This window comes from Aegilops tauschii, chromosome 2 (genome assembly GCF_002575655.3).
Source record: "Aegilops tauschii subsp. strangulata cultivar AL8/78 chromosome 2, Aet v6.0, whole genome shotgun sequence".
Taxonomy (NCBI): domain Eukaryota; kingdom Viridiplantae; phylum Streptophyta; class Magnoliopsida; order Poales; family Poaceae; genus Aegilops; species Aegilops tauschii.
Genome location: NC_053036.3, coordinates 134,674,626 through 134,818,804, shown reverse-complemented (window position 1 = coordinate 134,818,804; position 144,179 = coordinate 134,674,626). Strand labels below are relative to the sequence as shown.

Sequence of the window (144,179 nt, the reverse complement as noted above, 5' to 3'; positions counted from 1 at the left end):
GAATACTCCGAAATAGTCTTCGAACACAAGAATCTTGTCCGGCTCTGCAAAAACAAAATACCACACACCACAACAGAGAGTATAATACTTCACGAGTCCAATCTACTGACAATTTTTTGCAGCGTGACATCACGTCACCACCCGGTTATTATTTCGAACCGTTTTTTGACCCGTCGCTCCATGTTTCGAGACGCGGTTTTATTGGCACGTCTTGTCGAAGCAGATATCGTGTCCCCTTATTGCGGGTTTCTCATCAATACGGGCGTGGGAACCCAACCGTTCCGTTGGCATGATTCCTTAGGAATAGGCAGGTTTCAAGGTCTAGGAGGAGGCGTTCGATATCCATCGCCTTTATAAAGGGATCAAGGCCTGTCTTTCTCCTCTACGCCGACCCTTTCCTCATCCTTTCCCACCTCGAGTTCCAGCACCCAAGGTTCAATTTAATTGCTTCGAGCTTTCCAGTCATGTCCGGACCCAGCCCTCAAGGCCGGTGTGTGGCTTCCTCTGTCACAGAGGGGGATATTGAGAAGCTCCGGGCGGCAAGATACCTGACCGCGGAAATCCCCCACAGGCTACTTGCTCAAGGGCAGGTTATTCCTACTCCCAGATCCGGCGAGAGGGTCGTATTCATCCCCCACTTCCTCCGGGGGCTAGGGTTCTATCTCCATCCCTTCGTCTGAGGGCTCATGTTCTATTATGGGCTAGATTTTCATGATCTAGCTCCGGACTCCTTTCTTCACGTCTCGGCGTTCACCGTCATGTGCAAGGCCTTTCTCCGTATTCCCCCACACTTTGGCTTATGGCTCAAGACCTTTAATGTGAAGCCGAAGGTGATCGAGAGGAAGCAAGCGGAGTGCGGTGGTGCTACAGTGAGCAAACTCATCAACGCTTCTTGGCTAAAAGGATCCTTCACAGAATCTTCCAACTTATGGCAGTGGGAGTGGTTTTACATCATTGAACCCCGTGGTACCAAGTGGGCAGCTACACCTGCATTCCGATCTGGCCCTCCAATTCAGCTCGCTTCATGGATTAATAAGGGGTTGGACTGGGGATCAATCGACGAAGTGCAGACTCTACAGAGCCGCATCCGGAGTCTCCTTGAGAAGGACACCAATCTCATCGACGTGATTCAAGTAATGCTAGTCCGCCGGGTCCTCCCGTGCCAGCGATGGTCCCTCCGTATGTGGGAGTTTAATCCAGAAGGACCATGAACCCTTCAACACTTCTTTGGCACGACGCACAAAAGAATGTGGAAATTATTCTTTGGGACAAAAAAGCAGTGGCCGGATACCACAGAGGACATCGGCCTTGACTGCAACCATCCGGATACCTCGGTAAGCACTCGACTCCCGAACACAGCTTAGTTAAATATCCCATAATAAGACACTGAGAAAACAATCTTCTTCCAGGGCTGGATAAAGAAGGCGGAGCGAATTTGTAGCGATCCGACCTCAGACGGTCAAATCTCTGTGTTCAGTGTCATCCCTGGATCGGTAATGCTGACACACACAGTACTCGATTGGATTTATAACAGAGTAGCAATCACACACTTATTACATTGAATGTCTCCAAAAGAGAACTTATTACAATAAATATGGCTTAAGGCCATCTAAATAAGATAACAGCGGAAGGCTTGGAAGATAAAGTGAGTCCATCAACTCCAACGGCATAGCTGAGTGCATGACAAACGACCTAGCGCACCTTACTCCTCGTTTGAAAAGTCTGCAACATAATACGTTGCAGCCTAAAAACGGGTCAGCACATGGAATATGCTGGCAATATAACACAGTAGAGCAATGAACAGATAAATGCTATTACTACATGCATATATGGATGGTGGAGGCTCTATGGTTATATTGTTTTGCGAAAAGCCAATTTTTTCCTACAACAAAGGAATATATTTTATTTAACTATCATGGTAGTTGAAACATTGAGAATGGTACCCCCATCTCAATCCCAATTAAAAGTAATTATCAACCCAACAAAATAGTTTAGAGTGATGAGATCAATCCAATAATTCAAGTACCAGATACTCAAGTTGTCCATAACCGGGGACATGGCTAACCATGATTAGTTTGTACACTCTGCAGAGGTTTGCGCACTTTTCCCCACAAGACTCGATCTCCTCCATTGGATTTCTCGCACTGCATGGTGTTTGAGAAACGGATGACCGAGACACAGTCTTTTAGAAGCATTAACTCTAACCCCGGGTAGACAGTACCAACCTACATCCCCTACATCTGCTAGCCTACCACTGGAAGAGGTCATGCACCATACTCAACTATGCTAGAGCCCATAATAGCTTGTGGCTGCACACGGAAGTTTCTAGCATGAATAATCTTATGATCCCTTTGAGCCTGGGTGGCGGACCATAGGAGGATCACACGGTATAACCCCGGGATCTCCTTGGACAACACTGGTGTAACCCCAGGTGCCCAAAACCAACAATCCACCCAGATGTGTATTAAAGTTGCCACCTTAAGTTAAACCATTAAATAAACAATCTCACATCTGTCATGGATGCACTCAAACCCAATCCACGTCTACGAGCATAGCATAGCAATATAAGCACAACGTAGAAGTAACTCCCAAGGGTTTGATAATAAAACAAGTAATAGGTTCTACCTCATCATCTACTTCCCAATACCCACAAGTTAATCACATCCTAATCATGCAGTGTTTGAGGATTGTAACTAATGCAAAAAACTGGGTATGGAAAGAGTATGATCAATGTGTTACTTGCCTTGCCGACGATCCGCAAAACCTAGAGACTCGTAGTAGCACGCTTCGCACTCCGGGAATTCTATCGCAAACAAACAATAGCATACATAAGCACTCAAGCAAAGATGCACGGGTAAAACACAAATAAGAATATCTAACCAGAAAGTTCAACTGAAGAACTCCGGTTTGCAAAAAGAATCAAATCAAACGGAGCAACGAAACTCAAACAACGAAAGAAACAAGATTCGTTTACTAATCTGGACTAAAGTCGAATTTTACAGTACCAAAATCTTGTTCAAGTTGGTTAAACGGAAAGAGGGCTTCGACACGAAGATCTAGACGCTTGTTTCACCTGATTTGGATAAACGGGCGAAAAGATAAACTAAAACGAAGATCAGGGCAGAAAACGCGATCGAAAATAATCACGGAAAACCCCTGGAAAATAAAACGAGACGAACAGGCTAACGAACGAACGTTCGCTGTCTGTGACTAACTGACGAACAGCGTTCGTTAAAACGAACGTACGGACGAACGTCCACTATTTAACTAAACCGAAGAAAAAAACGAACAAAATCGATCTAAAATAAAAAAACCGATCTAGGGTTTTTCTGAAATAAGAAAACCGGGGTTGACCGAAGAAAACCGACCGGTCAACGGCGGCGGCTCGGCAAGTTCCGACACGGCGACGGCGGCTCCGGCGACGGGAGGCGGCGACGGCGCGAGGCGGCTAGGGTTTCGGGGCGCGAAGCTAGCGGCTTGGTGGGCTGGGGCCTCGGGGCGGCGGCTTATAAGGCCTGCCCCCGGCTAGAGTCCGGGTCGGTTACGGCCCGTTAGGTCGGCGCGCGTTTTTTTTAATAAATCCTGACACGGAAAAACAAATAAAAGAAATACTAAACGGAGTCCAAAAATCATGAAATGTATTTTCACGGTCCTCTAATAATATTGCGGACAAAGTGAACATTTATTTGGGCCTCTATTGCAATTTTGAAAAACACATATTTTTCCTAATTCAAATAAATAGCAATAAAATCCAAATAAAAAATTATTTATTTGATTTTAACATTTTTACTCCAATATTTCTTTTATTTTGGAGAAGTCATATTATCTCCTCTCGTATATTTTAATATGAAATATTTTCGAAGAGGAAAAATAATTAAAACCAAAGTGATCCTTGTTTCGATATTTGATAAAATTCAATGATGAAAACGTGAAAACGTGAAATCCCCAACTCTCTCCGTGGGTCCTTGAGTTGCTTAGAATTTCGAGGATCGCAAAGCAACAATGCAGTCAAAATATGATATGCATGAATGACCTATGTATAACATTCCAAATTGAAAATTTGGGATGTTACAAACCTACCCCCCTTAAGATGAATCTCGTCCTCGAGATTCAGGTTGGCTAGAAAATAGGTGTGGGTGGTCTTTGCGTAGATCATCCTCTCGTTTCCACGTGGCTTCATCCTCGGTATGGTGGCTCCACTGAACTTTGCAAAACTTGATAACCTTGCTGCGTGTAACTCAGCTGGCAAACTCGAGAATCTTGACTGGTTTCTCCTCATAGGTTAGATCACTATCCAACTGAATTGCTTCTAGGGGCACTGTATCTCTCAGAGGGATATCGGCCATTTCAGCATGAGACTTCTTCAACTGGGAAACATGAAACACATCATGAACTCCTGACAGTCCTTTGGGTAACTCCAACTTGTAGGCTACCTCTCCCATACGTTCCAAAACTCGATATGGTCCTACAAATCTCGGGGCTAACTTTCCCTTTACTCCAAAACCTTTAACTCCTCGCAGAGGTGACGCATGGAGATATGCTCTGTCTCCGATTTCATAGACTACCTCCTTGCGTTTTGAGTCTGCATAACTCTTCTGCCTGGACTGAGCTACCTTCAGTCTATCTCGAATCAGCTTAACCTTCTCTTCTGACTCTTTAATCAAATCCGGACCAAACAACTGACGGTCTCCTACTTCATCCCACATCAATGGTGTTCTGCACCTCCTTCCATACAAAGCTTCGAAAGGTGCCATCTTCAAACTGGCCTGGTAGCTATTGTTGTATGAGAACTCGGCGTATGGCAAATTGTCATCCCAACTAGATCCGTAATCTAGCGCACAAGCTCTCAACATGTCCTCCAGAATCTGATTGACTCTCTCGGTCTGTCCATCTGTCCGCGGATGAAAAGTTGTACTGAACTCTAGCCTGGTACCCAAAGTCTGATGCAACTGGTGCCAAAACTTTGAAGTAAACTGTGTTCCTCTGTCTGATACGATGGTCCCCGGAACTCCGTGCAGACATACGATCCTGGTCATATATATATTGGCTAACTTCGCACTTGTATAGGTGGTCTTCACTGGGATAAAGTGAGCTACTTTGGTCAGGCGATCCACTACTACCCAGATAGAATCATAACCTGATCGGGTCCTGGGCAATCCGGTGATGAAATCCATGCCAAGCTTGTCCCACTTCCATTTGGGTATCGGCATAGGTTGCAGTAACCCTGCTGGCTTCTGATGTTCTGCCTTCACTCTCTGACATACATCACATACGGCTACATACTCGGCAATATCCTTCTTCATTCCAGTCCACCAGAAAAGTTCCTTCAAATACAAATTAATCTTGGTGTTTCCGGGGTGTATCGAGTATGGCGAGTCATGAGCTTCCTGAAGTATCAACTTCCTGATCTTGGTATTATTGGGAACATATACACGGTCCTCGAACCACAAGGTGACGTGCTCATCCTCACAAAAACCCTTGGCTTTTCCTTTGCTCATTCTCTCCTTTATCTCTGCAATTTCTTTATCATCCTTCTGAGCTTCTCGAATCTTTCCCCATAATGTAGATTGAACCTCCATCACTGCAACAAAACCTCTAGGAACTATCTCCAAATGAAGCTCCCTGAGATCCTCGGCTAACTCCTTTGGTAATCCTCCGCTCACGAGCGTATTGGAATAACTCTTTCGACTCAAAGCGTCTGCTACGACATTGGCCTTTCCTGGGTGATAATGCAACTTCATATCATAATCCTTTATAAGCTCCAACCATCTCCTCTGCCTGAGGTTCAGCTCCTTCTGCGTGAAAATGTACTTCAAACTATTGTGATCCGTGTACACATCACAACGGTTTCCAATAAGGAAATGTCTCCAGGTCTTGAGCGCATGCACTACGGCTGCTAACTCCAAATCATGCGTGGCATAATTCAACTCATGCGGTCGAAGCTATCGTGAGGCATATGAAACAACCCTTCCGTCCTGCATAAGTACTCCTCCAAGTCCTGAGCAAGATGCGTCGCAATACACTTGGAAATCCTTGCGTATATCTGGCAAAATCAGCACTGGGGCTGTCACCAAACGTTTCTTCAACTCCTGGAAACTTGCTTCACATTCTTCAGTCTAATGGAACTTGGTATCTTTCTTCAATGAATCTCTGGTAGTATCCCACTAGTCCCAGAAAACTGCGGATCTCTCCAACTGAGGTGGGTGCCAACCACTCAGTGACAGACTGGACCTTGGTGGGATCCACTACTATACCCTCACCTGATATAACATGTCCAAGGAATCCAACTTCCTTCAACCAAAACTCACACTTGCTGAACTTGGCATATAACTGATGTTCCCTGAGCTTCTCAAGAACTAAACGCAAATGCTCCTTGTGTTCCTCTTCATTCTTCGAGTATACCAGAATATCATCAATGAACACCACAACAAACTTATCCAAGAACTCCATGAATACCTTGTTCATCATACTCATGAAATAGGAAGGGGCATTAGTCAATCCAAATGACATCACCGTATACTCATATAGCCCGTACCTTGTGGTAAAGGCTGTCTTAGGTATATCCTGTTCTCGAATCTTCAGCTGGTGGTATCCTGATTGTAGATCGATCTTCAAAAACACTTTAGCTCCTTGCAGTTGGTCAAACAGATCATTGATCATCGGTAGTGGGTACTTGTTCTTGATTGTCACTTCATTCAACGCACGATAATCAACAGCCATTCTTAATGATCCATCCTTTTTCTCAACCAAGACCACTGGGGCTCCCCATGGTGACGAGCTTCGTCGAATGTAACCTTTCTCCAATAACTCCTTAATCTGCTTCTTAATCTCCTCCAGATCATTTGCGGGCATCCGGTATGGTCTCTTCGATATTGGTCCGGTGCCTGGCAATAGCTCTATCAAAAACTCAATATCTCGATCTGGCGGCATGCCTAGTAACTCCTCTGGAAATACATCTGGGTAATCCTTCACTACCGGCACTTCCTCCTGAACCACTCCTGAGAGAGAATTTACTTGGGTTCTCCTCGGCGCATGCCTGGATACATACTTGATCCTTTTTCCCTCTGGGGTGGTGAGTAGAATAGACCTACTAGCACAGTCAATATTTCCTCCATACTTCGATAACCAATCCATTCCCAGTATCACATCCAATCCTTGTGACTCCAAAATTATTAGGTCTGAGGGGAAAACATGGCTACCAATGGTTAAGGGTATCCGATCGCACCATCGGCTGGCCATATACTCTGCACCTGGTGAGCTTACTAACAAGGGTGTCCTAAGGGCTACGGTGGGTAACTTAAACTTGTCCACAAATCCCCTTGAAATTTATGAATGTGATGCACCAGTATCAAATAGAACAAGAGCGGTAAATGACTTAACCAAAAACTTACCGATAACTGCATCAGGCTGCTCTTCAACCTCCTCCATGTTCACGTGGTTCACTTGTCCCCTGTTGAAAAGGTTGGGCTTCTTCCCAGCGCTTCCATTGCCATTTCCGTTCTACAATTCTGGACAATCATTGGCGTAGTGCCCAGTCTTCCCGCACTTGAAACAGGTAATGTGACTTTGATCCTTCTTGGCGGGGGTGGCTGGGTGCTACCTCTTGAGCACTGCGTTGGTTTTTCCTTGAAGAGGAAAGGGTGATGCAGTAAAGTAGCGTAAGTATTTCCCTCCGTTTTTGAGAACCAAGGTATCAATCCAGTAGGAGATCACGCACAAGTCCCGCGCACCTACACAAACAAATAAGAACCTCGCAACCAACGCGAAAAAGGGGTTGTCAATCCCTTCACGGTCACTTACGAGAGTGAGATCTGATAGATATGATAAGATAATATTTTTAGTATTTTTATGATAAAGATGCAAAGTAAAATAAACGGCAATAAAAATAGCTAAGTGTTGGAAGATTAATATGATGGAGAATAGACCCGGGGGCCATAGGTTTCACTAGTGGCTTCTCTCAAGAACATAAGTATTACGGTGGGTGAACAAATTACTGTCGAGCAATTGATAGAATTGAGCATAGTTATGAGAATATCTAGGTATGCTCATGTATATAGGCATCACGTCCGTAACAAGTAGACCGAAACGATTCTGCATCTACTACTATTACTCCACACATCGACCGCTATCCAGCATGCATCTATAGTATTAAGTTCATAAGAACGGAGTAACGCTTTAAGCAAGATGACATGATGTAGAGGGATAAACTCATGCAATATGATATAAACCCCATCTTGGTATCCTCGATGGCAACAATACAATACGTGCCTTGCTGCCCCTGCTGTCACTGGGAAAGGACACCGCAAGATTGAACACAAAGCTAAGCACTTCTCCCATTGCAAGAAAGATCAATCTAGTAGGCCAAACCAAACTGATAATTCGAAGAGACTTGCAAAGATAACCAATCATACATAAAAGAATTCAGAGAAGATTCAAATATTGTTCATAGATAATCTTGATCATAAACCCACAATTCATCGGTCTCGACAAACACACCGCAAAAGAAGAGTTACATCAAATAGATCTCCAGGCGAATCAAGGAGAACTTTGTATTGAGATCCAAAGAGAGAGAAGAAGCCATCTAGCTAATAACTATGGACCCGAAGGTCTGAGGTAAACTACTCACACATCATCGGAGAGGCTATGGTGTTGATGTAGAAGCCCTCCGTGATCAATGCCCCCTCCGGCGGAGCGCCGGAAAAGGCCCCAAGATGGGATCTCACGGGTACATAAGGTTGCGGCGGTGGAACTAGGTTTTCGTGGATGCTTCTGATGGTTTGGGGGTACGTAGGTATATATAGGAGGAAGAAGTATGTCGGTGGAGCAACGTGGGCCCCACGAGGGTGGAGGGCGCGCCTAGGGGGGTAGATGCGCCCCCTGCCTCGTGCTCTCCACGTTGATTGCTTTACGTAGACTCCAAGTCCTCCGGATCACGTTTGTTCCGAAAATCACGTTCCCAAAGGTTTCATTCCGTTTGGACTCCGTTTGATATTATTTTTCTGCGAAACACTGAAATAGGCAAAAAACTGCAATTTGGGCTGGGCCTCCGGTTAATAGGTTAGTCCCAAAAATAATATAGAAGTGTATAATAAAGCCCATTAAACATCGAAAACAGAATATAATATAGCATGGAACAATCAAAAATTATAGATACGTTGGAGACGTATCACTGGGTTAGAGCGGTTCTGATTCCTGCCTGCTCCATTCCTGTTTCCATTCTTGGGGCCACTATGGTTATGCGTACTTCCTCCGTTGTGAGTGTGGCCTCCATGGTTATGGGTAAATCCTCCCGAGTTCAGGGTAAATCGAGGCTTCTGCTGAGCTCCTGAATTGTACTTCCCTTGTCCATACTTCCTTTTGCGGCTCTCAAATTGCTGCTGCTTCCCTTCAATCATAAGAGCCCTGTCTACCAACTCCTGATTGTTAGCGAATGTCGCTACCATCAACTGCATGCTCATCTCATCATTCAACCCATCCATAAACTTCTCGTGCTTCACGGCATCTGTGGCCACATCATTAGGGGCATAGCGAGCTAATTTACTAAACTCATCTACGTACTGAGCCACAGTACGGTTTCCCTGGCGTAAGTTGCGAAACTCATGCTTCTTCATGTTCATAGCTCCAGTTGAGACATGTGCAGTGCGAAATGCTTGCTGGAACTGATCCCAAGTGATGTTGGCTATAGGGAAGGTGGCTGTGTAATTCTCCCACCATGAGGCTGCTGGTCCATCTAACTGATGTGCGGCAAAAGGCACCTTCTCTGCATCTGTGCAACCGGCGGTGGTCAACTCCCTTCCAATCCTGCGTAGCCAGTCATCCGCAACTATTGGCTCGGTGCTACTGGAAAACACCGGCGGCTGCAACCTCAGAAAACGGGCTAAGTTGTCAACTGGAGGTGGTGGTGGCGGGTTGTTGTTGTTGTTGCCTTGGTTCTGGACTAATATCTGCATCAAGGCATTCTGCTGCTGGATCAACTGGGTGATCTCTGGTGGGAAGACAAATCCGGTATCACGTCTCGGAGGCATCTGATGGGTTTAGAGGGGAGAGATTAGAATAGAATGAGGTCTAGTGAGAAGACACTACCCATATGCACATGAGACAAACACAATCATATCATATCGCTCAATCAATCAAGCAAGGGCATACAATCGGTCTAGAACTATCGTTACAAAAGTGATCGAATTACTACTATATACAGGGGGATGCTACTAGTCATATGGTGGTCATCTAGAAGTATTGATCGATGGAAGACTCCATGATGTCCGCTCCAGCTTCGTCTTCATAATCACCATCACTATCATCGGGGTCGGAGTCGGTGTCGTCGATGATGATGTAGTCTTCAAAACGTATTTCCTTAGGTTCGTCGTCATCTCCTCCTGGCGCGGGGTCACCCATAAAAAATCCTAGCTTCCTTGTCAAGTCGTCATTCTTCTCCACGAATATCGTCATTTCCTCCTCATATCCATGGCGTGTAGACTTGAGTTCCTCTTCTAGCTCTGAAATCCTGGTCATTGCCTTCTTTAGGTCTATCATGCCTGCGCACATCTGATTCTCCTGCCGACGAATGTGCTGGTTTAGCTCCTGGATGAACGCTGCAATGGACCTGTCCCTCCTGGTGCCGACTATCTTCCATTGCTCATCTCGGCGCCCACATATCTGATAAATAGTGTCCTTCAGCTCCTCTTTGTAGACTTCTCCAAAACTGTCGGTGTTCTGGGAACGGGGGTCCCAGACTTTCCTGCCTACGGCCCACAGCGTGGCTAAGCCAGCAGGCCGTACGGCCCATCTTCATCAACAAGGCATCCAAGACCCTCTCGAGGGGCCAAGCCTCGCGAGGCGGACGACGCAAGACCTCCTCAGGAGTGGCCTAGTCAAGCAGGCTCATGAGGAGCGGAGATATCAAGGCGGGGCAAACCTCACGAGGCTCTCGTGACGTGAGCCGTGACGATCGGCGCCAGGCGGGCGCCTGCGCACAGCGTCCTTGTTTTCTATTTGGTGCTAAGGAAGCAGGCGCAGGCGAGGAGTACCGAGGCATCAGGCAAAGGTTGCTATATCGGTGCAACGAGACCAAGACCAGGAGGACGGCAAAACGGAGGTCATCGTGGAGCCCAAGATGGCGTCACCACCAGAACCTTTCGCAGGCGAAGACCACTTTTGTCAGGATAGCTTGTACTAGCTGTCCCCCTTCAAATTTTCCCGTCGTTGTTGGCTCCCTTCCCGCTCGATATTTGGGAAGAGGACTAGGGCCTATATAAGTAGAGCTAGCCACCACCGTAGGGGCATCGAGCAGTTCACCCAGCTCTCACCCGCTAAGTCACCAAGCACAAGAACACCTCAACCTCAGGAGGCTGTTCTTCCCTCTGTACTGTTCATCATCAGCCCAAGAGGCAATCCACCACCACCACACTGGAGTAGGGTATTACACCACAACGGTGGCCCGAATCAGTATAAATCCCGTGTCTCTTTGTGTTGTGAGTTCGTCGAGTTCGTCCGTGAGGTCTTAGCGAGCTGGGGCGTAGATCGGTAGGAGGGAAAGACTTCACGCGCACCCCGGTGTTCGAACCTTAAGGGTTTTACGGAACCCCACATCCGACATTTGGCGCACCAGGTAGGGGTGCGCCGGAGCTTCTTCTCCGCCAGTCAACTTGCCGACGCTCCGCGATCAAGATGTCCGGCGACCCAAGAGCTGACTCCGACCGCTGGGCGGCCTGGCTAGCCCGGGCGACGACACCCGCCCATGAAGACCTCGACCCCGCGCTCCAGGCGGCGCGGGTGTCGTCCAACGCTGTGGGGCACGGGCGGCGCGGCCAGGCGTCATCCACCCCCACCCCACGACAGGTACGAGCCGCTGCAAGGGCAGCAAGCCACGCCACGACGACGGCGCCGCACTCGCGGCGAGAGAAGGCAATCATGCGGGCGGCACTCACCGTGGCAAGGGAGCTGCTGCGGTGCCGGCTGATGGAGAGCGGTCGGGACTCGCTGCTGGAACGCGTTGCTGAGCTGCTTGACGCTGCGGCCTCGGGAGCGTCGCCTTTCTGCTATCGACTCCCTTCACAGGCCATTGCGGGAACTCATGGCGGGCCTCACCGCACCCACGCGCCGGCGGGCGCGCATGGGGGCTTCGTCGACACCAGCGCGGCCGGCGGCGCTGGAGGCCCCGCCGCCCCCGCACCGCCCGCAACAAGCACGGGCACAAGCGTCGCCCCCCATGGTCCCGGCGAGATGCCACGCTACTACCGTCAGGATGCCACGTTGGGCCGGGCAACATGGAGTGTGGGGCACTACGGCGAGGTGTTCGGGGTAACAGCCCTAGAAGCCTACGTGCCCTGCATGACGGACCAGGAGTACACACCGGAGGGCGACCCCGTCTCGTTCGTTGGAGAAGATTGGGAAGAGGGGCCGTTAGGAGTTGAAGCCTTCCAGGAGCCGCCGGGGAACCACCACGACCGCGTGTGCAACGACCACTACAGGGTACCTCTAATCCCTCAGGAGCAAGCTTACGCTAACCATGAGTCGCAGGAGGAACAGATCACCACAACGGCCGGCGGCCCCAGCTCGGCGGCTTCCCTGCCGGCAGGGGGATCGCGTTGGGGGATGCAGGAGAGGGGTCGGGAGCCAGGCCCCTCCCCACGGCGCGCAAAGCCAGGGGACACCCGGAGGTAGGCCCTCTGCCGGGGAGGCTTCGACAACCCTTCCCCCGGCAGAGGACATGTGGTCGCTGAGGGCACCGCTGGCGTCCTCTTTCCATCTTCTGTGTCGTCCTGGCGACTGGTCGGCTCAATGGAGGTTAAGGGTGGCGCAAGGCCCAGCCCTTGTCTAGCGATATGAAGCAAGGCCGGTACCTGTGAAGAAGGCCCAGTGCCTGTGATGCTCGCCGCCCGTGACACTCTCACGTAATAATGAGTTGGGGCTGTATACGCCCCGGAGTCTCAGGAGCGCCGGCCTCAGGCCCTGGGGCTCCCTCCCACGCCTAGTGGCAGCACTTAGCTCCGTGCTGGTGAGAAGACTTGAAGACCGGAAGACTAGACTAGGTGCCGGACGCGGCCTTTTGCTTTGGATCTCTCTTTTTGTAGCTTTGCTTTCTGGATCTGGATTTAAGTTGAAGCCGAATTTTTATCGATGCGTGCGGGGCTGCCTTTCCTCGTTCGTGCAATTTCTTGCCTTCTGGATCTCGTTTTGTCTGGGACTCACGTCCATTGCCTTTCCCTCGCGAGCTCCTCGCGAGCTGGACCGCACGAAGCACACACTCGTCAAGCACGCGCCAGCGCTGCGGCTGGTGCTCACCCCTTGCGGGGCCCCCTCAGACAGGGCGATAAGCTCCGCAGGATTCTCAGAAACTCGTCGCTTCACGACCCAGCTCGAAGCTAGCGCTGGCTAAGGTAAACCACGATGGAAAACTCGCCCCCGGATTCACAGGTTCACGAGGACACATACTCACATCGTATGGGAAAGTAAAAACTTCAATTTACTTACATGAGGGGCTCCCCCTCTCAAAATGCTCTTACAAGTCTTCCAAGGGCCACGCCCGAGTTTTGTGTACAGGGTGAAACGATAGGAGAACATGGGATCAGCTAGAAATGTCACTCGCTACATCACCCGCGGACGCGTCACTCGCGTCGTCATCGTCTTCGTCGGCATCGTCGACGCCGTCGGCGACGCCCCCGGCGCCGTTGTCAACCACGTCGCCTTCGTCTGCGACGACCACCACCGCGTCATCCTCCGAAGTGAAGGCCCTGACCAAAGCGTCCACATTGTCCTCAACCCAACGCACCAGGTCACCCCGGACGGCCGTGGGTACGGGGGCGATGGCGGCGTCAAAATCGAAGTTGGCGTCGGCATTCAGAAGGTGGCTGAAGACACGGGAGAAAGCGCGCTCAAGCAGGCGACGCCCCCTTTCCTCCACAAGCTGGCGAGCTCTGGCAGATCGAGCCTCCAGGCGCGTCACCACCTCGGTGAAGAAGGTTAGGTGGCTGGCGTAGTCATTCGAGTGAGGGGCCGGCACATCCACGTCGCAAATATGGCCCAGGGCGATATTGGCCCTGTTCCGGAGATCCTGAAGCATAGGGGCATGCTCGCGCTCCAGCGTTCGTCGTAGGAGCACTTCCTCCGTGTTTTGCGGTGCGACGGCCTCAGCGTCATCAACCCGCCTCCGAAGGGAACGCAGCTCGGCACGGGCGGAGGCCATGTCCGCCTACGCCGTAACCAGGGCGGCGGCCGTGGCTTCCGCGCGCCTCTCAGCCTCATCCAACCTGGGCCTGAGGGCAGCGGCCCTGCCCGCATCCTCCGTACCCGCGAGCTTCAGCTTCAGGTCGTATCTACCCTCCAGGTCTGCGCGAACCTCGGCCACCTGGCGACTGACCTCCTCCTCGACTCTGGCCTCGCGAGCCCCGACGGCATCTTCTGCTTGAGCAACTTGACGCTCCCTCGTCTCCAGTTGCTCGAGCTCGAGGCTCCGCTCCACGGCTTCTAGGGCCAGCGCCTCATAGCACTTCCGGACCTCCTCTTCCTCCGCAGGCGTCCCCTCAGCGATGCAAGAGCGGCCCTGCGCGCCTCCACCTGCTGCTCAAGGGATGCGCTCCAGGCCTGGAGCTCCCACGCGCGCTCCTCCGCAGCATCGCGACGGCGGTCAGCCTCGCGAGCCTCTTCCAAGGCTCGCGAGCAAGCTTCATGGGCGATCTTGAGGGACGCCTCAGCCTTCTCATTCTCAAGGTCGCGCTGATAGCGACCGAGGTTGATAGCCACCCTCAGCTTGTGCCGCTCCTCCACCAGCCGAAGACCTTCAGCCTCGAGGCACGAGTCGACACCCGCGAGCTCTTCACCAAGTTGACTCATCGCACCCATCGCCTCCTGGAAGAGCTCGTGACGAACTATGCTCTGCCCGCGCTCGAGCCAAACGCTCGGCCCACCTCGTCCTCCACCTCCGGGGCAGCGGGTGGGGCGCCAAGTGGCGCGCCACCTCCCGACAGGGGGCTGGGGGCTGACGCCGCACCAGACATCAGCCAGTCCTCGCGAGGAGCCCGAGCCGATCGGGGCTCGCTGCTTGAAGAGGAGCCGAAGATCGAAGCCAACCAGCTGCTGTCCATGAGCAAAGGAGGAGTTTTGGGCACGCCCGCCAAGCTCCACGCCAAACCGTGGGGGAGGGGTGGCCAAGCCGCGGGCTCAGCACGCCATGAAGGCGGAAACGCTCCCCCGACCGACCCTGCTCCAGGGGCGGCAAGCAGACTAGGAACGCTCAAGGCCGATGGGGGAGCCGGTGAAGGAGGAGGCCGCTTCTCAGAAGACACAATAGCTTCAATGGAAGGAGCCCTGAAGGATAGACGTCAGGATAAGGAGACTACATGCAAGAAGCCATGACAATAAGATACTTACACGTCAATGGCGATGTACTTTCGACGCTTCAACAGCCCGAAGATATTGCTGCCGCTAGGGGATCCTTTCCTCTTGCGGAGCTCCTCGAAGTCCACACAAAGACGACCGAAGCGCTGGACGTGACGGCCGGTGCGCGGCTGGGCCGAAGAAGATCTTGGAAGGGTGTCTTCAGGGGTGCCCGGTTGCGGCGAACAACCGGGCACCGTCTCACCACAACCTCCTGAGGCTCCTGCAGCCTTGGCCTCGGGAGCCGCATGCCGCGTCTCCTCGGTGACCGATGCCTCAGGAGGGGGGTCGCAGGCCCCCGAGGACGACGCCCCAGGATCACCACCCGGCATGTGCTCCTCAGCACTCGAGTCACCGGCCCCCGCCGGAGCTCGCCCTCCCGCACCTTCACCAGGGGCGAGCTCGGCACCAGCGGCGAACAAGGGAACCACGACGACGGGGTTCTCGCGGGACCCCACCAGGCTGATTGGGCGCAGCCCCCACTCGTCAAAGGAAGGCATGCTCGCGGCAAATACAGCTTTGTTCTCGCAGCGGTACAACAGGCAGTTATTCCTGGGCATCTCATCCGGCAGAGGGACACCCGATAGGACCATGAGCACCGTTTGCCGCGTCGCAAGAGGAAGCCCCTTCCTGAAACCTCATGTGGTCCTGGCTGCAAAAACAAGTTAGACGTCCTCTACTTTGTTGTTGCAAGTTTTACGTGGCTGCTACGGGCTTAGCAAGAACCGTTCTTACCTACGCATCAAAACCACAACGATAGTTTGTCAAGTTGGTGCTGGTTTAACCTTCGCAAGGACCGGGCGTAGCCACACTCGGTTCAACTAAAGTGAGAGAGACAGACACCCGCCAGTCACCTTTAAGCAACGAGTGCTCGCAACGTTGAAACCAGTCTCGCGTAAGCGTACGCGTAATGTCGGTCCGGGCCGCTTCATCTCACAATACCGCCGAACCAAAGTATGACATGCTGGTAAGCAGTATGACTTATATCGCCCACAACTCACTTGTGTTCTACTCGTGCATAGCATCAACGCATAAAACCTGGTTCGGATGCCATTGTTGGGTAACGTAGTAATTTCAAAAAAATTCCTACGCACACGCAAGATCATGGTGATGCATAGCAATGAGAGGGGAGAGTGTTGTCCACGTACCCTCATAGACCGAAAGCGGAAGCGTTAACACAACGCGGTTGATGTAGCCGTACGTCTTCACGATCCGACCGATCAAGTAGCGAACGCACGGCACCTCCGAGTTCAGCACACGTTCAGCTCGATGACGTCCCTCGAACTCCGATCCAGCCGAGTGTTGAGGGAGAGTTTCGTCAGCACGACGGCGTGGTGACAATGATGATGTTCTATCGACGCAGGGCTTCGCCTAAGCACCGCTACGATATTATCGAGGTGTAATATGGTGGAGGGGGGCACCGCACACGGCTAAGAGATCAATGATCATTTGTCTGTCTATAGGGTGCCCCCCTGCCCCCGTATATAAAGGAGCAAGGGGGAGGCCGCCGGCCAAGGAGGAGGGCGCGCCAAGGGGGGAGTCCTACTCCCACCGGGAGTAGGATTCCTCCTTTCCTTGTTGGAGTAGGAAAAGGGAAGGGAGAAGGAGAAAGAAGGAAGGGGGCGCCCCCCCTCCCTAGTCCAATTCGGACTAGTCCATGGGGAGGGGTGCGGCCACCCTTTGGGGCCTTTCTCTCCTTTCCCGTATGGCCCATTAAGGCCCAATACGAATTCCCGTAACTCTCCGGTACTCCGAAAAATACCCGAATCACTCGGAACCTTTCCGTTGTCCGAATATAGTCGTCCAATATATCGATCTTTACGTCTCGACCATTTCGAGACTCCTCGTCAAGTCCCTGATCTCATCCGGGACTCCGAACTCCTTCGGTACATCAAAACATATAAACTCATAATATAACTGTCATCGTAACGTTAAGCGTGCGGACCCTACGGGTTCGAGAACTATGTAGACATGACCGAGACACCTCTCCGGTCAATAACCAATAGCGGAACCTGGATGCTCATATTGGTTCCCACATATTCTACGAAGATCTTTATCGGTCAGACTGCATAACAACATACGTTGTTCCCTTTGTCATCGGTATGTTACTTGCCCGAGATTCGATCGTCGGTATCTTGATACCTAGTTCAATATCGTTACCGGCAAGTCTCTTTACTCGTTCCGTAATACATCATCCCGCAACTAACTCATTAGTTACAATGCTTGCAAGGCTTATAGCGACGTGCATTACCGAGTGGGCCCAGAGATACCTCTCCGACAATCGGAGTGACAAATCCTAATCTCGCAATACGCCAACCCAACAAGTACCTTTGGAGACACCTATAGAGCACCTTTATAATCACCCAGTTACGTTGTGCCGTTTGGTAGCACACAAAGTGTTCCTCCGGTAAACGGGAGGTGCATAATCTCATAGTCATAGGAACATGTATAAGTCATGAAGAAAGCAATAGCAACATACTAAACGATCGAGTGCTAAGCTAACGGAATGGGTCAAGTCAATCACGTCATTCTCCTAATGAAGTGATCCCGTTAATCAAATGACAACTCATGTCTATGGCTAGGAAACATAACCATCTTTGATTAACGAGCTAGTCAAGTAGAGGCATACTAGTGACACTCTGTTTGTCTATGTATTCACACATGTATTATGTTTCCGGTTAATACAATTCTAGCATGAATAATAAACATTTATCATGATATAAGGAAATAAATAATACTTTATTATTACCTCTAGGGCATATTTCCTTCAGTCTCCCACTTGCACTAGAGTCAATAATCTAGTTCACATCGCCATGTGATTTAATATCAATAGTTCACATCACCATGTGATTAACACCCATAGTTCACATCGTCATGTGACCAACACCCAAAGGGTTTACTAGAGTCAATAATCTAGTTCACATCGCTATGTGATTAACACCCAAAGAGTACTAAGGTGTGATCATGTTTTGATTATGAGATAATTTTAGTCAACGGGTCTGTCACATTCAGATCCGTAAGTATTTTGCAAATTTCTATGTCTACAATGCTCTGCACGGAGCTACTCTAGCTAATTGCTCACACTTTCAATATGTATCTAGGCCGAGACTTAGAGTCATCTAGATTAGTGTCAAAACTTGCATCGACGTAACCCTTTACGACGAACCTTTTGTCACTTCCATAATCGAGAAACATATCCTTATTCCAGTAAGGATAATTTTGACCGCTGTCCAGTGATCTACTCCTAGATCACTATTGTACTCCCTTGCCAAAATCAGTGTAGGGTATACAATAGATCTGATACACAGCATGGCATACTTTATAGAACCTATGGCCGAGGCATAGGGAATGACTTTCATTCTTTTTCTATCTTCTGCCGTGGTCGGGCTTTGAGTCTTACTCAATTTCACACCTTGTAACACAGGTAAGAAACTCTTTCTTTGACTGTTCCATTTTGAACCACTTCAAAATCTTGTTAAGGTATGTACTCATTGAAAAAAACTTATCAAGCATCTTGACCTATCTCTATAGATCTTGATGCTCAATATGTAAGCAGCTTCACCGAGGTCTTTCTTTGAAAAACTCCTTTCAAACACTCCTTTATGCTTTGAGAATAATTCTACATTATTTTCGATCAACAATATGTCATTCACATATACTTATCAGAAATGTTGTAGTGCTCCCACTCACTTTCTTGTAAATACAGGCTTCACCGCAAGTCTGTATAAAACTATATCCTTTGATAAACTTATCAAAGCGTATATTCCAACTCCGAGATACTTGCACCAGTCCATAGATGGATCGCTGGAGCTTGCATATTTTGTTAGCATCTTTAGGATTGACAAAACCTTCTGGTTGCATCATATACAACTCTTCTTTTATAAATCCATTAAGGAATGCAGTTTTGTTTATCCATTTGCCAGATTTCATAAAATGCGGCAATTGCTAACATGATTCGGACAGACTTAAGCATAGATACGAGTGAGAAACTCTCATCGTAGTCAACACCTTAAACTTGTCGAAACCCTTTTGCGACAATTCTAGCTTTGTAGATAGTAACACTACTATCAGCGTCCGTCTTCCTCTTGAAGATCCATTTAATCTTAATGGCTTGCCGATCATTGGGCAAGTCAATCAAAGTCCATACTTTGTTCTCATACATGGATCTCATCTCAGATTTCATGGCCTCAAGCCATTTTGCGGAATCTGGGCTCACCATCGCTTCTTCATAGTTCGTAGGTTTGTCATGGTCTAGTTAACATAACCTCCAGAACAGGATTACCGTACCACTCTGGTGCGGATCTTACTCTGGTTGACCTACGAGGTTCAGTAATAACTTGATCTGAAGTTCCATGATCATCATCATTAACTTCCTCACTAATTGGTATAGGCGTCACAGAAACTGGTTTCTGCGATGAACTACTTTCCAATAAGGGAGCAGGTACAATTACCTCATCAAGTTCTACTTTCCTCCCACTCACTTCTTTCGAGAGAAACTCCTTCTCTAGAAAGGATCCATACTTAGCAACGAATGTCTTGCCTTCGGATCTGTGATAGAAGGTGTACCCAACTGTCTCCTTTGGGTATCTTATGAAGACACATTTCTCCGATTTGGGTTTGAGCTTATCAGGATGAAACTTTTTCACATAAGCATCGCAACCCCAAACTTTAAGAAACGACAACTTTGGTTTCTTGCCAAAGCACAGTTCATAAGATGTCGTCTCAACGGATTTAGATGGTACCCTATTTAACGTGAATGCAGCTGTCTCTAATGCATAACCCCAAAACGATAGTGGCAGATCAGTAAGAGACATCATATATCGCACCATATCTAATAAAGTACGGTTACGATGTTCGGACACACCATTACACTGTGGTGTTCCAGGTGGCGTGAGTAGTGAAACTATTTCACATTGTTTTAACTAAAGGCCAAACTCATAACTCAAAATACTCTTCTCCACGATCAGATCATAGAAACTTTGTTTTCTTGTTACGATGATTTTCCACTTCACTTTCAAATTATATGAACTTTTTCAAGTGTTTCAGAATTCTGTTTCATTAAGCAGATATACCCATATCTGCTCAAATCATCTGTGAAGGTCAGAAAATAATGATACCTGCTACGAGCCTCAATATTCATCGGACCACATACATCTGTATGTATGATTTCCAACAAATCTGTTGCTCTCTCCATAGTTCCGGAGAACGGCGTTTTAGTCATCTTGCCCATGAGGCACGGTTCGCAAGCATCAAGTGATTCATAATCAAGTGATTCCAAAATCCCATCAGTATGGAGTTTCTTCATGCGCTTTACACCAATATGACCTAAACGGCAGTGCCACAAATAAGTTGCACTATCATTATTAACTTTGCATCTTTTGGCTTCATTATTATGAATATGTGTATCACTACGATCGAGATCCAACAAACCATTTTATTGGGTGTATGACCATAGAAGGTTTTATTCATGTAAACTGAACAACAATTATTCTCTAATTTAAATGAATAACCGTATTGCAACAAACATGATCAAATCATATTCATGCTCAACGCAAACACCAAATAACACTTATTTAGTTTCAACACTAATCCCGAAAGTATAGGGAGTGTGCGATGATGATCATATCAATCTTGGAATTACTTCCAACACACATCGTCACCTCGCCTTTTACTAGTCTCTGTTTATTCTGCAACTCCCGTTTCGAGTTACTACTCTTTAGCAACTGAACCAGTATCAAATACTGAGGGGTTGCTATAAACACTAGTAAGTACACATCAATAACATGTATATCCAATATACCTTTGTTCACTTTGCCATCCTTCTTATCCACCAAATACTTGGGGTAGTTCTGCTTCCAGTGACCAGTCCCTTTGTAGTAGAAGCACTTAGTCTCAGGCTTAGGACCAGACTTAGGCCTCTTCACTTGAGCAGCAACTTGCTTGCCGTTCTTCTTGAAGTTCCCCTTCTTCCCTTTGCCCTTTTCTAGAAACTAGTGGTCTCGTCAACCATCAACACTTGATTTTTTCTTGATTTCTACCTTCGTCGATTTCAGCATCACGAAGAGCTCGGGAATTACTTTCGTCATCCCTTGCATACTATAGTTCATCACGAAGTTCTACTAACTTGGTGATGGTGACTAGAGAATTCTGTCAATCACTATTTTATCTAGAAGATTAACTCCCACTTGATTCAAGCGATTGTAGTACCCAGACAATCTGAGCACATGCTCACTGCTTGAGCTATTCTCCTCCATCTTTTAGCTATAGAACTTGTTGGAGACTTCATATCTCTCAACTCGGGTATTTGCTTGAAATATTAACTTCAACTCCTGGAACATCTCATATGGTCCATGACGTACAAAACGTCTTTGAAGTCCCGATTCTAAGCCGTTAAGCATGGTGCACTAAACTATCAAGTAGTCATCATATTGAGCTAGCCAAACGTTCATAACGTCTGCATCTGCTCCTGCAATGGGTCTGTAACCTAGCGGTGCATCAAGGACATAATTCTTCTGTGCAGCAATGAGGATAATCCTCAGATCACGGATCCAATCCGCTTCTTTGCTACTAACATCTTTCAACATAATTTTTCTCTAGGAACATATCAAGAATAAACACAGGGAAGCAACAACGCGAGCTATTGATCTACAACATAATTTGCAAAAATACTATCAGGACTAAGTTCATGATAAATTTAAGTTCAATTAATCATATTACTTAAGAACTCCCACTTAGATAGACATCCCTCTAATCCTCTAAGTGATCACGTGATCCATATCAACTAAACCATGTCCGATCATCATGTGAGATGGAGTAGTTTCAATGGTGAACATCACTATGTTGATCATATCTACTATATGATTCACGCTCGACCTTTCGGTCTCCGTGTTCCGAGGCCATATCTGCATATGCTAGGCTCGTCAAGTTTAACCTGAGTATTCCGCGTGTGCAACTATTTTGCACCCGTTGTATTTGAACGTAGAGCCTATCACACCCGATCATCACGTGGTGTCTCAGCACGAAGAACTTTCGCAACGGTGCATACTCAGGGAGAACACTTTTATCTTGAAATTTTAGTGAGAGATCATCTTATAATGCTACCGTCAATCAAAGCAAGATAAGATGCATAAAAGATAAACATCACATGCAATCAATATAAGTGATATGATATGGCCATCATCATCTTGTGCTTGTGATCTCCATCTCCGAAGCACTGTCATGATCACCATCGTCACCGGCGTGACACCTTGATCTCAATCGTAGCGTCGTTGTCGTCTCGCCAACTATTGCTTTTACGACTATCGCTACCGCTTAGTGATAAAGTAAAACAATTACATGGTGATTGCATTGCATATAATAAAGCGACAACCATATGGCTCCCGCCAGTTGCCGATAACTCGGTTACAAAACATGATCATCTCATACAATAAAATATAGCATCATGTCTTGACCATATCACATCACAAGATGCCCTGCAAAAACAAGTTAGACGTCCTCTACTTTGTTGTTGCAAGTTTTACATGGCTGCTACGGGCTTAGCAAGAACCGTTCTTACCTACGCATCAAAACCACAACGATAGTTTGTCAAGTTGGTGCTGTTTTAACCTTCACAAGGACCGGGCGTAGCCACACTCGGTTCAACTAAAGTGAGAGAGACAGACACCCGCCAGTCACCTTTAAGCAACGAGTGCTCGCAACGTTGAAACCAGTCTCGCGTAAGCGTACGCTTAATGTCGGTCCGGGCCGCTTCATCTCACAATACCACCGAACAAAAGTATGACATGCTGGTAAGCAGTATGACTTATATCGCCCACAACTCACTTGTGTTCTACTCGTGCATAGCATCAACGCATAAAACCTGGCTCGGATGCCACTGTTGGGTAACGTAGTAATTTCAAAAAAATTCCTACACACACGCAAGATCATGGTGATGCATAGCAACGAGAGGGGAGAGTGTTGTCCACGTACCCTCGTAGACCGAAAGCGGAAGCGTTAACACAACGCAGTTGATGTAGTCGTACGTCTTCATGATCCGACCGATCAAGTACCGAACGCACGACACCTCCGAGTTCAGCACACGTTCAACTCGATGACGTCCCTCGAACTCCGATCCAGCCGAGTGTTGAGGGAGAGTTTTGTCAGCACGACGGCGTGGTGACAATGATCATGTTCTACCGACGCAGGGCTTCGCCTAAGCACCGCTACGATATTATCGAGGTGTAATATGGTGGAGGGGGCACCGCACACGGCTAAGAGATCAATGATCAATTGTCTGTCTATGGGGTGCCCCTGCCCCCGTATATAAAGGAGCAAGGGGGAGGCCGCCGGCCAAGGAGGAGGGCACGCCAAGGGGGAGTCCTACTCCCACCGGGAGTAGGATTACTCCTTTCCTTGTTGGAGTAGGAAAAGGGAAGGGAGAAGGAGAAAGAAGGAAGGGGGCGCCCCCCCCCCTCCCTAGTCCAATTCGGACTAGTCCATGGGGAGGGGTGCGGCCACCCTTTGGGGCCATTCTCTCCTTTCCCTTATTGCCCATTAAGGCCCAATACGAATTCCCGTAACTCTCCGGTACTCCGAAAAATACCCGAATCACTCGGAACCTTTTCGATGTCCGAATATAGTCGTCCAATATATCGATCTTTACGTCTCGACCATTTCGAGACTCCTCGTCAAGTCCCTGGTCTCATCTGGGACTCCGAACTCCTTCGGTACATCAAAACATATAAACTCATAATATAACTGTCATCGTAACGTTAAGCGTGCGGACCCTACGGGTTCGAGAACTATGTAGACATGACCGAGACACCTCTCCGGTCAATAACCAATAGCGGAACCTGGATGCTCATATTGGTTCCCACATATTCTACGAAGATCTTTATCGGTCAGACCGCATAACAACATACGTTGTTCCCTTTGTCATCGGTATGTTACTTGCCCGAGATTCGATCGTCGGTATCTCGATACCTAGTTCAATCTCGTTACCGGCAAGTCTCTTTACTCGTTCCGTAATACATCATCCCACAACTAACTCATTAGTTACAATGCTTGCAAGGCTTATAGTGGTGTGCATTACCGAGTGGGCCCAGAGATACCTCTCCGACAATCGGAGTGACAAATCCTAATCTCGAAATACGCCAAACCAACAAGTACCTTTGGAGACACCTGTAGAGCACCTTTATAATCACCCAGTTATGTTGTGACGTTTGGTAGCACACAAAGTGTTCCTCCGGTAAACGGGAGTTGCATAATCTCATAGTCATAGGAACATGTATAAGTCATGAAGAAAGCAATAGCAACATACTAAACGATCGAGTGCTAAGCTAACGGTATGGGTCAAGTCAATCATGTCATTCTCCTAATGAAGTGATCCCGTTAATCAAATGACAACTCATGTCTATGGCTAGGAAACATAACCATCTTTGATTAACGAGCTAGTCAAGTAGAGGCATACTAGTGACACTCTGTTTGTCTATGTATTCACACATGTATTATGTTTCCGGTTAATACAATTCTAGCATGAATAATAAACATTTATCATGATATAAGGAAATAAATAATACTTTATTATTGCCTCTAGGGCATATTTCCTTCACATTGGTGCTAAGGAAGCACGCGCAGGCGAGGAGTACCGAGGCATCAGGCAAAGGTTGCTATATCGGTGCAACGAGACCAAGACCAGGAGGACGGCAAGACGGAGGTCATCGTGGAGCCCAAGATGGCGTCACCACTAGAACCTTTCACAGGCGAAGACCACTTTTGTCAGGATAGCTTGTACTAGCTGTCCCCCTTCAAATTTGCCCGCTGTTGTTGGCTCCCTTCCCGCTCGATATTTGGGAAGAGGACCAGGGCCTATATAAGTAGAGCTAGCCACCACCGTAGGGGCATCGAGCAGTTCACCCAGCTCTCACCCGCTAAGTCACCAAGCACAAGAACACCTCAACCTCAGGAGGTTGTTCTTCCCTCTGTACTGTTCATCATTAGCCCAAGAGGCAATCCACCACCACCAGACTGGAGTAAGGTATTACACCACAACGATGGCCCAAATTAGTATAAATCCCGTGTCTCTTTGTGTTGTGAGTTCGTCGAGTTCGTCCGCGAGATCTTAGCGAGCTAGGGCGTAGATCGGTAGGAGGGAAAGACTTCGCGCGCACCCCAGTGTTTGAACCTTAAGGGTTTGCCGGAACCCCACATCCGATAAATACGTCCCATAGTAATGTGGGCTGCCATGCTCTTGCCTAGACTCCAGGTGGGTGCATCAAAGGAAAACTCTATGGGCTCAGTGACAGGTGTGAATGTCCTTCCAGGAACTTGAACTCGGATCATCCATCGCTCCTCTTCTGGTAAAGTGGCGGTGTAGGTCCCAGTGAAGCTTGGTATTCCGATGTTCAGGTACCTAGTGACTTCCTTCAAGTGTTGTCCAAAAGGTGTGTCTTCATCCGGTTGTGCAAACTTGTTCCTTGAGTCTGCCCTCCTAAAGAGTAGAAAATGGAGAGGAGTCAGAAATGAGTAGAGAGGAGTGACCTACGGCTCATCTTAGTGGTCGTGTCCTACATTCAGCGTGTGCTCTGATACCATCTTGTAGCAATCCGACCTCAGACGGTCAAATCTCTGTGTTCAGTACCATCCCTGGATCGGTAATGCTGACACACACAGTACTCGATTGGATTTATAACAGAGTAGCAATCACACACTTATTACATCGAATGTCTCTAAAAGAGAACTTATTACAATAAATATGGCTTAAGGCCATCTAAATAAGATAACAACGGAAGGCTTGGAAGATAAAGTGAGTCCATCAACTCCAACGGCATAGCTGAGTGCATGACAAACGCCCTAGCGCACCTTACTCCTCGTCTGAAAAGTCTGCAACATAATACGTTGCAGCCCGAAAACGGGTCAGCACATGGAATATGCTGGCAATATAACACAGTAGAGCAATGAACAGATAAATGCTATTACTACATGCATATATGGCTGGTGGTGGCTCTATGGTTATATTGTTTTTGCGAAAAGCCAATTTTTTCCTACAACAAAGGAATATATTTTGTTTAACTATCATGGTAGTTGAAACATTGAGAATAGTACCCCCATCTCAATCCCAATTAAAAGTAATTATCAACCAAAAAATAGTTTAGAGTGATGAGATCAATCCAATAATTCAAGTACCAGATACTCAAGTTGTCCATAACCGGGGACACGGCTAACCATGATTAGTTTGTACACTCTGCAGAGGTTTGCGCACTTTTCCCCACAAGACTCGATCTCCTCCGTTGGATTTCTCGCACTGCATGGTGTTTGAGAAATGGATGACCGAGACACAGTCTTTCAGAAGCATTAACTCTAACCCCGGGTAGACAGTACCAACCTACATCCCCTACATCTGCTAGCCTACCACTGGAAGAGGTCATGCAACATACTCAACTATGCTAGAGCCCATAATAGCTTGTGGCTGCACACGGAAGTTTCTAGCATGAATAATCTTATGATCCCTTTGAGCCTGGGTGGCAGACCATAGGAGGATCACACGGTATAACCCCGGGATCTCCTTGGACAACACTGGTATAACCCCAGGTGCCCAAAACCAACAATCCACCTAGATGTGTATTAAAGTAGCCACCTTAAGTTAAACAATTAAATAAACAATCTCACATCTGTCATGGATACACTCAAACCCAATCCACGTCTACGAGCATAGCATAGCAATACAAGCACAGCGTAGAAGTAACTCCCAAGGGTTTGATAATAAAACAGGTAATAGGTTCTACCTCATCATCTACTTCCCAATACCCACAAGTTAATCACATCCTAATCACGCAGTGTTTGAGGAATGTAACTAATGCATAAAACTGGGTATGAAAAGAGTATGATCAATGTGTTACTTGCCTTGTTGACGATCCGCAAAACCTAGAGACTCGTAGTAGCACGCTTCGCACTCCGGGAATTCTATCGCAAACAAACAATAGCATACATAAGCACTCAAGCAAAGATGCACAGGTAAAACTCAAATAAGAAGATCTAACCAGAAAGTTCAACTGAAGAACTCCAGTTTGCAAAAAGAATCAAATCAAACGGAGCAACAAAACTCAAACAACGAAAGAAACAAGATTCGTTTACTAATCTGGACTAAAGTCAAATTTTACAGTACCAACATCTTGTTCAAGTTGGTTAAACAGAACGAGGGCTTCGAGATGAAGATCTAGGCGCTTGTTTCATCTGATTTGGATAAACGGGCGAAAAGGTAAACTAAAATGAAGATCAGGGCAGAAATCACGATCGAAAATAATCGCGGAAAAACCCTGGAAATAAAACTGGACAAACAGGCTAATGAACGAACGTTCGCTGTCTGCGACTAACTGACGAACAGCGTTCGTTAAAACGAACGTACGGATGAACGTCCGCTATTTAACTAAACCGAAGAAAAAACTGAACAAAACCGATCTAATATAAAAAAAACCGATCTAGGATTTTTCTGAAAAAAGAAAACCGGGGTTAACCGAAGAAAACCGACCGGTCAACGGTCAACAGCGGCGGCTCGGCGAGATCCGACGCGGCTCCGGCGACGGCGCGCGGCGGCGGGAGGCGGCGGCGGCGCGAGGCGGCTAGGGTTTCGGGGCGTGGGGCTGGCGGCTTGGTGGGCTGGGGCCTCGGGGCGGCGGCTTATAAGGCCTGCCCCCGACTGCAGTCCGGGTCGGTTACGGCCCGTTAGGTCGGCGCGCGATTTTTTTAATAAATCCTGACACGGAAAAACAAATAAAAGAAATACTAAATGGAGTCCACAAATCCTGAAATAAATTTTCATGGTCCTCTAATAATATTGTGGACAAAGTGAACATTTATTTGGGCCTCTAATGCAATTTTGAAAAACACATATTTTTCCTAATTCAAATAAATAGCAATAGCATCCAAATAAAAAATTATTTATTTGATTTTAACATTGTGGCTCCAATATTTCTTTTATTTTGGAGAATTCATATTATCTCCTCTCGTATATTTTTATATGAAATATTTTCGAAGAGGAAAAATAATTAAAACCAAAGTGATCCTTGTTTCGATATTTGATAAAATTCAAATATGAAAACGTGAAATCCCCAACTCTCTCCGTGGGTCCTTGAGTTGCTTAGAATTTCAAGGATCGCAAAGCAACAATGCAGTAAAAATATGATATGCATGAATGACCTATGTATAACATTCCAAATTGAAAATTTGGGATGTTACAGAATTAGGTGTTCGACCCCTCTTCCCGAAGACTCAGCTAGTCCCGTGCTAGCAAGGATGCTGGTCCCGGCACCATACCAGGTGCTGGTGAAAGAGGGTAATGAGGAGAGCAAGAAGGCCAAAGGTGGCCTCCATTCTGAAGGCTCACCAGACACTATGTCCGGGGAAGTTAGGGCTCCCTCTTTTGAGGGCAAAAGAGAAGGAGAAGCTGACATCCTTTCTCCCCATGGTAAGAAAAGGAGCGCCTCCGAAGGTTTGGAGGTAAAGGCTCCCATGCGAGGAAGGATGTCGCCTTCGGGCGGTTCAGGTTCGGAAGGCGGTGCTGTCGCGAAGTTCTTCTGCAAGGACAAGCCTTTAGCCGAGTCGTAAGTGAACAAGCATATCCCGTTCCTTTCAGGCTAAAAGGATAACATTTAATATATATATTTGCAGTCTGGTGCGCAGTCTTCCTCAACAGTCCTCCTCCTTAGGGGATCTGCTTCCGGAGATGATGAAAAGCGAGACGCCTCCACAGGATCCCTCGGCCAATAGGGCGGACGACTTCAAGGTGTCGTCCCGGAGGATCCTTCCCGATCAACAAGTGGTGCGGGGGACAATGAAGACAATGCCCGAAGGTGAAACTTCGGTCGCCCAGGGTCCAGGGTGTGCGGCCCCAACGTGGATCAACCATAAAGGCTTCGGACTATCCGGTTTACAGCCGGGAACGACTATAGAGTCGAGTAAACATGCCCCTTCGAAGGGAGTCCGCACTCCCGCAGCCGTTCCCTAGAATCCGGAGGCGCCGGATAAAACGATAGGCATGTTGCAACATGCATCCGTCTCAGAGGAACATCGTACCTTAATGAGTACGGTGGCTGAAAGGATTCTGTCCGCAAAAAGCAGATTGAATGAAGCCTTCATAGGCCTGCTAAGAGGCTTCGAGGTACGTACTGTAATATTTTCCGTTGTGCTCTGTACACAAAATGCACCTGTGTATAGATAGTAGCCCCTGAGACTCTGATTGGTCGCCCAAAGGGAGGCGATCAGAGGATCAAAAAAAGATATGCTCAGGAAATAATCCGATTAATTGGAATACAGGCTGCTACATACATGGCGACTGCCCAGGCTACAGAGCTATATGTATGAAGCGAAAACTTGATGCCGCGGATGATGACATCACACTTATTAATAAGCGGCTCGACGAGGTGCAAGGTATGTTTTTGGGGCCACCAGTATATGTGAGTATGATAAGATGAGCATAACGCTGAGAATTGTGTACTGAGCCATGTGTAACTGCAGATAGCGCGGCCACGGTTGAGACCCTTCGGGCTGAGCTTGCCCAAGCCAAGGAGCAAGTCAGGATGAGCGATGCAGCTGCCACGAACGCAGCTGTTGAGCTAGAGGCCGAACATGTTGCTCGGCGCCAGTGCGAGGAGAGAATATCCATTATGGCGCGCGAGCTGGAGGATCCCGCTGTCCGATGCGAATCCCTTGAAAAGGGTAACAAAGCCAAAACGGCCGATCTCGACAAGGCCTTACGAGAGGCGAGAGAGGCCCGGTCCGAGTCTAGAGTGGCTCGGGAGGAGATCCGGCAAGCTGGGGAGATCGCGGCCGGTAAGCCCTCCTTATTACAAACTAAATTCGGAGATCCGAAGTATGCCCCGCTTAATCAAATGTGGAGTTCTCCAGACGCATTTTTGGACTTGCCAAAGAGTGCCTCTGATGCGACGCAGTTTTTCCAAGCGCAAGAAGGATGTGCAATGAAAAAGCTTTTCTGGTCGCAATTCAGCAAGCCAAAGTGTCCGCTGTTGCTGAACGAACAAATGGCCCAGTGGGCCGAGCTCCACAAAATGTCCGGGTCTGCCATGAAGGACATCGTGGTCTGGCTATGGCCGGCCAAGCCAATTCCGAATAATTATTTCAGCTTGGTGCAACGACATGTTGATGCGGTGTCGCGTATCGATGCCGTGAAGCGGTTGATGTGCATTGAAGGTGCACGGATGGACTTTGCCCGCGTCAAGACGTACTGGGCGAAGATGAAGGCCAGCGATATTGCAGCGAAGAGTCCACCCGAGGGCAAGGACCATCACGTGCCAGAGCATTATTTTGAAGATGTCCTAGAGGGTGCCCGCTTGGTAGAGGGTCAGTGCTCGAAGGATATGATGTTCGAGTGAATGTATCGAAATTGTAAAAACAATATTTATGATATGTTAAGGCTATGTTTCATATTTTTGCCTGAAAAGGTGTGGTTCCTCCTATGCGGCCATTTGTTTTGTATAATCTGAATGTTTACCAGTCGTCGGCTTCGGCCCCCTCGCATATAATACGGGGGTGTTCAGAAAAGCACTTGATCACTCTTGACCCAACGTCTTGGTCCGTGAAGGAGGTGTCAATGCGGCGAACTAGGCAATCGGACTATAGGGTTTTAACACTTTCACTTAGCCATAGGAGTTTGATGGTGGGTCTACGATATAGCCCCTAGTATGTACACGATTGTCCGAATACAGTGTGTTACATGGGTGACCTGAAAAACGGTCCTTCGTGTAATATGGAAGGAATCACGAAGATTCTGATGAGTCATCGAGTGGTTGACCAGCTCTCGCCGCATCATGACAGTCAGTTTTCGGCTTTCTCTACTAAGGTGCTCATCCGGATAAACCGGGACACAATCATAGTAGTTCTCCCTTTACTACCCTAGCCGATAGATCGGAACGTAAGGTAGTAAGCACAGGAGCCGGGCAACCCAACTATTGACCAAAGACATGATTCGGAGCTGGTGCATATAAGGCCAAACTCGTGACGCCGAAGTGCGCTATAAAGCTGTTCGGACTTGTCGGCAACTCATTTGTTCCCATATCAAGCCCCTGGCAATTTGTGCTGAGGTGCGTGTGTGAAACAACCGAAGAAGCAAAATTCAGTTCTTTAGAAAAAAGTGAATACTAAATGCGTATTATGTTCACTGGAACCTGATTGATATGTCAATTGTCATTTTATAGATAATAACGCCACAACCCAGGCTATTTGACATGCCGGTGGTCGATGGCTGAGGGGGAAGGCACTTTACAGGCTCGAAATAGAGAGTGCGGTCGACAAAATTATTTGGACCTCCTGTCGCACGTCTGCGCCGCCTTGCCTCGGTGAAAGGACTCCTTAACAGGAACAGCCTTTGGGTAAGTGTACGAAGCCGAACTTGAAAGAGTCCGTGAGATGAACAGTCTTTGAGCCACCTGTGATAAAAGATAAAAAATAGTTAGAAAAGAAAAGGAGGCTATGGGAGTGCTTGTAGGCCTGTCCGTATTGTGCCTCCGCCGGTGACCAGGGTATTTCAAGTACATAATTATGTATACGCGGTACAAATTTCGCGGGTGTATGAGGCGAACGACGGAGGCCGAACTGCTAATCCAGCTCTGAAATTGATCGGTCTCCATTTAATAGAGACCGGCGGCTTAATGGCTGATGAGATATGCGGCTTGATGAGGCCGCTTTGTACTTCGGCTGTAATAGCCGTAGTATGATCCTCTGTACTGAGGGACTGTTCCGTTTTTCATTTATTATTGTTATTATGCTGCGTGGACCGGGCATCTTAAGTTTTGCTCGGGCGTAGAGTGGGACCGCATTAAAACGAGCAAAAGCGGTATGCCCCAGAAGTGCATGGTAGCTACTGCGGAACGGGGCAATATCAAAGGTCAAGCCTTCGCTTCGGAAGTTGTTCGACGAACCGAAAACGACTTCCAATGTGATGGAGCCTATGCAGTGAGCTTCTACGATGGGTACTGCTCCCTTGAGGGTAGTTTTGGTGGGCTTGATTCTTGAAGGATCGATGCCCATTTTGCGGACAGTGTCTTGGTAGAGTAAATTAAGGCTACTGCCGCCATCCATAAGTACTTTCGTGAGATGGAACATGTCGATAATTGGATCGATGATCGGAGTTGTCGAACCTTCGGGACGGATATGGCTAAATTTTGGGGGGACTGGCTCTATGGCGTATGTATCCCGTAGTGCGTTCCTGCTCTTCCCTATAGGGGTGTGCGTCACGTATACCATGTTTACGGTTTTCACTTTGGGGGGAAATTGCTTCTGAACCCCGGTATCCGGCTGGCGAGTCTCTTCGTCATCACTGTCACTGGGCGGCCCCTTCCCCTTGTGTTCGGCATTAATAAGCTTGCCGGCTTGTTTGAATACCCAGTAGCTTCTGTTAGTGTGAGTAGCTGGTTTGTCGGGGGTGCCATGAATCTGGCAGGGCCGATCCAGTATCCTGTCTAGATTGGATGGTACTTCTCTATTTGCCTTGAATGGCTTTTTCCTTTGACCAGGTTTGGAGCCGCTGAATCCGGTGTTGACCGCCGTGTCTTGCGTTCTTCCGTTGTGACGCTTGTGTTTATTGTGTCGTGGCTTGCCATTGCCATCTTGGACTTTGGAAGTGCCCAGATCACTGGCGCTGTTGCGTCTACGAGCGAGCCAGCTGTCTTCTCCCGCGCAAAAGCGGGTCATTAGAGCAGTGAGGGCTGCCATGGATTTTGGTTTTTCTTGACCAAGGTGGCGGGTGAGCCACTCATCCCGGACGCTGTGTTTGAAGGCTGCGAGGGCTTCGGCGTCCGGACAATTGACAATTTGGATATTTTTAATTAAGAACCTAATCCAGAGTTTCCTGGCTGACTCTCCGGGCTGCTGGATGATGTGACTTAAGTCATCGGCATCTGGTGGCCGGACATATGTACCTTGGAAGTTATCGCGAAAGGGGTCTTCCAGGTCTTCCCAGCTGCCAACGGAGTTCTCTGGAAGGCTGTTTAGCCAGTGCAGCGCTGGTCCCTTTAATTTTAGTGGGAGGTATTTGATGGCTTGGAGATCATCACCGCGGGCCATGTGGATATGGAGAAGAAAATCTTCAATCCATACCGCGGGATCCGTTGTTCCATCATATGATTCGATATTCATGGGTTTAAACCCTTCTAGAAATTCGTGCTCCATTACTTCATCAGTGAAGCAGAGAGGGTGTGCGGGGCCTCTATATCGGGCCAAGTCGCGATGTAGCTCGGATGTAGTCTGTCTGCGATTTTTGGCCCGGGTATGGTTATGTTTATCATGTCGGCCGAATGGCCAGCGCCGCACATCAGGGCACGCCCCCGCGATCTGTAGATCGATCTGGTCTGACCTGTTCTATTCTTTAGGTCCTGCCGCAGGTCATATGTATAACCCCGAACCGTTTAATCTCTTCCCTTACAGTGAGGTGGGACGGACTAGTGTTCGTCTTGAGGTGCCGTTTTATCCCGGCCACGTGGTGGTCGGTCAGCCGCATTACGCGCTGATGGTACGGGCTCCAACGCCTCATCATCAAATTGGGGTAAATATTTGCGCTTCGGGTAACTTTTGGTTGGGCACTCGGGGCCGTATTCTTCGGCTGCCAGGACATTAGTCCACCTGTCATTGAGCAGATCCTAATCAGCTTGAAGCTGCTGCTGCCTCTTTTTAGGCTCCTTGCAGTGGTGATTAGCCGGCTCTTAAAGCGCTCCTGCTCGAGAGGTTCCTCAGGTACGATGAAGTCTTCGTCACCGAGGCTCACCTCATCCTCATAGGGTGGTAGATAATTGTTGTCCTCCGAGTCTTTGTTTATAGCCTGTTCATCGGGCCTAACTTGCCCATCTTCCCGATCATCCTGTTTGGCAGTTTGTTCGTCAGGGTCTTCTCTGTCTTCGGCACCATCCGGAGTGTTATCGTCTCCTGTGCTGCTGTTGCTGTCTTTTCTGCGGCGTGATTTAGAGCGGCGCCGCTGACGTCGGCGCTTTCATTGTATCTCAGGAGGTTCATCCTCAACTGGATCTTCCTTGTCATCGCCGCTATTCTCTTTGGGTGCATCCACCATGTATACGTCATATGAGGAGGTGGCCGTCCAACGTCCGGTAAATGGCTGGTTTTCGGCCTGCTCCTCTCCAACATCGTCGTCCGTACCGTCGATGTCTTCGGAGCCGTAATCAAGCATGTCGATTAAGTCTTCGACAGTGGCTATTAAGTGGGAGGTGGGTGGGAAGAAAAATTCCCCGTCATCAGCCCCCGGCTCAAACCGGATATAATTCGGCTGTGAGTCCCCTGCTAAGGAGAGGGTTTTTAATGAGTTTAGCACATCGCCTCAAGGTGAGTGCCGAAAGATGTCCGCGGAGCTGAATTCGACGATCGATGTCTGATCAAGCTCGACGTATGCGGTTGCGCGTGGTTCAGAACCTGTAGCCGGAAACGAGCCCGAGGTTCCGATGGCGCAGATTCCACCCGGGGTTGGGTCTGTGTGCGGCTCCAACGCCGCTGAGTCTACGGCTTCCGTGGCGGGGTTGAGCTTCCCGTCCTCGGATGGCGCGATCTGCTCCAGATCTAGGGCCAGAGCGGTTACAGGCGCTATCTCCTGGGTGTGGTCCGATGACAGATTTAAGTCGTGTTCATCGCGGTGGCAGGGAGCGGCTGCTGTGGGCGTGAATCCATCGAAGATCAAGTCTCCGCGGATATCAGCGACGTAGTTCAAGCTTCTAGATCTGGCCTGATGGCCAGGGGCGTAGCTGTCGATCTGCTCTAGATGGCCAAGCGAGTTGGCCCGCAGTGCGAAGCCACCGAATACGAAGATCTGTCCGGGGAGGAAGAGTTCCCCCTGGACAGCATTGTTGTAGATGATTGATGGAGCCATCTAACCTTTTGGAGATGACGTAGTGGAACTCTCAATGAAAGCACCAATGTCGGTGTCAAAACCGGCGGATCTCGGGTAGGGGGTCCCGAACTATGCGTCTAAGGTTGATGGTAACAGGAGACAGGGGACACAATGTTTACCCAGGTTCGGGCCCTCTCTATGGAGGTAATACCCTACTTCCTGCTTGATTGATCTTGATGAATATGAGTATTACAAGAGTTGATCTACCTCGAGATCGTAATGGCTACAACCCTAGAAGTCTAGCATGTATGATTATGATTGTTCTTGCCTCTACGGACTAAGCCCTCTGGTTTATATAGAAACCGGAGGGGACTAGGGTTGTACAAAGTCGGTTACAGAGAAAGGAATCCTCATATCCAGGCGCCAAGGAGAGTCCTATCCGGACACGGGAGAGAGTCTTCGGTCTCGTATCTTCATAGCCCATCAGTCCGGCCCACATCATACGGTTCGGACGCCCGAGGACCCCTTAATCCAGGACTCCCTCAGCCGCTTCATCCAACAATGCCGCCGAATCAAAGTAAGATGTTGCTGGTAAGCAGTATGACTATTATCGCCCACAACTCATTGTGTTCTACTCGTGCATATAACATCTACGCATAGACCTGGCTCTAATGCCACTGTTGGGGAACGTAGAAATTTCAAAAAAATTCCTATGATCACGCAAGATCTATCTAGGAGAAGCATAGCAACGAGCGGGGAGAGTGTGTCCACATACCCTTGTAGACCGAAAGCGGAAACATTTTATCAACGCGGTTGATGTAGTGGTACCTCTTCACGATCCGACCGATCCTAGCAACGAACATACGGCACCTCCGTGTTCAGCACACGTTCAGCTCGATGACGTCCCTCGTACTCTTGATCTAGTTGAGGCCGAGGGATAGTTTCTTCAGCACAACGGCGTGGCGACGGTGATGATGAAGTTACCGGCGCAGGGCTTCGCCTAAGCACTACGACGATATGACCGAGGTGTTAACTGTGGAGGGGGGCACCGCACACGGCTAGGAACAATTGATTGTGTTCTAGGGGTGCCCTCCCCACGTATATAAAGGAGGGAGAGGGAGGGAGGAAGCCTAGGGCGCCCCCAAGTAGGAGGAATCCTACTTGGGCCCCTAGTCCAATTCGGCCCCCCGTACCATATTTGGACAAGGGGGGAAGGAAGGAGGGGGAGGGGAAGGAAGTAGGAGTCCTAATTCATACTTTGCTTTTCCTCCTCTCCTTTCCCTTTCTCCCCACATGGCTGGCCCTATAGGGGGCGCACCAGCCCCTTGTGGGCTGGTGTGTTCCCTTACTTGGCCCATTAAGCCCATATCTTTGTTGGAGTTTGCCCGGAACCCCTTCCGGTGACCCGGCATCACCCGGAACACTTCCGGTGTCCAAATACCATCGTTCTATATATGAATCTTTACCTCTCGACCATTTCGAGACTCCTCTTCATGTCCGTGATCTCATCCGGGACTCCGAACAAACTTCGGTCATCAAATCACATAACTCATAATACAAATCGTCATCGAACGTTAAGCGTGCGGACCCTACGGGTTCGATAACTATGTAGACATAACCGAGACACGTCTCCGGACAATAACCAATAGCGGAACATGGATGCTCATATTGGCTCCTACGTATTCTACGAAGATCTTTATCGGTCAAACCGCATAACAACATACGTCATTCCCTTTGTCACCGGTATGTTACTTGCCCGAGATTCGATCGTCGGTATCATCATACCTAGTTTAATCTCGTTACCGGCAAGTCTCTTTACTCGTTCCGTAATGCATCATCCCGCAACTAACTTATTAGTCACATTGCTTGCAAGGCTTATAGTGATGAGCATTACCGAGAGGGCCCAGAGATACCTCTCCGATACATGGAGTGACAAATCCTAATCTTGATCTATGCCAACTCAACAAACACCATCGGAGACACCTATAGAGCATCTTTATAATCACCCAGTTACGTTGTGACGTTCGATAGCACACAAAGTGTTCCTCTGGTATTCGGGAGTTGCATAATCTCATAGTCAGAGGAATATGTATAAGTCATGAAGAAAGCAATAGCAATAAAACTATACGATCATTATGCTAAGCTAATGGATGGGTCTTGTCCATCACATCATTCTCCTAATGATGTGATCCCGTTCATCAAATGACAACACATGTCTATGGTCAGGAAACTTAACCATCTTTGATTAACGAGCTAGTCAAGTAGAGGCATACTAGGGACACTTTGTTTGGTCTATGTATTCACACATGTATCAAGTTTCCGGTTAATACAATTCTAAAATGAATAATAAACATTTATCAGGATATAAGGAAATATAAATAACAACTTTATTATTGCCTCTAGGCCATATTTCCTTCAGATCTTCACGAAGTAGGCGATCTCCTTGCCCTTACAAACTCCTTGGTTCAACTCCACAATCTTGACGAAGGCTCCCAAGTGACACCTAACCAATCTAGGAGACACCACTCTCCAAAAGGTAATAGATGGTGTGTTGATGTTGAACTCCTTGCTCTTGTGCTTCAAATGATAGTCTCCCCAACACTCAACTCTCTCTCACCGATTTAGATTTGATGGAAAGATGATTCGGGTGGAAAGCAACTTGGGGAAGGCTAGAGATCAAGATTCTTGTGGTTGGATTGGAATATCTTGGTCTCAACACATGACTAGGTGGTTCTCTCTCAAAAAATGAATGCTAGAAGTGTAGGCACGTTCTGATGGCTCTCTCCATGAATGAAGAGTGGGTGGAGGGGTATATATAGCCTCCACACAAAATCTAACCGTTACACACAATTTACCAAACTCAGTGGGACCGAATACTCAAACTCGGTCAGACCGATTTAGTTCAAAATGTGAAAGTTAGGATTTTCGGTGGGACTGACATGTTAACTCGGTGAGACCGATTTTATTAGGGTTAGGGCATAACATAATCTCGGTGAGACCGATCACATCAACTCGGTGAGACCGATTTCTATAATTGGCAAACAGAGAGTTGGTCAGGCAAACTCGGTGGGACCGATTCACTCATTTCGGTGAGACCGAAACGTTACGAAAAGGAAACAGAGAGTTTGCATTGCGAACTTGGTGGGACCGATCGCTCATCTCGGTTGGACCGAAACATTACGAAGGGAAACAGAGAGTTTGCAATCCCATCTCGGTGAGACCGAGATCCCTATCGGTGAGACTGAACTGATTAGAGTTTCTGGCTATGGCTATGTCAAATGAACTCGGTGGCGCCGGATAGATCAAATCGGTGGGGCCGAGTTTGACTTTTTAGTTTGGGACATATGTGGATATGAGAAAGTGGTTGAGGGCTTTTGGAGCATATCACTAAGCATTGTGAGCAAGCAAGCCATTAAGAAACACCTCATCCCCTTTTAATAGTATTAGCTTTTCCTATGGACTCAATGTGATCTCGAATCACTAAAATGAAAATGTAGAGTCTTGAGCTTGAGCCAATATGTGTCCTTAGCATTTTGAGCGGTCCACATCTCTAGTCCATGCCATGCCAATCACCAAACTTTCTGAAATGATCATCTTGAAAGAGTATTAGTTCAATGAGCTATATGTTGTTAGGAATTACCAAAACCACCCAGGGATAGTTGCACTTTCACTCTCCATGGCCAATTAAACATCTCCCAGCAAATAATGAGTAATAGCGTAAAGCAGGAAGATGTATACTAGACACTCTCGCTCCCAACACTCCTCTACCTTCCCCTACGGTGATTTCCTAAATAAGGCTTTCCACATCGCTAGGACGTGGTTCCTCGGCGCTACCTTCATAAGGTAATTTACAAACCACACAAAAGTCATAAAGCATCATTTCTTTGTACTCATCATATAAGTGAAAGTCTACTGTGGGTGGTGATTTCCTAGCATGAAAGTGAAAATTTTGCACGAAAGTAATAGTGAGTAAGAGATACTGATTACACCGGCCAAGGAGGAAGTCGGTGATGCCTGCATTCCCAGCCAAATGATAGAAATCATCATAAATCCCGGCTGCTTGTAAGAATGCATCACATGGCCATTCGCACGGCCAAATTTCCGCGGCACGAGGAAGATTATACTTGGGCTTTTCCTTCTCCTCATTTTCTTTTTCCTTCGAACCCCGGTCGAGGAGCCTCTCAACAATCTCCTCGACATTTTCTTCCGCTAAAAAATTTCTGAAATTTTTAGTAACTCAAAATCAAGGTGAACCAAACTCAACAAAATTGATAGCAACTACTCCTACAAGTGCCTAGAGGCTATATCATGCGTCAAAACTACTTTGGACCATATAAATTTTACATGCAAGCTCAAGAACAGGGTCACCAAAGCAGCAAACATTTGCAATGAATAAAGCACTAGAACAAAAACTAATTGAACCATTGGAAGAGTCACATACCGAAGAACAATCCCCCAAAGCAGTTTTTTGAATAGAGCTTTGAGCAAGGAGATCGAAAATGGCAGCAAAATGAGCAAGAACACGGGATTGAGCTATGGAGTGATTTTTTCTGGAGGAAGAAGGAGTGGATGGGTGCTGGAATAAGTGGAGGGGGCCACGTGGGGCCCACAAGGTCATGGGGTGCGGCCTCCACCCTTGTGGCCAGCTAGTGAGGCCCCCTGGTGTGTTCTTTGCACCTGAAATTCTAAAAATGTTGTAAAAATAATCATACTAAATTTTCAGGGCATTTGGAGAACTTTTATTTTTGGGACATCTTTTATTGCAAGGATAATTCAAAAAACAGGCAGAAAATACTATTTTTGCTTTATTTAATCTAAATAACATAAAGTAAAAGATGGGTATGGAGAGTTGTGCCTTCTAAATTCATCCATCTCATGCTCATCAAAAGGAATCCATTAACAAGGTTGATCAAGTCTTATTAACAAACTTCTTCTGAATGACATGAAACTGGAGAATTCTCGAATAACACTAGGTTACCTCAACGGGGATATGCATGTCCCCAAAAATAATAATATCATATTTCTTTTTGACAGTAGGAAGAGGGAATTCAAAACCTCCAATAGTAATTGTTGAAAATTTTCCAATAGAATTGATACTATGAACTTGAGGTTATTTCTTCGGAAAGTGTACCGTATGCTTATTACCATTAACATGAAAAGTGACATTGCCTTTGTTGCAATCAATAACAGCCCCTGCAGTATTCAAAAAGGGTCTACCATGGATAATCTACATACTATCGTCCTCGGGAATATCAAGAATAACAAAGTCCGTTAAGATAGTAACGTTTGCAACCACAACAGGCACATCCTCGCAAGTACCGATGGGTATAGCAGTTGATTTATCAGCCATTTGCAAAGATATTTCAGTAGGTGTCAATTTATCCAAATCAAGTCTACGATACAAAGAGAAAAGCATAACACTAACACCGGCTCCAAGATCACATAAAGCAGTTTTAACATAGTTTCTTTTAATGGAGCATGGTATAGTTGGTACTCCTGGATCTCCAAGTTTCTTTGGTATTCCACCCTTAAAAGTATAATTAGCAAGCATGGTGGAAATTTCAGCTTCCGATATCTTTCTTTTATTAGTAACAATATCTTTCATGTACTTGGCATAAGGAGACATTTTAAGCATGCCAGTCAAACGCATATGCAAAAAGATAGGTCTAATCATTTCAGCAAAGCGCTCAAAATCCTCATCATCCTTTTTCTTGGATGGCTTAGGAGGAAAGGGCATAGGTTTCTGAACCCATGGTTCTCTTTCTTTACCATGTTTTCTAGCAACGAAGTCTCTCTTATCATAACGTTAATTCTTTGATTGTGGGTTATCAAGATCAACAGCAGGTTCAATCTCTACATCATTATCATTACTAGGTTGAGCATCAACATGAACATCATTATTAACATTATCACTAGGTTCATGTTCATCACCAGATTGTTTCTCAGCGTCAGAAATAGAAATATCATTGGGATTCTCAGGTGCGTCTATAGCAGGTTCACTAGTGATACGTCTCCAACGTATCTATAGTTTTTGATTGTTCCATGCTATATTATATTCTGTTTTGGATGTTTAATGGGCTTTATTATACACTTTTATATTATTTTTGGGACTAACCTATTAACCGGAGGCCCAGCCCAAATTGCTGTTTTTTTGCCTATTTCAGAGTTTCGCAGAAAAAGAATATCAAACGAAGTTCAAACGGAATGAAACCTTCGGGAATGTGATTTTCGGAACAAATGTGATCCAGAGGACTTGGAGTCCACATAAAAAAAGCAACAAGGAGAGCACGAGGCAGGGGGCGCGCTTACCCCCCCCCCCCCAGGTGCGCCCTCCACCCTCGTGGGGCCCATGTTGCTCCACCGACGTACTTCTTCCTCCTATATATACCTACGTACCCCCAAACCAACAGAGGCATCCACGAAAACCTAATTCCACCGCCGCAACCTTCTGTACCCGTGAGATCCCATCTTGGGGCCTTTTCCGGCGTCCTATCGGAGGGGGCATTGATCACGGAGGGCTTCTACATCAACACCATAGCCCCTCCGATGATGTGTGAGTAGTTTACCTCAGACCTTCGAGTGCATAGTTATTAGCTAGATGGCTTCTTCTCTCTTTTTGGATCTCAATACAAAGTTCTGCACGATTCTCGTGGAGATCTATTCGATGTAATCTTCTTTTGCGGTGTGTTTGTCAAGACCGATGAATTGTGGGTTTATGATCAAGTTTATCTATGAACAATATCTGAATCTTCTCTGAATTCTTTATGTATGATTGGTTATCTTTGCAAGTCTCTTCGAATTATCAGTTTGGTTTGGCCTACTAGATTGATCTTTCTTGCAATGGGAGAAGTGCTTAGCTTTGGGTTCAATCTTGCGGTGTCCTTTCCCAGTGACAGCAGGGGCAGCAAGGCACGTATTGTATTGTTGCCATCGAGGATAAAAAGATGGGGTTTATATCATATTGCATGAGTTTATCCCTCTACATCATGTCATCTTACTTAAAGCATTACTCTGTTCTTATGAACTTAATACTCTAGATGCATGCTAGATAGCGGTCGATGTGTGGAGTAATATTAGTAGATGCAGAATCGTTTCGTTCTACTTGTCGCGGACGTGATGCCTATATACATGATCATACCTAGATATTCTCATAACTATGCTCAATTCTATCAATTGCTCGACAGTAATTTGTTTACCCACTGTAATACTTATGCTCTTGAGAGAAGCCACTAGTGAAACCTATGGCCCCCGGGTCTATTTTACATCATATTAATCTTCCAACACTTAGTTATTTCTATTGCCGTTTATTTTACTTTGCATCTCTATTTACTCTTTATCATAAAAATACCAAAAATATTATCCTATCATATCTATCATATCTCACTCTCTTAAGTGACCGTGAAGGGATTGACAACCCCTTTATCGCGTTGGTTGCGAGGTTCTTGTTTGTTTGTGTAGGTGCATGGGACTCGCGCGTGGTCTCCTACTTGACTGATACCTTGGTTCTCAAAAACTGAGGGAAATACTTACGCTACTTTACTGCATCACCCTTTCCTCTTAAGGGGAAAACCAACGCAGTGCTCAAGAGGTAGCAAGAAGGATTTCTGGCGCCGTTGCCGGGGAGATTCGCGCCAAGTCAGGTCAAGATTTGATTTCCCGTCAACGAGCCATTTCTGGCGCCGTTGTCGGGGAGTCTACGCACAAGTCAAGACATACCAAGTACCCATCACAAACTCATCTCCCTCGCATTACATTATTTGCCATTTGCCTCTCATTTTCCTATCCCCCACTTCGCCCTTACCGTTTTATTTGCCCTTCTTCCGTTCAATCTTGCGTTACCATGTGCCTTCTTTTTGCTTGCATCTTTGCTTGCTAAAAATCTATTGATATGGATCCACTTAAAGTGTTCTACTTGGATCATCTTCGATCCTTATGCGCTCGTGCTGAAACCCCAACTAGCCTAGTTGATGGGAAATCTTTAGATGAGCATGCTCATTTTGTGCGTCACCGTTTGTTTGAAAAAGGGAAACTATTATGGAATCAAATAAACAAATTGCTGTGTTATGCTTGGAATCTTTGTGATATTACTTGTTGCTCTAAGAACCCTAAAAAACACCTTCCCTACCTATGTGAGTTTAATGAAAATAAAGTCTTATCTTCTTATGCAAAGGGTGTCTATAGCTACTATGATATCGAACAAATTGAAGAATTTGTTGCTTTTAAGGGTTCTTATGAAGTTGCTTCTTTGATTGAAAAGTATGATACTACTCTTTATGAATCTGAAAATCTTGACATACTTGAATATTGCTATGAAAACTATGCTCATAATGTCTATGTCAAAGAATTTATTGAAAGAATGACCGTTGCTTCTAAAGAAAATAATGATATGCACGAATCTATAGATAATTATGATTCCGATGATTTGATTGAAATATCCCTTGATAAACATGATGCTTGCTATCCTTGTGGCCATGATGCCAATATTTATGAAGATGAATTTGCTATACTTCCTTACGTTAAACATGAGATCGTTGCTATTGCACCCATACTTGGTAGTTCCTTCGATGAAAAGCATGATTGCAATAATTTTACTATAAATTTTCTTAATGTCAATTGTGCTAATAATAAGCAAAACCCCAAGCTTGGGGATGCTAGTTTTGTTATGTCTACTACTTGTTGCAATGATCATGATTGGGGTGATTCTTCTTATGATCTTGAAAATTTATTTAAGCCTCATGATGAATATGAGATTAATAACAGTGTTTGCAATAATATTGAAAGTGGGTTTGGAAGAGTGTCAACTTTAGATCCCGCATATTTCGATTTTGATCAATCTTATGAAGTTTTTGATAAAAGTGGGTTTGGAAAGGTCATGACTTTAGCTAATGTTAATCCCACTAGTTTGGAAGAGTGTCAACTTTGCATACATGTGGATCGTGTTAAGCTTGTGATAGCTATATTGTTCAATTTGCTTATGATCCTACATGTAATTATTATGAGAGAGGAAAATATGGTTGTAGAAATTTTCATGTTACTAAATTACCTCTCGTTATGTTGAGATTGCTTTTGTTTCTTTCCGCTTCCTTGCATATGCTAGTTTTTGCTTGCCTTGATATTTTTTTTGCCTATAATATGCATAGGAAGTATGTTAGACTTAGATGTGTTTGTCACGTGTTTTATGATGCTCTCTTTGTGCTTCAATTCTTGTCTTTCATGTGAGCATCATTGAAATCTTTATGCCTAGCTAGGGGCGTTAAACGATCGCGCTTGTTGGGAGGCAACCCAATTTTATTTTAGTTTTTTTTTTGCTTTTTGCTTCTGTTTAGGAATAAATATTTGATCTAGCCTCTGTTTAGATTTTTTATGTTTCAATTAGTGTTTGTGCCAAGTTAAACCTATAGGATCTTCTTGGATGATAGTTATTTGATCTTGCTGAAAATTCCAGAAATTTTCTGTTCACGAAAACAATTGTTAAAAATCACCAGAACGTGATAAAATACTGATTCCAATTGCAGCAGATCAATAAACAAATTTTCTAGGTCTTCCTATTTTGGTAGATTTTTTGAGTTCCAGAAGTTTGCGTTAGTTACAGATTACTACAGACTGTTCTGTTTTTGACAGATTCTGTTTTTCGTGTGTTGTTTACTTATTTTGATGAATCTATGGCTAGTAAAATAGTTTATAAACTATAGAGAAGTTGGAATACAGTAGGTTTAACACCAATATAAATAAAGAATGAGTTCATTACAGTACCTTGAAGTGGTATTTTGTTTTCTTTCGAGCTCACGAGATTTTCTGCTAAGTTTTGTGTTGTGAAGTTTTCAAGTTTTGGGTAAAAGATTTGATGGATTATGGAACAAGGAGTGGCAATAGAATAAGATTGGGGATGCCCATGGAACCCAAGATAATCTAAGGACACCAAAAAGCCAAAGCTTGGGGATGCCCCGGAAAGCATCCCCTCTTTCGTCTACTTCCATCGGTAACTTTACTTGGAGCTATATTTTTATTCACCACATGATATGTGTTTTGCTTGGAGCGTCTTGTATGATTTGAGTCTTTTCTTTTTAGTTTACCACAATCATCCTTTCTGTACACACCTTTTGAGAGAGACACACACAAATCGGAATTTATTAGAATACTCTATGTGCTTCACTTATATCTTTTGAGCTATATAGTTTTTGCTCTAGTGCTTCACTTATATCTTTTAGAGCACGGTGGTGGATTTGTTTTATAGAAACTATTGATCTCTCATGCGTCACTTATATTATTTTGAGAGTCTTAAAACAGCATGGAAATTTGCTTTAATTATAATATCATGAGAAATTTAATGCTTGATAATTGTTTTGAGATATAAAGGTGGTAATATCATAGTTGTGCTAGTTGAGTAATTGTGAAATTGAGAAATACTTGTGTTGGAGTTTGTGATTCCCGTAGCATGCACGTATGGTGAACCGTTATGTAACAAAGTCGGATCATGAGGTATTTGTTGATTGTCATCCTTTGTGTGGCGGTCGGGATCGCGCGATGGTTAACTCCTACCAACCTTCCCCTAGGAGCATGCGTAGTAGTACTTTGCTTCGAGGGCTAATAAATTTTTGCAATAAGTATATGAGTTCTTTATGACTAATGTGAGTCCATGGATTATACGCACACTTACCTTTCCATAATTTTCTAGCCTCTTCGGTACCGTGCATTGCCCTTTCTCACCTCGAGAGTTGGTGCAAACTTCGCCGGTGCATCCAAACCCCGTGACATGATACACTCTATCACACATAAACCTCCTTATACCTTCCTCAAAACAGCCACCATACCTACCTATTATGGCATTTCCATAGCCATTCCGAGATATATTGCCATGCAACTTTCCACCGTTTCGTTTATCATGACACGCTCCATCATTGTTATATTGCTTTTCATGATCATGTAGTTGACATCGTATTTGTGGCAAAGCCACCGTTCATAATTCTTTCATACATGTCGCTCTCGATTCATTGCATATCCCGGTACACCGCCGGAGGCATTCACATAGAGTCATATCTTGTTCTAAGTATTGAGTTGTAATTCATGAGTTGTACGTAAATAAAAGTGTGATGATCATCATTATTAGAGCATTGTCCCAAGTGAGGAAAGGATGATGGAGACTATGATTCCCCCACAAGTCGGGATGAGACTCCGAACTAAATAAAAAGAAAAAAAAGAGGCCAAAAAAGAGAAAAAGGCCTAAATAAAAAAATGAGAGAAAAAGAGAGAAGGGACAATGTTACTATCCTTTTACCACACTTGTGCTTCAAAGTAGCACCGTGATCTTCATGATAGAGAGTCTCTCATTTTGTCACTTTCATATACTAGTGGGAAATTTCATTATAGAACTTGGCTTGTATATTCCAATGATGGGCTTCCTCAAATGCCCGAGATCTTCGTGAGCAAGCAAGTTGGATGCACACCCACTTAGTTTCTTTTGTTTGAGATTTCATACACTTATAGCTCTAGTGCATCCATTGCATGGCAATCCCTACTCCTTGCATTGACATCAATTGATGGGCTTCTCCATAGCCCGTTGATTAGCCTCGTCGATGTGAGACATTCTCCTTTTTTGTCTTCCCACATAACCCCTTATTCCACCATAGTGCTATAACCATGGCTTGCGCTCATGTATTGCGTAAAAGTTGAAAAGGCTGAAGCGCGTTAAAAAGTATGAACCAATTGCTTGGCTAAAACCGGGGTTGTACATGATATGAATATTTTGTGTGGGGAAGATGGAGCATAGCCAGACTATATGATTTTGTAGGGATAACTTGCTTTGGCTATGTTATTTTGATAAGACATAATTGCTTGGTTAGCATGCTTGAAGTATTATTGTTTTTATGTCAATATTAAACTTTTATCTTGAATCATATCGAATTTGAACATTCGTGCCACAATAAGAAGAACTACATTGAAATTATGCTAAGTAGCATTCCACATCAAAACTTCTGTTTTTATCATTTACCTACTCGAGGACGAGCAGGAATTAAGCTTGGGGATGCTTGATACGTCTCCAACGTATCTATAATTTTTTATTGTTCCATGCTATATTATATTCTGTTTTGGATGTTTAATGGGCTTTATTATACACTTTTATATTATTTTTGGGACTAACCTATTAACCGGAGGCCCTGCCCAAATTGCAGTTTTTTGCCTATTTTAGAGTTTCGCAGAAAAAGAATATCAAACGAAGTTCAAACGGAATGAAACCTTTGGGAACGTGATTTTCGGAACAAACGTGATCCAGAGGACTTGGAGTCCACGTAAAGAAAGCAACGAGGAGAGCACGAGGCAGGGGGGCGCGCCTACCCCCCCCCCCCCAGGCGCGCCCTCCACCCTTGTGGGGCCCATGTTGCTCCACCGACGTACTTCTTCCTCCTATATATATACCTACGTACCCCCAAACCAACAGAGGCATCCACGAAAACCTAATTCCACCGCCGCAACCTTCTATACCCGTGAGATCCCATCTTGGGGCCTTTTCCGGCGTCTTGCCGGAGGGGGCATTGATCACGGAGGGCTTCTACATCAACACCATAGCCCCTCCGATGATGTGTGAGTAGTTTACCTCAGACCTTCGGGTCCATAGTTATTAGCTAGATGGCTTCTTCTCTCTTTTTGGATCTCAATACAAAGTTCTCCACGATTCTCGTGGAGATCTATTCGATGTAATCTTCTTTTGCGGTGTGTTTGTCGAGACCGACGAATTGTGGGTTTATGATCAAGTTTATCTATGAACAATATTTGAATCTTCTCTGAATTCATTTATGTATGATGGGTTATCTTTGCAAGTCTCTTCGAATTCTCAGTTTGGTTTGGCCTACTAGATTGATCTTTCTTGCAATGGGAGAAGTGCTTAGCTTTGCGTTCAATCTTGTGGTGTCCTTTCCCAGTGACAGGAGGGGCAGCAAGGCACTATTGTATTGTTGCCATCGAGGATAAAAATATGGGGTTTATATCATATTGCATGAGTTTATCCCTCTACATCATGTCATCTTACTTAAAGCATTACTCTGTTCTTATGAACTTAATACTCTTGATGCATGCTGGATAGTGGTCGATGTGTGGAGTAATAGTAGTAGATGCGGAATCGTTTCGGTCTACTTGTCGCGGACGTGATGCCTATATACATGATCATACCTAGATATTCTCATAACTATGCTCAATTCTATCAATTGCTCGACAGTAATTTGTTTACCCACCGTAATACTTATGCTCTTGAGAGAAGCCACTAGTGAAACCTATGGCCCCCGGGTCTATTTTACATCATATTAATGTTCCAACACTTAGTTATTTCTATTGCCGTTTATTTTACTTTGCATCTCTATTTACTCTTTATCATAAAAATACCAAAAATATTATCCTATCATATCTATCAGATCTCACTCTCGTAAGTGACCGTGAAGGGATTGACAACCCCTTTATCATGTTGGTTGCGAGGTTCTTGTTTGTTTGTGTAGGTGTGTGGCACTCGCGCGTGGTCTCCTACTGGATTGATACCTTGGTTCTTAAAAACTGAGGGAAATACTTACGCTACTTTACTGCATCACCCTTTCCTCTTCAAGGGAAAACCAACGCAGTGCTCAAGAGGTAGAAACTAGCATGCAAAGTCCTCTCAGTTTTCTTTTTCTTTTTATTTCTAGGACTAGGTGCATCAGTATTAGTTCTCTGAGAATCCTGCTCAACTCTCTTAGGATGGCCCTTAGGATACAAAGGTTCCTGGGTCATCTTACCACCTCTAGTCATAACCCTAACAACATTATCATTTTTCTTATTATTCAACTCATTGAGCAATTCATCTTGAGCCTTACGTACTTGTTCTACTTGAGTTGTAACCATGGAAGCATGTTTACTAATAAGCTTAAGATCATTAATAGTATGATTCATATAATTACTCAAGTGATCAAGCATGTAAGCATTACGTTTCAATTGTCTACTAACATAAGCATTGAAATTTTCTTGTTTAACAATGAAATCATCCAAGCATTGTCTAGCAGACTTATTATGAGGAATATCACCTTCATCAAATCTACAGAGAGAGTTTACCTCTACTACCTGTGTCTGGTTATCAAGACCATGTATTTCTTTAATAGGTGGTAGATTTAACATCTTCAGCTTCAATACCTTTTTCTTTAATAGATTTCTTTGCCTCTTGCATATCTTTAGGACTGAGAAATAGAATACCCCTTTTCTTCGGGGTTGGCTTCGGAGTTGGTTCAGGAAGTGTCCAATCATTTTCATTACTCAATATATTATTCAATAGCAATTCAGCTTGCTCAATAGTTCTTTCCCTGAAAACACAACCAGCACAACTATCCAGGTGGTCTCTAGAAGCATCGGTTAGTCCATTATAAAAGATATCAAGTATTTCATTTTTCTTGAGAGGATGATCAGGCAAAGCATTAAGTAATTGGAGAAGCCTCCCCCAAGCTTGTGGGAGACTCTCTTCTTCAATTTGCACAAAATTATATATTTCCTTTAAGGTAGCTTGTTTCTTATGAGCGGGGAAATATTTTGCACAAAAGTAATAAATCATAGAGAGAATTCCTTATTTAACACTGCCTTTAAATTTTGTTCCCTATTTGACACTGAAATCCTTTTTCTTCCTTATCTAACGCCAAGTCTAAATTTTTATTCCCTTCGTAACACTTCCATCCATTTTGAGTACTAACGGTGTTAGATGACCCATGAAAAGACGATTTTACCCCTGATGTAACTTATGACCAGAATTATTCACATGACTGAAGAAGCCATCATTTTTTTCATGGTTACATGTACAATTATCGTCAATGCCAATGAACCAAAGTTAATTCAAAAGCATGCACACAATCCATATCACAAAAGTAAAATTCTAATTTTTGGATTACAATTCAAAAATTGGGCAAAACCTCCCTAGTAATTTGATGCCAATCATCTCGTACTCATAGAAATATACTATCAGGTACCTAAAATTTCCATTGCAGCCGTGCATGCCAGTAATTAACCATGGAACAGTGCAGCTCTGTACTTCTCATTCCAGAGAAAAGAACGGCACATTTCTACTGCTTCTGAATTTCGTTCCATCCTAATGCAATTTACATAGTTACACCGACTTCTACTGCTTCTGAATCTTATGGACAAGTCCATGTAGCCAAGGCCGAGAGGAGCCAACCATGACTTGACTCTGTAGCCAGCCGGACGCCGAGAAGCTGAGCCCTCCCCTACCCTGGCCGCCCCTCTCTCTCTCCACTAAGGCCCATCGAGGCCCATTAGTTCCCCCGAGGGTTCCGATAACCCTCCAGCACTCCAGTTTTATCCGAAACTTCTCCGGAACACTTCCGGTGTCCGAATATAGTCGTCCAATATATCAATCTTTATGTCCTGACCATTTCGAGACTCCTCGTCATGTCCGTGATCACATCCCGGACTCCGAACAACCTTCGGTACATAAAAACACATAAACTCATAATACCGATCGTCATCGAACGTTAAGCGTGCGGACCCTACGGGTTCGAGAACTATGTAGACATGACCGAGACTCATCTCCGGTCAATAACCAACAACAGAACCTGGATGCTCATATTGGTTCCTATATATTCTACGAAGGTCTTTATCGGTCAAACCGCATAACAACATACGTTGTTCCCTTTGTCATCACTATGTTACTTGCCCGAGATTCGATCGTCGGTATCTCAATACCTAGTTCAATCTCGTTACCGGCAAGTCTCTTTACTCGTTCTGTAATACATCATCTCGTAACTAACTCATTAGTTACATTGCTTGCAAGGCTTATAGTGATGTGCATTACCGAGAGGGCCCAGAGATACTTCTCCGACAATCGGAGTGACAAATCCTAATCTCGATCTATGCCAACTCAACAAGCACCATCGGAGACACTTGTAGAGCATCTTTATAATCACCCAGTTACGTTGTGACGTTTGACAGCACACTAAGTCGGACGGACTTAAGCATCGCTACGGGTGAGAAGGTGTCATCGTAGTCAACTCCTTGAACTTGTCGAAAACCTTTCGCAACAAGTCGAGCTTTGTAAACAGTAATATTACCGTCAGCGTGAGTCTTCTTCTTGAAGATCCATTTATTCTCTATGGCTTGCTGATCATCGGGCAAGTCAACCAAAGTCCACACTTTGTTCTCATACATGGATCCCACCTCAGATTTCAGGGCCTCAAGCCATTTCGCGGAATCTGGGCTCATCATCGCTTCCTCATAGTTCGTAGGTTCGTCATGGTCAAGTAACATGACCTCCAGAACCAGATTACCGTACCACTCTGGTGCGGATCTTACTCTGGTTGACCCACGAGAGGCTCAGTAGTAACTTGATCTGAAGTCATCATCATTAGCTTCCTCACTAATTGGTGTAGTAGTCACAGGAACTGATTTCTGTGATGAACTACTTTCCAATAAGGGAGCAGGTACAGTTACCTCATCAAGTTCTACTTTCCTCCCACTCACTTCTTTCGAGAGAAACTCCTTCTCTAGAAAGGATCCATTCTTAGCAACGTATGTATTGCCTTCGGATCTGTGATAGAAGGTGTACCCAATAGTCTCCTTTGGGTATCCTATGAAGACACATTTCTCCGATTTGGGTTCGAGCTTATCAGGTTGAAGCTTTTTCACATAAGCATCGCAGCCCCAAACTTTAAGAAACGACAGTTTGGGTTTCTTGCCAAACCACAGTTCATATGGTGTCGTTTCAACGGATTTAGTTGGTGCCCTATTTAACGTGAATGCAGCCGTCTCTAAAGCATAACCCCAAAACGATAGCGGTAAATCAGTAAGAGAGATCATAGATCGCACCATATCTAATAAAGTGCGGTCACGATGTTCGGACACACCATTACGCTGTGGTGTTCCGGGTGGCGTGAGTTGCGAAAATATTCCGCATTGTTTCATATGAAGACCAAACTCGTAACTCAAATATTCTCCTCCATGATCAGATCGTAGAAACTTTATTTTCTTGTTACGATGATTTTCCACTTCACTCTGAAATTCTTTGAACTTTTCCAATGTTTCAGACTTATGTTTCATCAAGTAGATATACCCATATCTGCTCAAATCATCTGTGAAGGTCAGAAAATAACGATACCCTCCGCGAGCCTCAATATTCATTGGACCACATACATCAGTATGTATGATTTCCAATAAATCTGTTGCTCGCTCCATTGTTCCGGAGAACGGAGTTTTAGTCATCTTGCCCATGAGGCATGGTTCGCAAGTACCAAGTGATTCATAATCAAGTGATTCCAAAAGTCCATCAGAATGGAGTTTCTTCATGCGCTTTACACCAATATGACCCAAACGGCAGTGCCACAAATAAGTTGCACTATCAGTATCAACTCTGCATCTTTTGGCTTCAATATTATGAATATGTGTGTCACTACTATCGAGATTCAATAAAAATAGACCACTCTTCAAGGGTGCATGACCATAAAAGATATTACTCATATAAATAGAATAACCATTATTCTCGGATTTAAATGAATAACCGTCTCGCATCAAATAAAAATATAATGTTCATGCTTAATGCTGGCACCAAATAACAATTATTCAGGTCTAAAACTAATCCCGACGGTAGATGTAGAGGTAGCGTGCCGACGGCGATCACATCGACTTTGGAACCATTTCCCACGCGCATCGTCACCTCGTCCTTGGCCAATCTTCGCTTAATCCGTAGTCCCTGTTTCGAGTTGCAAATATTAGCAACAGAACCAGTATCAAATACCCAGGCACTAGTGCGAGCATTAGTAAGGTACACATTAATAACATGTATATCACATATACCTTTGTTCACCTTGCCATCCTTCTTATCCGCCAAATACTTAGGGCAGTTCCGCTTCTAGTGACCAGTCCCGTTGCAGTAGAAGCACCCAGTCTCAGGCTTAGGTCCAGACTTGGGCTTGTTCACTTGAGCAGCAACTTGCTTGCCATTCTTCTTGAAGTTCCCCTTCTTCCCTTTACCCTTTTTCTTGAAACTGGTGATCTTGTTGACCATCAACACTTGATGCTCCTTCTTGATTTCTACCTCCGCAGCCTTTAGCATTGTGAAGAGCTTGGGAATCGTCTTATCCATCCCTTGCATGTTATAGTTCATCACAAAGCTTTTGTAGCTTGGTGGCAGTGATTGAAGAACTCTGTCAATGACACTATCAACCGGAAGATTAACTCCCAGCTAAGTCAAGTGATTATGATACCCAGACATTTTGAGTATATGCTCACTGACAGAACAATTCTCCTCCATTTTGCAGCTATAGAACTTATTGGACACTTCATACCCCTCAATCCGTGCATTTGCTTGAGATATTAACTTCAACTCCTGGAACATCTCATATGCTCCATGACGTTCAAAACGTCGTTGAAGTCCCGGTTCTAAGCCGTACAGTATGGCACACTGAACTATCGAGTAGTCATCAGCTTTGCTTTGCCAGGCGTTCACAACGTCCGACGTTGCTCCTGCAGCGGGTCTTGCACCTAGCGGTGCTTCCAGGACGTAATTCTTCTGTGCAGCAATGAGGATAATCCTCAAGTTATGGACCCAGCCCGTGTAGTTGCTACCATCATCTTTCAACTTAGCTTTCTCTAGGAACGCATTAAAATTCAAAGGAACAGTAGCACGGGCCATTGATCTACAACAACATAGACATGCAAAATACTATCAGGTACTAAGTTCATGATAAATTAAAGTTCAATTAATCATATTACTTAAGAACTCCCACTTAGATAGACATCCCTCTAATCATCTAAGTGATCACGTGATCCAAATCAACTAAACCATGTCTGATCATCACGTGAGATGGAGTAGTTTTCAATGGTGAACATCACTATGTTGATCATATCTACTATATGACTCACGCTCTACCTTTCGGTCTCAGTCTTCTGAGGCCATATCTGCATATGCTAGGCTCGTCAAGTTTAACCTGAGTATTCTGCGTGTGCAAAACTGGCTTGCACCCGTTGTATGTGAATGTAGAGCTTATCACACCCGATCATCACGTGGTGTCTCGGCACGACGAACTTTTGGAACGGTGCATACTCAGGGAGAACACTTGTACCTTGAAATTTAGTGAGAGATCATCTTATAATGCTACCGTCGAACTAAGCAAAATAAGGTGCATAAAGGATAAACATCACATGCAATCAATATAAGTGATATGATATGGCCATCATCATCTTGTGCCTTTGATCTCCATCTCTAAAGCACCGTCATGATCACCATCGTCACCGGCGCGACACCTTGATCTCCTTCGAAGCATCGTTGTCGTCTCGCCAACTATTGCTTCTACGACTATCGCTACCGCTTAGTGATAAAGTAAAAAACAATTACAGGGTGATTGCATTGCATACAATAAAGTGACAACCATATGGCTCCTGCCAGTTGCCGATAACTCTGTTACAAAACATGATCATCTCATACAATAAAATTCAGCATCATGTCTTGACCATATCACATCACAACATGCCCTGCAAAAACAAGTTAGTCGTCCTCTAATTTGTTGTTGCAAGTTTTACGTGGCTGCTACGGGCTGAGCAAGAACCGTTCTTACCTACACATCAAAACCACAACGATTTTTTGTCAAGTGTGCTGTTTTAACCTTCAACAAGGACCGGGCATAGCCACACTCGATTCAACTAAAGTTGGAGAAACTGACACCTGCCAGCCACCTGTGTGCAAAGCACGTCGGTAGAACCAGTCTCGCGTAAGCATACACATAATGTCGGTCCGGGCCGCTTCATCCAACAATACCGCCAAATCAAAGTATGACATGCTGGTAAGCAGTATGACTATTATCGCCCACAACTCTTTGTGTTCTACTCGTGCAGATAACATCTACGCATAGACCTGGCTCGAATGCCACTGTTAGGGAACGTAGTAATTTCAAAAAAAATCCTACGCACACGCAAGATCCATCTAGTTGATGCATAGCAACGAGAGGGGAGAGTGTTGTCCACGTACCCTCGTAGACTGAAAGTGGAAGCGTTATGACAACACGGTTTATGTAGTCGTACGTCTTCACGATCCGACGGATCCTGGCACCAAAAGTACGGCACCTCCGCGATCTGCACACGTTCAGCTCGGTGACGTCCCACGAACTCTAGATCCAGCTGAGGTCGAGGGAGAGTTTCGTCAGCACGACGGCGTGATGACGGTGATGATGAAGTTACCGACGCAGGGCTTCGCCTAAGCACTACAACGATATGACCGAGGTGGAAATCTATGGAGGGGGGCACCGCACACGGCTAAAACAATCAACTTGTGTGTCTTGGGGTGCCCCCTGCCCCCTTATATAGAGGAGCAAGGGTGGAGGCCGGCCGACCCTCCTTGGCGCGCCCCCAAGAGGGGAATCCTACTAGGACTCCAAGTCCTAGTAGGTTTCCACCAAAAGGGAGAGAGGGAGAAGGAAAGGGGGGCGCCCCCCCCTTCCTAGTCCAATTTAGAATCAAGGGGGAGGGGGCGCGCGGCCTGCCCTGGCCGCCCCTCTCTCTCCACTAAGGCCCATCGAGGCCCATTAGTTCCCCCGGGGGTTCCGATAACCCTCCGGCACTCCGATTTTATCCGAAACTTCTACGGAACACTTCCGGTGTCCGAATATAGTCATCCAATATATCAATCTTTATGTCCCGACCATTTCGAGACTCCTCGTCATGTCCGTGATCACATCCGGGACTCCGAACAACCTTCGGTACATCAAAACACATAAACTCATAATACTGATCGTCATCGAACGTTAAGCGTGCGGACCCTACGGGTTCGAGAACTATGTAGACATGACTGAGAATCATCTCCAGTCAATAACCAACAATGGAACCTGGATGCTCATATTGGTTCCTACATATTCTACGAAGATCTTTATCGGTCAAACCGCATAACAACATACGTTGTTCCCTTTGTCATCAGTATGTTACTTGCCGGAGATTCGATTGTCGGTATCTCAATACCTAGTTCAATCTCGTTACCGGCAAGTCTCTTTACTCATTCCGTAATGCATCATCTCGTAACTAACTCATTAGTTACATTGCTTGCAAGGCTTATAGTGATTTGCATTACCGAGAGGGCCTAGAGATACCTCTCCGACAATCGGAGTGACAAATCCTAATCTCGATCTATGCCAACTCAACAAGCACCATCGAAGACACCTTTAGAGCATCTTTATAATCACCCAGTTACGTTGTGACGTTTGATAGCAAACTAAGTGTTCCTCCGGTATTCGGGAGTTGCATAATCTCATAGTCATAGGAACATTTATAAGTTATGAAGAAAGCAATAGCAACAAACTAAACGATCAAGTGGTAAGCTAACGGAATGGGTCAAGTCAATCACATCATTCTCTAATGATGTGATCCCGTTAATCAAATGACAACTCATGTCTATGGCTAGGAAACTTAACTATCTTTGATTCAACGAGCTAGTCAAGTAGAGGCTTACTAGTGAAACTCTGTTTGTCTATGTATTCACACATGTACTAAGTTTCCGGTTAATACAATTCTAGCATGAATAATAAACATTTATCATGATATAAGGAAATATAAATAACAACTTTATTATTGCCTCTAGGGCATATTTCCTTCACAAAAATCTACGCTTGGAGGCCCAACATAGTCTACAAGAATAAAGTTGCGTAGTAGACATCAATTGGCAGCTTGCTTACTTCTCATTATATCTACTATGATTTGTCCATCTGCTCCCTTAATTGCTCTTTTAAAATCACGGTGAGAGTTTTGGAGGTCATGGTTTGTGCAACCCACATTTTTGCTGACCCCCTTCTCTACACTAAGCAAGCGATATGCTGCGGATGTGCCAACCATTGCCTTATGACATGCAAGTAGTTTGCTCCTCAACTCACTACTTAGGGCCCGTTCGGAAGCTTGCTAGCTTCCCGAAATAGCTGGCTTCTCAACTTCTCGCTGACTTCCAACTTCTTGCTGGAGTAGCAATGTGTTCGGCTGGACAGCAGCTCCAGAAGATACTTCCGGGTGGCAGTTTCATGTAAATAGAGAAAATGTTTCGGGTGTCTGGTACTTCGGGGTGGCACTCCCATGTAATTTCTAGGTGTGTGGTACGTTGAGCGAGAGAAAACATTTCGGCTGTGAGGCACTTTGAGGTGGCATTCCCTTGTAATTCGGAGGAACTTCAACTTCTCATTTCCGTGAAGATAGGCTTCGGCTGCTCCTCGTCTCCGCGGATATTGCACTGGCCCGATCCTCGTCTTCACGAAGTGGGCTTCTCAGAGATGCATTATTCGGCTGGCTTCTCATTGTTATTTCAGGAAGCTGGATCATGGAGAACATCTGAACAGGGACTTACTTCTCTATTTGTCTTGATAAGATGTCTCTTACTTGGCGAAATAAGTTGGTGAGTGTGTGATGGAACAAACCGTGCGACCTTATATTTGCCGTCATCCTGCCTCGTCAATCCAATCATAGCCTCACAACCACAACTTGTTAACTTGAATTTTCACTTAGGATTTATCCTTTCCTCTTCCTGAGCCACCTTCCTCCAACCCTCCCTAGCACAAACAAACCTCTTCCACAATACGCCATGTTCATCTTTGTTTGTTGCCCATGTGCGAACTGAGAACCCGACTTCATGAGCATACATTTTATAGATTGTCATACCTTCCTCCCAGGTGTTAAAGTGCATACCAAATACAGGTTGTAAGTTAGCATCACACTCGGGCTCATATCTTGACCCCTGGATATCAAAAAAAAGATGTTCAATTAATAAACTACATCTCATGCATTGGATGTGAGACAAAATCTACTTGCACAAAACAGAAGACTTCTAGTTCGCGTTGGCGTGTGTAGCTATTTCCATCATTTTCGGCCTGCTGGATCATGCCCTATAATTTCCAGGAAAACCATCAGGTGACAATAACTTTGTGACGTACGCCTGTGACCAATACAATAAATAAATTACCATGGCAAAGCTATTGTCATTATCTTCAACTCCCATTGGCGTAGTTGACCCAATGCTTAGATCAGAACTTCCCATGGACTCCATGGTTGACTATTTCATCCAAATTTACCTTCAAAATGCCAAGATTTTTACTTAGCATAGCGACAATGTAGATTGTAGTTGCAGCGAGACAAAATGAGGAACATGGACAACTACTAACTACATAGAAAGTTCACCTGGACATAGTAAATGCCATTTCCATGTACAATTGAAGGATACACATAGAGCACACCCCCTCATCTGTTTAGCACTGATGGATACTACTAAAATTTCACCATTATGTCTACATCTGAAACATCAATTCGGTGTTTACCAATTTACGGGCTACAAATTTGAAGAAAACACTTCCTCACATTTAGTTTCATCAACAGACCCGAGGAGATATGTCGATTATTTGTTTTATTAGTGTCGTGGAATTGTCACGGCAGATGTCCTAGAGTGAGGACTTAGTCGTGAGGCCAACGCATCTATGTAGTAGCTTGAGAGGGGTTGAGCGGAATCGAGAGACGCAACACAAGACGATGATTTAGACAGCTTCGGGCCCCGGGAAACATCATCCGGTAATAGCCCTACATGCTGTTTGAGGCTAGGTCTCATTATGCTAATGGGGGAATCGCCGTAAACTGGCTCTCCTAGTTGTGTCTAGCCCTAGAGATTATTGCTTGTCCCTCTTGGGGTACCCTGCCCCTCCTTATATATGTTGAAGGGGCGGGTTACATGACTAGTCCTAGTAGGATTAAGATTACTCTATTACAATTGGAGTTCTAGTCTTGCTTCCTTTGTAAGGGAATATTCCTTATGCCTTTCCTCGTAAACCGGCCCATCATAGCATGAGCCGGCCTTCTGGGCCTTGGGCCTTGTTATCCATCTAAAACACCCACCGGGTCACCAATGAGTCGCCGGACTAGTGAGTCGGCAGACCAGTGAGCCGCCAGACCCGTGAGTCGCCAGTCCTCCGGCGGGTTACCGGTGAAGCGCCAAGTCCTAGCCGGGTCATAACTCCGGCTGGGTCATACCGCGGGGTATATCCTCGACATTAGCCCCCAGTTTAGCTTGGATTTATCCATGTTAAACTAATTCTGCAACATAAACGCAAGAACAGACTTGACAGATTGTGCTCCGGGTTAAGAATTCTTGTAAGCCGACATCTGATCGTCCTTAATTCCTTGTCATTTCCTTCTCCTAGAAAATTCAGGTCAGTAAACCAGCTTCTTAATCAATTTGCTGATGTTGGTTTCTCACAGAAAAATATTGTGAAGAATAATTCATTTGATTTAGCTCCCAATGCTTAAAAATATTGGTCTTGAAATACTCATCTGATATTCAGCCGGCTTAAAGATGTAGAACCGGGTCATGATTGTTGCAGATACCGGGTCAATCTGGTTTACTAAAAACTGAGAATTTTGAAGATGTTCCTCCTTTATATGCATAATACCTGTAGCCCCCAAGTGCCGGGTTGTCATGCTTGCAGCAACCTGGGACTTATATTTGCCTGATGCCCATAAAAGCTTCAACCAGTGTAGCCCCCAAGGGCCGGGTCATTATGTAATAATGAGCAGGGACTTTATAAATATGATCATGTAGACTTGAATAGCAACGTGTAGCTCCCAAGGGCCGGCTCAGTAAGATAATATTGAGCCGGGACTTTATAAATACTTCATTGAAAGTAACATCATATGATGCAATCCCCATCATGGGGCTTGAACCCACGTCCACAAGGTTGAGAGCTTTGTGCTTTACCAACTGAGCAGTGGATCCTTCAATATAATGGATTAAGACTTGTGTACCTTGAATTGTTGACAGGAGCAATTGGTAGCCCCCAAGGGCCGGCTCATTATGATGTGATGAGTCGGGTCTTCAATAAGGCTAGTAAAAATGACTTTGCATTAGCCCCCAAGTGTCATGGTGCATGCTTGCAGCGACATGAGACTTGCATATTTGATGTAATCTCAACTCGAATAATGTAGCCCCCAAGTGCCGGGTCGTAAGCCTGCAGTGACTCGGGACTATTCCTTCCATTGCAAAATAAATCATATCCATCGATAAAATAATATCCATTGCGCTAAAGCAACTTTGAAAACCTCAATCATAATACTGGTTATTTATAACCATAATAAAATCCAGCCATCTTGGCTATTAAAGATTTGAATAATATAACCCGGTTTGGGAAACCGGTTCCTGTGATATTGAATCGTACTGCCGGTTTAGGATACCTATGTAGTAAGGGTGATAACCCAATCTTTAGAAGTCAAAACTTCCAAATGTTTATGATTGTCATATATGGCGACTTATCATCCAAAGTCAAGCCGGGTTAATCGAAACCACATATATGCTTCAGATATGAACAAAAAAGGTCTCAAGACAAAACCAAAGATTGTTTGCAAAAAACTTAAACAAAATAGAAAGAAAAATTTGAGGCTTCTGATTCGAATACGATCAGTAAACCGGACCAAAGGGGTTAAGCTAGGATTCGAATACGATCATGTAGCCCCTAGTGGCTTTGGTGTTGCGCCGATCAAGAGGGTACCGACAGCTATGTTCTCTTTGGTTCGAATACGACCTATGTTTGAACAGGAAGCCCCCAAATGACCTTGAGAGTTTTTTAACGACTCTGATTCGAATACGATCAAAGTCGGACCCAAAAGGGGTTAAGCTATGATTCGAATACGATCAAGAAGCCCCTAGTGGGTTTGGCATTGTGTCGATCAAGAGGGTACCGACAGCTATGTTCTCTTTGGTTCGAATACGACCTATGTTTGAACAGGAAGCCCCCAAATGATATTGTGAGCTGTGCCCAAGGGGCACCTATGTTTGAGTTGTTCTTTTGCTACAGACTCTCTTTGGTCCCTTTAATTTTTGCTGAGAACTCGAACTTGCGAGAGATTATTCTTTTAAACCAGAAATTCTTAAACCGGATATTGAGAGCTTCAAAGCCTTGTGGGAGACAGCTTTCCCTTGAACCGGATTTTAAACCGGAATCCTTTTTTTCAAGCCGGAAATTTTCTGACGGCCTTTAAATTTTCATCAATATAACAGCAACCTTCGGGACCGGGTTATTTTCCCTTCACTGACCCGGAGTTCTTGACTTGCTTTAAACTGTCAGTCATTTACTGAGTCATGTCATCGTAGCCCCCGAGTCTTAAGATGACTCGAGTTGGCTTGAGACTCCCCATATTTGACCCTGATATAAACCGGTATGAGTCACTCAACAGCTCGATGATATAACTTTGTCCTGCATTGGAGAACTTGCAAGCCAGAGTAATTGCTCTTTTAAAGAAAGCAATATATAATATAAAAATATATTGAATGTATTTCACTTGATATGTTAAGCTAGAATTATCTGCCGCGGATTTGATGATCAATATGGTGAAGTTAAAACCAATCACGAGCGAGTCGGCCGCGAAAGTAGACAGATGAGTCGGCCGAGGCGTTGTAAGCCGGTGCGGACGAGCGAGTCAGCCGGCGTGTTGATGCAAACTGGACCGTGACACACATATCCGTGAAGCTGAGCGGCACAGCCGAACGTGCATCCGCGATATAATGGCATAAACAATTGTCATGTGTAAAAATGTTACAGGGCAGAATAATTGTTCTTTGATAGAAAACAATAAGTGTATAATAAGATAAATTTAGATAGATACCACCTGATGTTTGTGAATGACAGATGATCTGTATGCCACGTCAGAGGCGGCTCAACATAATCTCGGCGGTTCAGGCAGACCGATGACTCCCGGTGGCTCAACACAGCAGAGGCAGCTCAACGTGGCCCCGACGGTTTAACGCGGCGGCAACAGCGACGTTGGGATGAAGCTTTTTCAGAATTGTTTTTGTACTGACACCTTTTTTGTTCGAGGGGCAGCCAACTTGCCGTACCACTAACAATACTTAGTCTCGGACCCCTCTTAATTAAGATGGCACAAGTGTCGTCGTTGGTCTTGAGCCTTTGGAATTTGGTATTCAACTTGTGCAGCACCTGTTGAGGAAATAGGCAATTTCTCGATTAAATTAATCCACGAGTAAATCACTAGCATGACATTGACACAAATAAACGCATACTGATATTCAGTCAAGCTAGCAAATACTACGCTAATTGCAGAAAGATCTACGTATAACGCTAGCATGGCTAAAACGGAAAACAGTAGGAGCGGGATAAACGAGTTATACCCTCCAGTAGGCCATGCAGAGGCCACGGCTTTGGTGGCAGCAGTGGCGACCTCGGCGGCCTTCTTGTCGACTTCAGCTTTCTCGGCGGCGGCACGTTCGGCGTTGATGGACATGGTGATGATGAAGGCGACGCGGACATAGAGGAAGTAGACGATCGGAAGTGAGCAGTCGCGTAATCGCTGCCCAAAAACCTATTCGCCCCTCACCCCGTATAGGAACCAGAAGGGCGTGGTTTCGGAAACCTGCTCCCCGTCGACCGTGTACGCGGCGGACGGGATGGAGTCACCAGCGGCAGCAGCAGCAAGGGAACGACGGTGGGCGTGCGCGTGGAGCAGATGTGATCTGTTCGTGGCGACTAGGGTTAGGAGACACCGCACACTTATATAGGTGCAGCCGCGTGGAGAGACGTGGGCTCGACCCACGTCCGAGTCCGTGACAGCCCACGATCCGACATCTCAGATCGTAGCCCAGCTGTCAGAGAACTTTCCGTTAGTGACTGGCAAAAATAAGCGCGTTGGTGTGAGCTCGGCTCGGCTCAATCCCGCAACCCGCGGCGCGTCGTGACGAGGCATGGCGTGGCGAGGCGGGCGGCGGAGGAGGAGTGCGCGAGGGCCTCTTCTCTCCTCAAGCTCCAATAGCATGTAGAAGAGAAACCCTTATAAGGAGGTCCAACTCCTCTTCCACTTCCGGGGTGGGACTAAACTTCCCACTACACCTAGTGCCATATAACCCACATGGGCCCTTAGAGATTTTTCAGAAATTGCTATATGGGCCTAGAGCCCATCTCAAATTTCAGCAATCCCCCACCAGATCTTGAGGTCCCATTGTGTCCTCTGTTCCAATTACTGTTTCGATATACCAGTGTTTTAGTAAAGACCTGTTAAGGTTGAACTTCACCTAGAGCAAGTAGCTACACTCCTTCACAACTGAACAATGGACTATGCCTTGAATTGTCAGTTTGGCGTAAAGAAGTTTCACCACATGTCTTACTAGTACTAGGCTGCCGAAGGCTGACCCCTCGGGTGGAGCATATAAGTCACACTCCTGGCCTATTCATGAGCTTACTAGAGATCACCCCAATCTCATAGACTGTGACCAGCAGTCGGGCTCATATAGGTGTGTTCCTCCAAAGATCGCTCTGTAGGATAGCATCTTGCTTTCATAAGCTTTGGAACACATTAAGACAGTAGTCATCCTACCATACAGTATCGAGAGTATTGCATCTCCAACGGAGTGGGTTAGTATAGTTACTCTCCTCAGTTCACCACTGGCTTGTTTTCCCAGGTCCTACTTCACGGGATCTCCGATCACATAGGTTGGGTTACCACCATGGCAATTCATGTGGGTCTCATACCCATCTCCCTCGATGCATTATCTATCACAACATGTGATAGCCCTTTCGTAAAGGGATCTGCCAGATTCTTAGCCGTATGGACATAGTCCAACGCTATCACTCCAGAGTTTCTTAATTTTCTGACAGCTTTTAATCTCATTCTTATGTGTTTGTTGGACTTCATGTTGTCCTTTGAACTCTTCACCTTGGTGATGACAGTCTGATTGTCATAGTTCATAAGGATAGCCGGAACCGGTTTATCAACCAATGGCAAGTCCATCAAAAGATCTCGAAGCCATCCTACTTCAACACCAGATGTATCTAATGCTGTTAATTCTGCTTCCATTGTCGATCTCGTTAAGATCGTTTGCTTGCAAGACTTCCAGGAAACAGCGTCGCCTCCAAGAGTAAACATATACCCAGTTGTGGCCTTCATCTCATCAGCATCAGAGATCCAATTCGCATCACTATACCCTTCAAGTACCGACGGGTCTCCGGTATAGTGAAGTCCATAGTTCATAGTACCTTTCAGATAGCGCATAACTCTTTCAACAGCATGCCAATGTACATCACCCGGTTTGGAAACAAACCGGCTTAATTTGCTCACAGCAAATGCGATGTCAGGCCTCGTTGCGCTCGCTAGGTACATCAGTGAACCAATGATTTGAGAGTATCTCAATTGATCTTTAGCCGTGCCCTTGGACTTTCGAATCAACACGCTAGGATCATATAGTGTTTGACATGGTGCACAGTCCGAATATCCAAAACGACTCAACACCTTCTCAACATAGTGGGATTGCAGAAGTGTAATCCCACCCTCATTATCTCTCAGTAGCTTGATGTTCAAGATAACATCAGCCACACCAAGGTCTTTCATCTCAAAGTTATGAGATAGAAATGATTTGACCTCCTCAATGACCTTGAGTTTTGTTCCAAATATTAGTATGTCATCAACATACAAGCACAGTATAACTCCTTCGCCCCCACCATGGCGATAGTATACACATTTGTCAGCCTCATTAACAACGAAACCAACAGATGTCAGAGTTGTATTAAACTTATCATGCCATTGCTTAGGTGCTTGCTTCAGGCCATATAAAGATTTCAGCAACCTACAAACCTTTCTTTCCTGACCATCTATCACAAAGCCATCTGGCTGTTGCATGTAGATTTCCTCGTTTAGCTCTCCATTCAGAAAATCCGTCTTAACATCCATCTGATGGACGAGAAGACCATGCGAGGCCGCCAATGAGAGTAATACTCAAATGGTGGTCAGCCTAGCCACAGGTGAATAAGTATCGAAGAAATCTTCCTCTTCTTTCTGGTCATAGCCCTTGGCCACAAGCCTAGCCTTGTACTTTTCAATTGTACCATCGGGCCTAAGCTTCTTCTTGAACACCCACTTACATCCTAATGGTTTGCAACCATAGGGACGGTCAGTGATCTCCCATGTCCCGTTAGCCATGATGGAGTCCATCACTCTACGGACCGCATCCTTCCAGTAATCAGCTTCTGGAGAGGCATACGCTTCTGAAATAGAAGTGGGAGTATCATCCACGAGGTACACGAAGAAATCATCACCAAAGGTCTTTGCAGTCCTTTGTCTCTTGCCCCTACCAAGGGTTTCCTCGTCATCCTCCTTAGGATTTTCATCATGTGTTTGTTCATAATATTCCATAGGGATGGCAGGTTCAGGAGTCTCCTCAGATTCCTGTCTAGAAGTGCTTTGCATATCTCTCATAGGAAAAATATCCTCGAAGAATGTAGCATCCTTAGACTCCATAATTGTACCGACCTTCTGGTCAGGTACCTCAGATTTCACTAGTAGAAATCTATAGCCAACGTTGTTCTTAGCGTAGCCCAAATTAACGCAGTCCACAGTCTTGGGTCCAAGCTTACGCTTTTTGGGGATCGGCACATTGACTTTCGCCAAACAGCCCCAAGTGCGCAAGTACGAGAGTGTTGTCCTTCTCTTCGCCCATTTCTCATAGGGAGTGATCTCATTATCCTTTGTCAGAACTTTATTCAGGACGTAACATGCCGTCAATATAGCCTCCCCCCACCATGCCTTGGATAAACCCGATGTATCTAACATGGCGTTAACCAAATCAGTTAGAGTACGGTTTTTCTGCTCGGCAACCCCGTTTGAGTGGGGTGAATAGGGAGGCGTCCTCTCATGAATAATGCCGTGTTCCGCACAAAAGGAATCAAACTCACTTGAGAAGTACTCTCCACCGCGATCTGATCGGACTCGTTTAATTTTCTTTTCAAGTTGATTCTCAACTTCTGCCTTATAGATTTTAAAGTAGTGTAGAGCCTCATCTTTAGTATTTAACAGATACACATAGCAATATCTAGTGGAATCATCTATCAATGTCATGAAGTATTTCTTTCCACCTTTAGTCAACACACCATTCATCTCACAAAGATAAAAATGTATGGGTTCTAATGGTGCCAAGTGTCTCTCCTCCGCGGCCTTGTGAGGCTTGCGAGGTTTCTTAGCTTGCACACATGAAAGGCACTTAGAACCTTTGGCTAAAGTGAAACTAGGGATTAAATCCAACTTGGCTAGCCGCGTCATAACACTGAAACTAATGTGACAAAGACGTGAATGCCAAACTTCGGATTCATTAACATTCGAATGAATATGGTTCAGGACTTTATTACAAAAATATGCGAGGGAAAGGCGGAACATCCCTCCGCTCTCATAACCTTTTCCAACAAAGAGTCCATATTTCGTAACAACTAATTTATTAGACTCGAAAACCAACTTAAACCCTTCTCTACATAGAAGGGAGCCACTAACGAGGTTCTTCTTGATGGCAGGGACATGCTGCACGTTCTTCAGCTGCACGATCCTTCCCGAAGTAAACTTCAGATCGACCGTGGCAACACCATGAACAGAAGCACTCGCGCCATTCCCCATCAATACGGACCCGTGACCTGTGACCTGGTAAGAAGTGAACAATGAAATGTCAGCACACACATGAACACCTGCACCTGTGTCCACCCACCAATCGGTAGGCTGAAACACTGAAAAGACAGTAAATAAATTACCGTACCCAGATGCACCATTCTCATTGTTGCCCACAATCATGTTGACAGACTTGGAGTCCTGTCCTGACTTCTTGTACTTGTTTGGGCACTTGTTGGCCCAATGTTCAACCGAACCACAAGTAAAGCAGCCCTCGTCCTTCTTGTTCTTCTTGAAGGTCTTCTTACCCTTCTTCTTAAAGTCGGTATTGTGTTGGACACCATTCTTTCCCTTGGGCTTGTGGGAGTTATGGTTCCTCTGGTTCACAATGTTGGCAACAGAAGTTCCTTCGACCCCTTTTCCGTGCGAGTCCATTGCCCTTGAATTCTGCTCAACACTCAGATGGCCAATGACATCCTCTACAGAGAATTCATGCCTCTGATGTTTCAGAGTGGTGGCAAAGTTCCTCCAGGAATTAGGGAGCTTAGCGATTATGCAGCCCGCGACAAACTTGCCCGATAACTCGCACTTAAGAAGCTCAAGCTCCTTAACAATGCATATTATCTCATGAGCCTGCTCCAATACAGGACGGTTTTCAACCATCTTGTAATCGTGGAACTGCTCTATAACATACATCTCACTCCCTGCATCGGCGGCCCCGAATTTAGATTCGAGCGCCTCCCACAAGTCCTTGGCGACATGCACATGTAAATATGCGTCGACTAGTTTATCTCCGATCACGCTAAGAACTGCTCCGAGAAACACAACGGTAGCCTCCTTGAACACCTTCTCCTGTTCAGGAGCAATCGTTCCCGTGGAGACACCAGTGACCCAGAACACGTTCATAGCCGTGAGCCATAACGTGGTCTTAGTCTGCCAACGCTTAAAGTATGTACCGGTAAACTTATCCGGTTTCAGTGCAGCGGCAAAGCCACTTGCCGAAAAATTCCTACACATAATAGGTTTTTGGATTGTTGAGGAAATAGGCAATTTCTCGATTAAATTAATCCACGAGTAAATCACTAGCATGACATTGACACAAATAAACGCATAATAGGTTTTTGGATTGTTGAGGAAATAGGCAATTTCTTGATTAAATTAATCCATAAGTAAATCACTAGCATGACATTGACACAAATAAACGCATACTGATATTCAGTCAAGCTAGCACATACTACGCTAATCGCAGAAAGATCTACGTATAACACTAGCATGGCTAAAACGGAAAACAGTAGGAGCGGGATAAACGAGTTATACCCTCCAGTAGGCCATGCAGAGGCCACAGCTTTGATGGCAGCAGCGGCATCCTCGGCGGCCTTCTTGTCGGCTTCAGCTTTCTTGGCGGCGGCACGTTCGGCGTCGGTGGACATGGTGATGATGAAGGCGACGCGGACGTAGAGGAAGTAGACGATCGGAAGTGAGCAGTCGCGTAATCGCCACCCAAAAACCTATTCGCCCCTCACCCCGTACAGGAACCAGAAGGGCGTGGTTTTGGAGACCTGCTCTCCGTTAGTGGCTGGCAAAAATAAGCGCGTAGGTGTGAGCTCGGCTCGGCTCAATCCCGCAACCCGCGGCGCAGCGCGGCGCGTCGTGATGGGCGGCGGAGGAGGAGTGCGCGAGGGCCTCTTCTCTTCTCAAGCTCTAATAGCATGTAGAAGAGAAACCCTTATAGGGAGGTCCAACTCCACTTCCACTTTCGAGGTGGGACTAAACTTCCCACTACACCTAGTGCCATATAACCCACATGGGCCCTTAGAGATTTTTCAGAAATTGCTATATGGGCCTAGAGCCCATCTCAAATTTCAGCAGCACCTTGCTAGGAGACTCCTCAAAAATCTGTGCAAACTAGAGTAACGCGGCAGGGAGGAGCGCTGCAGCGGCTCGGCGGGACAGCAGCAGTGGGCGGCCCGTGGCGGCGACTCAAAGCCTGGTCGGCGCGGCGGCTCTACAGTGGCTCACGGCAGCGGCTGTGGACTCAGCAGGGACCGGGTCTTCATGCAACCATGGAAGCAATTTTAGGCAGCTCGACGGCACGCGACAACGACGGTCGAGCAAGGAGAGGTCAACAGAGATGCAGTAAGGCGTGGCAGAAGCAACGCTCGCAGGCGGCGGGTCAGAAATGCAGCGGCTTGTTGAGAGTGGCTCATTGCAGTAGACGACGGTGGTGGTCGGCAACTTGATACTGCACGTGGCGGCTTAGCGTGGGGATGGGCGGCCGGCGACTCAAGGCCGCGGCGGCGACTTGAAGCAGGCCGACCGCAGCGGTGGTTTGGAACACCGGCGGGGGGCGGCTCGGAGGCCGCGACGGTTGTAGCAGAAGCATACTGATGAGATGGTGGCTCAGTAGAGGCTCCGGCGGGACAAGGCGGCTCAACGCGGGACAGCCCGGAGGGCGACTGGGCGGCTCACGGCGCTGGGCGACTTTCCCCTGAAGCTCACCGCGTGGCAGCGGTTCGTAGCAAAGAGGCCGAGAAGAACCATGGCAGACACGGAACGGCAGCAGAAGAAAGCCAAACATTGATTCCTCCTCCGGGTCGTGGCCCCTCTCCCTTTTTTTGAAAATTGCGCTGATGATGATTCGATAGTAGCACTTGATCTGTTCCGATTAGTCTCCGATGCTAGTTTTTAACCGTAAACCAATAGAACGTCGGGAAGCGATACGAACTAGCATATTAGTAGCCCACAAGTCCTTCTCTCTTGAACTTCTGTGGGCTATCTTCTTTCTTTTCTTTTTCTTGCTTGGTCCTCCCGTGAGCGGATACTGCATCTGTCTCATATTTCATGATTTGTTCTCTTCTGATATAACGCATGCACGCGTTGTTATATGGCGTTGTGCAGTCTTTTGTCTTGTGACCTAGTGATTCTGCAGGGCTTGATTTGATGGAAGTGTGGCAGCAGCGGCAATAGCTTGTAGGACGCGTCTAGCGGGCGGCTGGGCGCCGCGTCTGAGCGGCCTGCTTTTTTAGAAACTTTCCGTCCCTTCGCCCCAATTAGGAAATCTGATTCTAAAATTACTGTAATCCAAAAGTGCTAAAAATGGCACTTCTAATTAATCACTCTTATGTGGTCTCTTCTCACGTGATGGATGTCTGCATGTCGCTGCATTATTGTTTCTCATGTTTGTCCCTCGTGCATTAATTTTTGATTTTCAAAATTATAAAAGACATATCTTCTAAACCGCATGTTGAAATTCAGATCCATTTTCGCCGTTGAAACCCTCGTGACGTGCTCTTCAAAAGTAGATCCCGCATGGGATGTTTTAACGAGCTAGTCTTCCTGCCAACTAAACACCAATATGTGTGCAACTAGACTATATTGCCGTGCCAACTGAGCATATGTGTGTGCCAATAGTCCTGTCAACTAAAAATCAATGTGTGTGCAACTAGACTACATTGCCGAGCCAACTGAGCATATGTGTGTGCAACTAGTGTCCTGCCAACTAAACATCAATGTGTGTGCAACTAGACTACATTACAAGCCAACTGAGCATATGTGTGTGCCAATAGTCCTGCCAACTAAACATCAATGTGTGTGCAACTAGACTACATTACAAGCCAACTGAGCATATGTGTTGTGCAACTAGTCTTCCTGTCAACTAAACATCAATGTGTGTGCTAGACTACATTACAAGCCAACTAAATATCAATGTGTGTGTAACTAGACTACATTACAAGCCAACTGAGCATGTGTGTGTGCAACTAGACTACATTACAAGCCAACGAACGAGGGTTGCACATCGACTACTAGGTAGTTGATCGGGATGGTAGACTAGTTGCACAACAAAGTTGTCGTGGCTGCTAGATTGCAATCTCATAGGAAGTTGAATAATACAGATCCAAAAATTAGTTTTGGAAAAAGTTGCACCATTTAGCACCAAAGTTGGCATCGAAAAAATTTCGTTGAAATATACCCATGCGGGATCTAGTTTCAAAGATCTCGTCGCAAGAGTTTCAGCAATGAAAACGGATTTGAATTCCGACGAGCGGTTTGAAAGATATGACTTTTTAAAATTTAGAACTCCAAAATAAATGTGCGTTGATCTGTTCTTTCGGAATGAGATAATCAGTGTGTTCGTATTTAATACTAACAGCCACATGCACTAGAAGACAAAAAAATAACACATAAATGCATGCAAGACCGGCCGCCCGTTTCGCATAGATGGTGCGCGTGCACCAGGAAGAATTTGGGTAGCTTGTATTTGGGCACGACTGCTCCAGTACATGCAACTATGTTATCTGTTATATTAGCACCGTAGTACTATTTTTAGTGCGTAGCAGATCGTCTCAGGCTCCTTCAGTCAAGAAACCCCTAGAGAGTTGTTGCGTCGCTGTCATCTCAGGACTTGAGCCAGTAAAAAATACACGGTAGCGGATTTGGACAGGACTCGGCCACAATCAATTTTGGCGACTGCGCTTCTTGGTAGGGCAGCTCATCCGAAACCGACCCGGATGTTTCCTCTGGTCACGTGCGGCCGTACAACAGCGAAAAATCAAATTCGACGTATCATCCAGCGACGCCTGCGGCGACGCATGCAATCGTAATCTTTTCAATCCTGTATATACCAAATCATAAACGATAAACTTGCCTGCTCTGCCCGAGGTTGACTCAGGTTGGGCTGTCTTTGAACGATTATTTTGCGCCGGCTCTTCTTCATGCGACCAATCGCGAGCTTCTAGATCCCTGAGAAAGATCCCTTCAAGAACTCAACACCACTGTGCGCGAGCCCCACAGTGGGCGCCAACTGTTGTGGAATTGTCACGACAGATGTCCTAGAGTGAGGACTTAGTCATGAGGCCAACGCATCTATGTAGTAGCTTGAGAGGGGTTGAGCGGAATCGAGAGACGCAACACAAGATGATGATTTAGACAGCTTCGGGCCCCGGGAAACATCATCCGGTAATAGCCCTACATGCTGTTTGAGGTTATGTCTCATTATACTAATGGGGGAGTCGCCGTAAACCGGCTCTCCTAGTTGTGTCTAGCCCTAGAGATTATTGCTTGTCCCTCTTGGGGTACCCTGCCCCTCCTTATATATGTTGAAGGGGCGGGTTACATGACTAGTCCTAGTAGGATTAAGATTACTCTATTACAAGTGGAGTCCTAGTCTTGCTTCCTTTGTAAGGGAATATTCCTTATGCCTTTCCTCGTAAACCGGCCCATCATAGCATGAGCCGGCCTTCTGGCCTTGGGTCTTGTTATCCATCTAAAACACCCACCGGGTCACCAATGAGTCGCCGGACTAGCGAGTCGGCAGACCAGTGAGCCGTCAGACCCGTGAGTCGCCAGTCCTCCGGCGGGTTACCGGTGAAGCGCCAAGTCCCAGCCGGGTCATAACTCCGACCAGGTCATACCGCGGGGTATATCCCTGACAATTAGTATTGTCCCATATAGCTAATTCACGATTATGTATCTTTATCATGGCAAGGTATAAGTGATCGTCATTGGATAAAAGAAATGTTAGCTGAGAGATACTAGAAAGGGGCAAACCTGAGTAAATGCCCAGCCCCACTGTGCGCTGGTCCCCCTTTGAAAGATCGTGGATGTCGCCTAGAGGGTGGGTGAATAGACGCTTTAAAATAATTACGGTTTAGGCTTGAACAAATGCGGAATAAAACTAGCGTTTAATTTGTCAAGCACAAAAACCTAAAACGACTAGGCTCACCTATGTGCACCAACAACTTATGCTAAGCAAGATAGACAACTAAGTGATAGCAAGATATATGACATGAAACAATATGGCTATCACAAAGTAAATTGCATAAGTAAAGGGCTCGGGTAAGAGATAACCGAGGCACGTGGAGACGACGATGTATCCCGAAGTTCACACCCTTGCGGATGCTAATCTCCGTTTGGAGCGGTGTGGAGGCACAATGCTCCCCAAGAAGCCACTAGGGCCACCGTAATCTCCTCACGCCCTCGCACAATGCAAGATGTCGTGATTCCACTAAGGGACCCTTGAGGGCGTTCACCGAACCCGTACAAATGGCAACCCTTGGGGGCAGTCACCGTACCCGTACACTTTGGAAACCCTTGGGGGTGGTCACCGGTACCCGTCAAATTGCTCGGGGTAATCTCCACAACCTAATTGGAGACTCCGACGCTTTCCCGGAGCATTACACCACAATGATTGAGCTCCGAAGCAGCACCAACTGTCTAGGGTGCCCAAGCACCTAAGAGGAACAAGCTCAAGGATACCAAGCACCCAAGAGTAATAAGCTTCTCAACTTCACTTCCACGTATCACCGTGGAGAACTCAAAACGATGCACCAAATGCAATGGCAAGGGCACACGGAGTGCCCAAGTCCCTCACTCTCAAATCCCACCAAAGCAACGAAAGCTATGGAGGAAAATGAGAGGAAGAACAAGAAGGAGAACACCAAGAACTCCAAGATCTAGATCCAAGGGGTTCCCCTCACATAGAGGAGAAAGTGATTGGTGGAAATGTGGATCAAGATCTCCTCTCTTCCCCCCCCCCCAAAACTAGCAAGAATCCATGGAGGAATTGCGAGATAGCAAGCTCGAAGAAGGTCAACAATGGGGGAAGAACACGAGCTAAAGAGATAAGGTTCATTGGGGATGAAGACCCCCTTTTATAGGCACCCCCGAATCCAACCGTTATGCACTCAGGTCGTGCACAAGCGGTACTACTGTTCGGAGGAGCGGTACTACCGCTTAGCACGGTCAAAATAGCCCAATGAGAGAGAAAAACACGAGCTGTAGTTCTGCTAGAGAGGTAGTACCGCTCTGGGGAGAGGTAGTACCGCCCGGAGTGGTAGTACAGCTCGAGTGGAGAGGTAGTACCGCTCATGGGGAGAGGTAGTACCGCTTACCGCTTATAAGAGGTACTACTACTCTACTACCGTGAAACCCGGCACGAAAAAACGCATCCCCAGAAGCAGCGGTACTACGCGCGGCACAGGGCTGCGGTACTGCCGCTTACAAGCAGTACTACCACTCTAGAGAGCAGTACTACCGCTTGAGCCTTTCAGGAACACAACAGAGAAAACAGAGGATGCAAATAAAGCCTAAACTGAACTTCTGCAAATGAACTCCGAATTGAGCAAACTCAGACTTGTTGGATAGATGACGACGAGTAGCATCCAACAACGACTGGTTATAGTAAGAAGAGGCAGGGGAGGTATGCCTAAGAAATAGAAGAGTGAAACCTCCAACAGAGAAGAACCGGCATAACCTCCAACATCGAAAACATCATAGAAGATGCATGTGAACTCCGTTTTCGATGAACTCGAGCTTATCATGAAGATGACCATAAGCTCTAAAACTCACAAAGAGAAACACCAAACAAGAACCAAGAAAGATGATGCAAGGATGCAATGGTTTGAGCTCTCTACGAACGATACGATCAAGCTAGTAACTTGAGAGCCCTCCTTAATAGTATGGCAATCGATCCTATAACCCGGTCTCCCAACTACCACCATGAGACAGGTAAAATAGAAAACGTATCAAGGGCAAACCTTTGCCTTGCACATAGTCCACTTGAGCTAGATGATGACGATCTTGACTCCCTCAAGTTGGACCATCTTTGTTGATTGCGTCGGCTCGATGAAGACTAGTTTATTGCTCTCCCATACTCCAATATGGGTAAGCCACTCTTTGGCACATCTTCACAAGTCCATTGTCACCACAATGGATGGCAAGCTTCAAGCACTTGATATCTTTGTGATGCTCCACTTGAACTTGCGCACGGCAATCTTGATGACGATCACCACTTGATGTCATCCTCCATGGGTTGTATGAGATCTTCCGGTTGACACAAACCCATGGAACCATACCTAACCCCACATAGAACTCTCATGTAGACCATGGGTTAGTACACAAAGCGTAATGGACGATACTTACCATACCGTAGGATCACATGATCCCACTCGGTACGTCTTCTACGCTTTGTGTGTTGATCAACTTGAATCACTCTCTGTTCTTAGTCTTGGTCAACCTTGAATCTTTCCAACTCTCATTTGGATGATGTCTTGAAGGTAAACATGAATGATCACACAATCTTCTTCTTCTTCAAGACATGCTTACAATAAGCTCAACTCTGACATGACCAATCTTTGGATAATTCCTTGAAAAGCACCTTGGCCAACACATAAACTCCTTGAAACCAACAAATGGACTTCAAGAAAAGCCTATGGACAAAACCTACGAATATAACTCAAGGCAACCATTAGTCCATAGAGATTGTCATCAATTACCAAAACCAAACATGGGGGGCACCGCATGTCCTTTCACCCTTCCTCTTCCTCCTCCTGATCTCTGGCCGCCGCGGATGCTCGGACTCCAGCATCTCCACCTCGCCCGTCGACACTAACCCGAACAAGTTCGCGGCGAGAGAGATAGCTCGACTTGGGGGAGGGGGGAGAAGAAGCTTGACCGATGAACTGTGATGGGAAAGTCGATGGTAGAAGATGAGGATTCCGGCTAGGGTGGAGAGACGCCGGACGCGCGCGAGAGAGGAGGGAGACGGAGAGGGATGATTCCCCAAATTATGGAACCCTAGCTCAGCTTGGTGCAGGAGATGGCGAAAGGACAGAGACGAACTGTGTTGCTAATTCCCCCGATTTTGCGGGGTTGGGGTCGTTTTGAAAATGTACCTGCAAGTTCGTTGATACCTTGCCCCTTACTTCTGCATCCAATGGCTTAGATTCCTCTGGAGCACCTGGTGCACCAGTTCAACGGATGCACATGATACGTTCTCGGGGTGGGGAAAGTATCAGGTACTCTCATCCTTGGAGTACTCCCGTGCTCCAAATTCAAAACTTTTTTCTTAAATGTAATAAAAAATTCCAAAAAAATATGAATGTTCACAAGAAATGTGACTACAACCCTTAAAAATTCCAGGTCCAGACTCGAAACACACATTGAGAAAAAGATAATATAAAATCTAGCATGAATAGTGTAAGAATAAAAAGACAAAAGCAACGTTGACCCTATTCACATCTGGATTTCACCCTTTTGTTTCTCAATGTGCATTCAAGTTTGGATCTGAAATTTTTAGCAGTTGTAGTCATATTTCTTGTAAACATTCACATTTTTTTTGCGGGATTTTTTTTTACATTTAAAAATGTCCTTTTGAATTTGGAGCACCGGGAGTGAGTACCCATAGAATAGGAGTTGCTACTTTCCCCGAGGGTGGGGGTGGGGTGTGGGGACGTGGCCCGGTGCCGTGTACACGTGCCAGTGTGCCCTTGGCAAGCGAGCACCGCACCATCTCTCGCCGTATTCGACTCCTCCACCGCCCGCCCCCTGGATTGGGAGCCAAGAAAAGCAGACCATAGATCCTCCGAAACCAGCGCCTCCGATCCATTCCGCCCCTACCGCTTGCTCCCCCGCCGCAGCCCTGCACCTGGAGGCTGCCTGCTTCTCCTGCCCAGCGCTCCCGCAAGTCGCAGCCAAGGTGATAAATAAACTCCCTGCTCTTTTTCGTTAAATTCGTTCGTCCATCCATGCTGCTGTGTGAGTTTTGATGCGGTAGGTTGCAAATTTAGTGGATTTCCGTCTGCTGCCTCTCCCTCGAGACCGAGAGGCTCTGATTTTGCTCGGCTGATTAGTTGAAGCTACTTGCAACTAGTATATGCATCATATGCCTTATGAGCTGTTTGTTTGTTGTAATGCAAATTAAGGGGTTTCGCCCGACGAAACGCCCAACACTAAGAGTTTGATTTGATTCAGAAGCCCATGCTCGTAGTTCTTGCAGTTTGAATTACCAATATATACTTATGTTCGAGTATGATTATTTGCCAGACAACTTCTTCTAAATGCTCTGCGCGACTGTGTGTAGTATAATGCACTTCCTTATTTGGTGATGATTTGTGGTAGAAGTTTCCTGTTTGATAAATCCTTCATCAATTTGCTGTAGAAATGGCTCGACCCGAGGAAAACGCGAAATTCCCTAGCTGTGATGCCTACTTTGACACTATCCAGTCCAAGAAGAAGCTCCCGCTAGCTTTGCAAGAGTCACTGACCGCCGCCTTTGCTCAGATCCCAGTCGCGTCGTTTCCTGATGTTCCTAGTGGCCGGGGTATGAACTTCTGCAAAAGAAACAACTCAATCTGTATATTCTGCCTTATTTGTCACATATATGTGTGGTGTTTGTAACAACCGATGTTCTGTCTGTACTGTAGTGACTGAAATTCCTGGAGAAACTTCTGTGCTTGATGCTGTTAGAATTTTATCTGAGCACAACATAAGGGCGGCGCCAGTGCTTAACCCTGAACCTGGGGTTCCGGCCGATTGGCAAGGGAGGTATCTTGGCATCATCGAGTACTCAGCCATCATCCTTTGGGTACTAGATAATGCTGATCTCGCGGCCGTAGCTCTGTCAGCTGGATCGGCAACTGCCGCAGGAGTTGGAATGGGCGCTGTTGGTGCAGTGGGCGTGGCAGCATTAGGTGCAACCGGCCCGGCAGCTGTCGCTGGATTGACTGCTGCTGCAGTAGGGGCTGCTGTTGCTGGCGGGTTAACTGCTGAAAAGGGTGTTGCCAAGGATGGAGTAACTGCTGCCGATCATTTAGGGGAAGATTTCTACAAAGTTCTGCTTCAGCAAGAACCTTTCAAATCGACTACAGTATGAAAATTGCTCTATCTTGTACGGTTATGTCTTACATGAAAAATAGGGTTCTCTTATCTTTTTGTTCTTATGTTGATCAAGCATTGAATCTATGCACCAAGAGCAACATAATTGACTTAATGTTTTCATGTTTGGCTAAACCAAATTTCAGCTACACTTGAGGTAGAACCCAGTATTCAAAATCAGATGGGACTGGCAATCTGATCAAAAAGACCAGGGCCTTAGTCCGGTTTCTATTTTAAAGACTGGTTGAGGAAGTACTTGCTAAAAAATATTTTGTTAGTGTCAGTTTGTGATTGGGGGCCTCCTCACATTCCATGGATCTGTGTGCTAAGGCCCTGAAAGTAACCGGGACAAGGATGTCTTTGTGGTTGGTTACGCCATCCAACTTGACATAATTCATACATGTCTTGCTTGGCTTTGTGTTATGTCAGCTGCACTGCGATTTGTTGCTAAGCTTTATTTGGTTATCTGTTCAGACCCTTCAATTTTGCATTGCATGAGTATCTTCTCTTGTAGACCCTGCTAACTTGCATCCTTTATCCTTTTGTTGTAGGTTCGATCAATTGTGGAGTCCTACCCATGGTCTCCTTTTGTACCTGTTACGCTTGACAGTTCAATGCTTGCTGTACTACTGTTGCTCTCCAAGTATAGGTTGAGGAATGTCCCTGTGATCGAACCTGATAAGCCAGTTATTAAGAACTTCATTACTCAGACTGGTGTTGTTAAAGGGCTTCAGCAGTGTAAAGGAAGGGATTGGTTTGACTATATTTCGGCACTTCCTCTTTCAGATTTGGGGCTTCCATTTATGTCGCTTGATGAGGTTATTTGTCTCACTTCTCTGCCTCTTTAGTTAAACTCTTTTGCCTTTGTAGTGTAAGATTTAATCCTCTATGCTATCCCGATTAATTTAGATCTGCAGGCTGCAACATCTGAAGTAGGACCTTCTAATAGGCTATAACTGTTATATAAACTTGTTTAATAAGGAACTTACAATCTTGTGTTTACTTCAGGTTATTACGGTTAACAGTGATGATCTAATCTTAGAAGCTTTCAAGTGCATGAAGGATAACAAAATTGGCGGTGTACCCGTAGTAGAAGGTCCCCGAAGGAAACTTGTTGGTAGTGTGAGCATAAGGGACATTCGCTTCCTGTTGCTTAGGCCTGACTTATTTTCTGATTTCAGGCACGAAGCGACCCAACCCAATGATTTATTCCCCTGTGTCTTTTTGTGAAATGTGTCTCTTCATGTGTCTAATCATACTTTTGATCCATCCAGGCACCTTACCGTCTTGGAGTTCATGAATGCTCTTGGTTCCACTCTTCCTGATTCAGGGGGCAATGGACTGGTGAAGCCGCCGCTCACCTGTGCACCTGATGCCTCTATGGGCAGCGTGATCGACAGCATCGGATCGAGGATAACCCACCGGATATACGTGGTGGATGGTGACTTTGAGGTGGTCGGTGTTGTGACACTGCGAGACGTGATCTCTTGCTTTATCCACGAGCCCCCTGGCTTCTGCGACAGTTATCTTGCTTCAGCGATGGAGAAGCTCGAGGACAAGGGCGATGCCGATTCCTCCGTTGAGAACAGCTGAGCTCTCGGGAGCGCAAGACGGTGGAAATAACAGACAGGGTTAGTGAGCAAGTCTTGTAGTTGGACCGGTTCGTTCAGGTTGCGGTGTTTATACAGTAAATTCTGTGTGGGGTGACAAGGCATTTCAGTGCTCTGTTAGCGTGTGCTTTAGCTTGTCAACTGCTGTACTGAGTTCCCGAGTTCACTGATCCGCACCCGTTCCCTGGTGCAAACACTGCAGTGGCGATTCTGTGATGCGTAAAAGCGTTAACGAACCAATGATTACCTAATCTCAGTCATGTGTACCTCTGTGTCTCCTCGATCAATCAATAGTCTAATGTATGGCGGTTGTTTAAGCTTGCAGGTGTGGGCAGGTTTTCATTTTTTATCCTTGAGCTAGCAATACAATGTCTCCTGTTTTCACTTACTAAGTTAGGTTCAGAAGAATCCATGGCCAACAACATTTTCTTGCATCCCAGGAAGGCTAGCTCCAAAAGTAATTAACTATAATATACTCCCTCCGTTCCTAAATATAAGTCTTCGTAGAGATTTCACTATGGACTACATATGAAGCAAAATGAATGAATCTACACTCTAAAATGCATCTATATACATTCGTATGTGGTCCATAATGAAATCTCTATAAAGATTTATATTTAGAAAAGGAGAGAATACATAGAAATAGTTGCTCGCAACAAATATATACAAGATAGAGAACACACAAGCACAGGAGATGGTAGTACTAGTGTTTAGACAAGTGACAGACCTACACCGTGCAAAACGACGGCCATGGATGGGATACATGGACCGAACGTGCCACCAACAGTGCCCTTTGCCCAACTGCGCTGAACACCAGCGTGTACATCAAGGACGGAGATCGCCTATGGCGCAACTCTGGCACGATCTTCTCATTCACGAACAAATGGCACCACACGACCCCAAGACTCTGCAGACGAGACATGGATACAGTTATTCACGTGTTAAGATTTGGAAAGCTAGAAGCAATTCAAGCACCAGCATCGTCCATTCTCTAAGATCTGCTGAGTGAAAAAAGAGGCAAACATCTCAAGGAAATAGTAGTAGTATAGTACTCACAACATCATGAGCCCGAGCATGACGCAAGTGGTCACCAAGATGTCCGAGTAGTCGAACAGCGCCGGCGCTCCCGGAACCAGGACGGCGTCGATGAGGTAGACGGTGAGGCGGTCGTTGTAGACGACCGTGCTGGTGACCCTGGCCTCGACCGGCGTCGTGAACGACGGCGGCGACGAGGCGAGCTGCATGGCGCCTCCCAGGTAGCAGATGCTGAGCACGCCGTGGCCCCAGCGGCCCCCGTCCAGCGTCCGCACCTCGATTGGCCCGCGGCGGTGGATCAGCCAGAGCTCCACCTCGCCGGAGCGCGCCGCCAGCCCGTGGTGGAGAAGGAGCGCCGCCTGGCGGTCGGCGGTCAGGTTGCTGAAGCGCGGGGCGAACGCCGCGACCGCGCCGTCGTCCGGGCAGAACACGGCGAGCCCCGCGTCGCTCTGCTCGCGGAGCACCTGGCCCACGCCGGCCGTGGCGGCGACGAGGCCGGCGAAGGCGCCGCACCCGTTCTTTGACAGGATCTGCTCGATCGCCAAGCCCCCCGCCGGCGTCGCCTCGGGCGGTTGTCCCTCGGCGCAGGGGACGAGCATGAGGAGCAGGATGGCTCCGGCGAACTGCATTCTGCTAGATTCCCCTGCTCGTCCAAGCTAGCTGATGGTAAATAATGGAGGTATGGACGTATGGTGGTGGAGAAGGTTTCTCTCCACTGGTGTTTCGGCTCAGGGGGTGGGGGAAGAAGGGTTTTTGGGTTCCGGTGGTCTTGATTGCAGCTCTGTTTTTGACTCTGCCCATGTGCAACGCCCCGGTTGCCATTTTCTCCCTGCTGGTAGCATGGCAAGAAATGGCTGGCTTTATGGCGTTGTGACAGAAGCTGTGCCAATGGCTGACTGAGGAAAGTGTACACCCATGGCCATGGATGGTGGCAACTTTGCAAGGGCGGAGCGGGTGGCCTATCAAGCCTTCGGACTCTTCCACGAAGCATCGTGTGCGGTGAAATTTGACACGTCCTGGCATGTTGCACACGTGAGCTACGGTGGATTTCACTTTGCGCAATGATATTTAGCGCCTTGTGACAAGTTGATCCAAGCAGACATAATGAATTTCGGTTTGAACCAGAGTTAACCTGTTCTAAGAAAATCTACGGTCGGATTGAGGAAACCTTGCCCCCTACACGTTCCCGCCAACTCGTCCCTCAAATGTCCTCATTTGCAACCACAACTTTCATATCTGAAACCCCATATCCATGCAAACACATACACGTCGATTATTACACGTACACACAACTTTAATAGTAACTGAAACGAGCAACCTACACACGAAGCGGTTCCTCGTTCTGTTGCGAAAGGGCGAAAAGAAGGCTACCCAATTATGCTAGTCCGCCGTTGGCCGGACCGGTGGTTCCCTCCCCCTCCGTCTGCCGCTCCGACGGCAGGAGAGCAAGGGAAACCTATATCTGGGGCATTGACGTGTAGATAGTAGGTCAGTGGTCTTGGCGGCGGTGTTGAGTTGGGGATGACGGTGTCCGTTTGGAATAAGTGTGACGGCGCTCGATCCCCTTCTCGACGAAGCTTTGGGCAGAGTTGGCGAGTGGATTTGTCACCAGGGCAACATTACACAACATGTCGTCAGTTACCAAAGTGTCACCGGTTCCACATCATTGCAGCTCCACGAACAATACCTCAACGAGCTTGAAGCACTCTGAATGCCCTCTCCACATCTTTCCTAGCACTTACATGCATTTGTGCAGACATTATTTTCTACCTCTAGGGATTGAATACAATCTTCAAAAGCGCCGTCCACTAAGAATAGATACCATCGACAAGGCAGTATCCCATTGTTACCGTTGTTAGGTCATATATCAAGAGCGCTTTTACAGTACCCTCAAACTAATATAGACCGTTCATTCCTCCTAATCCAATGGTTTGGATTGACTGGTACTCCAGTGCTAATGTTAGGGAGTACCACCACTAAAAAGAAGGACCGTGACCTGAGGGTTAAAATAGTAATTCGACACTATATCTAATTTCCTAATCCTAAGTTCATGCGCAATTTCTGTGGTGGCAATGCGCCAGCTATTCGGCCGCCGGCTGGAATGGGTGGGCAGCCACATGCCCCGAGCGTTGAAGCCACAACCTGCATGCCCGTAGGCCGTAGGCATGAATGCATTAGAGCCATGGCCGATGGAGCCATAGATTATGCAAGAAATCCCTATGCAGATTATCATCTTCCTCGTCTGAATTCGTTTTAAGAAATTCTTTCCCATCCGAAGATGATGATCTATAATTAATCCCTAAATTAAATATTTTTTACGGCGACAATTATGCAATTCGGACGGAATTTTGTCGTTGATGGAAACTACACACTACAACAGGTTTATTCGCCTCAAATTACCATACATCCTACAGCGATGAATTTTCTGTTTTCTGAAGAAACACCTGATTGATTTGTTACTGGTCGCACGGCGATGAAAGTGCCTCGAGCGGCGGCTGCGTGGCCGCATGCCCTTGATTAGGCTGGTGGATGTGGGAACCTAGATTAAAGATTGGTAAACAATACTTCTTTAGCAGCAGAAAAGACTAAACTAACCCTGCAAACCAATGGATGGATTTGATTGGTACTCCCACTCTACTCCAGGGAGTACCAGGGTATCGTAAAAAATCTCTATATCAAACATGGTATTTCGGTGGTGATTTTAGAATTGGTATCCATGCTAGCTTAGTTCTCAAACGTGGTGTTGCGGGTAGGTTTCTTCTTCAAATTTCTTGAATGGACTGGAGGAACACATTGAGAGAAATTCATTTCTCTCCATCAAATTGATTTGTCTCCAACAATATCAATTCTAGTGCTAGCTAGAAGTAAGATGAGGCTAGTAACTTTGTTGTGCCGTAGCTAGTAAGATGACTGCTAGAAACTGAATCTACACTCTTCCTATTCTCTTCATATGGAAGTTGAGTGTAGCAAAAAAGAGACAACCAATGCTTAATTAACCATGCTTATTCATATTATTCTGTTCATCATAACAGGAGAAACAAGGTACAAACATTGATCTTCTAGTTAGTTTTTTTCTTCTTGTTTCTTATTTTCTGCTAATCACAAATATAATTCCAGCTGAAGTGCTACTTACAGTTGTTGTTTTTTCATTTCATTTCCAAAGCAGGGCGTTGATTTTGATCCACTTCAATTATTCTTCAATCCGATGCAATCATTCACAGAGGATCAAAAAGGTGCTATCAAACAAATGGGTCTTGGTCATTTGTTGGAATTGGCTTGTTCCTTTTCGCCTACAGACATTTACCACTGGCTTACATTCCAGTGTGATACATCTACAAGAACACACTAACTCTTGAGAATGGATTTTCTGTCACTACTATAACCAACACCATTCACACTATGTTAGGAATTCCTATTGGCAATAGGAAAATGGAGAACACTTGTTCTCAAGAAAACATCAATTTAATTCACCAATTAGTTAGTTGGGAAGGCTATATTCCTTCTAACAAAGATTTGTGTTCGCTCAAAAAACCAGATATGCCTCTAGAGCTATTCTCAGAGGTATTCTTTGTTGTTGCCATGGCTTCCTTTCTTTGCCTTTCTACGGATTGTTTGCCAAGGACAAATTATTACAATGGTGTCTTTCTACTAGGCTCTTTATCCGATACCAACCTCTGTGTTGTTTGTTCTTGAGTGTCTTGCTATTGAAACACAAAAGTTTAGATTAGTATTAACACAAAATAGTGAAATAATTGCAGGTGGTTGTGATTTTCTTCTAGTAGTACGCTCTATTTCAGTGTATTTAATCTCTCGTCTTAAAAGAGCACAAGAAATTTATATTTATTACGTTGCACACATAGTGACATATTTTACTTCTTTCCACACCTCATATTTTGAATTTATCATAACTTCTGAGTTTAGTCTTGGCAAAAAAAATTGAGGATCAGTGTTTGGTCTACCTACATAATCAAATCATTCACTCTGCTTGACTCTCAACCTACTTCAAACAACACATTTGGGAGGTTAGCTATAAGTATTATTGTTCCTCAATTTTCAGAAGCTTTATTTTTCTTATCTTTGTGATTTCACTGCTTACTAATTCCCTATCAACTCAAATAGTTAAAATACATTTCCGCAACAATTTTTGGAGGATATCACTTGCAAGATGGGGATAATTACATTATACCAACCAACATCGAGAAATACATTCATGAAAAAAATGCCAATTGAGTATTATGTCGAGTTACCCTTCTTCAAGTTGATTGGTTGCTACTTTACTATTTTGTTTAAATTTGTTGTGCATATTACTTAACTGTATTGTCTGTTAATTTAAATTAATTTTCTGTAGCCAACATGCCAAACTCAACCTACAAGTATTGTCTCAAAGATTCTTCCAAAGAATGGTTGAGAATTCTATCCCAACTGCGAAAGCATACATAGATGATCTTTTGCTGGTAGTTTCAACCAAAAAAATCTTTGTCAAACAGTTGGGCAACATGTGTTTACCGAAAAGCACATCAACTTCTTCTTCCATAGATCTTTCAAGCATATTTTGGAATTCTGCTTAGAAATTGCAGTGCAACCTATTGTCCAAGAACCAACTAATCAACCTCTCATTAAAGAAGTACTGACACAGATGGTCAACAAATTTACAATAAGCTAGGATGAGAGTTTACATCTCCTTCAACCATCTGAAACCATGGAGCATCTTCTAGGTGGGAAGCTGATAGAAATCCTTGTTGGAGAAAACACTACAGTTGGCAACCTTTAAGTATACAAGTACATTGGTGAAATCAGTATAATAGAAGGTACAACTTCTTGTTGCTCTTTAGTTGAACTAACTTTTTATATCTAGTTCAACAGAACTTTTTGAACAATTGTTCTCAAAAGAAGCAAGCAACAAGCTTTTACTTCTGCAGAAATTCTCATGGATGAATTTCAACTTTGAAACTCCCATTATTTCTCCCTATGGTATGAGCTTGTACTCTCATTCTGCTGTGTTTCAACTTCAATCTAGTATTCAGTTATGGGTCAAGCTCTTAACTTATCATAGGAGGTTAGTGAACATAGGCTTATTGGACTACATTTGTAGGAACACATCCCGAGTTACAACAAAATAGTGCAAGTTGTCAAGCTCAACTAACAAACGCAAGTGTGAGTAATAGAAGCAACTCAACTGAGCAAAGCAACAAGTCTCCATTCTACACAGGCAATAAGTGGGGCCTTTCCCTCAATGAACCCTTTTTGGTCCTAATCAAACCCTCGTCCAATCGACACAATCTGTGAAGAACCTTCTTTTGATATTTTCAAAGATTTCTTCCGAACACAAATCTCAAAATTTCTTCAAACAACCAGCAAAACTCGAGTAGCCAGAATCCAAGTTCTTTAAATCAAAGTCCTATTCACAACGTATCCCTAGCATCTGGTTCTACTAGTATCCAATAGTTACTAGTAGTACAATGGGCTTCTCCTCTTTCCGACACAATTGTTCTTGAGGCACCTGACCAGTTTGAAAAAAATGTCAGTAATAATACAAATGCAATCAATAAAAGTGCTGAAGGAAGTTTCAAATTAGATTGATCTTTCTGTAACTCAAGGGATTCTAGTTCGACACAAATTTTCTTCTCTACCTCAATCGAGAATGAGTTGTAGGATATACGGGTTTCATTTACGGGCAAACTTGAATAAAGGTACTCTCTTTGTTATAACAGATCTTTCAACTCTAACTTCCTCATTTTCTGCATTTACATAGTTTCAAATTTCTTCTATTTTACCTCTCCTAAAGTTTCAGTTGTTTTCATCCTACAATCCTGGAATTTTTCAACTGGGAAATAGATGGGTGGACCAAGGAACACTAATGCTCTCTATGATGGATGGGGATGGATGCATAAATGTGTGATTGATTGCTACTCGGAACTTATCATGTATAGTTATTACATGCGAGACAAGAATGGATCGCAATTCCTAATGAAGTTCTCACTTACATTATAGATTCTGACTTGACAATAATTTCTCTTTTTTTACTTCAAAGACGCTCTTATATCAAATTCATGGTTATTCATTCCCTACATTTTTATTTTAGTTTGTTGCTATTTTGTTGCAGTCTCTTCTAATAAATCCAAGTTTGGACCATTTTGAGAAAAAAAGGTGTTCACAGAGGCTAAAGTTGGTTTCATACTAAAGAGAGCTGGTTTCATAAGCTAACGAAACTCATCCCTTAGAATAGAACTAGTTCGTCCTTCTTGTGTTTTTGTACTATGAATCATTCATTCTCTTAATTATTTGCACAAACACAGGTTCATATCCCTTGTCCAATACAAAAACATTCCACTGGCCATACTATTTGGTTCTTGGTTGTGGCAAATTTTATCGACAAGTGTTTCGATGTATTAAATCCCAATAATAATACAGACAAATATCTGTCCAAAATTTCAGTTGTAGTGTATAATTTCATGATTCTTTTCATAGAAGCTATCGTCACTGTCCTTTTCTCAACATTCGAAATTTTCAAATGAGACATGTGCAGGCACCAAAGTTGGAAAACAAGTTCGATTCTTCTTGTTCTGAGGCTAATAGTATTATAGCCTTTTAGTTCAATTGATCTGTTGATACAAAGTATGCTTGGTATTCTAACAGTTTTTCGTCCACAACACACAAAAAAAATCAAATGATTCAGGTATTTATGTCTTGAAGTGCATCTCAACTTACAATGGAATCCAGACATTTTTTTTCAAACGTTGGTACCATCGTTTCATGTTATTCAGATTCCATCGTTAAGTAGTATTAACTATTCTTTTTCATTTGCTTCCTCCAAAAGCAAATCTCATTTTCTATGCGTAATTAGCTTGTTACTTGAGTTTTCAACTTGCTTACTGATTTCTCCAATACATATTTGTTTCTCGGCTGAATTTGTTGGAAATATCAACACCTTTTCGATTAGACTAATCCACGAGTATACAGTAAACATAGCAATCACAGTGTGCAACTCATACCAATACCTAAGCATGCAAGCACGTATAGTATACAGAATCGAAACATTTATGAACACATCATATACGGCTAGCACAAGAACGAGTAAATGAGGGATGAACAAATCATACCCTCTGGTTGGCCAAGCCAACGCGGCAGCGGCAACAGTAGCCTCATCATCGTCCGTGGCCTTCTTCTTGGCGGCGGCGTCTTCAACCATGATGTTGATGCATGGGAATTAGTGGAAGCAGAGGAGGACGGAGATGGGAATGGATCGGGAGTAGTCGAGTCGAGATGCTCCCCAAAAACCTTATTCTCGTTCTCCCGGGCAATATCTCGAACGACAAGGTTCTGAAGGCACCTGCTATCCCGACCAACCGTGCACGTGGTCGTCGGGATCGCCGGAAGCAGCACATAGAGAGGAACAATAGATGACGGTTAGGGTTGTGCAGGAGGGAGGGAGTGAGACTGGCTGCGACTCCTTACATAGGCCGTCAGGTAGATGGGCCTAGGTTCAGGCCCACGACCGAGTCCGCGAATAGCCCACGGTCCAACGTCTTGGACAGTGGCTCTACTGTAGCGACTCGTCAATTAATTCGAGATTAATTAACCATTCCTGAGCGACAAAAATAAGGCTCGGCTCGGCTCACTCCCGCAATCCGTGGCGCGCGTCATGACGAGGCGAGGCGGGTGGCGGAGGAGGAGGAGCACGCGTGTACAACTCCTCCTCCCAAGCTCCCATTTGCATATGGTAGAGTAGCCCTTATAAAGGGGTCCCACTCTCACTCCACTAGCAGTATATGGTACTGAATTTCTCATCACTTGCCACACACCTAAATGGGCCTTAGAGATTAACCAGGGATTATTGTCTTATATGGGCCTAATCCCATCTATAATCCAACAGAATTTACAAGCACTACCATTTGTCAATGAATTTCTGGATAAATTTGTAAGATGATTATTGACTATTCACTTTTATTTTGCAATTCAATTCTGAAACATTTTTTGGAACAACAAACGTGGTGTATCTCTGAACTGATCCTCCATTAAACCTTTAATACAGGCTCTACATCTAATGAACTAAGCAAGAAGTGATGATCAAACATGAGCATTTTGCATCACTTCAAAATATGAAAAAAGAAGCGTCTTCCAATTTGTAATAGGAAATATAGAATGAGCACTTTCCTTCTAGTTAAGTGATTGTGCAACTTTCACCATTGCAGTTACCTTTTTTCTTTCAAGAGAACGCAAAGAGCATACCATAGCTTTATAGAAGGCAGTGGTTAATTACAAGAATTACAGACGATGGCTAGAAACAAATGTAGAATTACAAACCATTGCAGTTATAATTCCTTAAGTAATCGCTGATGAGCATTTTTTCCAGTTATGAGCAATTTTCTCAAAGCATTGCGTGAACTTTTCTGTCAAAAAGCTATTGAAAATACTTTTAGTATATTGTCAAAATACATTTTTTACCAATTTTATGTCCTCTTTTCTCCATTTATTATGTTCAATGATGCACTATATTTGAGAAATCGATGATAAATTTGAAGAAAGAATCTAGGAGAAGAAAATCACAAGAAGAGACAAGCTTCAGCGTCGCAGCAAGCATCACATAGCCACACCCCTACAGGTTGCCCATGGAGGAAAAACACCACATGAGTCCTTAGGTGTGGAATCTCGGAGATGTAAAGCACGAGTGGATACGTGAAGATGGCCTTCGGCTACGTACAAGAGAATATCGGCTGGCTAAATGGAGTGTGGTTTGCCGTCCCAAGGAGCAAGGCGGGTTGGGCATTCATGACCTAGAGGTTAAGAATAGGGCCCTTCTCGGCAAATGGTTGTTTAAGTTATTGACGGAAGATGGTGTATGGCAAACCCTCCTAAGGAGAAAATATGTGGGTTCAAAGGCGATATCACAAGTATACTGGAAGCCTGGGGACTGCCATTTTTGGGCGGGACTAATGGCAACAAAGAAATATTTCTTCCGCTATGGTTCCTTCTTGATTAAGGATGGATCGGAAATTAGATTCTGGGAGGATAAGTGGCTTGGTAATGCTACACTCCGGGAGCAATATCCAGCTCTATACAATATTGTGCGTCACAAGGGTGATACTATCGCCAAGGTTTTGGAATCATTTCCGCCAAATGTGACGTTCAGAAGGGATTTAATTGGACCTAGACTCCAATCATGGAACATACTACTCCAGCGGTTAGCCACGGTACAGTTGTCACAAGGGTCTGATGTATTTCGTTGGAACCTACATGGGAATGGAAAATTCTCAGTGGATTCTATGTATAGAGCTTTGATCCAGTCTGACGTGCCAGTTGATAATAATAAGAAGATCTGGAAGATGAAGATACCTCTTAAGAATAAATTTTTTGCATGGTATCTTCGTCGCGGAGTCATTCTTACAAAAGATAACCTTATTAAGAGGAATTGGCATGGAAGTACACAATGTGTCTTTTGTCCGCATGACGAGACAATAAAACATTTGTTCTTTCAATGTAAATTGGCTCGTTCTATATGGTCAGTCATCCAAATAGCTTCTGGCTTGTATCCTCCTTGTAGTGTTGCTAAATATATTTGGCAACTGGCTACATGGGATTGATCACAAGTTTAGAATTTTTCTCAAGGTGGGAGCGCTTGCCGTGATTTGGTCACTTTGGCTATGTAGAAATGATAAGGTTTTTAATGATAAAAGGACCGTGATATTTGGCACATGTGTGCCACGTAACAAAACTGCCACACACCTCCGTCCTTCTTTGTAATTACATCACTCCTTCACTCTAATTAAATGCATGCATGCATTAGGATGACTCAGTCTCCTTCTACATGCATTATTTTCTCTAATTACATTGTTTCACTAAAGGACAAAAAAAGCTGATGTCATTCTACATTCTCCTTATCCAAAAGATCCAAAATGTTTTGTAGCTCAAGTCGTCGGTCAGATGCAAAAATCATTTTCACATAAAGATTAGTCGTGACGAGATATTCGAAACTAGATCCGATGTTGGTATGTTCGGACAATATTTTTTCGGGTCAGAAGTTATCATGTCTGGGCTACATAAGTTATCACGCCTGTGATATGGAGGTTATCGTGGTATTTCCACATAAATTACTGGGTGCATAAAAATGGTTCTCCCACCCTTCTCCACATGCACATGAATATATACACTAGAGACAATCGCTGATGTCATCCTAGATTCTACTTATTCCGAAAATTCAAAATGTTTTGTAGCTCAAATTATCGGTCAGACGTAAAAAACTGTTTTCAAATAAAAGATTCGTCGCGACCAGATCTTCAAAACTAAACCGTAAAAGATTCATCAAATTATCGGTATGTTCCGACGACTTTTTTGTCGAGTCGAAAGTTACCATGCATGTGGTACGCAAGTTATCGTCCTATTTTCACATAAGTACGGGGTATGTCTTTCAACAATTTTTTTCCTCTTGGTCAAAGTTACCGCGGTGTTTGTACGTGAGTTATCGGGTATGTGGTTTGTATATTATCATGTTATTTTCACATAAGTTACAAGCGGTATGTTTTTCAAAAACTTTTTTCGTCTTCGTCAAACTAACCGTGGAGTTTGTACGTAAGTTATCGGGTATGCGGTTCGTATATTACCGTGCTATTTTCACATAAGTTATCAGGGATTCAACAACTTTTCCCCCTTTTGGTCAAAATTACTGCGGTGTTTGTACGTGAGTTATCAGGTATGTGCATCGTATATTATCATGTTATTTTTACATAACTTACAGGTGGTATGTTTTCAACAATTTTTCCCTCTCTTGATCAAAGTTACCACGATGTTTGTATGTAAGGTATCGGATATGCGGTTCATATATAACCATGGTATTTGCACATAAGTTATCGAGGGTAGTTTTCTAACAACATTTTTTCTTTCGGTCAAAGTTGCCGTGGTGTTTGCACGTAAGTTATCGGATATGCGATTATTACCATGCTATTTTCAACAACTTTTTTCCCTAGATTAAAGTTATCATCGTATTCACAAGCAAGTTATCAGATCTTCAGAAAGTAAGTTAATGCTATTTACACAGAAGTCATTGGAGGTATGTTTTCAACAACTTTTTTCTTCCGGGTCAAAAGATACCGTGATCCTTGTACATGAATTATTACATCTGCGGTGCATATATTACCATGTTATTTGCAGAAAAGTTACCGAGGGTAATAATACTCAACAACTTTTTTTTCCCGAGTCCAAAGTTACCATGGTATTTGTATGTGAGTTATCAGCTGTGTTGTTTTTATATTACCATGATATTTTTATAGAAGTTATGAGGGGTATGTTTTCAATAAACATTTTTACTGGCTCAAATCATGATATTTGTACATGAGTTATCAGCTCTACGGTGTGGTAAATATCATTCTATTTACACAGAAATTATCAGGTCGGTTATGTTTTCAACAACAATAAAATTCACTGGGTCGAAGTTACCACGATGTTTACACATATATTATCAGGTATGTGATCCGTAAAATACCATTATATTTACACAGAATTTACAGTGGGTTTCAACAACTTCCCCCTCTCCCTGGACAAAAATCCATTTACACAGAATTTACCATGTATTTTACACAGAATTTGTCATGCTACTTACGCAGGATTGACCATGCGACTTATACATAATTTACCTTGCTTTAGGAAGGTTAGGCAAGAATGAAAGTCCACACACTCTAAACAACACAAAGATAGAAAGGAACTACTTCATTGCAGTTTTCTTGCCGATGATGATTATCATACAAGATAGGCGACCGAACACTGTCCCTGTTCGACATCAGCGTCTTCTTCGCTTTTTATCAGGTAAATTCAAGGGGAAATGAAGCTGTAAATTTTATTATATTGTTCGACATCAGCGTCTTCTTCGCTTTTTATCAGGTAAATTCAAGGGGAAATGAAGCTGTAAATTTTATTATATTGGGATGGAGAGGAGTAAATGTGACATGTTGTCCACTATAATTTCTTGCTACCTAAATGAACCAGTAACTTTAGGATACAAGAGCAACCATTCTGAAAATAATAATGCACTGAAATTACTTGCCCAGAATATGAGCAGCAAAGAGAGGCAAGAATTTTGAACTTCGTAAAACTTTGGTAAACTGAAACGGCGAGCTAAAACTGCAATCTACCTGAAATAACTGATTGCTCTGAGCTCGTATCTACTCTGGTCAACTGAACTTGCCACTGAGATGGTGCATCATCTGAATAAAAATTGACATCAGTTTGTGTGTTTATTACATATGTATGCAAAGAGAAGAAGTTGGGGGAAATTTATGTGAGATAGTGCCCAGGGTCCAGACTAGAGATTTTCAGTTTTGCCAACAGAGAACACTCTGAATTCTTGCACACTACTGTTATTCTCCATGAGCAATGAACCAGAAACAATTTGTCAAACTATATTATACAATTCATGGGAAGATGTGGACTCAAATCTTGGCAGTTGAATCAAATAGTTGACAAGAACTATGGTGATCCAGTTCTATGTGATTGCAAACCTTCAGAGTTGTTGAATGTTTACCAAAATTTTCTGGAGTTTAATATGAGAAAGGTTAGTTTGGCCTCATTGGCTTCAAACAATTCTGGTCTGAGATTAGATGGTCCCAAATGTAAGAGATTACTTTCCCAACATTCAGGCAATTGTTCAGACTAGAATGAAACTGGAGCTCCGAAAAGAAATAACCTACTAGCTCAAACAACAGCTGAACTACCGTTGGTGGATAGAACTCAAAAGCTATCATCCTGTGCACTACATTTAGGAATTCAAAAGGTGTTCTTCAAACTATGTGATGATGCTTCATGAGCTGCCATGAACTACTTGTTGCTCCCGGTACCTGGGCAGGCAGCATGGGCACACAAGAAACAACGGATTATTTGGTACCTCATCATAAAAGTTCACCAGAAAATGTTTGCGAGGCTTGCAGCGCGGCTTGACCGGTACTAAAAATCGAGCCTCATTCGGTGTAAAATCGCTGGCAGCGCCCATCAGTGTTGGTTTGCACAACCAGCCATGGCCCCAATGTTGGGGCAGAGCCGCAGGTGGATTTTGCCGGCTCTGATCTGCAAGTCCGACTAGGGCGCTTATGCTTCACAAAAAGAGCTTCGGTGTCACCCTCCTTGACAGATTGCATTCTGGCATAGTGAATGCGGCAGGTTTCTTGGCCAAGGGCCCTCGGGCGTGCACGGCGTACATCAGGGCGGCGCAGCCGCCGGCGCGTGACTGGTCGGGTAGGAGGGGCGACGGGGACGGTGAGCTAGCGCTCGATGCAGCACGCGGGGAAGTCGTGGCCACACGCCGGCATGGCACGCACGGCGTCGCCGTCCCCGAACTAGGCCAGGCAAATGGTGGACTTGTGCGTCGCGGCTCCGGCCAGCCGCATCCCGGATGCCGAGTACACCAGCAGCGGGGAAGACGGGCATGCGCAGTTATCGTAACTTATTATTCCCGCGGCGATGCGGGGAGGAGGACGAGCAAAGGGAAAGGAGCCAAGCGATCGAGATCTGACGACGCTCTGGTCGTTCGGCAGTTTTGCAAAAAGCATCCGGTGTGCCAGATACATTTATCGACGATAAAAATACTTCTCTTATGCAGGTTATCTACAAATGTACCGGGATTCTTTGGTTATGGTCCTCTCTACAACGAGTGAAGAATCGAGACCTGTTTACGGAGGTGTGTACATGATTGGAGGCTACGGCAAGGTATATTTTTATCCAACGTGGGTGGCAGCATGATCTTAGGATTAGGCCACCTTCAGTTTACGCGTTATATAGAATTCATTCCTTATATATTGCCTTCTTCTTTTATTTTGACTTGGTGTGAGGACTTTATTAGCTGTGTGCATCTTAATTATGCAGAGGCCGGGTGTAATGCTTAAACCTTTTAAGTAATAAAGCGCCCCTTTTCGAAGAAAAAAAAATGATGGTTCGTTCACCGAACGGTGATCACCCGTCAGTTTTCCGACCAAAACGCGGGACACGCACACACACGCCAAAACCTTCCAAACACACAGTGCCCAGCCTAAAAATCAGACGGATCACCAACCCAGAGGCCTCAACCTAAAAAACACACTTCCTGAAACATAAACCTCAGGCTGACGCACCGTCGTTCGTTCTGTCACGTCCTATAAGAACGATTGCGCACTAGAACATCACATCACAGAGATCAACACAAGCGCCCCAAGAAAGCCATCGATTGAGCTCCACTCGGCATGGTTTCCTCCAAGAAAACCGCGCTTCTTTTCTTGGCCCTGCTGCTGTTCTCGTGCGCCGGCATGGCCAGCGCGGCACGGGGCCTGGAGGAGACGGCGCCTGATGACGATTACCCGGCCGAAGCGCCGGCACCGGAGCAAGATCTGCTGCCGCCGTTCCCGGGGTTGCCGTCGTTCCCGAAAGTCGAACTGCCGCCCATGCCCCCCGGGTTCAGCTTTCCCGAGCCCGAGCCGGAGGCCGATGAGCCGTGATCGACGACGAGGGCCGTGACATGATGATACTCAGAATCGATCGTTTTCGGAGACAGTGTGTGCCGTCCAGGCTCCTTTGAGGTCTTGTATACGTTGTACCGTTGTGGTGTGCTGTGGACCTGTGGTGTTCGTGCGACCTTCGTGCGACCTTATTGGATTGTGATACAGTGTGCGATTGTGTGTTGTGCACTTTTGGATTTGCGCCCATTGAAATATCCAGGTCTCGCACATGGCATCTGTTAGAAGGAAGAGAGAGGATTGTTGCGGAATATGATAGATGTATTATTGAGCCTCGAGGGCGAGTATATATTGAGTACAAGACTTGGAGGGCAAGACGCGTCTCCTGGAGATAAGGTAGGAGACAGATTACAAATCCTAGACTACCAAATACAAGTATCCCAAATATATCTCTAACATCCCCCCACAGTCGTAGCGGTAGCGTTGCGAACAACAGGAGCGTCGCGGACGGTCAGACTGGAGAGAATAGCAGCCGACGGACTGACATCCCCGCAGTCCTAGCGGGAGCGCCGTGGACGGTGTCGCGTCGCGGACGCGTTGACTGTAGAGGAAGCCGACGAGTTGCTCAAGCGGATGATAGCCCTTTGTGCCGATGTCGATGTAGCCGAGAGCGTAGGATGGTGTAGCCGTGGTCGAGGTAGCCGTGCGAAGAACGCCGTGGTCGATGTCGAGTCGGGGTAGCCGGTGTCGAGGGAGTCGCCGTGGAGCCACAGGCGCAAGGAGGCGCCGAGTTAGTCATGGGCGCAGTGGTGTCGAAGAAGTGACGCGCCAGAAAGGAGAATGGTGTTGACGACGCGTCGCGCCGGGTTTGCCGACCCGGGGGACACATCGTAGACGAAGGCACGCGTCGGTGTTGGCAGCACCGGGCATGCGTAGACGGTCGAAGACGAAGTTGACGAAGCGCCGCACCAGGCTTGCCAGGCCTGGGGACACGTCGTGGACGAAGGCACTCGGCGGTGTTGCCAGCACCGGGCATGCGTAGACTGGGACCTGCACGAGCTGTACGCCATGTCGAAGAGGTCGGAGAGGCCAGCAGAGAAGGACTCGACGACGGTTGCGGCGCCAATCGGCGCGGGGCCAATGTCGCCCGCGGTTGTCGGAGTAGATGAAGCGGTCGGGGTAGATGACGGCGACGCTGGCGACGAGCTGGTGCTGGACGAAGACGAAGTGGGGTGGACGGGCGGCGGCGACAGCTACGGAGGTAGCCGCGGCGGCGGCCAAAGAAGAGCGGCGGCGGCGGCGGCTAGGTTAGGAGTGCGGCGGCGGTGCTCGAAGTAGGCGAAGAACCCTGACAGCGTGACGAAGACCGGCGCGGACGGTGGCGTTCCTGCACCAAGGGAGACGGCGCGGCGCATGCCACGGGAGGTCGACGCGCGGTGACGGCGGAGCGGACCACGGGCCGCGGCACTACGGCCCGAAGGGGCAACGCAGCTGCGGCAGGCGGGTCGGGGCGATGGCGGGAAGACCTCTGGACGGCGGCGGGGACCACAGGCCGTGACGTTGCGGCCCGAAGGGGCGACACAACTGCGGTTCGCGAGTCGGTGCAACCGCGGGGACGGCCTCGGGGCGGCGGCGGTGACCGCGTATCGCGACACTACGGCCCAAAGGGGCGACGCAGCGGCGACGCACGAGTCGATGCAGCCGCCAGGAGAACCACGGGGCGGCGGCGCTGCGGCCCGACGGGGCGACGCAGCGGCAGCCCGATGCTCGATCGGTGGAGAGGCGCGCTGAACTCGGGGACGATCTTCACGGGGCCTGCGGAGGCGCGCGCAACCGACGGGCCAGGTTGGTCGCACGACGTAGATGAGGCGGATCGCGGCGGCGGGTGGGTGATCAATCCGAATGCGTGCGAGATCAGCGACGCCGCTCGGTGGAGGCGCGGTGGCGGCGGAGTCCGAGATGAAGCCGGCGGCGGCGGGCGGCAGGGCGGCTATGATTGGCCGCCCCATGGCGCGAGGCCGCCGGGTCGGGGTGATGCAGGAGTCCTGGTCGGAGCAGGGCGGTGACGGCCGGCGTAGATCGACGGGCGGGCCGTCGCGCGAACGGCGGTGGTGAAGGGCCGCCGCATGACGCAAGGCCGCCGGGTTGGAGCGACCGGCGGGCCGACGCGCGGACGACACGCGAGGCCGCCGAGTCGAGGCGACCGACTAGCAGGCGCGCGAGGCCTCCGGGTCGGTGGAAGCCGGTCAATCGCGCCGGTGTTGGAGTAGAGACGCACGGGGTCAACAGCGGCGGTGGGCAACGCAAATCGGGTCACATAGATCGGAAAACCAAAAAGTAGACGCCGATCAAAGCGACCGGCGAGAGAGAAAACCCGGATCAAAGGATCGGGAAAAAAGACTCTCTAGGGCAGCCGGCCAATACGGCCGGCGGACGAACCCTAGGTACAGGCGGCGCGGCCCCCGGCGGCGGTCATGGAGGCCGACCGCCCCGGGGGCGGCGCGCAGGTGCGGAAGTGGCGGCGGCTAGGGTTTAGGATCGACTTGCGATAGATACCATGTTAGAAGGGAGAGAGAGGATTGTTGCGGAATATGATGGATGTATTATTGAGCCTCGAGGGCGAGTATATATTGAGTACAAGACTTGAAGGGCAAGGCGCCTCTTCTGAAGATAAGGTAGGAAACGGATTACAAATCCTAGACTACCAAATACAAGTATCCCAAATATATCTCTAACAGCATCGATTGCCCAACAAACTTTGATGTGCGTCAACAGTCTCCAAGCTGATTCGAGACAAGGAGATTATGTTCGTAGTTCTGTACAGCCTAATTAGCTAGTAAGGTTTATCATCCCTGAACTTCAATTTAATGCTTGACATAAAGATGGCCAAGATGAAGCCATGTATTAGTAGCTGGTTACTCTGTATATACAGTCTCGGTGCATCGGTGGTGACTGGTGAGAGCCCTGGCTCCATAAGCAAAGGAATCGTTAGCGCTTGCACATGCCGCAGTAATGGGTTTGGGCGGACACCTTGGACGCACATCTGTAGCAGAAGCTGCATCCACACCTACAATCGAAGAATCGAATTAAACAATTTCACGTTCATGAATCAAAACTCGACAATTACATTTTCCAAGGAACAAATCATCAGAGATTCAGAGTACTAGCTAGGCTGTACCTGCATTTGATGTAGTTGCATCCTTCCGATTTCTCCACGTACATCTTGCACTGGGGGCACCGCTGCCACCTCTGCCGTCCGGCGAGCCGCCTCAGCAGGAAGTCCTCCCGGCCGCGCTCGTCCTGGCCGAGCTCCTGAAACTCCTTGCACCCGACGCCGGCGTGCCACGGCGCCGCGCACCGGGCGCAGAACAGCCTGTGGCAGTGCGGGCACTCCGCCTCCGCGATCGCCGCCGCCCCGCCCTCGCCGTCGGCGAGAAGAGGCGCCTACCATTCTCTGAACGGGCAGTACATCTTCTTGCCGCCGAGCGCGGACTCGCACAGCAGGAAACCCCACTTGTCGAGCAGGTCCGAGGAGATGATGCCGAAGCAGCTCTCCGGCTCGACGGCGCCGTTCTTGCAGCTGGGGTCAGGGCATTTGACGCGAGCGACGTTCTCGCCCAGCTTAGCAGCGACGTACTGGGCGACGCAGCCCGAGCAGAAGGCGTGGCCGCACGAGCCGACGCTGAACTTGCGGACGCCGGGCACCGTCTCCATGCAGATGGCGCAGTCGAAGAGCTCGCCGTCGCCGTCGCCGTCGCCATCGACCACCGGCGCGTCATCAACAGATAAAGCTTGGGTCAAGTAGATCGTTGCGTGGATCAAATAGATCTCCGCTCCGGGCTGGAGCACCAAGGAATTGAGCGCAAGAGAGCAAAACTGACCGCGCAACCAAAACGACGATCGTAATCCCCACGGCGAGAGCCCCGCAGCACCATGCCTTTGCTCGCCCGCTCAACCCCTTCTTATCTTCATCCTCAGGAGAGGCTCCGGGTGTAGGCGCGGGCGCGTCCGCCGGCAGTGGCGGTGGCACGAACTGGCGCGCTGCCGCCGGTGACGGCACTGACGCCGCGCCGTTGAGCAGCAGCGGCCGCGGCAGCAACACGGCGTCGTCGAGGGCGAGGCACACGGCGAGCGGGGCCACGTCGACGACCGTCTTGCTCGGCCTGGCTTCCTCGTTGACGGCGCTCCGGTAGCACATCGCTGCCGCGTCGGCCGTCGCGGTCACGTTGTTGCCGATCAAGCCCACGCTCCCGTTCTTGGGCACGAGGCCCTTGAACGGCTGCCCCTCGGCCGAGAGGACGACGAGGAGAAGAATTGCGGCGGAGGGGACTGCCCCGGCGAGCGGCATCGCGCTTCTCCCACTCGGTCGCCGCCGCGTATTGTGATGGGCTGGTCACTGGATCTCGAGTTGAAAGTGTGCTCCTCTTCTCTCCTCCCGGGAGGTGGACCTCGCCATGGCGGCTCGAGCAGCAGATGCGGCTAGAAGCAGGCGAGCAGCAGCAGCGGGTGTGGCAAGCAACGACAGCAGGTGCGACGGGCCGTCGCATCCATGGGGAAGCTCTAGTAGTAGATCTGTGATCTTCACGAAGAGCAACACACACGACGGGTTCGGCGCCAGCATGGGTGGCACGAACAGGTCCCGCGTCTCGCCACACGGCACGAACTCGTTGATCAGCTCCTCGAGTGCCGCCACTGCTGTGCACGCCCACGACGGCGCCAGGTCGGGGCTTCCCAGCTCAACGATAGCGCTGGCCTTTGCCTCGGCCTGGGGCATGACGGGCGGCGGCCTCTGCCTCGGTTGGTGGCGAGACAGGTGACGGTGGATTGGAGAGATCTCGAGGACCTGGAGCACGACGTGGGTCTCCCGAAGCTCAGAGACGGTTGCATGTACTTGGAGATGCCGACGCGGTCGGGCGCCCTCGGCTCCTTCCAGCGAAGCTTTGGAACGGCCGTGACCCAGGTGGAGCATGTAATGGCCGTGACCTTGCTCCAAGTCGCGCATGTAATGGCTGAGGAGCAACTGTGCAGCAGCAGCAGCAGGATGGATCTCGCCGGATCCGGTGTCAGGCGGGGGCAGGTGAGGTGGGTGTCGCCAGATCCAGCACGGGGGCACGACGGTAACAATGGCGGCGGCAGGAGGGACAACCCGGACAGGGAAGTGATGGCGACGCTGGTACGTGGAGTATTTTGGTTTTTCTTTAGGTAGGGGAGTTTTTGGCAAAAGAGCCCCTCTCTAACGGCAATGTTACGCCACGTCAGCAAAAATCGAGACCCATTTGTCATAAGCTTATTCAAACGAGTCTAATCCACAGATCAATGGTCGTGCAAAAAGATTACACAAGACGTGGTGTATCCTGCCAAGAAAATGTAGAATGGTGTTTTCTGCTAATCTAGCCTTCAATGTGGTGGTTTCTTGCAATTAACTCATCTGACGCAGAGCAGGGGGAGAGGGTTTTTGGTCAGCTTTCGACACAACATTAGGTAGCCAACAGTCCAGCCCGGCCCGCCCGTAAATGGGCCTGGCACGACATGACACATGGAAGGTTGTTTATAAGTGTGTCGCATCGTGCCGGCGTACGGGCCTTGCCACCAAGAACGGGCACGACACATTAACTAAACGCGCAAGCCCGGGCCTGTTTGTCCTTTATGGGTCGTGGGCCTTTTTTGCCTAATTGCATAAGAAAAATTTAGAAAAAATTCAAAAAAATATAATAAATGAGGCAAAGTGTCACAGGGGATAAATATTACGGTCTTGCTAAATCTCAAGCGCTTGAAATTTTTTGTGGCATGAACCAATTCCGTGCAGCACAAGATTGAAAGTGACGACGTGATATAGTTGGGTATGTCAACCCCGAAATCAAATACTTAGAAGCTAGGGGACTGGTTGTTATCAGTCATATTTGAGTGTTGGAAATGAGGGGTGGGCAGCCCTCTTTACAGCAAAATTTTTGGACCAAAATTTTGGAAGTCTGCATAAAAGGGCCCATGAATGCATGCACGCATACCCAACTCCTATTAGCACCTTTGAGACACTGAGTCGGCCCAACATCATGAGATTAACGAAATGACCATGCGTCTCGTAGTCGATGAGAACATCTCCTCCTACTGAATGAACATCGTTAAAAAACCTGAAATAAATACAGAAAATGCGAGCACCAATGTCAAGTCTAGGACTTAAACTCTGGTGGGCTGGTTCCACCGTAAGGATCCTAACCATCTGAGCTATGCTCAGTTTGCGGATGTGCATGGGTTGGAGCTATGAAGAATATATCATGTGAAACGTGACTTCTTGTGCACCCAATGCATCGTGCGAATTTGGACCATTGGATGACAAAACGATGAACAATATTAAGATAGAGATGGTGTTGCGAATATTGTTTGCAAAAAAGATCTTACGTTTAAACAAAATCAACCCTCGGTCTACTCCATCGTGATTTCATTGTATTGGGTCGGTTTCCATTAAGCACGAGGTCTTATTGCAAATGTTCCAGACTATGAGGGTGGGCTGCATCAAATGGAACTGCTCCCCCATCTTGTATGCTACCTTCTTTAATAATAACTCAATGTTGCAACAGAAATGCTAATCCAGCCCCATGGGCGGATGCTTGCAATAGAAGTTCCAACGAAGCCTTGAAAAAGTAATACTACTGCATACCGAATTCATGGCCACCAACATTTTGTTACATCAAACGAAGCCTAGTAGATTCAAAAGCAAGTAAACACTATGTACATAGAAAATGTTCCCGGCGAAAGATATATATACATAGAAAATAACACGCAAGAGAGGAAACCTCAAGTGTTTAGGCAAGTCACCGACCTAGATCGTGCAAGCTCAACGACGACTACGGGCCTGTTAAGCTGAACGCGCCACCACCCCGCAGAACACCACTATGGCACTATATATATTAGTAGAGTGCCCGTGCGTTATCACGGGCTCTTGAAATAGTTTACCAGAGTTACATGTTAAAATCCACACATACAAACAATATAACACAGACTGAAGTCCATTATTGCAATGTAACAAACTGAGTGATGTTACAACTTAACATCTATTACAAAAATATTAATATCTAGATGATGCGCTTAAGAAATTCTTTCACAATATCAGGAAAGTTTCCTCTAGCTTCATTCCCACGATGTTTTAGCAAGTATAATAAAAAATGCTTCCTCAATTCATACCCATCCCGCAGAAAAAATAAATGTAGTTAGTATGAAAATTTCACGCCGAAGGTCTTAAAACATGTAACCCACAATACTCACCGCGCAAACCGGCTTGACTAATTCTTTATCGTTCCACCAGAGCATAAAATGAAAAACAAAATAGCTAGACACATTCCTGGAAAACTTTCAATTAATAATATAAATAATATAATGATAACAAAAGTAAATATTCTTGTTATGAATTCATTACCCGTCTATACTCGTTGGAACACCGGCCGGAAATAAACGATGCCATTTAGATATATCAGAATTCCACCCAGGCAGCTTTATTTCGAGTGCTTCTTTGAAATCCCTTGAAAAACTTTTTAATTTCAGTGAATGCCTCAAGTTTTTATTCTCTGACGATTGTGATGATTGAATAGGATCCATAATATATAGACGACGTGCCTCTTTGTCGATGATGTACAGGATGTATCGGCCGATGGATGCATAGGGAAGATAAATCTACAAGTGGAGCTATTAGAAACAAAAACAAACCATGATAACAATGGTCAAAATATTTTATTTACCTTATTGCAAGATGAGATGTCGGTCTCCATCCCAGGCCAGCTATCAAATAATGTTGCCAACGTCTGGATAGTTTCCTTCTCACAAAACTTCTGACCTCGTGTTGACTCTAGTAGCATGGACTAAGTAAAAGAAAAAATATTGTTTCAACATGTTGATACTAATGGCACCTAGAATGAATAGTTACGGTAACTTACACAAAATCGTAGATCCATGTAGTGTATAGGAGGGTCTGTGAACAATAATCCCTCGTCACATGCCAGCATAAGCACGGCGGTGTTGAAGCAATCATTGTCCATGGGCTGCTCCATGTTAAGTATGCACTGAAGTTTCTTAAGACTTAAGCTCATTGGATCGGGTGTGGAGCTCCGGACCCATACCTTCCTGTAATTTGGATGGTAAGAAGAACAATAATATACATCCGCACATTAAATATTGATACATGATACTTACTCCAAACACCCAGCATCATTGATCGACATGATGTAGTTGCAGAGGCCGACAAGTATTTCACGTTGGTCCGTGGGAATGATAGTGATTGGGGCGGGACGTTTGTCTTCGACCACGTCAGATGGATTATCCAGGATCTCAAGATCAGAATTAGCTAAAGTTTCTTCGTTGAGAGGTTGATGGTACATGGGACATCCTTTTAGCTTATTAAGCTCTGAATCGAGCAAAATAATTGCTAATTTTTGTCGAAAATGTTTCATATCCTCCTACAAAAAAAATATGAAAACAATTTATAAGATATTTTGATAAAAAATTATGAGATAATATATAAAACTGAAATACCTGCGTAAACTGGTCTGACAGTCCATGTGATGTCCAGTATTCCATAAAATTTAGCATAAACAATCCACATGATACGCTATAATATTATAAAATAATGCTTTAGAATATCACACAGATGATTCTAAAAACAAACCATTGTAACAAGTGCTTACCCATCGGTTTGTATTGCCTCCTGAATTTGCTCTACAACCGTCCATTTTGTAACATTGAGATCAGGCCACTTATGACCTCTGATAAACTCCGGACAATGCTCTGCAAGTTTCAGCCATTTCTCGAGCCCTAGTAACTATATATATATATATATGAGAAATGCTAAGGATGAAGTCAAACAAAATAAATGCTAAGATGAGAAAAAAATAGATAGTTACCGTAGTAGCAAGGTCATTGCGTTTGACATTCTCACCAAGTGAGTCCAATACTTGGATCTCTCGTTTTTTGGCGTTGGCAACTGCTAGATACCAATGGTAGCCCGGCATGTTAATCGGAATGAATAACTGGTGTAAATAAGATACAAGTCACAGTCACAATTAGATATAGTTATTATTAAATCATTAAACATATGAACTAAATAAAAACAATCCATAATTATATGCATGGATTACGAGAAAAAAACTAACCATATCTTGTTGTAGATAAGTATTAACATGACACACAATGTGATGATATTTTGATGGGTCTATGTCTCTTTCCCCATCTTTTTTTATCTGGCCCGATACAAATGTGCTAATAATGTGTACCTTTTCACCCGCCCTGTCTTGTAGATGACCGTGAGCAAGCATGCAATATATGTAAGCATTTATCACCTGCAAACAATATTTAGATTATATTTATAAATTATGATATTATATATAATCAATTAATTACAAAGTTTGTGCAATAGGTCTTACACCGTCATGTAAGAACATGTCATTTCTAATAAGGCATTCCAAATCGTCAGTTGCTAACAAGGCATCTCCAATGTCCACAAACTGGGCATTCTTAGGGGCAGACTTGATTGATTCGATGACTGTAATATCTCTAGGGGTACAAACATAGTCTATGAAATTCATAAAAAGGTAAGCCAGCTTAGTAAACAATAAAAACCAAATTAGTTGAATACAAAAGGCAATATCACAAAAAAATGTTGATAATAATATAAAAAAATACCTTGTGGGATAACATGTAAATTAGCATCCTTTTTTGGTTTATTATCAGATATAACCTCTTCGACGTGATTATGTTGTGAATTTCCGGCCCCTTGCAGCGACATTGCATCTGAACCCTTAATGGATTCTTTCCGTGCATCTCCAGAGTCCATATCCATGTATACTATATTCTGAAAAAATAAAAATATAAATACACCATTCATTTTATCGTATATAATATAGATGCAGAGTAAGGTTAGCTATATGCACCTCTTCTCGCGGTGTTTCAGTGCGGTCTGTCATCGTTGCATCAGTGCGTATGTCGGAACCCATCAATTTATATCTATGCTAAAATATATTTAATATTTTTGACTGCATCATAAAACTATATATAATATATAATAGAACTGTATCTGAAACTAAAACAATTGTTTTATCTGATAATAAGAAAAGCATTTGGTTATATTAGAAAAATATGCTGCTTAAATCATTTTACAAACAGAACAATTCGGGGAAAACAACTAACTATAATGTTCATATAAGTTAGTAGGCGTCTGAAATTGCTTAAACTATTTTAAATTAAATGATAGGCTATGGAAAATTGACAAACAAAAACTAAAACAAACAACCCAACATTAACAAACTTTATTTGCTTTTTCTATGTTTTTTTGTGATACCCTTAATATATGTAACAAGCATAAACATATTTATTTTTATGAACCATGTTTATATATATACAATTTTTTTTAATTACAAATAAAAAATTACAATTTTTTTTGTTTAATATCATTTTGTGAGGTACAAAAATAATTACAAAAAAAACATCCCAGCATTAATAACAAGTATACCATGATGAAATATATATGATGAAATATAAATGATATTTCCTACTGCATCATATTATTATATGTAGTATATAATAAAAATAATAATGTTTGTAACACAACTTATTTCTATGCAAAAAAGAAAATCTATTTGATATTATTAGAAATATATGTTGTTTAAATAAATGTCATACCCCATGTTTCTAAAAAAATGGTCAGAATTTTCAAAAAATGTTCATGATATTTGATAAATATATTTGCTTTTTACATAAATGTTCTTGATTTCTAGAATATGTTTTGATATTTCATAATATTTTTTTCAAATTATGCAAGTGTTATTGCTTTTTAAAGAAAACTGATATATATATTATCAAAAAATGTTAGGTATTTTCAAAATTTGTTCCTCAAATTCAAAAAATGTTTTTGCTTTTTATAAAATTTTTATGGATTTACCAATAAATGTTCTGACTTTTCAAAAATTGTACTGGATTTTCAAAAATTGTACTGGAGTTTCAAAAATAGTTATTGTTTATTGAAATTAGTTCTCAAGTTTAATACAATGTTCATATTTTAAAAAATTGTTCACGTTTATGAAAATATTATGGATTTTTTGAAAAGGTTACGATTTTCAAAGTTTGTTCTCAATATTCAAAAAAAGTTTGTGCTTGTAAAGAACTGTTCACGCTTCCAAAATTGTTCGGTTTTTTTAAATGGTTCTCATTTTCGAATGTTTTTTAAAGATTCAAAAACTGTTCGTGGTCCCAAATTTGCTCAAAATTATTATTTGTTTAAAAGTTTCTTCTCAAAATTAAAAAAAAATTGTGTTTGAAAAAATTGTTCGCTTTTTCATAATTGTGTTTGAAAAGTTTTTTTCCACCTCCCCACCCGACGGCCCACCTCCCCGCCTCTCCACCTACCACGCCGCCTACCTTATCTTTTTTATATAGGACATGAAAAATTAGCCAAAAAAAATTACAGAAACTTGCAAACAAAACTTCTACAACAAAGTATTATAATTTTTTCCTATCTCTTTTATTGTCATACAATTAGTATTCAGAATTATTTTTATTAATCATATTTAATAACATATATATTTTTTATATGAGTTTCCTATACATTTAATATATAAGATTTCTTTTAATAAATTAGTACAAATGTCAGGATAGCATTTCTAACGTCGAGCACAATTTGCACGTAAGCATAAAATTAGATATCCACCACGGCCAGGATCACACGGGCCAGGCACACGTGCTGGCCTCACCGGCCCAGCCAGGCCCAAGCTGGATCACAGCCCGACCCGACAACCCACAAGACAGGCTACAAAACCCTAGCCGTCTGCCCTCCCCCGCCGCACTGCAACCCTAGCCACACTCATTTATCCCCTCCACCAACTCACTTCCACACCTACTTTCCTTTCCACTTCTCCCCTCCCCCGCCGCATCACAAGTCTCGACGCCTCCCATCACCCGCAGCAACGCCGACTGCATCCACCAGCCACGCAACTCCGACCGCCAGCCGCCGCGCAACTCCGACCGCCAGCCGGGAGACTAAGCCCGCCGAGCGACGGATCTGTCCCATGCGCCGCCGCCGTCCCGCCGGATCTGTCCCATGCGCCGCCGCCGTCCCGCCGGATCTGTCCCATGCACGTTGAGAGTGTCAACAACTACTTTCCTATCCACTTCTCCCCTCCCCCGCCGCATCCCAACCCTTGACTTCTCCCCTCCCCCGCAGCAATGCCGCCTGCATCGGCCAGCCGGCTGCCGCACAACTCCGACCGCCGGCGGATCTGTCACACAAACACCTAACCACTCTCCTTCCCCTACCTCACTCCACTCCCGCCGCTCTTGACCCGACGGCGGCGGCATCCTCTCCACTCTCCTTCCCCTCACCCACTGTACTGTCTGTGCTCTCGCCCCCACGGCGGCAAAACCGACGACCACGGCTCTCATCGAATCGCTCGAATCCATGCGATGACGGTCGCACCGTAGATCTAGCGGGCGACGGGTGTTATTCCTCCTCGACGGACGACCTGATGCGCCAGGAGAGTAGCGCGGATCCGGCGTTGATGGAGTTGAGAAGCAAGGTCAACGTGACCATCTCCTTGGTAAGCAGCTCCCCCCATGGCCATTTCGGTTTACACCATATTTTTGTGTGTGTAATGATGATGGACTGGATTACTGCTATCTGTAGCGAGCAGAGCGAGCGCCAGTCCCCTTGTTCCATCGTCATCCGATGCCACATATCTCTCATCTCCTGTCCGCTCCGCCTTGTCGTCGCCATGAACTGAACCAAGCACGTGCTCAAGTAAGTCAGGCGGGTGCCCGGCCCTTTCCATTTGACGCCGCAATCATGTTTCAACGCCGCAGCCTCCGTCGTCTATCGACCACGCGGCTTTGATGATTTCTTTGCAACCGCCCACCCCAGGTTGATGGAGATTTGTGATGAGAGGGAGACAGCCTACCCCAAGCTCTGTCTCGGCAATGCACGGACGACGGCCACAAATCAAGTTATTACTTGCATGCCTGGCTGCTCATCATGAGTAAGCTCCTCCTTAACCACCCCACCCCCATGCATCAAATATCTCATGCAGACATATCTGCTTATTCTTTGAATATTATATGGTACGTCTGCATCATGTTCACCCTATCATAATTCAGTATTTGTAAAAGTAGTCAAAGCTACCTGTTATTATGTGATATAGTATTTGTACATGCAGTTGTCTACAAAATACTTGGTCAGATCTTCCACAAGATTTTTCAGTTGGATTAAACATTATATTTTGATCTGACTTGTAATTAACAAAATTAGCAAACTGCTTTCTTCAACGTTTGGGAAGAGGGTTCAGTAGTTAGGTTCTCAGTCTGCCTATCAATAAAACTAATCAAAAAATTTCTGTGTGTGAGCCGAGATGTGTGTCATGCGGTGTTGAGAACGAGCACTGAGAGCAGAGAGATGGAGCCGGGGGACGACAATTACAACTCCTACAGCACCAATATGTTAAAAGGCATGGGAGCAGGTACGTGAGAACAAAATATCGACTTAAATGACTGGTTCACATTGATTTCATACAGTCGCGTGTCTGGTTAACTATCAATAACCATTTCATTATTTGTCTATGCTATGTGAGGGTGTAACGATGATGGAGTACATTTACTGCTATGTGTGTTGAAGTCCAGTTAGGGTGCGTTTGGGAGTGAAGTATTTTGGTTTTTTTTGACTAAGCCGGAATCCGTTAGCACACACTGATTAATCCTTCCAACATGTTGCTTAGGCGAAGCTAAGTTAGCAGATGCTAATTTATTTGGCCATGAAGTAGTTATCTAGAAAAAACTGTAGGAAAACAATACCAGCAAAACACTTCGGTGGACTTGACAGTACTTAGAAAATGTATGTTTTTTAGCATCCAGAGTATTTGTTGCCCACTACTCAAAAAATAGTGGTTTCACAGTAGTTCAGTTCTTACTTAAATTATACTGCCAAACTATGCCTTGCTCACTCAAAAAATTGACCAGTTGAATTTTTTGTTGTTTTGTTTGGAAGATCTGTGGTAGTCTGAACAATACTGAACTTAACTATGAATCATGATGCTTTTTGCGCGAGGGTCTAAAACTTACATGTGATGGTAGTACTGCTTTGTAATTAAAAGAACACTCTTAAATATTGCATTGAGAGACAATCACCCAGTTTTGGTCAGTTTAAAAAAAATTATAATTGGTGTTGCTATTGTACATAACTCAAGTCTATTATATCAATTGCAAGTTTTTCTTAAAGTACTGCATTTTGACATGCATAAATTATCTCTCGAGATAAGCTTCTTCAGTTTACTAATTATTTTTTTCCTACTAACTGTGATTTTCATGAAGGGACTAAACAGAGCAAAGGGAAGAAAGATAATGGAGCAATATTGGAGAAGTTGAGTGCACGAAATAATCTGTTGATCTTCTTGTAATTTAAAACCATTTAACCTTTTACCAGCAAAAAAATATTAAGTTTACATTTGATGATTGCCATGGATAAATAAAATAAATATACTTTCTAACTGTCATTTTGAATGGTTACATAAACTTTGCTGATTCCACACTATTGTATCTCTTACTGAAAGTTTACATTGCCTACTTTTTTCACATGATTGTGAATATTTAGTTTGCTAGCAATTGATATGCGTATTAAGTACGACCTGGTAATACTATCATCATCAATATTTGTTCTTCCCTATGACCCATGTGAATCATCATGAAACATCTCTTCGGAATATGACTCTGTTACAAATAAAATTCGTTTTTGATTGTAAAAATTCAAACAATTGTCTCTCTTAGAACATTTTTTAAATATTTTATATTTTCCAATAGGAAAACTTAACAGGTGTATTCATCTATTACTTGTAGCTATTTACATACATGCAAGTGCCTAGTGAAGACATGTACATACCATAACAGTTTTACATTTCTCGTGACAGATATTCCCAAGGCCTACATATTATGGCTGACAGCTACTTCATGGAATCAGTAATATGGACTTAGAAGACAGGCATGGATAAAACAATGAGGTCATAAAATGGAAAGGAATCTCTGGTAAATTGTTATGCTTACTTAGCTTGTTGTTAAACTTAGGACTGTTCACTAAATTATTGAACCGTATTCCAACATAAAAAGTATTTAAGATTATGAATTTTAATTTGCATTGCAAAATTAGGCAGTGTGAACTGTTCATCGGTACAAAAGCGAAGGGTGTGGCACAATTGTAATCTAAATAATAGTCTAATAGGCTAAAATATGTGTATAAACAATTTATAAGTAGTTCCAGCCCACTACAAACAATTTAATTGGGTATGATATTTATATAAGCTTGCATAATCTGCAATGGTGTTCTTTCTCTGGGATTTGATGGTATAACTAAACATATAAAAACTATTAATCTAATAAATAACACGCTATTATATAAGAGAAAGATCCAGAAATTGACATACCGAGAGGAACTCCAATTCTTGATGGTTCTTGCTTACACAACGTAGTCCTCGCAAATCATCCTCCTGGTCTGGGCGAAGGGACAGTAAGGAGGGAGAGGAGGGATGGCATAGTATTTTAATGTTAACATATATATAGTATGCCATGCGGAGGACATCTGGGTATCAGATCATGCCTTGATCCAGTCATGCCGTTAATATTTCTGTATGGCAAGGATCTGTTTCCTTTTCATATCAAATACACACCTATTAATAATTTAGAAAAGATGTCAGACATATTAACTTACCAAAAAATTAAATTACTTATCATTAATTCAATGCCAATTTGCTTCTTTCTGACTATAAAATCTCTGCATAATATTTTCAAGATATACACAGCTAATAAACATATTGATATGTTTTTCCATCAATAAAGAGTTTACAAAGTACGTAATAATAATCTTACTTGTGCCAGAAAAATAGGAGGAATACAAAATTCGATGTAAATCAGCTAACAAATCTTGAGATTACTCTTTTTTATATAACACCAATTGAGATGCATATTGCTTTTTTTCATCCTATGAATCATTCGTTAGTGCCTCTTTTAATTTAATTTACTTACCCATATGTCTATTCTATTTAGATAAAGTTAATCGCTAGCTAACATATCTACTATTAACGTGGTTCTAGTTGTGTACTGTAGGGTACTGATCAATAAGAAAAACCATGCATATATCATTTTTTTACTCTATTCAGGAACAAATAAAAAATAATCAGCGTTTAATCGCTAGCTGGAATTTAAGGCAACGGCGAGAGAGGAAGATCAAGGACAACTTCAGGATTAAATAATATATGCAAGGTACGTGCCGTATGACCTTCATATGTTTATTTACTATTCTATAGCTGGAATGTGATTATTTCTAAAGAATAAAGTATACATCGTATCGTATAACAGTGCGTGTATGGATGAAGTTATACGATACGAGATTAGCTACAGCAAAAGAAAATTAACGACGTATACAATAACGATGAAATATTAATGAATTTATTTGTTCACTTAAATACACTGAAAAAAATGATCAGGAAAGCACTACGTGCTAATCATGCATTTTAATTTGCATTGCAAAATTAGGCAGTGAGAACTGTTCATCGGTACAAAAGCTAGGGGTGTGGCACAATTGTAATCTAAATAATAGTCTAATAGGCTAAAATATGTGTATAAACAATTGCCAAAAGTTAGGGATCGCCGGCGCATTGTTTCCAATGATGGGCTCCATCGCTGATCGATACGCGTGAGTGATCGTTCACTGAGGTGTCTTGGCAATTAGGATGTCGATGCAGCATATATATAAACGGATATATTTTTAATGCTTTTTATTGCTTGCCAAATATATCAAGTTGTATTTAAGACGTAGATGATTTTTTCTAATTATAAAAAACGTGACGGGGGCGTATCAGATCTTTCTCCTTTTTTATAGTTGAATATTTTGTTCCTAAGGCATGACATATTTACAGTTCAATCTCAACTAATCGAAAAAAATCAACCTTTGTATAAAACCAGATATCCCGAATTAAGTACGCGTACAAATAATACATACTACCATAATGGCTACACTTAGAGTTGACAAGCAAAAAGAAAACACACTTTAACAGAAATGATTGTTCTGTGTGAATACATTATTATTCCAAATGTAGATAAAAGGACCGAGGGAAACGAGCTTTTTATTGAGCCGTGTTGAAAAACAAAGTCATCTACTGTCCATTTTTCCTGGCTACAACTGCAGCATTGACGTATGATAGTGTTTCGTCAAGTGTCATTAAGCAGGCTTCGTGGATATCTACGTAAAAACAATTTGTTAGTACTAATAACATCGTAATACAGAAAAGAACAAAAAGCCATAAAAATCGAAATAGTTTATATAACTTACCTTGAAGATGATGAACATCATCATTAATGTTGGGGGAGAACAAGAATATGCTCTCCCTCATAGTCTCCATGCACTTATCCCTCCGGTTTACCTGTATGTACGTAACTGCAATTTTCTTGAACAAATTTTCAATGCTCTGCAAGTGGTACAAGTGACGACCAGCATGTTCTTGACTTAGGCGTATAAACAGTATCTCCCGTCTGGAATGATAAAGATATGTTGATGGTAGGCAACTATCAAATATTAATAATCATATAAAACCTCAAGTACTGATTGGAATTTACCGAAAATTCATGATGCCTATCTCAACAAAATGGACCTGCCGTCTATATACTGAATCCCACCTATGTTGTATCCTACCAGCATAGACAAGAATACCAAGAACATCTGGAAAAAATTAAGTCTGGGTGAGACAAAATGTTAAATCGATAAATATGCAAAAACAAACTAAAAGATGTTGCACCGGTAATGGTTTTGTCCCGTAGCAAGGATATGGCACCAAGTTGTGGGAAAAATGGTGGACAGATTGTCGATGCAATACTGTGCACCGATGTCCTAACCCTGGTTATAGCATTTAGTTCAATGACAAACTCCATGCATAGATACCAGAAGTGACCATCTAGCATTTCCGTGGGGTTTATCCTGACGTGACTGAAGTCATATGTTAGCCCGGTCTGCAGAATGTCGTTGAATCGATAAGCTTGGTTGCTGAAGGCAATTGCTTCAATCTTTGTTCCCTAGAAATATTTAAAAATTCAGATAACAAGACTTTAGAACACATGTGTATATACATTAAAAAAGGTTGCTATATTTAGTGATAACTAATCTCATACTTCCTGGTCCAGAAGTATGCAACGAAAGTATGGGTTTCCCATTGCATGCACCCTGATATGGGACTTCCACATCACCTTAGCTCGAATTATCCAACATCTTTGATAGATATGTTCCATCTGTACACTTTGAAAATTCAGGTACCTACATAAAATAATACGAAATGATGGGATAAACAAACGGTGATGTCAGATAAGCGTGCATGACGATCTGTACACTTGCCTGTTCATTGGAGGGATGGTAGGCAGAGGCATGATGGGATCCGGTGGATTCGCCATCACCCTGCTCGAGGGCCTCGAGCTGTACGGTATCACCATGGTCAGGGAGCTAATGGATGAAGTGTTAAAGAAAGATAGAGAGGCGCACGGGCACGGGTAGTGGCATTTACATATATAGTCCAAGGGGCCCACAGGCGGGAAAATCAAAATTCTTTCAATTATTTGCATGTGGCCGTCTAGCAAAAAAACCTCTACTATCGAAACTATTATAAATAGTAAGTTATGAGAGTTCTTTGGCAACAAAAAATTTATTGCTAAAACTTTTTGAATCAATTAATTATTTATAGATATTTTAGATTCTTAATCTGATCGAAATCATGTCAATTATCTCACCAGTATCATTGTTTCCTATTCGCCTGTGAATCCCCTATATTCAATATAACAAACTGCGGGAATATAATGATGACTTCAGATTTTTAGTTAGGAACGCAATAATTAGATATATCAAAATAATTAAGGTGATAGTGCGTTAAGGTAAGTGTAGTCACGCAATTAATATATTACCATGGATTCGCCAATATTTCGTCGATTAAATATATTACCATTAATTACCAACATGTAATCAATTTCAAAAATCGATTATTTACTCAGCTTTTATTATACTATATGTTTTTTAAAAAAATCCCAACATATTTGATATTATAACATGTGATGAGACGTCGTTCTGTTACTTTGCAACGAATGTTTTACGGGCATTTTAAAATAGTAACAAAAAATTAAATCAAAGTTATTAGCAATAGTAATAATTTGTTCAGTCGGTCTTTGATGGCTTGATTCATTGGTCGCGGTTGCATGCACAATTGAGTATGCGCGTGAAAAGCTAACTTCGATCTTTTTTTAATTAGCGTCTCTTTTTTAATTTGATTCTGTATGCACAGTGTAGTAACAGCCGCACTTTCAAAACCAGCATGCTTAATTGAGAAGCCTGTGCGTTTTGTGACGTAAGTTAGTTAATATAGCACAAACGCAGTAAATGCCATTTGTAATAAAAAGAATATTTCGATGGAAGTACGGATTACAGCATTTGTACCGCGTATTCATATAAGAAAAAGAAAAAAATAGCGTGTTCGGCGACAAATCTCAAAGGGAAGATAAAAAACAGAGAGTAAGAAAGCAAGCATGAAACAATATCTGTTCTTTATTCATACTTTCATAGTTTGACTCCAAATCGATTACAATGCAAAATGCTCTTAAGGAGCGTTGAAACATAAAACATAAAAAGCTGTAAAGAATATTGTATAACTCCTCATGATTGCTCCTTTCAAGGCATTTCCGTCTTCTTCTCGCATGTTTGCATGTGCTTCACAACCATATGTTCCAACTGATTGATCTTCTTTATGAGAGTTTGCATCAGCTTGTTGCTCTCCTTGGTTGCCTGCAGAATTTGATCGTTGCTAGTACCCCAACCGTCCCCCAAACCTTCTTTCCTATCGTCTTTCGTAACGGGATATCTACTACTAATAGGCAGGTTAATAGGCTCGACGTGATTATGCATCCTAAGCCTTTTTGGCTTTGGTGTGTTACCCTTACCAAAGGGACGCATCGGCGTAGCGCCGTCATGATCTTCCAGTTCACCGAAATCTTCACTTTCTTCTTCCTGCCAACGAAGCATGTGAATTGAACTGTTGGATGACGCCATGTGAGAGGAGGATGGAGAGGTCTGGTAAGGTCGCTGGAACGGTTGATCTATATATAAGCGTTTCTAGGAAGCTCTGAATACGAAATCGGTAAACAAATCGACCGATTTGGTCACAATCAAATATTAATTAATGGGATCAATTTTGTGATTCGGTGAGTAGAACCTACTATATTATTACAAGACAAGAAAGATAACCTGTCTTAATTTTTTTTAAAGGAAGCAAATAAAATAGTTAACATGCACGTATTGTACATTTTTCAAAAACACTTCTAAAATTTCCTTATACACGGAATTTTTTTAAAACTATGTTGAATACTATTTTTTTCAAATGCATTAACACTTCATTCAAGTTTGTGCCAGCTGTAACATTTACTTACATTTCCTTGTTCAAACAAGAAAGAGAACATCAAAAAATAAACATGAATTAGGGTTGCCACGGGCTTTTGAAATATTTGCTAGAGCGAATTAAACATAATACATGTTAAGTTTTACATGTAAACATAAGTTAAGTCCACTTCACTTGCAAGGTAGATTGATTAAAAAAAGTAATTTGGCCTAATGCAGATCTGAAGAATACCAACGTGAGAATAAAACAAACAATTCTTCAGTTAAAGTTTACTCTTTTCATGGTGCTCCACGTTGACTAATGGTTTGATTTCCTAGTGAGCTCGTACATACATGTTTTCTCTCTTTGAATTGTTGTTAGATGAGATACAGTCGCAACTACTACATCGACACTGTTATATCTTTGGTACTGTATACTATTGCTGCCTACATTTACAATTAAGTTTGCTTGCCAACCCCCATGAAAAAAGTTCGTCTGCCAAGGAACCACTCAAGTGGATATATATTCTTCTTAACTCTTCAACTATTTTTTTTATCAGACCAGCTGCTGAACGAAAAACATAATATTGTTACCTCATATTTATTTACTTGCCTGCTTGATTGTTAGTCTGTTCCTCTGCGTGTGAGGAACGTAACAATGTCCTGCATGTTCAAATCAGTTATCTTGTCATTCCCCAATTTTCTTACTGTTCTTTTGGCCTTGGACAAGGTCAATCGGATGTGTGTGTTGACACAGATCTTTGATGTGGAAGTTAATATATCAGTCCTATCCGACCTCTCTATACTGTTTTGTTATATATACGTTGGGGATAGATGATATAGTAGAAGTTAACTATGCTGGTTATTGTCATGTGTGGTCCATTACTCTGACCTTTTTGATTATCTAAAGAAAAGGGGTTTATTTACTTTGCTGATTTCATTCGAGCTCTGAATATATTTCATTCTGACATTTCATTTTGTCAATAATAACATTTTTCTTCTTTCTGAACATTTCTATGGGCAGATATTATCCTCCAAGCTATATGATATGGACAACACATGATTTATGGAACGAAAAGAGGTGATTTGTCGAACTTTGTCTCTTTTACAATTTGCTACCTCTTATAAATTTTATGATTTATAATCTGAGTTAACAAAACCATTAAGATATCTTATTTTGTGTAATTAGATCATGTCATCCAGATAATTAGATTTCACCGCATGATGTTCTTTACCCCAGCCGAGCATAGTGTGCTGCCGCGCCGTCGATTTCCACGAAGTGGCCAGCCCGAGCCGATTCCCCAATGTGTCAATGACTACGTCCGCTGCGTGATCCTGTGGGACATGACCAATCCATTGCCTTATCAACACATCGAGGTAACAAATCCCCTCCTAATACAGGTGCTTTGGTCGGCTGCTGGCTCTACCACATAGCCTTCTGTCCACAATGAGCAGGAGTTAATATTAGAATATGACCATCTCTTTCTTAATGATGTGTGCCTTGTATTTCCATTTTGCTTTCTAAAAATATCGATTCAGGGAACAAAAGGAAAGCATGATAATTATTATTTTTGACTTTACATTACATATCTCCAAGGTCCTATTTTTTGCTTGGTACGGGTAGTCATTATGCTTGGGCTCATGAACATGGTTAATCTATAGCATGGTTTAGGGTGACCTATTTAACATAATAGTGCTATATGTTTGCATTTCTTGAACTGTCAGTAGGAACCTATATACCGCAAAATATTTGTATGTCCCCTATGGAAGGTTTTAGACAGTCAATTGATTTTGTCCCATCCGACTATCATGCACTCTGACTTCAGATGACTATGTTTTTCAGGATGAATTGAGTTCAGAGCTTTGAGCAAACGATTGCGATTTTGTAGCTGCAGTGGTGCTATTCTTTATCATTTGGTATGTCATTACTTCCTACCTACTTGAATTTCTCTATTCCCAATTCACGGGATTTTTACTTTTTGACATTTCCCTAAATGATTATACACAACTCTGATAATGCGTGCCACCCAGTTTTCGTTCTCTATAAGAACTGAGAAGTACATATGCACTTTTACGACATATAGGTTCATATAGATGTGTTTGGACGACATATAGGGAGAACGATAGGATCAGATGTCTGTGACATAGAAAAAAATATACCGACATGTACATACTGTTCTTTCATAGTACATGCCATGTATACAATGTTCACATGCAAACAGAGCTACAAAAATATATTAGTAGATGAACCACAGTGATAGCTCATGTACCATCGGAAGCAACAGAGCTACAAAAATATATTAGTAGATGTCCTCTGGTTTGATATTTTGAAGGCACGAACAGAAAGAAGCGCACCTGATATGCTATAAAATGGACATTTCGTGGCAGAATAATAGGTGGTTATAAATTGTCGTACTGTCCAGGTTCCAACAATTCATTAAAACTCTTATTTATCTGCAAGATACACGCAATAGGAAAAGCAACTGACAGAATATGGCACAATGAAAGGAAAATAATACTACTGGAAATATTTGTGAGATCATGAAGATGTCAACACGCATCCATCCGTTTACTTGTGCCAAACCTGCAACTAAGTAGTTAGAAACACATCATGTCTGTTTAGATATGTATTGAAAAGCCAGGATTATAAAATTCAAATAAGAGGCAAATAAGAGACTATACAGGACAAAAATAAATAACATTGACTGTGCCTGCTTTGGGGCCGCATCATAAATATTTCTCTAATGTAGAACACTCCAGTGAATTTTACAACAACAGAGTGACCCAGGCAGTGTGCAATACTTATGTAGGAAAAAAAGCCTAGTTTAGATGTAGTAGATGATTGATTACAAAACAACAAAAGAATAATATACATGCAATCCGGCAAAAGGAGAAATAATGTCACATACAGGAAAAATTGGCAACTTGCAAAGTCACAAATCCGAGGCAATATTATTAATATTTGACTTGTTGAATAAACATAATCAGTTGCTAACATCAAAAGATAAATATTTGTACAAGAACACGGAAGAGCACCAAATTGTCTGTAGCAAAAGAGTAAATCCTTTATCTTATTCAAAACCCGCCAGCTTCTTAAGAGCGGACTTCAGCCTATAAGGACTTCCTTATAGACGATGTTCTTCATCGAGGTTTGTAAGGACAAGGCAGGTCTTTTTCGCTTCTTAGGTTTACCGCTTTGCTTCTTGGCATTCTCCTTCTCCTTCTCCTTCTCAATGAGGATCTTTATGTTTCTCTTTGCGGTGGCTCGAGACAGTGCGACATAGAGTTGACCATGAGAGAACACAGGATTAGGTAGGTACACGCCAACAATCGGAATCGTCTGGCCTTGAGCCTTGTTAATCGTCATAGCAAAGCTAAGCCTTACAGGAAATTGCTTCCTCTTGAACTTGAATGGAAACATGTCATTGTCAGACGGGCATAGGGGTATTCGAGGAAGGAATACCCTCCTACCTGCGTGTTGTTCGATCACGATTTCTGCGTCGATGGCGTTCCTCTCGAAACCTCGCACCACAAGCCTCGTCCCATTACACAGACCATTAGCCGGATCAATGTTCCTCAGAAGTATGACGGGGCAGTTGAGCTTCAGTTTGAGTGCATGCGGAGGCAGACCGTTGGGAGTCAATCCATTTAGGAACTCGGGAGCGTAGTAGCCATACGGGTCGTCTTCTGCACTGTCAAAGCTATGGTAGATTACTTTCTTCTCCCCGAAAACGCTCTACCATGCGTATGTTTATCTTGTCGACGTTGTCGTTCGTGGTGGAGAGGATTGCGCGTGAAGTCATGTAATTCGGATCGGACATGTTGTCATCTAGTCTCGGAAACACATGGTCAATCAGCTTCTCCAGGTCGTCACCCTCGCCTGTAGACGGCACACAAATATCTTCAGGGAGTCGTATGTTTCCTTGATCGTCAACTTCCTCGGTGCCATTGCCTACCCTTAGCAAGTAATCCGCAAACCAGGTGTCATTATGAGCCCTCATGTTGGTGACGAGCCTTAGCTGGCGCATACCCTTCCAGAGGTGTGAACTTCGAAGGGTTGCATCGATTATCTGACCCCGGGACCCCCTCCTGACGACCGGAAGCACCTGCCTGAAGTCCCCGCCAAACACAACAGTTTTTCCTCCAAAGGGTCGGTCCCGTCTTCCCATGATGTCGCGCATGCTGTTGTCCAGTGCCTCGACCGCCTGTCGCTTAGTCATGGTGGCCTCGTCCCATAGTATCAATGAGGCCATCCTCAGTAGCTTAGCGGTACCACTCTGTTTCGTGAAGGTGCATGAGGCGCCATTGTCGCAGCTCAATGGGATCTTGAACCTCGAGTGGGCAGTCCTGCCTCCAGGCATGATAGAAGCGGCGACGCCTGACGTCGCGGTAGCGATAGAGATGTTTCCCTCGCTTCGAACGTTGGCGAGCAGCACCCTGTACAGGAAGGTCTTCCCTGTACCTCCCGGTCCATCAACAAAGAACACACCCCCATCACCGTGTTCAACAGAAGCTAGTATCTCGTTGTATGCAACCCTCTGCTCCAAGTTTAGCGATGAAGCCAATTTAGTGTCGTCGATGTCAAAATCGACGTTGGATTCCTCGATCACTTCTCTGGCCTCTCCCTCGGTTGGGTCGAATGCATCGTCAATGCATGGAAGAGAGAAATCAGCTATGTCTTTGCCCATGGACTGCAACATACCCCTAATGTCAAGCAACACCATCTGTTCCACCTCAATCGAGCACGTGTGTGATCGCCGATAGTCATCAGACATAGGCTCGAAGTGCCTATCCCATAAACCACGCACGTCGCCTGGCTCACAGTGCACCAAAATTGTTGCGAAGAGCCTCCTGAGTGAACATGGCATCGCCCACTGCTCTGCCTCGGTAAGACAGCCGTCGAGCGTGTTATCTGCCTCGATGAGTCCCAACCTTTTGGCAGCCTCTCTAAAGCTCCCGCATAGCCTACCGTCCACGGTGAGCAGGTCCTCATAGGATGTCTTGCCAGCAACATGGTTTAGCAGCACACGCAGATAGTATCGCTCCCCCTCGGCAGGATTGGCAGACACAATTCGACCTATCTGATAACGCTCCACCCGCTCTTTCCAATACTTCTTACCCTTCTGCCATGTAAACCTTCCAGGAAAATCCTTGTACAATATATTCCTAGCCCACGGGTGGTTTTGGTTAGCTTTGAAATACTCTGTCAACATGGATTTGGAAGCTTTCTCAGAGGCGACTACGTCGGTCAAGTGAGCTTGCTCATTGAATGCCACCCTGTGCATATTCGGGTGATGAAGAGGAAACTGTAGGACAGACGGGTCATTGGCACACAAGGGGAAGCCAAATATCCTCCACATCGCCTCTGAAGGAGTAACCCACCTCGCGTCTACGTATCTTTTGATCTCATCAATGTTACCATCAGCATCGGGCTGGTCGATGCTGAAAGAAGCCCTATCATGGCCCTTGTATATGTACTTGTAAAGGTATTTGACGGCCTTTATGCTGGAGCAAACCTCAACGTTGATGTGGCAATTGAACATCCGCAGAAGGTAAGGGTTATACGGCATAACCCATCTGTTGTCCAACATTTTACCTCGGACCTTAGCCTGCCGACCATTATCTCGACGACGATAAACAGGGTATGAGTCCTTGCCCTGTGCCGTGTTTTCATTGAACGACCGCGGGTATCTGCACTTGCACTCGTTCTGTTGCATGCAAACATTTTTGGGGTTGAGAGCACCGCATGGTCCATGCATCATATGTTTCACCACCAAGGCGTGGAGTTCAGGATACTTTTGCTTGTCTGGGAGCTCGGCAGAAATGAGTCGGTCGTACTGCTCTGGAACGACAAGCTTATAGGCAGAATCCATGATCAACAAAAAGTGTGCGTGGGGGAGGCCCCTCTTTTGGAACTCGACTACGTATACATGTGCAACAACAACACCCAGGATATTCTTCTTGAACAACATCTCTTTCATAGCCTCTAGCTTGCCATGGAACACACGAGGCACAAGATCAGGTCGGTCTTGCGCTGTCTGACCAGGAAACAACTCATTCGTTATCTCTTCCCAGTTAGGGTTGCAGGTCATGGTCAAGAAGATGTCAGGCTTCCCGTAGGTATGGACAATTGCCATGGCATCCATATGCCTCCGCTTCATGTCGCGGTCGCCACCTGGGTACGTTCCAGGTAGCACTATCCTTACTCCAACAGCGCTTGCCCCGGTCTCCCCGGATGTAATTGCATCAACAACTCCTTTATACAGGTCGGCACGGATCTTTGTCTGGTTCTTCCTGTACCATTTCAACCTACAACTCTCAATCTTGATGTACATGTCCACCCCCATTGCTGGAGCAATCGTGCTCCACAGAGTATGGGATTGAATATCCCAGGTCGTGTCTGGAGCATGTAACAGTAGTAGTCTCTCACCGAGACGCATAACCTGCTATTCCCCTCTGCACATGGATGAGTAACGCAGACATTAGGATTCATATGAGAAGTATACAATTCATCTAAATGACAGAATATGCATAAGGCTTACCTGCATCCTCATCATCATCATCATCACCTCTACCTCTTGGTTGTTGCACAACCGGCCAAGGGACATCACGTTTAGGAAGTTTCGGGTGCCAACCGAGCTCCCCCCTTGGGTAGAAGAGTGGGTAAGAGAGAGGGTCATACGAGCCAGCCGTCACATGTATACTGTGCCTCTGGTTGTCATTCCCGCAAAGTGTAATCCTACGATCGAACCTCTTTGCTAGGTCAGTGCCCTCCACCCAAATTGCAGCGACCTCAGATGACAGAGGTCTATTATACTTCCGTTGGTCTAGTCTCTGGTCAGTGTTGAGGTCTATCCTGTAATCGTCGAGATTGTCCCTGTGCGCACCCAAACTCCTAAACTGCTGGGAGTAGGGTTTTCCCTGAGTATGTCCACTAACTTTCTAACGACATCTTGGTCTAATTTCTCGGTGGCAGCCTTGCGATGGGTTAGGCCTGGGTCGTCGTTGTAGAAGTACAACTGTAGATGATCTGGACGTGATGTTGGCCCGAAGGAATGAACGTTGTGGTAGATGGTGCCGTGCGCCCGGAACGTGTACACCCCAGACTTCATGTTTGTGTAGCTTTCATCAAGGCTGACGCCGAGGGTTGTGAAGGAGAAGTGGCCGTTGAAGAACCGTATGTTCTCCCAAAAATGCCTTGAGTCCGCATCCATGCTAGACCAAAGCCTCATTAGCTCCGGGACGGGCTCCGGTTGCTTCAGCTGGATCTGCCCACTGCGACAACAGAATCCCGGGGCCTCAGACACAAACTTCTTGGCCTTGCAGTGATCGCAATTTGCGGCGTGCTTTAGGATGTGTGTGTGGTCTGGGAGGTTTGAGTAGACATAGTCCAATGGATCATGGTCGACATAGGTATTGTGACTTGAGTCTTCCAATTCGTCGTGCTGCATGTCATCAGGATCTGAGCCTGCAAACAATGTTTATAATTAGTGTGATATTTCAAACGGGTGGATGTTGCTCAAGTGGGTGTACATACCTTCACCAGCAAACAGGTAATACTCGTTGTCAAAGAGGCTATCAGGGTTGACATTATCATTCATGAGACGACTAAGGTAAGCGTCCATGTCGTCTGCTCAGGTGCGAAACCAATAAATGAGGGTTCAGTCTCAAGGGACGCAAGGAGAGTAAGGATGGGAGTTTTACCTTCACTTCTGATCGTGTACTCCGGCGTGCTAGATGAGGTCGAGGCACCGTGTACTTCCACTACAGTAGGTTGTCCAGATGAGCTCATTTTCGGTATGGAGATGGACCTGACGGTTGGGGTCATCACCCTACCTGCAAACTTTTCATTACGTCGATCGCGTAGAACATTCCTCTCACCATGCGGTACCTGCGTACATTTTTTTGCTTGACAATTTTCTGTTGACGCTTCTTTGCCACCATACCACCCTTGCAAGCTCGCTCTCTCCTCCCAGGTGCTGCTCTGGACTCATGACTCTGCTCGTCCACTCCATTATCCGCTATTGTTACTGGATCACTGGTTTGCTGGTCGGCATTTTGTAGGTGCACATTGATTTCGATGAGGTCGCCATCTACAGCACCATCACGGAAGGTTCTGCTTAGGTATGCACCTACAACACTATACATCATTATTTATATCTCATGAATGATTACATGATGAAAGATGATGGTTGATAGGATATGTACCATCGGTTTCGGTGTTGCGAATGTATGTGGGGGCCGCATTGACCGTAGGAGCATGATCTATTTGTTCACTGTCGAATTGTTGCGTGAGGGCTGAAAGTGTGAGAGTCGGACAATGTGTGTGAGGGTTGGACAATGTGCTAGTTAGATCTGGACGTGGCATTGCGATCGATTCAGCAGATGGCATGTTTTTCTTTGCAGCATACTTTGCCTTTCTCTTTGCACTTGACTCCCCCCTTTCATCCTCAGTCATGGTTTTAGGGTGTTGCACGCGCCATTCTTGCAACTTCTGATTTTTTTCTTGAAGATCGATCGTTCCGTCACCCACTTTTTTCCGATAACTTGCTCGCCTCCGCGCGTTTCTCTGCTCAATTTGCTCGTCTGTTAAGTCACCCTTGTGTTCTTTATCAGGCTGTTTTTCATCTAGTTGCTTGCTTGCTGCCTCCTCTTTTTTCTTTCGATAAGCAGCTCTCCTCCGAGCCTTTATTTGCTCTTTTTTCTCGTCAAGGTCCACCGAGAATGGTTGACACCCATTAGTGATATCACCGAGAGGTAGCAGGGGAACATTTGGCATATCTACACAGAGGGTTTAGGGTCTTCATTGTTCAAGAAGATTTCATGTACTACACAAACACTTACTTTATATATCTGCACGGTCAGGTTAAACAATGATGTATAGCTGGATGTAGTTGGGTTGGTATCATCGAGAGGTAACATGGGAACATTTTGCATATCTGCCCGGAGGGTTTAGGGTCTTCATTGTTCACCGAGAGGTAACAGGGCTGGTTGAAGCTACTTCTTTATCTAGGGTTTATTTTTTATAGAATTCCTCCGTGTCCATACATAAAGTCTGTATGTACTCAAAAGTTGTATGTCTGCCATATATCGAATTGAACCTAAATGATCAGGAATTGTATGTTAACACAGTGGTCAACTATTGGTCAATTATTTTTATTCTCTATTCTTGGTCAATTATTCGTGGGGTTGGGGTGAGGAAACATATGTCGCCTACATTTCACTAAGAAAGTATACATACGGTCATCATATTGCTGAAACATAAACATCCTTACCTGATATCGTAAGGGCAGTCAGATTTTCATCTTTTTGCTTGCTGGCTGCCTCCTCTTTTTTCTTTCGATAAGCAGCTCTTCTCCGAGACTTTAGTTGCTCTTTTTTATCGTCAAGGTCCACCGTGCTTGGTTGACACACATTAGTGATATCACCGAGAGGTAACCCACCCACATTCAGCATATCTGCATGTGAAATGATATTAACATTATATTATGGAATGGAGGGAGTATATATAATATCATCACAGTGCCTTCCCATAAAGCATTCTTACCTGATATCGTAAGGGCAGACAGATTTTCCTCTTGTTGCTTGACGGTAGCCTCCTCTTTTTTCTTTCTATAAGCAGCTCGCCTCCGAGCTTTTATCAACTCTCTTTTTTCGTCAAGGTCCACAGAGGATGGTTCATCTGCATTAGTGATATCACTGTGAGGATGGCGTGGAACATTATGCGGCCTCTCTTGCCAACTGTCACGTTGCATGCTAGCTAGTTATTTTGTCAGATAACTGAGAGCTGGCAACGAATCTACATTATATAGGAATGAGATTGGAGGGTTGTCTGCATCATGTTAACATAACAATATATTGGACCAAAACAAGGCAAAGTTGTAGGCACATGGTCTTAACCTTTCGACAACATAATACTTACCCGAAATCAGATGGGAAGGTTGATGAACATATGTCCTTTCACAATCGGCCTGTTCAAGTATCGTCCTGTCCGAGTGAGTAATATGGACTCCTACAAGTCACACGCTTGATCTATTAGAATCGGTTCTGCCCAAGTCTGTTAGGTTTGATTTATCACATAAAAAGCATAAAAGCAATCTCAGTATATATGCACAGCCTTAGTACCTGGACTACTTGGGTAATTCTTGTGAACATCGTCGGCTCCAGGTATAACCCCTTCATTAGAGTCGTCACCATTTGGCCCCTCCATCGGGCCTGCAACATCTCCTGTGATGGTGTTTGACATGCATACCAAAATATGTAGCTGAACATATACAAGGAGGTTGATATATACCTGGAGTATCATATGTGCTATCACCATCGGTCTCAAGTATCATCCGTTCGGAGGGAGTAATATGGACTCCTAGAAGTAAAGATGTTGATACATTAGAATCGGGTGTGCCCAAGTCTGTTATGTATGATTTTTCAACTAAAAAGGATAAAAATAAACCTTATACCTGGACTACGTGGGTAAATTTTGTCAACATCATCGGCTACGGGTATAATCCCTTCGTTAGAGTCGTCAACACTTGTCCCCTCCATCGGGCCTGCAACACATATATAGTTGAACATATATATGTTTGACTTGTGTAGCACAATTTATAGGTGAACATATACCTGGAGGTACATGTGATGAAGTCGTCTGTTCTGCTGGCTTGCTGTGTGGAGTCCCCATATGTAACTACTAAAAAAAGACATGTCCAACAGACTCAGGTATCACGCAAAAACTTGTAAACTGACTCTGCAAGCAGATCACGTGAAATACCAACATTACTAAAGGCCCGTTCCCATTGTACAGAAATTCAGACCATAAGGGCAGGTTGTTACAGATTTATGAGTCTTGCTATATATATGAAAATAGAAAGACATGTCGAACAGACTTTGCTACTTTGCATTTTTTATGAACTGACTCTGCTGGATACATGTTAAGAATTCAAGATGCTAAGATGTCATGTTCATCTGACTGCAGGCAGATGAAGGCCGTCGAAGATCACAAGCGCAGCTTGCTATTGTACAGGTTTAGAATTTAGAAAGGTAACCTATTTTCATGCGAACTTACCTATTCTTTGCTATTCAGAATAATTCTTTATCTTCCCATTGCTGTGTTAATTGATTCATATGCGGTTGTGCTATTCTGACAAGGATGTCCATCAAGGTTGTTTGGAGGGACATAATGAAACCTCACAAGTTCTACTTTGCTGATTCTTTCCGAGAATTGTTTCATTACTAATACGCTGTCGCGGGCATGTATTAATCCCAAATTCCAAATCACTTTGGAATCCAGTCAAAATCCAGTGAAAACTACTCTCAAGGACTGCTCTGAACCTCAAATCTTCCCATTGCTGTGTTAATTGATTCATATGCGGTTGTGCTATTCTGACAAGGATGTCCATCAAGGTTGTTTGGAGGGACATAATGAAACCTCACAAGTTCTACTTTGCTGATTCTTTCCGAGAATTGTTTCATTACTAATGCGTTGTCGCGGGCATGTATTAATCCCAAATTCCAAATCACTTTGGAATCCAGTCAAAATCCAGTGAAAACTACTCTCAAGGACTGCTCTGAACCTCAAATATCGTGGGCACATGAAGTTGTGGTGTTGATTTAAGTGACTGTTAATATTTTCTTTAGGAAGGATAACCAATTCAGTACTAAAAGTATTTTTCATGTTATCTAAATTGAGGGCGATCCTTTGTACACTAATATGAGGCGTTTTAGGTCACGGAAGTATTGACCTAAAACCTGTGTGTTCATACCTGGGGTTGAAACCATACAGCGTCGCCGATCGCACGTTCCGCGGCGCCCCGCGATCTAGAAACTGCCAGCGATCCAGAAACGTGGCGGCGGCCCTGTCGAGTCGTTCCGCGGCGGCGGCGCTGTGGAGTGCGCAGATCGCACGACGGCTGCGCAGATCTGATCGGCAGCGGGGCATGGGGATCGGCGTCAGGGCGATCGTACGTTCCGCGGCGCCCCGCGATCTAGAAACTACCAGCGATCCAGAAACGTGGCGGCGGCCCTGTCGAGTCGTTCCGCGGCGGCGCTGATCGGCGGCAGGGTGCTGTTTCTTTGGCTACGTGCGTGGGTGGGGTTCGGTGGGTGGGCGGGGGGTGGGGGTAATTTGATGGAAAAAAACGGGACAAAAAAAACCAGTCGAAAAAAACCCAGACGAAAGTGGGGGGACTATTCAACCAACTCGTCCATTAGGAGTAGAGATTAAGGGTCCGGAGAAACTACCCTGAAATCTTGCACCATGACCAGAAATGCAAGGGAACAATCCGGGGAGTCACTGAACCGGCAACGAACTAACGGTCTTGTTGCCCATGTGCAGCAGGAGGAGCAAGATGGTGCACGGGGCAATGGCTCCGGTGAACGGCATTGTGGCTGATTCACCTGAGAAGTCAGAATGATGGATATATGGTGAACAAGGTTTCTCTCGACTGGTGTCTTGGCTTGGCTGAGTTCTTTATGGAGAGGGGCAAAGAAGGGTTTTTGCTTTGAGGCCGTGTTCCAGTTCTGCTTTTCAGTCTGCCCATGTGCAGTGCAATGCCCCGGTTGCCATTTTGAGGCTCCAGAGCTGATGTTTGCGAGCGCCTTGGTGGTGGTATGGCAAGAAATGGCGGGCTTTATGGCGCTGTGACAGAAGCTGTGGCTACTGGCTATGGCTGACTGAGGAAAGTGTACACCCATGGCCATAGATGGTGACGAAGCTGGCTTCCTGACTGTGCAAGGTTGGAGCGGGGTGACCTCAAGCCTTGGGACTTTCCACGAAGCTTCCTGTGCGGTGAAATTTGACACGTCCTGGTAAATGGTAACGGTATGTTGCGCACGTGAGTTACAGTGGATATCACTTTCAGCAATGATATTTAGCGTCTTGTGTAAGTTGATTGAAGCTGAACACCGCACCAGTGAGAGAAACATGGCCAAAATGAAACCGTGCATTAGTAGTTGGTCGGACCGACCCAGTTTGCCATCCAACAGCACCCTGCATCAATCCGTGGACCAATCTAAAAATCCCAACCAAAAGCTAGCCCTACTCCACGTCATCATCCTCCCCTCTTTCTCTGCATCGGCTTCCTCACTTGCCGACACCGTCGCTCTACCACCCAGGCCGCCCACCAAGCCCTTGTCGGAACTCCACGACCTCCACCGCTACACCCGGTATCCACGCAGCTTGTCCTCCCCCGCCGGTCCACATGTGTGAGCAACACAAGGAAGATTCGAAAGAGCACCTGAACATATATGCTAGTTGATTTCAAGTTTGAACTACTTTAATTTGAAAACTTTGTTGGATTATAATATTTAAAATAAAACTAGTGTCACGTTTGAACATTTTCAATCACCTGTGATTTACTATGCGGTTATTTTGAGCTTGCAGACTTTATAAAAAAAGAGGCAGAAGTTTGGGGACAACTTTGGATGGCCGGCTCCCGCATCACTCTCCGCGGTCTGGTCCCCACCGGTCCGCGGACGGATACAGTGTCCGACTAGAGCCCTTACTTAGTATTGTTTTGGTAGTGGTAACTCATGAAACCATGAAAGCCTCCTTGATGCATAAGGGCATCTCCAACGCAGACCCTCAAGTCGCCCACAAACGCCGCCACCACGTATGCGTCCGACAACCCGGTCCCATCCAAAATTATCTCCCGTGTCCACGCCCCCTCCCCCGCGAACGAACCTCTGTTCTCGGTGCCACATTCATGCAGGTTCAGAGGGGACGCGACCTATCACTGGAGCCCGCATTGAAGCGACACGCTGCGTCCCAATCTCCGCGCTTGTTCAATGCCGGAGAGACGCGATTGGACCGGACGAGGCGGCTTCATCAACATTCAAACCGGCTGGCCATTTGCCCGCCGTCGACATTAAATAGGCGTGGCGACCGAGAAACAAACTCTGGTGCCCTCATTGACACAACCTTCCACTTGGCCTGGCCGGCGTCCACTATTTATAAGTGGCCACGCTAGACACGATCCGCACAGCACCACGTCTGATTTCTTTGCTCCTTCATGTACCACCTCCGCCATGACCGCGAGATCTAGAGGGATGTGGGAGAGCCTCTAGACGGAGCAGGAACACGAGGTTGTTGGCCTTGCGGCCAGCTGGCAGGCTTGTCATGCGCATCAGGTAGAGGTCGGGTTGCCAGCTAGCTCGTTGGATACGAGTAAGGACGACCCGGAGACGGAGGAGGAGTCCGACAACGAGTCGTCGCCCCCACACGCGTCGGAATATGTCGGCTTCGCCATAGCAGAGGAGCAGCCGACGCTGTCAGTGCCAGCGTTCCGGCTAGCACATGAGGAGCAATGCTATAACAACTGGCTCCTCGATGAGCACGACTCGCAGACGGACAAATTGTCGATGAGTAGGCAAACGAGGATTTCATTGCGGCCCATTACTTACTGATAGAAACAGAAGGCAAGAGTAATTGACCACACAAGTGTGGGTTCTGTGTTACCTCATATATATAGACAGGTTACAAGATAATCATGGAAACAAATCAATACAATCCTAACCATAATGGCCCGATTTATATGCAAATATAGGAGCACTAAATATGGCAGGCTATGACCAGATCGGATTGCCTAACAGCCCCCCACAGTCACAACGGGAGATTCTCGGACGCTGAGACTGGACCGAAAATCCAAGAACAATGGCGATGGCAAGCCTTTGGTGAAGATGTCCGTGAACTGTCGGGAAGAAGGCACATGAAGAACTCGAATGTGCGCAAGCGCAACACGATATCGAACGAAGTGAAGATCAATCTCGATGTGCTTGGTACGCTGATGCTGAATGGGGTTCGTGGACATGTAGACGGCGCTGAGATTGTCGTAAAAAACGACTGTGGCAGCAGGGAGAGGTCGGTGAAGCTCCTAGAGGAGTTGGCGAAGCCAACTTGCTTCAGCGACGGCATTAGCGACAGCTCGATACTCTGCCTCAGCGCTAGAGCGGGAGACGGCGTGCTGGCGCTCGGAGGACCACGAGACCAGGTTGTCGCCAAGGAACACCCAGTAGCCAGAGGTCGACCGGCGAGTGTTAGGACAACCAGCCCAGTCTGCATCAGTGTAAGCAACAAGGCAATCCGTGGATGAGGGTGTGAGCTGAAGTCCGTGGTGCAGGGTACCCTTGACGTAGCGGAGAACATGCTTGACCAAGGTCAAGTGCTGGTCACGAGGATCATGCATGTGAAGAGAAATCTGCTGGACGGCATAGGCGATGTTAGGACGTGTCAACGTCAGGTACTGAAAAGCACAAGCCAGACTCTGATACTCCGAAGGATCAACAACAGATGAGCCGGCGGTAGCGGCCAGCTTAGGCGATGTGTCCACGGGTGTTGAGCCAGGGTGGCAGCAGCTCATGCCAGCACGCTTGAGAATCTCGAGAGCATACTGTGTCTGCGAGAGGAACATCCAACTGGAGTCACAACGAACAGCAAGGCCGAGGAAGTGGTGTAGCTCGCCCAAATCAGTCATGGCGAACTCGGCGCTGAGAGCGGTAATGACGCGCTCAAGCAGGGTCGATGTAGAAGCGTGAGGATGATGTCGTCGACGTAGAGGAGAAGATAAGCAGTCCCCATGGAACCGTGCAGAGTGAATAGTGATGTATCCTACTTGGAGCAGGTGAAGCCGAAGGAGGTGATGAAGCTCACAAAGCGGTGATACCACACATGAGGGGCTTGCTTCCGGCCATAGAGTGCACGGTTGACGCGGCACACATGGTCAGGGCGAGCGGAGTCAACAAATCCAGTTGGCTGGTGACAAAAGACCACCTCGTTAAGACACCCATGAAGAAAGGCGTTCTTGACGTCGAGTTGGCGTATCTTCCAGTTGGAGGAGAGGGCGACCGAGAAGATGACCCTGATGGTAGCCGGTTTAACCACCGGGCTGAAGGTCTCATCGAAGACGATGCCGTGCTCGTGAGAGAATCCGCGCAAAACCCATCGAGCTTTGTAGCAATCGAGGGTGCCATCCGGCTTGAGCTTGTGACGAAAGACCCATTTGCCGGAGATGACGTTGGCGTTGGCTGGTGGGAGGACAAGTTCCCACGTGTCGTTAGCGAGGAGAGCACCGTACTCGTCAGTCATCGCTGCGAGCCTTTTCGGGTCTTTTAGAGCACCACGAACAAACTTGGGAACCGGTGATGGAGCAATTTCGGTGTCGACGTGGAGGTTAAGACGCTCACGTGGACCGATGGTCTTGCCGGCGGGTCTGTTGGAAATATGCCCTAGAGGCAATAATAAAATGGTTATTATTGTATTTCCTTGTTCATGATAATTTTCTATTGTTCATGCTATAATTGTATTAACTAGAAACCATAATACATGTGTGAATACATAGACCACAACATGTCCCTAGTAAGCCTCTAGTTGACTAGCTCGTTGATCAATAGATGGTTATGGTTTCCTGACCATGGACATTGGATGTCATTGATAACGGGATCAAATCATTAGGAGAATGATGTGATGGACAAGACCCAATCCTAAGCATAGCACAAGATCGTGTAGTTCGTTTGCTAAGAGCTTTTCTAATGTCAAGTATCGTTTCCTTAGACCATGAGATTGTGCAACTCCCGGATACCATAGGAATGCTTTGGGTGTACCAAACGTCACAACGTAACTGGGTGGCTATAAAGGTGCACTACAGGTATCTCCGAAAGTGTCTGTTGGGTTGGCACGAATCGAGACTGGGATTTGTCACTCCGTATGACGGAGAGGTATCTCTGGGCCCACTTGGTAATGCATCATCATAATGAGCTCAATGTGACTAATGAGTTAGCCACGGAATCATGCGTTACGGAACGAGTAAAGAGACTTGCCGGTAACGAGATTGAACAAGGTATAGGGATACCGACGATCGAGTCTCGGGCAAGTAACATACCGATAGACAAAGGGAATTGTATACGGGATTGATTGAATCCCCGACATCGTGGTTCATCCGATGAGATCATCGTGGAACATGTGGGAGCCAAGATGGGTATCCAGATCCCGCTATTGGTTATTGGCCGGAGAACGTCTCGGTCATGTTTGCATGGTTCCCGAACCCGTAGGGTCTACACACTTAAGGTTCGGTGACGCTAGAGTTGTTATGGGAAATAGTATGTGGTTACCGAAGGTTGTTCAGAGTCCCGGATGAGATCCCGGACATGACGAGGAGCTCCGGAATGGTCCGGAGGTGAAGATCGGTATATTGGACGAAGGGTATTGGAGTCCGGAATTGTTCCGGGGGTACCAGGCTATGGCCATCATGTCCAAAAGGGGTTTTGAAGGCCCCGGCAAGCGTTGGGGGGCCTTATGGGCCAAGGGGAAGGGGCAAGCCAGCCCACTAAGGGGTTGTGCGCCCCTCCCAACCCCTCTCATGTAACCAGGAGAGGTGGGGGCGCCACCCCTAGGGCAGCCGCTCCTCCCGGCTTGGGGGGCAAGTTTCCTAGGGGGTGGGGGCACCCAAACCCATCTAGGGTTTCCCCTGGCCGCCGCCTCCTCCTAGAGGGGCCGGCCCCCTCTCCCCTTCCCCTATATATAGTGAGGGGGTGGGAGGGCAGCCATACCCTTCCCTTGGCGCAACCCCCTTCCTCCTCATACATCTCCTCCTCCTCCGTAGTGCTTGGCGAAGCCCTGCCGGAGAACCACGAGCTCCATTGCCACCATGCCGTCGTGCTGCTGGATTTCTCCCTCAACTTCTCCTCTCCCCTTGCTGGATCAAGAAGGAGGAGACGTCCCCGGGCTGTACGTGTGTTGAACGCGGAGGCGCGTTCGGCGCTAGGTCGGATCTTCCGCGATTTGAATCGCCGCGAGTACGACTCCATCAACCGCGTTCTTGTAACACTTCCGCTTAGCGATCTTCAAGGGTATGAAGATGCACTCCCTCTCTCTCGTTGCTAGCATCTCCTAGATTGATCTTGGTGACACGTAGGAATTTTTTTGAATTATTGCTACGTTCCCCAATAGTGGTATCAGAGCTAGGTCTATGCGTAGATTCTATGCACGAGTAGAACACAAAGTAGTTGTGGGCGATGATTTGTTCAATTTGCTTACCGTTACTAGTCTTATCTTGATTCAGCAGCATTGTGGGATGAAGCGGCCCGGACCGACCTTACACATACTCTTACGTGAGACAGGTTCCACCGACTGACATGCACTTGATGCATAAGGTGGCTAGCGGGTGTCTGTCTCTCCCACTTTAGTCGGATCGGATTCGATGAAGAGGGTCCTTATGAAGGGTAAATAGAAATTGGCATATCACCGTTGTGGCTTTTGCGTAGGTAAGAAATGTTCTTGCTAGAAACCCATAGCAGCCACATAAAACATGCAACAACAATTAGAGGACGTCTAACTTGTTTTTGCAGGGTATGCTATGTGATGTGATATGGCCAAAAGGATGTGATGAATTATATATATGTGATCTATGAGATTGATCATGTTCTTGTAATAGGAATCACGACTTGCATGTCGATGAGTATGACAACCGGCAGGAGCCATAGGAGTTGTCTTAATTTATTGTATGACCTGCGTGTCAATGAAAAACGCCATGTAATTACTTTACTTTATTGCTAACCGTTAGCCATAGTAGTAGAAGTAATAGTTGGCGAGACAACTTCATGAAGACACGATGATGGAGATCATGGTGTCATGCCGGTGACGAAGGTGATCATGCCGCGCCTCGAAGATGGAGATCAAAAGGCGCAAGATGATATTGGCCATATCATGTCACTTTATGATTTGCATGTGATGTTTGTCATGTTTACATCTTATTTGCTTAGAACGACGGTAGCATAAATAAGATGACCCCTCACTAAAATTTCAAGAGATGTGTTCCCCCTAACTGTGCACCGTTGCGAAGGTTCGTTGTTTCGAAGCACCACGTGATGATCGGGTGTGATAGATTCTAACGTTCGCATACAACGGGTGTAAGCCAGATTTACACATGCGAAACACTTAGGTTGACTTGACGAGCCTAGCATGTACAGACATGGCCTCGGAACACAAGAGACCGAAAGGTCAAACATGAGTCGTATAGTAGATACGATCAACATGAAGATGTTCACTGATGATAACTAGTCCGTCTCACGTGATGATCGGACACGGCCTAGTTGACTCGGATCATGTATCACTTAGATGACTAGAGGGATGTCTATCTAAGTGGGAGTTCATCAAATAATCAGATGAACTTAATTATCATGAACATAGTCAAAAGGTCTTTGCAAATTATGTCATAGCTTACGCTTTGGTTCTACTGTTTAAGATATGTTCCTAGAGAAAATTTAGTTGAAAGTTGATAGTAGAAATTATGCGGACTGGGTCCGTAAACTGAGGATTATCCTCATTGCTACGCAGAAGGCTTATGTCCTTAATGCACCGCTCGGTGTGCTGAACCTCGAGCGTCGTCTGTGGATGTTGCGAACATCTGACATACACGTTTTGATGACTACGTGATAGTTCAGTACGTAATGCTAACGGTTTAGAATTGAGGCGCCAAAGACGTTTTGAAACGTCACAGAACATATGAGATGTTCCAAAGACTGAAATCGGGATTTCAGACTAGTGCCCACGTCAAGAGGTATGTGACCTCTGACAAGTTTCTTAAGCCTGCAAACTAAGGGAGAAAAGCTCAATCGTTGAGCATGTGCTCAGATTGTCTGAGTACTACAATCGCTTGAATCGAGTGGGAGTTAATCTTCCAGATGAGATAGTGATGGTTCTCCATAGTCACTGCCACCAAGCTATTAGAGCTTCGTGATGAACTATAACATATCAGGGATAGACATGATGATCCTTGAGCAACTCGCGATGTTTGACACCGCGAAAGTAGAAATCAAGTAGGAGCATCAATTGTTGATGGTTAGTAAAACCACTAGTTTCAAGAAGGGCAAGGAAAAGAAGGGATACTTCATGAAACGGCAAATCAGTTGCTGCTCTAGTGAAGAAACCCAAGGTTGAACCCAAACCCGAGACTAAGTGCTTCTGTAATGAGGGGAACGGTCACTGAAGCAGAACTACCCTAGATACTTGGTAGATGAGAAGGCAGGCAAGGTCGACAGAAGTATATTGGATATACATTATATTAATGTGTACTTTACTAGTACACCTAGTAGCACCAGGGTATTAGATACCGGTTCGGTTGCTAAGTGTTGGTAACTCGAAATAAAAGGCTACGGAATAAACGGAGACTAGCTAAAGGTGAGATGACGATATGTGTTGGAAGTGTTTCCAAGGTTGATGTGATCAAGCATCGCATGCTCCCTCTACCATCGAGATTGGTGTTAAACCTAAATAATTGTTATTTGGTGTTTGCGTTGAGCATAGACATGATTGGATTATGTTTATCGCAATACGGTTATTCATTTAAGGAGAATAATGGTTACTCTGTCTATTTGAATAATACCTTCAATGGTCTTGCACCTAAAATAATGGTTTATTGAATCTCGATCGTAGTGATACACATGTTCATGCCAAAAGATATAAGATAGTAATGATAGTACCACATACTTGTGGCACTGCCATTTGAGTCATATTGGTATAAAACGCATGAAGAAGCTCCATGTTGATGGATCTTTGGACTCACTCGTTTTTGAAAAGATTGAGACATGCGAACCATGTCTATTGGTAGATATGCATGAAGAAACTCCATACAGATGGATCGTTTGGACTCACTTGATTTTGAATCACTTGAGACATGCAAATCATAACACATGGGCAAGATGACTGAAAGGCCTCGTTTTCAGTAAGATGGAACAAGAAAGCAACTTGTTGGAAGTAATACATTTTGATATGTGCAGTCCAATGAGTGCTAAGGCACGCAGTGGATATCGTTATGTTCTTACTTCACAGATGATTTGAGTAGATGCTGAGTTTATTTACTTGATGAAACACAAGTCTGAATTATTGAAAAGTTCAAGTAATTTCAGAGTGAAGTTGAAGATCGTCGTGACAAGAGGATAAAATGTCTGTGATATGATCATAGAGATGAATATCTGAGTTACGAGTTTGACACACAATTAAGACATTGTGGAAATTGTTTCACAACTAATACCGCCTGGAACGCCATAGTGTGATGGTCTGTCCGAACATCATAACTGCACCCTATTGGATATGGTGCATACCATGATGTCTCTTATCGAATTACTGCTATCATTTATGGGCTAGGCATTAGAGACAACCGCATTCACTTTAAATAGGGCACCACGCAATTCCGTTGAGACGACACCGTATGAACTATGGTTTAGAGAAACCTAAGCTGTCGTTTCTTAAAAGTTTGGGGCTGCGACGCTTATGTGAAAAAGTTTCAGGCTGATAAGCTCGAACCCAAAGCGGATAAATGCATCTTCATAGAATACCCAAAACAGTTGGGTATACCTCCTATTTCAGATCTGGAAGCAAAAGTGATTGTTTCTAGAAACGGGTCCTTTCTCGAGGAAAAGTTTCTCTCGAAAGAATTGAGTAGGAGGATGGTGGAGACTTGATGAGGTTATTGAACCGTCACTTCAACTAGTGTGTAGCAGGGCACAGGAAGTTGTTCCTGTGGCACCTACACCAATTGAAGTGGAAGCTTATGAGAGTGATCATGAAAATTCGGATCAAGTCACTACCAAACCTCGTAGGTCGACAAGGATGCGTACTACTTCAGAGTGGTACGTAATCCTGTCTTGGAAATCATGTTGCTAGACAACAATGAACCTACGAGCTATGGAGAAGCGATGGTGGGCCCAGATTCCGACGAATGGCTCGAGGCCATAAAATCCGAGAGAGGATCCATGTAGAAAAACAAAGTATAGACTTTGGAAGAACCACTTGATGGTCGTAAGGCTGTTGGGTGCAGATGGATTTTAAAAGGAAGACGGACAATGATGGTAAGTGTGACCATTAAGAAAGCTCGACTTGTCGTTAAGATGTTTTCTGACAAGTTCAAGGAGTTGACTGCGATGAGACTTTCTCACTCGTAGCGATGCTAAGAGTCTGTTGGAATTATATTAGCAGTTACTACATTATTTATGAAATCTTGCAGATAGGATGTCAAAACATTGTTTCCTCGACGATTTTCTTGAGGAAAGGTTGTATGTGATACAACCAGAAGGTTTTGTCAATCCTGAAAGATGCTAACAAGTATGCAAAGCTCCAGCAATCCTTCTAAGGACTGGAGTAAGCATCTCGGAGTTGGAATGTACGCTTTGACGAGATGATCAAAGATTTTGGATTTATACAAAGTTTATGAGAAACTTGTATTTCCAACGAAGTGAGTGGGAGCACTATAGATTTTTGATGAGTATATGTTGTTAACATATTGTTGATCAGAAATGATGTAGAATTTCTAGAAAGCATACAGGGTTATTTGAAAAGTGTTTTTCAATGGAAAACCTGGATTAAGCTACTTGAACATTGAGCATTAAGATCTATAAGGATAGATCAAAAACGCTTAATTGTACTTTCAAAATGAATACATACCGTGACAAGATTTTGAAGGCCTTCAAAATAGATCAGCAAAGGAGTTCTTGGCTGTGTTACAAGGTGTGAGTATTGAGTAAGACTCAAGACCTGACCACGGCAGAAGAGAGAGAAAGGACGAAGGTCGTCCCCTATGTTTTAGACGTAGGCTCTACAGTATGCTATGCTGTGTACCGCACCTGAAGTGTGCCTTGCCATGAGTTAGTCAAGGGGTACAATAGTGATCCAGGAATGGATCACATGACAACGGTCGAACTTATCCTTAGTAACTAGTGGACTAGGGAATTTTCTCGATTATGGAGGTGGTAAAAGAGTTCATCGTAAAGGGTTACGTCGATGCAAACTTTGACACTAATCCGGATGACTCTGAGTAGTGAACCGGATTCGTATAGTAGAGCAGTTATTTGGAATAGCTCCAAGTAGTGCGTGGTAGCTGCATCTACAAGATGACATAGAGATTTGCAAAGCACACACGGATCTGAAAGGTTTAGACCCGTTGACTAATAACCTCTCTCACAAGCGAGATATGAACAAATCCCATGGGTGTTGGATTCATTACAATCACATAGTGATGTGAACTAGATTATTGACTCTAGTGCAAGTGGGAGACTGTTGGAAATATGCCCTAGAGGCAATAATAAAATGGTTATTATTGTATCTCCTTGTTCATGATAATTGTCTATTAATCATGCTATAATTGTATTAACTGGAAACCGTAATACATGTGTGAATACATAGACCACAACATGTCCCTAGTAAGCCTCTAGTTGACTAGCTCGTTGATCAATAGATGGTTATGGTTTCCTGACCATGGACATTGGATGTCATTGATAATGGGATCACATCATTAGGAGAATGATGTGATGGACAAGACCCAATCCTAAGCATAGCACAAGATCGTGTAGTTCGTTTGCTAAGAGCTTTTCTAATGTCAAGTATCGTTTCCTTACACCATGAGATTTGCAACTCCCGGATACCGTAGGAATGCTTTGTACCAAACGTCACAACGTAACTGGGTGGCTATAAAGGTGCACTACAGGTATCTTCGAAAGTGTCTGTTGGGTTGGCATGAATCGAGACTGGGATTTGTCACTCCGTATGACGGAGAGGTATCTCTGGGCCAACTCGGTAATGCATCATCATAATGAGCTCAATGTGACTAATGAGTTAGCCACGGGATCATGCGTTACGGAACGAGTAAAGAGACTTGCCGGTAACGAGATTGAACAAGGTATAGGGATACCGACGATCGAGTCTTGGGCAAGTAACATACCGATAGACAAAGGGAATTGTATACGGGATTGATTGAATCCCCGACATCGTGGTTCATCCGATGAGATCATCGTGGAACATGTGGGAGCCAACATGGGTATCCAAATCCCGCTGTTGGTTATTGGCCGGAGAACGTCTCGGTCATGTCTGCATGGTTCCCGAACCCGTAGGGTCTACACACTTAAGGTTCGGTGACGCTAGAGTTGTTATGGGAAATAGTATGTGGTTACCAAAGGTTGTTTGGAGTCCCGGATGAGATCCCGAACATGATGAGGAGCTCCGGAATAGTCCGGAGGTGAAGATCGGTATATTGGACGAAGGGTATTGGAGTCCGGAATTGTTCCGGGGGTACCAGGCTATGGCCAGCATGTCCGAAAGGGGTTTCGGAGGCCCCGGCAAGCGTTGGGGGGGCCTTATGGGCCAAGGGGAAGGAGCAAACCAGCCCACTAAGGGGCTGTGCGCCCCTCCCAACCCCTCTCACCTAACCAGGAGAGGTGGAGGCGCTACCCCTAGGGCAGCCGCTCCTCCCGGCTTGGGGGCCAAGTTTCCTAGGGGGTGGGGGCTCCCAAACCCATCTAGGGTTTCCCCTGGCCGCCGCCTCCTCCTAGAGGGGCCGGCCCCCTCTCCCCTTCCCCCTATATATAGTGAGGGGGTGGGAGGGCAGCCATACCCTTCCCTTGGCGCAGCGCCCTTCCTCCTCATACATCTCCTCCTCCTCCGTAGTGCTTGGCAAAGCCCTGCCGGAGAACCACGAGCTCCATTGCTACCATGCCGTCGTGCTGCTGGAGTTCTCCCTAAACTTCTCCTCTCCCCTTGCTGGATCAAGAAGGAGGAGACGTCCCCGGGCTGTACGTGTGTTGAACGCGGAGGCGCCGTCCGTTCGGCACTAGATCGGATCTTCCGCGAATTGAATCGCCGCGAGTACGACTCCATCAACCGCGTTGTTGTAACGCTTCCGCTTAGCAATCTTCAAGGGTATGAAGATGCACTCCCTCTCTCTCGTTGCTAGCATCTCCTAGATTGATCTTGGTGACACGTAGGAATTTTTTTGAATTATTGCTACGTTCCCCAACAGGGTCACCATGTGGTGAGGAGCAGCCACAGCTGTTCGACGCGTTATCGGTGGAGGAGGGACGACCACAGGTGCCAGGGGCAGCGAACACGGCGGTGTCATTGTCGGAGACGAACGGGCCGTGGAGGAGGCAGCGTCGGAGGCTGCGGAGCCAGAAGCCACGGTGTCAGAGTCGGCGGCAGAAGCCGCTGGAGATGGGCCACGGTCGAGCGAGACCGAGGCAGGCGAGGCCAGCACAGGCGAGGCCGGATGGGCCGGTGAATGTCCCGGCGCAGGCGAAGCTGGATGGGCCGGTGAATGACCCAGCGTGCGCAAAGCTGGTGTGCACGAGACCGACGTCCGCGAGGCCGAGTGGACCGGCGTGGACAGTGCCGAGTGGGCCGTCGTTCGCGAGGGTGACAAGGCCAACTCGGATGTTGCCGGTGAGGAGGCAAGGCGCTGTCCAGCGGACCGAGATGAGCCAGTGGAGGGACGCAACCCAACATGCATGGGTGGCACGACGACCGAGTCGAGTATGTCGATCGGATCAACGTCCGAGGGAGGTGTAGAGGTGTGCTGCTGCATGTTAGAGACAGAAAAAAGAGGAGCGAACGAGAACCGAGTTTCGTCAAAAATCACATGGCGAGAGATGATGATGCGACGAGTTTCAAGTTCCATGCAACGATAGCCATGGTGGTTAGATGGATAGCCAAGAAAAACACATGCGACTGAAGGGTGCGACAGTCTGTGAGACATAGTGGACGCGATATTGGGGTAGCATAAACAACCAAAAGTACGAAGAAGGGTGTAGTCTGGTGTTTTGCTAAAAAGAGCGAAGAAAGGACAGGAAGCCGAAAGGGCTTTGGTGGGTAATCTATTGAGAAGATAGGTGGACGTATGGAGGGCTTCAACCAAAATTTTGGAGGCATGCTCGCTTGAAAAGGCAAAGTACGAACTACGTCGTTGATAGTGCGAATGATGCGTTCAACTTACCGTTTTGTGGAGAGGTGTATGGGCATGAGAAACGTAGGAGGATCCCGTGCTGGACGGTGAGATCCTGAATGACGCGATTGTCGAATTCGCGGCCGTTGTCGCATTGGATCGCTTGGAGAGAAAGAGAGAACTGTGTAGTGATGGTTGCTGCAACTACGTCGGTATTTCCCCCAAGAGGAAGGGATGATGTAGCACAACGACGGTAGGTATTTCCCTCAGTTATGAAACCAAGGTATCGAACAAGCAGGAGAACAAAGCAACACAACGTAAACAACACCTGCACACAAACAACAACACCTTGCAACCCGACGTTTTAAAGGGGTTGTCAATCCCTTTCGGGGTACGACGCCTCAAGATAGGCAAACGGACGTGAGGTAAATTGTAGTAGATTGACAAATCGAACGCCAAATAAAATAAATAAAGATAAAACACAGCAAGGTATTTTTGTATTTTTTTGGTTTAATATATATGAATAAAAACGCAAAGTAAAAGTATATCACAAGGCAAATATATGAGAAAGAAACCTGGGGGCCGTAGGTTTCACTAGTGGCTTCTCTCGAGAAAAATAGCAAACGGTGGGTAAACAAATTACTGTTGGGCAATTGATAGAACCTTAAATAATTATGACGATATCCAGGCGATGATCATTACATAGGTATCACGTCCAAGATTAGTAGACCGACTCCTGCCTGCATCTACTACTATTACTCCACACATCGACCGCTATCCAGCATGCATCTAGTGTATTAAGTTCATAGAAAAACAGAGTAATGCAATAAGAATGATGAGATGATGTAGATAAGATCCATTTATCTATATGGAGGTAGATATAGATCTCGTCTTTTTATCCTTAGTAGCAACGATACATACGTGTCGGTTCCCTTTCTGTCACTAGGATCAAGCACCGTAAGATTGAACCCAGTACCGGGCACCTCTTCCCATTGCAAGATAAATAGATCAAGTTGGCCAAACAAAACCCAAATATCGGAGAAGAAATACGAGGCTATAAGAGATCATGAGATCATGCATATAAGTGATCAAAGAAACTCAAATAACTTTCATGGATATAAAAAGATATAACTGATCATAAACTCGAAGTTCATCAGATCCCAACAAACACACCGCAAAAAGAGTTACATCATATGGATCTCCAAGAGACCATTGTATTGAGAATTCAGCGAGAGAGAGGAAGCCATCTAGCTACTAACTACGGACCCGAAGGTCTACAAAGAACTACTCACGCATCATGGGAGAGGCACCAATGGAAGTGGTGAACCCCTCCGTGATGGTGTCTAGATTGGATCTGGTGATTCTGGACTCTGCGGCGGCTAGATAAATATTTCGTCGACTCCCCTAGGGTTCTGGAATTTTTGGGGTATTTATAGAGCAAAGAGGCGGTCCGGGGAGCACCCGAGGTGGGCACAACCCACCAGGGCGCGCCTGGGCTTCCTGGCGCGCCCTGGTGGGTTGTGCCCCGCTCGGGGCTTCCCCAGGTGTAATCAGGGCCCATTGCCTTCCTTCTGGGCCATAAAAAATGACCGTGGAGTTTCGTCGCATTTGGACTCCGTTTGATATTGATTTCCTGCAATGTAAAAAACATGGAAAAAATAGCAACTGGCACTTGGCACTATGTCAATAGGTTAGTACCAAAAAACTGATATAAAATGACTATAAAATGATTATAAAACATCCAAGATTGATAATAAAACAACATGGAACAATCAAAAATTATAGATACGTTGGAGACGTATCTTGTAGCGACATAAGTACAAAAGTTAGACAAAAGAGCAAAAGCTTCAGATTTTTGCCACATGGGTAGTGAGCAGATAGAGGTCACCCGAGCTATTGCACCTGAGAATCGCGCACCCTGTCCAGAGATCCTTCACAGAAAAGCCCCAAGGGTCAAATTCAACCGAGCAATAGTTGTCAGTGGTAAATTGACAAACTGAGATTAAATTCTTAACAATACGTGGAGTAATGAGGACATCACGAAGAGTGAGATGATGAGAGGTGGGGAGACGAACATGTCCAGAATGAGTGACAGGAATAGAAGAACCATCACCAACGATGACATGTTGATGTGGAGGAGGTGAAGAGAGGGAGGTGAGATTACCGGCGTCCGAAGACATGTGAGCGGCGGCTCCAGTGTCCATGAGCCACTCCGTAGGAGCCTCGAGACTCATGGTATTGAAGTAGCTCGCGAGGGCGGACGGATCCCACGTCTGTGCCGAGGAGCCGTAGGCAGGGTAGCCGGTGTAGGAGTACGTCGCCTGTGGGGTTGGAGGTGACGGGGTAGGCAGGGCCATGTAGCCGTGAGCAGGAGGACGATGCAGCGGCGCCGAGGGGCGGGGTCTCGGTCCGAGGATGCTGACGGGGCCGGCATGACCGTGTGTGGGCATGCCAGGACCCATCATCGGGTACATGTGGATGGCACCGGTCCAGGGGTTCTGCATGTTGGGGAAGATGGGGGCGCCACCGCCCCAAGTCTTCTTCTTCTTCTTCCCCTTGTAGCGGAAGGTACCATACCTGGTGGGAGCACCGTATGGCGCCGGAGCATCGAGACCGGCCGGTTGTGGTGGTGGAGGCGCAGATCCCCCGCGAGGCCCACCATTGGCGGGAGCGGAGTAGAAGACCGCGGGTGACGTAGAGCTCTGGGAGGATGACTTAAGTTCCTGGAGAAGAAGCATGTTGCGAAATTCAAGGAACGTGGGGAACGGCTTGATGAGAGGCGCGAGGTTGCTGATGTCCTTGTAGTGGTCATTGAGGCCCTTGATGGTGTTCCACACCAGAGCGTCATCGGAGACCGGGGCATTAACGTCGGCGAGAGCATCAGCGACCATCTTTTGCTCGAGGCAGTAGGCGGTGACAGTCTTGTCGCCTTGGAGGATGTTGCAGAACTTCTGGCCGAGGTAACCCGCGCGCGCCTGTTGGTTGTCGCGGAAGAGGAAGGTGATGCCGGCGAAGAAAGCGGCAGCCGTGGTACCGGCTGCCATGACCATGTCGGCGACGTCGGGGTTGATGGAGCCGTACAGCCACCGAAGTGTTGGGGAACGCAGTAATTTCAAAAAAATTCCTACGATCACGCAAGATCTATCTAGGTGATGGATAGCAACGAGAGGGGAGAGTGGTGTCTACGTACCCTCGTAGACCGAAAGCGGAAGCGTTATGACAACACGGTTGATGTAGTCATACGTCTTCACGATCCGACCGATCCTAGCAGTGAAGATACGGCACCTCCGCGATCTGCACACGTTCAGCTCGGTGACGTCCCACGAACTCTAGATCCAGCTGAGGTCGAGGGAGAGTTTCGTCAGCACGACGGCGTGTTGATGGTGATGATGAAGTTACTGGCGCATGGCTACGCCTAAGCACTGCAACGATATGACCGAGGTGGAAATCTATGGAGGGGGGCACCGCACACGGCTAGGACAACTGTCAACTTGTGTGTCTATGGGGTGCCCCCTCCCCCGTATATAAAGGAGTGGAGGAGGGTAGGGCTGGCCCTCTCTATGGCGCGCCCAAGGGGGAGTCCTACTCCTAGTGGGAGTAGGATTCCCCCTTCCCTAGGTTGAGTAGGAGAAGAAGGAAGAGGGAGAGGGAGAGAAGGAAAGGGGGGCCGGCCCCCTCCCAATTCGGATTGGGCTTGGGAGGCACGCCCCCACCTTGGCCGCCTCCTCCTCTCTCCCACTAAGGTCCAATTGTTGGGGATCGTAGCAGAAATTAAAATTTTCTATGCATCAC

The 144,179-nt window shown here is 45.4% G+C and overlaps 5 protein-coding genes and 1 pseudogene across 5 annotated transcripts; 1 reads left to right on the top strand and 5 right to left on the bottom strand.

The window, feature by feature from the left end:
• Positions 1-57,891: 57,891 nt before the first annotated feature.
• LOC141040822 (uncharacterized) lies at positions 57,892-69,121 on the bottom strand. Its single transcript, XM_073506937.1, has 4 exons — positions 69,050-69,121; positions 67,679-67,977; positions 66,724-67,589; positions 57,892-57,905 (listed from the first exon to the last, which is right to left on the bottom strand). The coding sequence occupies exons 1-4, from the start codon at positions 69,119-69,121 to the stop codon at positions 57,892-57,894; spliced, it is 1,251 nt and encodes a 416-aa protein (XP_073363038.1).
• A 6,672-nt stretch (positions 69,122-75,793) lies between these two features.
• Positions 75,794-79,094, top strand: LOC109742762 (SNF1-related protein kinase regulatory subunit gamma-1-like). The gene is made up of 6 exons (XM_020301862.4): positions 75,794-76,055; positions 76,518-76,679; positions 76,783-77,225; positions 77,785-78,051; positions 78,242-78,414; positions 78,508-79,094. The coding sequence occupies exons 2-6, from the start codon at positions 76,520-76,522 to the stop codon at positions 78,824-78,826; spliced, it is 1,362 nt and encodes a 453-aa protein (XP_020157451.1). The 5' UTR covers positions 75,794-76,055; positions 76,518-76,519; the 3' UTR covers positions 78,827-79,094.
• Positions 79,095-79,503: 409 nt separating this feature from the next.
• LOC109742772 (fasciclin-like arabinogalactan protein 2) lies at positions 79,504-80,873 on the bottom strand. The gene is made up of 2 exons (XM_020301867.4): positions 79,900-80,873; positions 79,504-79,750 (listed from the first exon to the last, which is right to left on the bottom strand). The coding sequence occupies exons 1-2, from the start codon at positions 80,505-80,507 to the stop codon at positions 79,717-79,719; spliced, it is 642 nt and encodes a 213-aa protein (XP_020157456.2). The 5' UTR covers positions 80,508-80,873; the 3' UTR covers positions 79,504-79,716.
• Positions 80,874-97,043: 16,170 nt separating this feature from the next.
• On the bottom strand, positions 97,044-98,634 carry LOC109742771 (uncharacterized; annotated as a pseudogene).
• A 19,763-nt stretch (positions 98,635-118,397) lies between these two features.
• Positions 118,398-121,043, bottom strand: LOC123497076 (uncharacterized). The gene has a single exon (XM_045233007.1). It carries the CDS (start codon positions 121,041-121,043, stop codon positions 118,398-118,400), a length of 2,646 nt encoding a protein of 881 aa, XP_045088942.1.
• Positions 121,044-142,234: 21,191 nt separating this feature from the next.
• Positions 142,235-143,437, bottom strand: LOC141040821 (uncharacterized). Its single transcript, XM_073506936.1, has one exon. It carries the CDS (start codon positions 143,435-143,437, stop codon positions 142,235-142,237), a length of 1,203 nt encoding a protein of 400 aa, XP_073363037.1.
• Between the last annotated feature and the right edge of the window lie 742 nt (positions 143,438-144,179).

Coding starts and splice junctions, on each gene's coding strand:
- LOC141040822 (XM_073506937.1), bottom strand. CDS start 69,121: ATGGTTCTTCTCGGCCTCTTTGCTACGAACCGCTGCCACGCGGTGAGC. Junction 67,978..69,049: donor GGGGAAAGTCGCCCAGCGCC/GTGAGCCGCCCA, acceptor GCCGCCGCCAAG/AAAGCTGAAGCCGACAAGAA. Junction 67,590..67,678: donor CCTATTATGCGTTTATTTGT/GTCAATGTCATG, acceptor TATTATGTGTAG/GAATTTTTCGGCAAGTGGCT.
- LOC109742762 (XM_020301862.4), top strand. CDS start 76,520: ATGGCTCGACCCGAGGAAAACGCGAAATTCCCTAGCTGTGATGCCTAC. Junction 76,680..76,782: donor TGATGTTCCTAGTGGCCGGG/GTATGAACTTCT, acceptor TCTGTACTGTAG/TGACTGAAATTCCTGGAGAA. Junction 78,415..78,507: donor GACTTATTTTCTGATTTCAG/GCACGAAGCGAC, acceptor TGATCCATCCAG/GCACCTTACCGTCTTGGAGT.
- LOC109742772 (XM_020301867.4), bottom strand. CDS start 80,507: ATGCAGTTCGCCGGAGCCATCCTGCTCCTCATGCTCGTCCCCTGCGCC. Junction 79,751..79,899: donor ATGCTCGGGCTCATGATGTT/GTGAGTACTATA, acceptor TCTCGTCTGCAG/AGTCTTGGGGTCGTGTGGTG.
- LOC123497076 (XM_045233007.1), bottom strand. CDS start 121,043: ATGGGGGTGGACATGTACATCAAGATTGAGAGTTGTAGGTTGAAATGG.
- LOC141040821 (XM_073506936.1), bottom strand. CDS start 143,437: ATGGTCATGGCAGCCGGTACCACGGCTGCCGCTTTCTTCGCCGGCATC.